Raw genomic sequence first — 120003 nt, forward strand, 5'->3', positions numbered from 1 at the left:
GCGCGCAGAGAGCCTCGGCATCCGACCACTGCGCCATTTCCTGGTGCGCGAGGAAGCGCCGCTGGAAGCCGCCCCAGTCGCCCTCCTCGCCCACAAACTCTTTGAGTGGACGTAGCCATTGGTGCAGCGCAGCGGCCGCCGTGGAAGCTCGCACTCCGCTGTCCCCGTTACTCGGCTGGGCTTCGGCGCGAACGACGGATGGCATCGCCGGTCGCACCAGTGGTGACGCTCTGTCCGCTGGTGATGACGCGGCAGCCCCTGTGAGGCCGATGTCGGACCCGAGGTTCAGGCCGGCCACGCCCTCAGCAGCTGCTGCGGCGATGGCGGGAGATTCAAAGTTGTGCTCCGTTGAAATGGCGGGAAGGCGCACCGGTCGTCGGCTGTCCTCGCCCCGTGGCGGTCCACCAGCCCCCAGCCGTGTGATGTGTTCGAGCGTGGCGGCAGCAGCGTACAGCAGCTCCGCCAGTCTGGCGTGAGCCAGCCTCAGTCCGTCTGTTGACGGCTCCCCTTCATCCCGATGCTGCGGTAAGGATGCGTCCGGGCCCGGCTGCTCGATGCCTTCTTCAGCCGTCTCGGGCTCCACAATTTCAGCGGTGTCCTCCGCCTCCGGTACCCCGGCTCGAGCTGTCCGGCGCGTGTCCATGTTCGTGGTCGTTCACTTCTGTCACCAGATGTAATATCGTTGAGAACTCTTGGACGCCGGGGTTGAGGCACACGTATTTATTCCGCAACAGTTGTCACAACCGCGGACATACAACACTGGAGGGGGTATCGGCCCCCTCACCCGGCTAGCTGGGAATACACTGCTAGCTATCTCTGACCTACCTCCTAGTCCTCCACTAACGGGCTAGGGGAGGCTGTCTGGCCCGACACTGGTAAGTCGGGCTACGGTACCCGGAGTCCCAGAGCACTAGCTCTGGTTCTCGGGACCACGCCGCTGGCTCGGTCTTGCGCGGCCCTGACAAGGGCGGCGACCCAGGGGAGTCCAGGGCTCTAGCTAGACGATCTTCGGTCTTCACTGGTTTAGCTTTAACATTGTACCCCGAGCTCTCCGGCTCATCCCCTTTTATACCAAAACCCCCCGCTGAGGGGTGGGGCCAGCCCCCCCAGGCTGCCCTGTGCGGACGTCGTTGAGAGCACCTCCCCGTGCACTCACGAAGCCCCGCCCACTGTGTTTGTTTCCCGTGTGATCCTATGTATACAGCCCCTCCGTAACACCCCTACACTTGTGTTGCAATCGAAACGTCGTAGTATGCTATTATTTAATTTATTATTTTATCTTTATACGTGACTTTACCGAAAGAACCAAAGGATTAAATACCAATTTCAAATTATGTAATGCAATGACATACTTTAATTACATATAATTTAGTTGTCATTAAACATAATTTGTGCTATTGTGTCCCAAGAGCCAGATAGTTGTGTCGGTGATCCAATACTGTACTCCGAGTGGCACGTGGTTTTTTGACATCAGCATCAACTGAAGATACGTTTTGTAATCAGTTATTAGGGAGTGTATTAACAGGGCATCATGGTGGCCAGATGTTAACTACCTCGCCTGGTGACATTAACCAAGCAATCCTGTGACATTAACCAAACAAGAGTAAGCCACGTGTTCCGGTGCCACGGTCCGAATTTCCAAATTTGCAAATGACTCGACATTTACTTAATTGGGTAAAACCACACGGCAACATCGCATCTGTGAGTAGGACGGAGGTGATGGTGGGTGGTGGGGTGGGGGGAGAGCGGGGCCCAGTTTTCTGGGGGCCTTTGGGCCACTAGACCAACAAGTTGAGAACTATTGTGGCCTTAAGTCACGGGGTTGGTGGGACTGGAGGTCGTCTGCAGTATGGCCTGCAGGCTGGCCCAGAAGATGGCCTGCTTGCTCTCCTCTGCCGGCCACTCCAGGTAGGTCTTTCTGTTGAGGAGCCGACGCAGCCTGCAGAACTTGTTCGGCAGCGAGTTTTTGGGCAGCGACTCGAGCAGGACTAGCACGAGCGAGTCCTGGTGCTGCTCCAGTATGCGGTGCTGCGCAAAGTAGAGCTCGTAGTGGCACCACTCGCTCTTCACAAAGTTCGTGGAGAGGACGAAAAGTGTCTTGGAGGACCCTTCGATGCAGCGAATGATATTGTCCACGACCCACTCCCCCGGGGTGAAGTCCCGTTCGTGCACGCACAGCTTCAGGTTGGAGCCCGAGTTCTCGAGCCTCGGTACCAAAGTTCCTTCCACCCAGTCCGAGTCCATGTGGCTGTAGGAGATGAACGCGTTGTACTCAAAGGGGGGCGCTTCCCCACTTGTTACGTGCTTGTAGCCCCTCCGCTTGGCTCCCACCCATATCCAGCCCATCCTTATGTACCAGAGGGCGTCGAAGTAATAACCCAGGCCCAAAACCAATGCTACGACCACCGCCGTGATCACGACGCTGAGCCCGATCACGATCCTTTTGTCGCAGGATACAATGCTCGGGTTGAAACAATCCAGAGTCTTCTCTGCCAGATTCTCTGGATAACTGCAGACGTATTTTTGAGGCCAATCCACCAAGAGAGATTTATCAAATGTCTGGCGGAACCAGTAAAGGTCGCACATGCAATAAAAGAGGTTGTTTCCCAATTTGAGGGCCCTGATTTTCGGAAGGAGTTGAAATGTCCCTTTAGTTATGATTCCCAGCGTGTTGTAGTCAACGTGCAAGACCTGCAGGGATGAGGACTGTATTTCTGGCTGGATGTAGTGGATGTTATTGCCCGTCAGGTACAGCTCTCTCAAGGACTTTGCATCATCGAGGATGTAATAGGGCACAGCCTCCATCCTCGTGTAAGAAAGATCTAACACCTTCAGCTGCGGCGATGTGCAGATGCGGGAATCTTTGCTGATGTCATTGTTCCGCAGGATCAGTGTTTCGAGAGTTGGAGGCCAACTGCAGTCGTCAATGTCAGTGATATAATTGTAACCAACGTCCAACAACTTAATGCTTGGCATTAGAGACACCATGCTGGATATGATTTGCAGATCCGTGAACTTGTTATTGCTGATGTAAAGTTCAGTGGTGCGTGGAAGGATGATTGTATATTTGCAGTTTGTCCACCAGAGGCCTTCCTCGTCGAGGAGGTTGCTTGAGAAGTCGAGCCAAGTGATGAATTTGAGTTTCATGAAAAAACACTCCACTTTGTTCATGCCAGTGTGGGATATTTTAAGTTTGGAAAAGGATGGAAAAAGTGTGAAATTGATAGCAAACTTTGGGTAGGTCATGTTCAGGTGAAAAATCTGATTGATTGTTACTTTCTCAAGAGGCGATAGTTTGGTCACATTCTTAAGGCCGAAGAATGAGACAACGTTTTTATCCGTGTACGAGGAGTTTGTTATCTCAACAGACGTGATCTGAGACAAGTAGACGTTTTTCAGCAGGCTCGTTATTTCTTGGTCTGTGAAGTTGGCAGCAACGAGTGTGAGGTTTCTGAGCAGAGAGCACTTTTCAAGGCCATAAAAGAAATCAATGGACATATTTTTCACAGGATTCAGCAGCACTCGGTTTGTCTGAAACTCGGAAACCTTCGTTTTATTTAAATCGAGGAGAACCTTGGAAAATATGACCGGGTCGTCATCGACGGTAAAGTTCATTCGGAAGCTCTGGAGCATCTTAAACGGGGCGAGCACACCTGGTTCGAACTTCATGAGCGGGGAGCCTGTGTGGACATTCAGATGCGTCACGCTGACGTTCTGCAGTGCCGTGAAGTCCGACGCATTGAGGACGTCCGTGCGAGCGGTGCCGATAGTAAGCGACCTGAGGCTGTGCAGATTTGCAAACGCTCCGCCCAGCACGAAAGACGTGTAGTTGTTCATGGCGATGTTGAGGACCTGCAGCAGGCGGAGGTTGCCCACGGCTTCCGCGGGGATCTCGAGCAGCTCATTGTGGTAGAGGTCCAAGTGCTGGAGGAGAGCGGTGTGCGCCAGAGCCCCGGGATGTATGTCGCGAACGCGGTTGAAGGCCAGGTTGAGGACGCGAAGCAACGGCACGTCGGAAAAGTCGTCGGCTGACAGCGATTCGATGCGGTTGTGAGACAGGTCCAGCTGGGCGATGGAGGGCGGCAGCCCAGACGGCACGGCCATGAGGCCACGTCGCGAGCAGTCGGCCACGTCGCCGACGACGCTGCACTGGCGCCCCAAGGAGAAGGCCTCTCCGCGTACACAGGAGCCCGGGTGCGGGAGGCAGAGCAGGACCGCGGCAGCAACGAATATCCCCGGCCAGCCCGCCATCCCAACAGCTGTCGCTCCTTTGGAGATCTGCGAGGTTTAACAAGGCGGTACATATGAGACATGGGTTTCACATGAATGAATAACAGGAGCCTCAAGTAATTCAGGATCAGAATCAGAAGTTTATTTTCCGAGTAATGCCCATTGAGCTGTGACCTCTCTTTGCCAGGGTGACTCTGCCAGTTGACAACTTAATTCTGCATGGCTTTTTAATTTGTAATCTTTCGGATTTTTTGGTTTTGGTGGGGAAATGCTTGATAGATTTCAAATCCAGGGGTCCCCGATTCGATCTTCTGGCGCGACAGCTGAAGATACAATGTGGTGCAACATTTCTTCAACCTCCCGCCCCCGTGTCATATCCCTCCAAACTCCGCCCCATGAACACAACGGATTTGATACACTTGGGTGGACTAATTCTCCTTTTGGTCCAATTTATGGCAAAAAATCACACCATTTTCTCCATTACCAAAAGAAACCGGTGGTAAAGCGCTGAGGTTTGGCATAATTAATTGAAATCAAACGATGTGGATGGGGGCCTTGGTCCACACAGTGGTGTAAATGGGGGACAACCACAGTTTGTCGATCAGCAGGCAAGTCGTGTGTGGTTGGATAAAGTGTGGGTACCCCCGAAAAAGTGTTGGATTGTTTCAAAAATATGTCACTTCTATTAATGAGAATAGGTTTCCCCCTTTTTTCTGGCAACAAAACAGGTGTTAAGATGGTAAAACACCAAACTGAAACCTTTTACAAGGAATCATGTCTACATTAACCACAATACTTGTGGTCAGAATGCAAATAAAAAAAACGTACTCTGATAATATATGCATTGTCTTTGAAACTGATTGGTCCACACCAGAGACAGCTTTCTTTGGAGCCTAGTCCTCTGGTCTAACGCCGTTTTGAGACGAGGCTGAAAAGAAAGATGTCTCTGGTGTGGACCAATCAGTTTCAAAGACAATGCATATATTATCAGAGTACGTAATTTTGTTTGTATTCTGACCACAAGCATTTGTGACGATGTGTGATGAGGGGGGGGGGGGAGAAATGTGACGTCACATTAAAATGCGCAACTTTAAACACATTCCTCCGAGGGAGCTGGTAGTAACGTTGGGTTGCTCGGTCAATGGTCAGGGTCAACGGCGGCGTGGTGTATTCCGCAAATATGGACCACTTGTTTGGGCGGACACAAGCCGGCGTGAGTAGGTTAAACGTTGAGTTTTATAAGGGCACCACGGGGTGACCACATTAAATACGCACTACAATGACGATAGTTTAAAGCGATTTGAAGCATGTTTTATTTTGGGGGGAGGGGGGGGCAGAGCTTTGTGACGTCATATTTGAGGGAGGGGGGGTCTGACTTTTTGTGACGCCGCGTGACGATGGGGGGGGGGGGGGGTCAAAAATCGTCCATAATCGCGTGACGTCATTTATGGACGGCCTCTTAACACCTGTTTTGTTGCCAGAAAAAAGGGGACAACCTACACTTATATTTTGGTACTGGCAAAGGAGGTCCCATGATGTAGAACTTCTATTAATGTTCATTTAAAGAATATTTCAACGATACATTTCATCCTTAGAATGGTTACCAATGAGTTTAAAAACAATTAAAGTTATTAAACCGTAACACTAGTTACATTTTTTAATGAAAATATTAAATTAAATCCCAAACTGAGCCTTCAAAAAAAATCTGTGATATCCAAACAAATTCGAAATCTTAAACTAGTTGCCAGTTCAGAGCAATGAGCGCAGGGCCAATGCTGAATGATCATACGACACGTCTCAGAGCGCACGGTTGTTTTTTCTCTCCTTCTCTGAAGCCGAGGGGACGTCCCCTCATGGCAGGCAGCTTCGTCCCTGCGTGGCACGGGGCGTGAACACCGCAGCGGCCTGCAGGTGGAGCATTCATCTGCCGGTAGGAGGGCGATACTAAAGCTAAAGGCCACGAATATGGTCCATGTCGCACGACGAGCTATACCGATCTATCTGTTCGCACATTTTGAGTGCTCATTCAGACTCTGTCATTCAGACTCTGTCATTCAGACTCTGTCTTCTCGACATACCTGTTATTCACCTGAGGACGGCTGCTTGCGTTGTGGCCGAAACGTCGTGAGAATTATTTTATTATGTTTTATTTTTTATTATTTTATTATTTCCATTCTACGTGACTTTACCGAAAGAACCAAGAAGATGAATCCCTGCAGTCACGAAAGCTTTAAATCGAAATTTAATAATAGAGTAGTTTTTTTTGGGTTAGATCGCGCAAAAAAACTCTTATGGATGATATTGGTCGCGAAAGTCTACGTGTTAAATAAATGAATTACATGCACCCGCGATTCCTAATGCGAAGGACAAAGCGAACCCCCCCCCCCCCCGCTAAATATAGAAGTCAAAATGCGCCTCGCTGTTGTGTTCGTTCAGCGCCGACGTTTCTGCATCGTATTTTCAATGCTGGTCTTCCAGTGTCAGCGGAATGTGCTTGTCACAGCAAAGACAAAGATCCCCCCTATAGCCTGCACAGACTGTTGGGGCAAGTGCTGTTTGCGAGCACCTTTGAAGGCCGGCACGGCACACGAGGGGGTGGGTGGCCAGTACCAGTGCCGGAATAAATTATCTTTCCGACAGCGTCTGTTCTTCACCTGAGGACGGCTGCTTGCGTTGTGGCCGAAACGTCGTGAGAATTATTTTATAATGTTTTATTTTTATTATTTTATTATTTCCCTTCTACGTGACTTTACCGAAAAAACCAAGAAGATGAATCCCTGCAGTCACGAAAGCTTTAAATCGAAACGGAATTGATAGCTTGAAATCATTTAGCGCGGGGCCCTTGAAAGTGCGGGGCCCGTAGCATCTGCTACTTTTACTATTAGAATAATCCGGCACTGGTCAGCACCATGCCCAGCTGCCTTTGTTTCCCTAGTCACGATGTTTACTCACCACGCCCAGGGGAGGCCCAGGACCGGTCCAGATATTCGTCACCGGTGTTGGTCGTGAGCAGGAATCGAACTCGGGTCACCGGATTCGTAGCGCAGGGTGCTAATCGATGCACGACCGTTCCCCTACGCACGCGCACAAAACCGGTCAGTCTTAAATCGCGGGATTTTCAGAACGAGCAAAATGTGCATGTCATTTCTTGTTTAAGCCACTTGTACCGGTTAGTTTGGTTTAGTCGCATTCCACGTCACCTCAGTCCAGTGGCATCGTGTGTGTTTGGAATGTGTCCAAAGCCGGCGGGGGTTGGGGGATTGTTGCAGACAAATTGACTTTTCGAATGGACTTTTGTCGTTCAGAGAATTCAAGAATGGTTAAAAAGAAAACATGTCAATTGGCGACTGCTACTATGTATGTATAATTTATAACTGCTGCAGATTGAAACAAATTATTTGGCGATATTGCGCTGGAAGTGGTGCACAAGCACACGGAACAGAATAAAACAACACAACTCAACACAATGGGCAATGGCACGCTTCTTTATGGCACATAACTAGGCTATAAATACGGTGAATTCCGCGTAAACCCATAGAGAGATTGATATATGTGCACCTCATATTGGAACGCACGTTTGTTTACATAATGCACCTTGATTTCTCAGTAAAATTGGACAGCAAGGGCTAAAAGGACATTTAAAACTATATGCAGTTGTTTTGGTGTCTTGTAAATTCATCTAGTCTGATTCCAAAGTTCAGGATTTTTTTTTTATGTGAAACGCCCTCTGATCCTAAATTTTGTAAAGAATGCGTCACCCGGTGGATTATGCTCATGATTCAGAGACAACACTCCTACATGGTAACCCATAATGCAGTGCGCCAACAATATTATATTATTCTACTTTTAATATAATTAGTTTACTTAGGAATACATGTTTGATTTTTGAAGGGCTTGTCTGTTACTTAGCATCTACTCATAGGGGAACTATTCATATGCCAATTTAAAATCGCTCATCAAGAAATGGTACAAAAGTTTTCATGAACATTAGGTGCCATGGCGCGTAGTGCAGTCTCCAACTCTTATTCACCCTATCTCCCTGGCCTCTCTGTTTATATAGAGTATTATCAAGGAGGTTAATTGCCCAAAACGTCTGCATTATATATATTTTTTTCATTTTAAGCCTACAGTTGTATTGGACTGAGTAAAAAAACATAGCTGCAAGGGTCATCTGAAAGAGTCATCCGAACCAAATGAGATTGAAGAATTATACATTTTTGTATGTATTGCACGGTTGGCGTACGAACGGCGCGATAGAAGTTCAACATGCATTCGTACATATTGCGAGAGCAAAAATTAATGTTTCTTTCATTTCCGTATTTTATCCAGATTGTGCGAACTGACAACCTCGGAATTGCAAGTCCAGTGTGCTAACCATAATACTACATACCGTGTCAACCCATACCATTTACTCGTATTCTTGGATAGGAAAATTGAGTTTTCAGGTCCATACGGCGTACAGCCGTTTCAATCCGGGCAAAACTAAGTTTTGTCTATTTGTTTGCGTTTCTCCCTTGTGATGAGACTTTGTAGGATGAACGTTGAGATTATCTGGGCACCGGATGACCAATAAGGTCTGAATTGGTCTGTAATAAGCTAGGTTTGCTACTACGGCAGCTCCCAATTTCCCTAAACCTCACGTCTGTGATGGCACTTAGTTATTTCTGTAACAAAAAAAATGCTATTTAGAAAAAGTGGATTTTACTTCCTGTTGACGGTATTTTAATGTTAAGAAAATCTTAACAACATTTATATTTCTGAGATTCCACACCCGTAGAGATATGACAGAGACGTGGGGGTGAATGTCCCCCTGTGACAGGACGGATGAAAATGCATACATCCAAAGATTTTAGCGTACTCGCCAAAATGTGATATTTTACTCGTTGCGATAAAAACCAAAACAATACCGTACATCACTTAAGTGCCACCGGTGACTTTTAGACATTAATAAAAACAAATCTATTCTGAGTTATCACCCTCGGGTGGAACAGTGGTGCAGTGGTTAGGGGCCATCCATAAATGACGTCACGCACCTAGGGGGGGGGGGGTCAGACGTTTGTGACGATGTGTGACGAGGGGGGGGGGGGTTTGAGAAATGTGACGTCACATCAAAATGCGAAACTTTAAATAAAATAGACAACACGTTCTACTTGATTAAATATACTTTTTAATAAATGTTTTCTCCTACAACATCAGAGTGCAGCGGCACATTAAATACGCACTACAATGACAATTGTTTAAAGCGAGTTGAAGCATGTTTTTTTTTGGGGGGGGGGGCAGAGTTTTGTAACGTCATATTTGAGGGGGGGGGGTCTGACTTTTTGTGACGCCGTGTGACGAAGGAGGGGGGGGGTCAAAAATCGTCCAAAATCGCGAGACGTCATTTATGGACGGCCCCTTAGTGCACTGCGCTATCAACCTGGTGACCCACGTTCGATTCCCATGCATGGCTCACATCAGAGGCAAGTGACATCTGGACTGGTCCTGGCTCATCCTCACCAACCGGCGCTAACCGGTGTCGATACGTCTCGTCAAACATGGCATAGGGAGGCAATCATCCAGCAGTGGATCAGAGTCGTAGCTAGGGGGGCCAAGGTAAAGGGGCGCCAAAATGAGGCTTACAACGTTACATTATAACTTATTGCGGCGGGCGCGGCAGCCTGAAACTACTGCACAAATCTACACCTCAACCTAAAAGTTTATATATCCCGCCACACACAACCTACATGTCATGTAATTATATTTTGGTACGCGCGCCTATTAAGAATTCACATGGAAGAACGTCCCAAACAACAGACAGGCGCAGTCTTTCAGCCTTAGTCACTGGCCTGTTTTTTGGTGGCGGAAACTACGACGGCCTATTTTTAGTTCTTATTAGTGACACCACGCTCCAGGCGGCTGCAGCAGCCGGAGCAGCCCACGTACGTCAACATAGCGTGGCCATCATTTAGCAGCACAATGTTATGACAATGCTGCTGTGATGACTGGGCATATATCCGGCCTTCAACAACGAATATGTGACAAAAATCACAGAGCATTGTTTGTCAAATGTGACAACCACAGCTTAAATTTAGCAGGAGTACACTCAGCTAAACAGGATCCACTTGTCACATTTTTTGAAACAGTTGAAAGTATATATTTGTTTTTCTCTCGTTCAACAATTCGTTGGGAAGAGTTTAAAAAAGCTGTGCCCATCACAGTAAAGCGGGAGTCTGAAACACGCTGGAGTGCACGATCAGAAGCTGTTAAAGCTATCTATGAAGGATTGGATGAACTAGTAGGGCTGCTAGACAAATTATCGGAGGACGTAACTGTGACGCCTGAAACCAGAAGTGATGCAGAACAGTTACAGGCATGCGTATTAAATTTTGACTTCATAGTTTTATTACATTTCTGGAATGTCATTCTTGGAAACATTGATCGTGTTCAGAAGCGCTTACAGGATCCTACTATGAATTTCAAGGAAGCAGCAACTGATCTTGAATCTTTGGAGCATGAATTTGTCAAGCTTCGTGATGATTTGAGCCAAGTTGCTGTAGAAAACGCCAAAACAAGATGCATAGCCTGGGGGATCGATGTGGACAGAAGAATTAGGCGACGTCGGAAGATGCCAGGAGAACTGGCAAGAGATTCAGGACTTTCACCAGAAGAATAAATTGTACGCGTTATGAAGAGTGTATTTTATCGACTTCAACAGGAGATGTCAACACTGTTTTAACGACTAAAAGACCTGAACACAAAATTAGGATTTCTGCTGGACGTCAAAACTCTTATATCCGACACAGATGTCGATGCAATTCGTCGAAATTGCACAGATTTTGGAAATTTCTATGACACCGACATCAATGGCCACGAACTTTTCACAGAATTTGGAGATTCCAAAATGCTGTTCAGTAACCGGAATGAAGTTCTACCAGAAACTCCTTTGGATCTTCTTGGTTTTATTGTGTTTCATGGAGACGACGTATTTCCGAATTTGCGAATTTCACTGCAAATTGTATTAACAATAGCAGTTTCAATTGCAAGCTGTGAGCGGTCGTTCAGCAAATTGAAACTTATTTTGTCGTATTTGCGTGCTTCAATGGGACAAGATCGTCTCAGCGATCTTGCTCTTCTTAGCGTTGAAAGAGAAATATTGGGAAAAACAGATTTTGATTACGTGATTGACCAGTTTGCGACAATGAAATCAAGAAAAAATAATCTTTCGTAGACTATGTCAACCAGTCTACGACAGTGACTGAGTGAGCCATGTAATATAATTTCTATAAATTTGCTTCTTTAAATACAATGTTTCATTAAAATGTTTATTGTTATTCCTTATTCGATGTATTAGGAAAATGTGATTAAACGGGGGGGGCGCCAATTTTATAGTTCGTCCCCGGGCGCAAAATATCCTAGCTACGCCTCTGCAGTGGATTGACAGAGGGCTATACGTGATTAATTTCATCTTTTCTACTTCCCATTGGAAACGCAGGTTGTTAGGCTTATGACCCGATAAATGTGGTCATTCTTGGACACTTTGCAGGACGTGCGTTGCCTACGACTGCCGTCGGATGTGACAGAACTGAAGGAGGCGAAGGCAAGGCGTGGTTGGTATCAACGATGTTGGGCATGGGAGTTAAGAGGGGGTTTGGCTGAATGGGGGAAAGAGGTGTGGGACAACTGATGATCAAGAGGGGACACACACGGCCTCCCCCATGATTCCCCGTAGAATCATCACTACTGCGATACGCCTACAATCGGGGGATAGCAGGGAAATGTGGGACTGCGTCCTAGGGTTCACAACGGAAAAGGGGTGATTAAATTAGTTCATTTGCAAGAGTCAGATGGCGTTCGTCCAGAAGTGGATAGGCCATGGCTGACTCTTTGCTGTCGCGTGAGTTGCCCACGACACTGCAGTACTGCAATACGAGTACACATATCTGGGGACAAAAGGCAACGTGTTTTCATATCGTCGCGGAGTTTAAATTACATTAACGCACTCAAGTGACCCCCACAATTCCATAGCAACATACAGTGCTGTAATATGGGACCTTTCTTGCAAGTATCAAAATATAAGAATAAACGTTTTACCCTTTCTGGCAATACAACAGGTGGTAAGATGTTAAAACATCAAACAGATAACCTTTTGCAAGGAATCCTGTTATTGCCAGAAAGGGTGAAACCTATTCTTATATACAGTGATAATGTGTATAAGCAATCCTGCAGTTCCTCCACCAGAGGCGTAGCTAGGATATTTTGCGCCCGGGGACGAACTATAAAATTGGCGCCCCCCCCCACCCGTTTAATCACATTTTCCTATTACATCGAATAAGGCATAACAATTAAAATTTTAATGAAACATTGCATTTAAAGAAGCAAATTTATAGAAATATATTACATAGCTCACTCAGTCACTGTCGTAGACTGGTTGACATAGTCTACAAAAGATTAATTTTTCTTGATTTCACTGTCGCAAACTGGTCAATCACGTAATCAAAATCAGTTTTTTCCAATGTTTCTCTTTCAACGCTAAGAAGAGCAAGATCGCTGAGACGATCTTGTCCCATTGAAGCACGCAAATACGACAAAATAAGTTTCAATTTGCTGAACGACCGCTCACAGCTTGCAATTGAAACTGCTATTGTTAATACAATTTGCAGTGAAATTCGCAAATTCGGAAATATGTCGTCTCCATAAAACACAATAAAACCAAGAAGATCCAAAGGAGTTTCTGGTAGAACTTCATTCCGGTTACTTAGCAGCATTTTGCAATCTCTAATTTCTGTGAAAAGTTCGTGGCCATTGATGTCGGTGTCATAGAAATTTCCAAAATCTGTGCAATTTCGACGAATTGCATCGACATCTGTGTCGGATAGAAGAGTTTTGACGTCCAGCAGAAATCCAAATTTTGTGTTCAGGTCTTTTAGTCGTAAAAACCGTGTTGACATCTCCTGTTGAAGTCGATAAAGTACGCTCTTCATAACGCGCACAATTTCTTCTTCTGCTGAAAGTCCTGCATCTCTTGCCAGTTCTCCTGGCATCTTCTTCTGTCCACATGTATCCCCCAGGCTGTGCATCTTGTTTTGGCGTTTTCTACAGCAACTTGGCTCAAATCATCACGAAGCTTGACAAATTCATGCTCCAAAGATTCAAGATCAGTTGCTGTTTCCTTGAAATTCATAGTAGGATCCTGTAAGCGCTTCTGAACACGATACATTTTTCCAAGAATGACATTCTAGAAATGTAATAAAACTATGTAGTTAAAATTTAATACGCATGCCTGTAACTGTTCTGCATCGCTTCTGGTTTCAGGCGTCATAGTTACGTCCTCCGATAATTTGTCTTGCAGCCCTACTAGTTCATCCAATCCTTCATAGATAGCTTTAACCTTTAACAGCTTCTGATCGTGCATTCCAACATGTTTCAGACTCCCGCTTTACTGTGATTGGAACAGCTTTTTTTAACTCTTCCCAACGAATTGTTGAACGAGAGAAAAACAAATATATACTTTCAACTGTTACAAAAAATGTGACGAAATGTGGATCCTGTTTAGCTGAGTGTACTCCTGCTAAGTTTAAGCTGTGGTTGTCACAGTTGACAAACAATGCTCTGTGATATTTGTCACATATTCGTTGTTGAAGGCTGGATATATGCCCAGTCATCACAGCAGCATTGTCATAACATTGTGCCCGACAGTCGGCTAGAGGTATGTTGTCAGATTTCAGTCTTTCGACGATGACTCTTTCTAGGCTTGCTGCATCTTTTGCATGTATATCGATATAACCTAAAAAAATATATTTGATAGTTACTTTTTTAGTTTGAAAATCCACATCCACAAATCTTATGACCTGAGAAAGCTGTTCCCGATGTCCTAGATCAGGAGTTGAGTCAAGTAAGATACCGTAGTACTTGTTTTTCCTGATATCACTCAACAATTGGTTCTTTACAGTCGACGCAAGTATGTGGATACATTCATTCGGGATTTCCGGTGACAAATAAGAAACTGATCCCGGATTTTCTCCTGCGTGCTGTACGTGTTTTGCTAACAATGGGTCATACTGCGCAACGAGTTTGATCAGCGCGAGAATTTTTCCAACATTTTTATCCTCATCCGCATTCAAATTTTCCTCATGGCCACGTAGTGCCAAATTTTGTGAAACCAGAAACTTAATACAGGTGAGTATTCTTTGCAATATATCTCGCCAACGTTGTTTTTCAAAATGAATCTGAGCTTGAACCACTGCGTCAATTCCAGTACCATCAATTATCCTTCGTTCGGCTTCCTTCCATGTAGTTAAAGCTGTGCGGTGGCTAGGATTGTTTTCATGAGGATTTAGTTTTTCTGGCTTTCTCCACTTGTTGAAACCGTTTGTTAACTCAAACGAAGCTCGTGAGTTTGAACTCGATGATGTAAATAATAAACAACAAAAACAGTAAGCAGCTTTATTGATTGGTGAATATAATAGCCACGAACTATTCACTTCCTCTTCGTTCGCTAGTCGGCGTTTAAAGCATGCTGATGTAATTGAACGTGCGTGGGCTGCTCCGGCTGCTGCAGCCGCCTGGAGCGTGGTGTCACTAATAAGAACTAAAAATAGGCCGTCGTAGTTTCCGCCACCAAAAAACAGGCCAGTGACTAAGGCTGAAATACTGCGCCTGTCTGTTCTTTGGGACGTTCTTCCATGTAAGTTCTTAATAGGCGCGCGTACCAAAATGTAATTACATGACATGTAGGCTGTGTGTGGCGGGATATAAAAACTTTTAGGTTGAAGTGTAGATTTGTGCAGTAGTTTCAGGCTGCCGCGCCCGCCGCAATAAGTTATAATGTGACGTTGTAAGCCTCATTTTGGCGCCCCTTTACCTTGGCGCCCGGGGACATATGTACCCCCCTGCCCCCCCCTAGCTACGCCTCTGTCCTCCACCGTCAGTTACCGGGGACATTTCAGTTTTATTCAGTTCAGTTTATTTATTGGGTATAGCCATGTGAGACATTCGGCTCTTGACTCGGGTGCAACCGCAACAATCAAAAACATGAACAAGAAAACATCTTAAAGTGACTACGTGCAACAGAAAAATCCAGGAAAAAACAGCAAAGTCTTCCAGAAAAAAAGCACCGTATTTCACCGCTGTGCAAAAATGCCAGTGGGATGCAAGTCAAACAATAACAACCATAAGACAATGTAGATTAAAGATATCAGTCTAACTCTGCACTACAACAAGAGACATCGCGAGCCGTGCTTGGGGCGCACTCGTTGGCCTAGAGCAGTGGCTCTCAACCACGTGGCACGCGGCCGCTGTGGGTACACGTGGCAATGTCCCAGGGGGTAACGTGAGGTGATTTATAAACACGTGAAATTATCTTCTTGGTTCTTTCGGTAAAGTCACGTAGAATGGAAATAATAAAAGTAAAACATAATAAAATAAATCTCACGACGTTTTTTTATTATTTCTATTCTACGTGACTTTACCGAAAGAACCAAGAAGATGAATCCCTGCAGTCACGAAAGCTTTAAAACGTGAAATGATATCGTGCATTAGAGTCATTGGTGAATAATCATGTATGAATTTGCCAATATAAAAAAAATAACTACGATAAAATTTCAATCCATATGGTAGCTTAGAACTATATAAAAGATGTTTCTAAACTCATAATAATTATAATAGGGTGTTCCCCCTTTTTTCTGGCAACAAAACTGAAAACTTTTTACAAGGATTCATGTCTGCATTAACCACAATACTTGCAGTCAAAATGCAAACAAAAAACACACTGATAATATATGCATTGTCCTTGAAACTAAACGGTCCACACCAGAGACAGCTTTCTTTAGAGCCTCGTTGATCATAAACAATGTGGGTTTTTAAGAGTAATCGGCGAGTACAAACAAATTACGCCACGCGTGCAGAGCGTCCGTTAAAATGTTTTTATTCGCTTGCAGTTACTAGCTAGTTAGGATACCTCACTAAATGGACGATTGATTAAAATATGAATGTTCATTATTCATACATTTATTTCTCAGAAACATGTTGAGTTAGGCAAGGAGGGGGGGGGGGTACTCGGTTGAAACAAAATTCAACAAGGGGGTCACAGTAGTAGCCAACCAAAGGTTGAGCTCCACTGCTTTGTAGTGCTTGAGGCCAGCTGTGCCCAAGCCTTCCTCTGAGAGGCACGTGGGTGCCAGAATGCATGAACAGCTAACCCTGGTCAGAGGTGACACTGACCACAGCTGTTGGGACTGTGGCATCAGCCAGTTCGTTTTCATCAACGCGATATATGAACCTTATGGCGGGACCCCGGGGTCCCATAAGCCCCCGGCTCTCGTATAAACTGCGTTGCGACGTCATTTTATGTCTGAAGGCGAACGATACGGCAATCTATTCCTCTCGACGAGCTCGACACGATGCCCTAATCAACGTTTTGTTTCTTCTGCGCATTCGTCCTCGCTGCGCTTGGACGACATGACAACAGAGTGATCTGCGCCAGGTGGGTTGCGGCGTTTATGTGCGCGGTGGGACGGAGTCGCCAAAAATAAATTAATTACGATTTTGACTTCCGTTTATTTGGGACCCCGGAGTCCCGCCATAAGGTTAATATAAACATCGTCGTCGTTCGTTTACGACGGACTACCAAGAACACAAAAGATGAAGAACGTGTATATCAATCATCGGCTTAGAGTATTGGATTTTCATACCAATGTTATTGCACATCATTTGTTTAAGCAAGCAATCTCTGGACTGGTTTTGATCCGTCTACCTTCCCATCAGTAGAGTCGTATGTATGTATGTATGTGTAGTGTCTTCCTCGGTGTGTGTGTGGCGCAGACACTCAGTCAGAGACGAGATAGTTGCAGGAGGCACCGTCTCTCTCGCTATTTATTCCCGTTACACCAGCTCCGGCCACCTCTCTCTCTACCACGCTGCCGTACAGCCCGTCCTAGATACAACCCTGACCGCATTGCACCGACCGCGTCGACCGAGACAGCCAACTATTGTCGGGCCACGCAATTATCGGGCGAAGGCGGTGACGACGAGACGAGTCCACTCTAAGAACCGGCAAGCCGGAGCTCTCGCTCTCCGCTGCTTTTATTCTACTCGGCGCGGCGTGGCTCCGCCCTAGCCACGCCTCCTGTCTCGAACCCACTAGAGCAGCCATCCCCAACCTTTTTGGCACCAGGGACCAGTTTCGTGGAAGACAATTTTTTTTTTACTCATTTCGGCCAGGGTTAGCTTGTGGGCTTATCAAAACTGTGATTGAGACAATTGCGCTGTGCGGGAAAGAGGCGCGGACGGAAATGGTAAGTAAAATAATGGGGGCGGGCCACGCGCGGACTCACCGCTCACATTCTGCTGTACGGCCCGGTTCCTAACAGGCCACGGACCGGTACCGGTCCGTGGCCCGGGGGTTGGGAACCCCTGCACTAGAGGGTACCAGGGGCCTCCCTATGAGGTCTTCCATGACCCTTGCCCCAGTTCCTCCGCCCTGCCGGCACACACACCGTGTGTATATGCTCGATGGCGTGAGTGCGCTAACTGTCCACTGCAGTTGCCGCTGCTGGACAGCAGTCGGCGCTGTGTCACTACATATGTATGTAGAGCTGCTTTTGCACCGTACGTAGCCAACCGTGCTAATTGGAGGTGTGGGGGAAGGACAACAAACTAAACACAAAAGCAGTTCAAAATAAATGTTGTTTCCAATCTAGATTTGAAAGTGCACAGCTCTAGTGGCTTCCTAATATCGGTAGGAAGAGCGTTCCAGACGGCCGCAGAAGCGCTTCTTTGTTCGATGTTTTAGCTAAAAGCCAGTTCTCGCAGTGCAAGCTTAGGCGTTGACTTGTATTCATTTCCACTGCAGTGACAACGCTTTATTGTGCACTATGAATACAGCAATTTGCACTTACTATGGAACTGTACAAAGTTGCGATGCGGTGACCGTCTTCTTAAGCAAATGTTGCCTGGTTTCCAGGAATGTTTGGCAAGAGCACTCTAACATGGGACCTTTCTTGCCAGTATCAAAGTATAAGAATAGGTTTTACCATTTCTGGCAATAAAACAGTTGTTAAGATGTTCAAACAAGAAACCTTTTGCACGGAATCATGTCTGCTTTAACCAGACATACTTGTGGTGAACATGCAAACAGAACATGATCTGGTAATATATGGATTGTCTTTGAAACTGATTGGTCTACACCAGAGACAGCCTTCTTCAGGGCCTAGTCTTAACCAGTGTTAGACCAGAGAACGCCAAAAAGCGAACAGCACAAAGAAAATGCCACTATCAGGGAATTTATAGCTCGGGGTGAGCAGCTACATCATGGGACCTTTTCTGCCAGTATCAAAGTATAAGAATAGGTTTTATCCTTTCTGGCAATAAACAGGTGTTAAGATGTTCAAACACCAAACAGAAACCTTTTGCAAAGAGCACTCTGTCGGGCAACTTGCCGATGACTAAAATATATTCAGCACGGAGGTCTACTTGTTATCTTTTCTCAACAACAACACAATGAGTTTAATGCGTAGGTTTTCGCCACCGATATTATTCATGATTATACCGTGGGTTTGCTATCGAACATACAACCGGTGTGCGCTGAAGTAGTAACAGGTTAGTAGATTTTGTTCACTTGACAAACCTTACTGATTGTGTCAGGTGGAGATGGGTGTAAGACACATTTTTTTTACATGATCTAACTAAAAAAACACCTTTATATGTCGTGCAAATAATATTTTTAGCACGTCCATCAAATCAAGTTACAAACTGAATTTAACACAGTGTTATTTTGTGTATGCAGACATTACAGATGGGACTGGAACCTTAAACTCATTACTGAAAAATCTGGTTTAGTATTTAGCGGCTGTAACCCCTGTTTAAGCCCAGCATCTCAGCAGTGCTGGCTCAACGCTCCGACAGGGCCATTGTGAATCCCGTAAAATAACCGACCACTGGAGACGAATCTAAAATTTCTAACGACACGAGAAATGATTGATCCTTGGGACCAAGTTGAATATTCTGTGGGACTGAAACGCCCCGTGCTTGTGAAAAGTGCCAATTTTGCAAGACGGATAATAAACAATGAGACAACAACACAAGCATCGATGGAATTATTCGAACTGCTTTCCGTGTCCCCAGCGTGCTGGTACCTGTCATCTTTCTCTACGTGTGTTCAGAGAATTCCTGTCTAATGTGTACGTGCACAGCCCCTACGGAAATTCCGCTTCTGATTGTTGGTCTCCCTTACACCATGCTGGATGGTCCTGGGGGTTGTTCGACCACTTCCCTCATGCCGGGTCAGCATATGTTGGTCGAGGCAAGGGACATGGATGCGGGAGTATAGAAGAACAATACAACAATAGATTACGCTGCCCTCCCATCCGATGCCCCACCACATAGGTTTATTTAACAACTTTCTTGTACACGGTGGTCATCCGTCCATGCCTTATTCAGGTAGAAGCCTGCTTATTAGGTTCCGGGATCTGGCAAGATCAGGTGCGTCGTAAAAAAAAATGCACCAAACCTATAGACGCAATAGAATGTGCGACGTTTGTCCCCCACATCAACGCAGATGAGTTCTACTTTTACGTCGTTAAAGGTCGTAACATCGTTCAGACTCTCAAACAGTGTCATACTGGAAATGAAAAAGGGCGAAATTTTAATTAAAAGTCTTAACAGAAAACTTCCGCGTTATAGTAAAACAATTTTTTTATTCACCATTTCGAAAAACTTACACTGTTGAACTACTTAGTTCTTTTGGTAAAGTCACGTAGAAAGAAAATAAATTAAATAATAGAATACACGCCTCTGTGTGCCTATGTTGTGTGTGTCTCTCTCTGTGTGTCTCTGTGTTATCTCTCTCTGCTTTTGTCTGTGTATTTCCGTGTCGGTGTTTTGTCTCTCTCTCAAATGTGGTTCTACCTGATGACTGCTTGTGTTGCAATCGAAACGTCGCATTCTATTATTTAATTTATTTTCTTTCTACGTGATTTTACCGACATAACCAAAGGGTAATTCCTGCAGTCACAAAAGCTTCAAATCAAGTTTTTACACTGTAGAAGTTTCACAAAAGCAACAGTAACCACATTATTAAATATGAACTGTTAAGGTGACGTCGGAATCAGAATCTTTATATAGACTGGAGGAATCTGATGAGCTCTGAAGCTCTTGTTCACAGACGTCCAGGAGAGGCGGGTCAGCGAGTTACAATGATGAACAATACAAAAACATGATAATTGATTTTTTACCCTTCTATCTGGCAACAAAACTGACACCTTTTTACAAGGAGTCATGTTTGCATAGACCACAATACCTGCAGTCATAATGCAAACAAAAAACATAACTCTGATAATGTATGCACTGTCCTTGAAGTTGATTGGTCCACACCCGAGACAGCTTTCCTTAGAGCCTAGTCTCACATGGGTTGGACCAGATGACGCCATGCATTATGACTGCAGGTATTGTGGTCTATGTAAACATGACTCCTTGTAAAAAGGTGTCAGTTTTGTTGCCAGATAGAAGGGTAAAAAAACAATCTTCATATTTTTTACTGGCAAATGAGGTTCCAATGGAATACAAAAACACTATCGGAGTACAAAATAGAGAAGAGATAAGCAGGCCACTATCAATAAATATAAAGTATAGAAATAGAAATTGCATAAGTACGTAAATTCTTTCAGATTTGTCAACACCAAACGCAAGCTTGGGCAAGGCAGCAAATCAACAACAACAAAACACACCACACCAAGACAACACACAGTAGTCGCTCAGATAAAATGCAAATTAAAATGTAACTATCGATACACAGGTAAGGATCAAACCTATAAATCACATTCGCAAATGTGTACACAAAAATTCATTGCTGAATAAACGCCTCCCCAATGCATAGTCATCTCTAACGATGTAACTAACCACCGAGCACCTGCACTCCTGCACACATCCCCTTTGGCTTTCACTTCTTCATTTGTATCGACCACTGGCCACCATTCCTTCTAGAAACGTATCCCAACCAAACCCACTTGTTTTTTTCTTAACAATCATAACGATGTCTCTAACCTACCTAATTAATCTAATTTGTGTGTTCCTCCTTCTGTCTCTCAGAGTAATTCAAAGTATGCATATCTCTTTACTTCTTCGTGGACTTTTGAGCACATTGGTATGTTGCTTTGCATCATGAAGTTCAGTTTGTCAAACTGCAATTTTGTAATCATCCTTTATTCTGCTTCCTACAAGTAAGAAGTTCGTGCAAGGAAATGAAAGGTTAGCTCTACCAGGAATGTATGTGTTCACGTGACAATTTTGGACCATATTTCATATGCATGTGTAATGCGGTGTGAGGGGACTAGAGGTCACGGGAGGTAATGACAGGAAGTCAGCTTACAGTACGAATGCATTAGTGGCCACAGGAGGTAATGACAGGGGTATCAGTTGTGAGTGCGAAGGGACTGGTGGCTACGGAAATGATCGAGAAGGGGAGCGTGGTCAGGTGACGTAAAAGGACGGTGGAGTCTGCAGCTAGATCGAGGGTCCAGAGCCAATGAGAATGATCGAGAAGGGGGGCGTGGTGTCGTGTTGATATAAAAGAGAGATGCGCGGGAGACTCGGGGCTGTTGCAGTGGGGGTCTCCACTTGATGTCAAGTGAAAGTGTCTTCAATAAAGTGTCATCTCAAGAGAAGTCTGTCAAGTCGTCATTACACATGTATTGGCGGCTACCCTCTACATTTCATAGCCCAATCAGACGTTCCCAATGATTACACTTACAACATAAACCATATACTGGTCCTAGATGGCACGATGCGGTGGACAGCACACGTAGTTAGGGGCCGTCCATAAATGACGTCACGCATCGGGGGGGGGGGGGGGTAGTCAGACATTTGTGACGATGTGTCACGAGGGGGGGAGGGTTTGAGAAATGTGACGTCACATCAAAATGCGCATATTTAAATAATTACAGAAAACACGTTCTACTTAATTAAATAGACTTTTTAATAAATGTTTTCTCCTACAACATCAGAGTGCCGTGTGACGAGGGGGGGGGGGGGGTCAAAAATTGCCCAAAATCGCGTGACGTCATTTATGGACGGCCCCCTATTGGCATTATGGATTGTATCGTACAACGATTCGAAGACCTGTGGCAGGCTTATGCTGAGTCAGTTGCATTTGAATAACTTTTAAGTGGATCCTTATTCGAACTGAAAGTACAGTAATGCACAAAACAAATAAAAGTGAAATGTAAATTACAAAGTCGTGGGAAATTCGTCTAGCGATAATCGTCATATCGTGAAACTTGACGCTGGATCATCACGTGATTAATAATATCGAGGCGACTCAAATAAAACTAAGGATTTGGTGATAACGCGTTAACAAAAAATATTGAAATCCCTCAAAACGTAAACAAGAAGAATGCACCTCACAGAGGGAGGTAGTTCAGTTTTACGGTGGTTTATAAGATGTTTTTTACTTGAAGCGTAAAAACATCGTGACTGCCGATGTTGTTTTTACAAACCTGTTGCCTAAGAACGCCGCCGTAGGGCTGCACAAGAGTGCAATGATTTTCCTACTTGCTATTTTTCTTCAGGCATTGACCGAAATAACTTGTGGGCACATTATATATCAGCACAATGGGGCACAGTTGCAGCACAATTGCAGCCGGATTGTTTGTGTGCAGCAGAGGGCAGTGCTGAGGAAATGCATCGTTGTGTAATGCGGGCGTAAACGGCTTCGCGGATATTACGTCATGGGGGGGAGGAGTTAGGTCACGTGGGAGAGAGGGGTGAGGTCTTAAGGGAGTGATACCGGAAGAGACGGGGGATTGTGGGAGGTGGAGTTACAGTGAGGCCACGTAGGGCGGAGGTTGAGGAGTGGCGAGATCGCCACACACACGGAGTAAGACTCGGCACCGTCGGCCAGCGGTGACCAAGCGCGGAGGAACGACGGCAGCGGTGGAGCTGCAGTGAGGGCAGCCGGAGGACTGCACAGGGGATCTGCAGCGGAGCTGCAGAGGTGTGGAGGCTACGGGAGCGAGGGCAGCTATGGAGCTGCCAAGGGGAGAGCTCTGAGCGAGGGCCGTGTGGGACAAGTGTAAGAACCCGAATAAAGGACAACGGAGACAGACCCAGGATCGAGTCCTTTATTACAGTTGTACTGCGCTTCTATGCTCCCACCGAATATATGCTCGCCACCTTGACCAAACCTGCACTGACCAAGGTGGTGAAATCCCAGAAGCTATAACCACAGCGTTGAGACGAGACAGCGCTTGCATGGGTAACCACCGTGCATGCCAGGTTGCTACAGGCTGCTTCCGGGGCTAGGCAACATTGCCGGGGCGTTACTACATTGCGGGCAGAGCAGCAGGAGGGTTACGTGCAGCCAACTCCATCGCGGTGCAGCGGGCCCTTAATATTCGCGGGGGTTTCCCACATCGGCGGGTTTACATATTCGCAACTGATTTATTGTTGTGCGATTTGATATTTAGACATTTTAGATATTCGCGGCCATAGCATGCGACGACCCTGACACGAAGTACAGTACAATAATTGGTCCAGATGTCTTGTGACCCTCATTTAATTCTCTAAAACTTGCACTGCAGTGGATTGTGAGACCCTCCACGACAGACAGAGCGTGAGGAGGCACTGAATGCATAACGTCGCCTTCATTTGAGATACTGTATGTATATACTTTTTAATAATTAATGTTAATTACAAAAAAATGCCTGTTCACGCAGGAAACCCTCACCCAGTCTCATGACTGTTTTTCAGCAGTGTCGTGCCAAGTAAGGGAGAGGGGTGGTGTGAAAAGAGGAATTGGACATTTTAAAAATATTCCGATCAAGATGTTTGGAAGCACATTTTCAAAATCGTGTCTCGGACAAAGTCATCGCAACTCCACTCCTAACCTAAAAGTATACACCTATACCATGTTTCACGATGCAAACATAATAACAAAGGACGTACATATGAAAACGATTGAATGAATAATAATTAATTTAAAACAAAAATTATTCACCATTTCAGGGAGTTCACCATGATTCTGATTAGCACGGTTGGCTACGTACGGTGCGAAAGAAGTTCTACATACATGCATACAAACTACCGTACACCACACCACACTCCAATACTATACACTACATCACTATGCTAAATTGAAAACTAATTTCTTTAGAAATGCTTGTTATGTTTAGTTTGTTGATGAGAACGGCTGACTACGTACGGCGCGGAAGAAGTTCAGCATACACTAGGAGCGTCCTCCATCGGGAAGATTGGCCACTCGCAATAGCGAGCGGTTGGCTCTTTGCGAGAGAAAACTCAGAAAAACCGGAGCAAACCCCCACGTCGCAGAGCAGGGCGGGTGAGCGCTTAAAATAATCGCATACGGAGAGACTCGAGAATCAATTTGCTGTGACAGTATTGTACGTCCATCTCCGGCGCTACCGCGATCGCCAATTCGCACTGACGATGACCATTCTTATTCTGCGTGGTGTTGACGAGACTTTAATCTTACAGGGAGTGGTGGGCTTGTACACCTTGCATGTATCCCCCCTCCCCGCGCGCCCTAGAGACTTAAATCCAGGAAGACTTTCTGGATACGCGCCTCTCGTACAAAGGTGGCAATCCAAAAAAATATCTTTGGGTTCCAACCGTAGAAGTGCCGGGATTCTGTCTCTCTGTCCCACTCGCTCACTCACGCCGGCTGTGGACCACCACGCTGAACCGTCGTTCCACGAATGTAAATTCAAAGGATTCGCCAATCCGTGACCGTGGCGAAGCCCCCAAACCAGCAGATGCACCACCGACAGAGGAATGCACCGCGCACGCTGCAGTTGCGACAGCGTCCACCGCCGCCGCCGATTGGTTGAAGGACCTTAACGTTCAACTATGACGACGTCTATCATGACAAAGAGTGTTGCCGACGCGCACACACGAAGGAAGGTTGTGGGTGCCAGAAATAAATGAAAAACCCAGCATCTACTGCGCTCGCCCTAGTCATGGTGGTGGTTGTGCTTGGGGGCGAAAGTCAACACAAATATTGAAACTCACCAGGTTCAAGGGTTGTCACCTGTGCTGGCTTTCCAAGGGATGCCCCTCTTTAAGGTGGTCGTCACCGGCACATCTGTGTTTCCGGCACGTTACAAGTTTGTGTTCATCGCAGTCGCATGACAATGCACTTAGCTCGAGGCGATGCATTGACACGCAGTAGTCCCACCACCCCAACCCACCCCCCCCCCCCCACTTTTTTGTCGGAATTGTGAGATTACATTATTCACACGCTATATCCCGATTCGTAGTTACCTCCGATAGAGGGTGGCAACCCAACCGCCGTTGAACGCGGGCAAACATTGGCAAAGTCCAAAAAAAAAACGCTCTTCACAGCCACTTCGGCGTGACCCTGCTTAATCAAGAATGCTCATACCTTGTACAAACAGCAGCAGCGGCGACGGCGGCTAGCAGCGACAGCGACAGAAGCTACTTTCGAGACGGAACTTAAACGTCGAGGCAGAAGTGAATGACAACTTCGAAGATGATGATGGGGGTGTGGAGGGGGGAGGTTGGGGGAGGGAGGTTGTGGTATTTCCGCATCACCGCCATCTAGGTGTTTAGTCCCCCGTGCAAAACTTGACAGGCGTTGCACGGCAGGAGGAAATACTGAAGTTATTTTCACACACACCCTTGTTGCATGCGTTGTGCGTTTTGGAATGCTGTATTCTAAGCGAAGAGCATTTAAATGATATCCGAGTTTAACAAGGCTAGCAATAAATATGTCACACATTCCTTTTGCGTGTGTGTGTGTTTTATGAGTGCTGTATTCTAAGTTAAGGGCATTTATATCATGATTACAAGGCGAGCAGAAATATATTTCACACACCCTTTTGTGTGTGTTGTATGTTTTACAGTGCTGTATTCTAAACTAAGAGTACTTATATCATATTCAAGCAAAACAAGACGAGCAGGAATATATATGAGTGCTGTATTCTAAGCTAATAATATTTAAAAAATATTATTACAAGGCTAGCAGGAATGTTTCACAGACCCCCCCCCCCCCTTTGGGCGTGTGTATGTGTAATAACACGCTGGAGACGGCTTGTGGAATCGGTCCTTTTATTTCACTTCTTGCAGTTCACAAACACTCCCCGTTGCTGGCAGGCAACGGGAAGCGGGCAGACAGCCACCAGAGACGCACCGCCACGTAGCACCCGGAGCCCCACTCGCACGTGGCCCCTCTCTCTCTTCGTTCCGTGTCTGACCCCGTGTCTCTCCTCTCTCTCCTTATTTAACGCCTGGGTCACGTGGTACACTCCAGCCAATCCTCAATAGCCTGCGCCGAATGTTCCAGATTCCCCATCAACTCCCGGGACCACGCCCCTGACTTGTCTTCCCATTGGCTGAGGCCAAGACCAGCAGAACCAATCACCTAGCTGACATCCCGTGATCACGCCGAGGCCATGCTCCCAGGCTCTCCCCCCATTGGCTGTAAAGCGGGACCGGCAAAGCCGATCACCACGTGAGTCCGACATAGGCTCTTATTACATCACCCCGTCTCGGCTGGGAAAAGGGTGACAAGCCGATTCCATAAAATTGCTTATTAGGGCGTCAAAGACGCATTAACCATGAAGGGGCGAAATGGACGTCTATGCGCCGAACAAAAACAAAATCACCCATGAACAACAGACATACATTAGGGCGCCCCTGCAGCGCAGTAACTACAGGGAAGGGACTGCAAGGCAATCAATGCTATCGAAACGGAAGAGATTTCGACCGCGTACGCGCCGCGGGACCCTCTCCGCTTCCTGCGCATGGTCGCCTTGCCGCCGGATCTGCAATAAGTGGTTGACGTGAAGAAGAAGAAGGAGAATGTTCGGTTTCGGTCATATCCGGGGTAGGTCCCGTTGGAGGAGGGACGGCGGAGGTCTCATCAGCCCTCAAAACCTGTTCATCTGCGGGTGGCACAACACAGTCCCGCTGGGGATCAACGGGCGAGGCAAGCGGCATATTCGGCACAGCAGACCCCGGCAGGTCAACAAGTGGAGATGAGGGGTCGGCACGCGGGTCAACGTAGGGTTTGAGTCACGACGAATGGACGTACCACCGACGTTTTCCGTATTGGACGCGAACACTCTGTGGGTTCCGAATGTCCACCAACGTCACAGGCCCCCGCCAAGGCCTGTGCAGTTTAGGGGATGTGCCCACCGGCATCTCAGGGCAGTGGAGCCATGCCAGATCGCCCACCGACCAGGGCATGTGGGTACGCGATCGACGCGCACACCTCTCGTTCCTTGCCTGCGTACGGGCTGTCGCACATCTGGCGGCCTCTCGCGCCTCTGTAACCCGTTCAAGCGAGTCCCGTACCGCTTTCAGGCCCGCTGCGTGGCCGATCTGGCCTCGTTGCCGGCGCCACCAGGGTGACAAAATCCAGCAGAACGGCCCGCAGCAATTCAAGTTGGACCGCCACGTGGTCGCTGGAGGACGTGCGCCGGCGGCCGTTTCTTCGTCGTCGGAAGACGTGTAGTATAGTAAACTACGGCGGGAGACCACTTGACGGGTAGCACACTTTATTAACACTTGTTTTGCCACAATAACACGTGTGGTCACTACAGCTCACGCTACATGTTCCACCCGACACGTGTGGTTACTACAGCTCATGCTACACGTTCCACCCGACACATGTGGTTACTACAGCTCACGCTACACGTTCCACCTGGCTACACACACACGGGCATTCCAGCCCCGTAGCATCCGGGGGAACCTCTAGACCAGGGGTCGGCAACCTATGGCTCCGGAGCCGCATGCGGCTCTTTACGGGCTGCTTCTTGACAATATGTACGTATGTACAGTATGTACTCAGATGCATTGCGGCTCTTGAAATACTGAATTTTGTACCGAATTGGAAAGAAATGGCTCTTCTTGTTATTTTGGTTGCCGACCCCTGCTCTAGACCCACCCCAGCTTGGGTATGGGTCACGACCACTGGGTCCCGGGGCCCGGTCCTCACACGGACGTCCGGCCCCGGGTCCCAAGGTCCCGCCTCTGAGCCACACAGGGCCCCGGTCCTTACAAGGACAGCGGGACTAGGTGTCTCGGAGCCCTATCTCTTCCTCCTCCGTCTTCCGTCTTCACTGGTCACCAACAACTCCCCGAGCGCCCGCGCGCACTGCCTTATATAGCCCTCCATTCCGAGGAGACGGAGCCTATGCGGACCGCGATGTGAGCACCCACCCTAGTCGACTAATCACCACGCGCTGCCACACGATCCATCACTGTCAGCGCGCGTCACCAACACACAGCCAATCACCATCACATAACCGATGACCCCGCGCTGACCTACGATCCCTCACCGTCAGCGCGCATCACCAACACACAGCCAATCACCACGCGCTACCCCACGATCACTACTGCCAGCGCGTATCACCACTACATCACCCCCCCCCCCCACATAGCTCGCAACCGGCCCGGCTGCTAAACAACAACAAAAACAACAACAAAAAACCCCACTCCCCAAGTGTGCCCCGTAACACAACAACAACGCAACACAACGACACAACACAACACAACAAGAACCTATGTACAAACCGACGAGCAACACAATAAAAGTTATTCCGAAAAAAAAAACGTGTCCAGTGTCTCCTTGACTACCGATCCCCCTTCCGCACGCTCCTTGAACGGGTGATAGAGCGGTCGAGCGGACGGGGAACGTAGTGACGAGACGCTCCGGCCGCGTCGGCGCGCATCCCCACCCCATTTATTCGGTCAGGAAAAGTTGCGCGACCTAGCGCGAGTCCGCCTGGCCGGTCCGTCGTACGGGACGAGACACTGTCGACCGTCCGGTGGCTCCAGCAGCCCAGGAAGGCACGGTTCGGGCCTGGAAGAACCGGCCGTGCCGCGGGGATCCGGTCGCCGGTGGTCGGCAGCCGTCAGTTCCAAGACACCTGGGAGCGGATCAGGCGAAAACATGTGAGGATCAGGCGAAGAAATTTACCTCCCCGGGTCGTCGGTCACATCACATGCTCGGTCCTCACGACACAAAGGAAGGCCATATGGTGGCGAGAACGGTTTCAGCCGGGAGGGGTGAACGTACCACCGGCGCTTTCCCCATTTTATCTGAACACACTGGGGGCGTGCAACCCGCACGACCTCCACGGGTCCCCGCCATGGCCTCAAAAATTTAGGCGACGTAGCCAAAGGTGCATGAGGGCAGTGCAGCCAGGCCGTATCGCCCGGTTTCCAATCGTGCACGGACACCTTCCGTGCACGCAAGCGCTCGTTGGCGACTTGCCGAGATCTCGAATTAAGCCGTGTGGCCTCCCGTGCCTCGGCGAGTTTAGCAATGTTAAATTTAATATGGTCGTCCAATTTGGAATTTGGCCGTGGCACGGAAAGTCCCAGCTGAGTCTCCATGGGCGGATCGGCCTCCTGACCATACATCAGATAAAATGGGGAAAACCCCGTAGCTGTGTAGGGGGCCATTCTATACGCGGCGAGGACCCCCGGGACCTGCAAGTCCCAGTCAACCTGTGCCTCGCACACCTGCTGGCACAACATGGAGGTTAAAGTCCTGTGGAGTCGCTCCACCATCCCGTCAGTCTGTGGGTGGTACGGGGAGGTACGCACCTTTTTAGTACCCAAAAGGTCGCACACCTCCTGCAGCAATTTACTCGAAAAATTATTTCCCTGGTCGGTCAGCAAGCGTTCGGGAGCCCCCTTGTCCAAGACGTAGCCTTGGACAAAAGCATCCGCCACGGCCGCCGCTGACTGGTTGGCGAGTGGCCACGCCATAGGCCATCGGGTAAAGTATTCCACACCAACCAACAGGTACTTGTTACCCCTAGGCGTGACAGGAAAAGGCCCCAAAATATCCAGCGCAACGAGCTCGTTGGTGTGCGAGACCTGAATAGACTGCAGCGGTGGATTTGGCGCAACGGGCGGTGGTTTCCGTTTGGCGCAATCCACACACCCCTTCTGTATATTGACCACATCGCTCCCCATCCCCGGCCAATAATAGTCACGCTGGAGCAGAGCAAGCGTTTTGTTTACCCCCAGATGCAAGAGGCGTTCGTGTGCGGCCAAAACAACTTTGCCCCGCATAGCGGAAGGCACGACGAGTGCGTGCCGCCGGGACATATTGTCCCACCTCATTAGCAGGCCCTGCTTGAGCAGCCAGGAGCCAGCCCATTTTCGACCCTCCTCGGGACCCCCCGCCCTACGACGCAACGCGAGCAGGGAGCTGTCAGCCATCTGGAGTCGGCCCCACTCAACGAGAGACAGTGAGAGTAGCGAGTCCCCGCCCGCAGGGGTAGCGGGAACGTCAACCATCGGCGCATTCGCGGCCGCGACCAACTCACTCTCGGGCACAGCACCTGGCGGTTTACAGCGCGCCGACCCCATCAAGCACGCACATTCAGGACTAGGCGACAACCGCGACAGGGCATCCGCGTTGGTGTGGCGCAACCCCTTACGGTAAGTGGTCGTAAATTGATAGTCCTGGAGGACTTCCAACCACCGTGACAATTGGCCCGAGGGTTGGGCGACCCTCAATGAATACTGAAGCGCTGCGTGGTCCGTCCGGACCGTAAAATGACGGCCATAGAGATAAGGTCGAAATTGCTGCACAAAAAAAACAATAGCCAGCAACTCGCGACGGGTGAAACAGTAGCGCTGTTCCGCAGGCGACAAAACCCTGCTACCATAGGTGACCACCCGTTCAACTCCGCCCAACGACCTGTGAGAGCACCCCCCCAATGCCCGTGTTACTAGCATCAGTATCCAGCAAGAAGGGACTCGTAAAGTCAGGGTAACGTAAGGGCGGGGCACCCACCAAGGCGTCCCGAAGGGAGCAGAACGCGGCCTCCTCCTCCGGCCCCCATCGAAACCTGACTCCTTTGGCTGTTAGAGCGTGCAAGGGTTTGGCAATGGTGGCGAAATGCTCCACGAATCGGCGGTAGTAGGACGCAAAACCAATGAAGCTGCGGACCTCAGAAACCGACGTGGGCGTTGGCCATGAACTGACACAGTTCGTCTTCGCGGGATCGGTGGAGATCCCCGAAGAATCGACAATGTGGCCCAAGTACCTGACAGATTTCCGCAGAAGGTGGCATTTCGCCGGTTTAAACTTTGACTTAGCCGAACGCAGCCGCAAAAACACCCCTCTTAATCGCTGGAGGTGTTCTTCAAAAGTTTTACTGAAAACAATGACATCGTCAAGATAAATTAAGCAAGTATCCCATTGCAGACCTGACAAAACCAATTCCATAAGGCGCTGAAACGTCGCGGGAGCGGAGTGGAGTCCCATGGGCAACCGATTAAACTGGAACAGGCCCCCTGGGGTCCGGAATGCTGTCTTAGGTTTAGACTCATCGTCGAGTGGCAGCTGCCAGAATCCCGACAGCAAGTCAAGTGTAGAAAAATATCGCGCCCCGGACAATGCGTCCAGGGACTCGTCCATTCTGGGGAGCGAATACGCGTCAGCCACGGAGATTTTATTCAGGCGACGGAAATCTACACAAAACCGCAAGGACCCATCTTGCTTTTTAACCAGAACGATAGGTGCTCCCCACGGACTGGATGAGGGCGAAATGATGTCGGCCGTCAGCATGTCATTGACGGCCGATTGAACGTGTTCCTTCTCGGCAGGACTCAGCCGGAAGGGATTCTGCCGGACTGGTGCTGCATCGCCTGTTTCAATGTGGTGGCCTAACAGGTCCATGCACCCAATATCATATTTGTGCGTGCTGAACACATCGGAGAATTCGATCAGCAGAGCGCGCAGCGCACCCAATTGCACCCTCAACAAATCACTGGAGTCCGCACACAGCGAATCGACCCATTCAAGGTCATCACCCGATATAATTTTCTGAGCCGGGACGGGATCAACATGTGCAACAAGGCGCTCTTCCGCAGGGACCCGTGCCGCGTGAGCAAGCACGGTGCCCTGCGGAATAATGACCGGCCGCGAACCAGCGTTTAACACCATAACGAACGGGTCCCCGTCAGCCCGAACCAACGTTTGAGCCACCGCCAAATCCAGACCCCCGACAGCTCTATTCGATGGACCCAAAAGCACGCCCTGTCCCGCAGTCTTCCCACCCAATGGCTTCCGCAACCGGAGGGGTATCAACATCTGCGAACCCGGGGGCACGTGCACCGTCTGTGTCGCTAGCGCTTGGATTGTCGCGCACGCCGTCCGTATTTCAGTAGGGTTAGATAAAAATGAAATACGGCGACCCGATGGCAGCTCAATACAACGTTGATCCACGATAATTTTAATGGGCATCTTAGCCAAAAAATCTGTGCCCAACAGACAAGGAACCGCTAGGGAAGAGGAGACAAAAACAGGTCCCGCCAATTTAATATCCCCTATGCAAATGGTCGCCCAAATCTGACCGATAATACCCAATGAGCCCCCATTTGCCACATAAAATGGCACGTCCACCGGAAGCAGAGGTCGACATTGGACGGGGAGAATGTTATAAATGAGGTCTGAAATTATAGTCGCCGACGCTCCCGTGTCCACCAACACCCTGACCTCGACCCCGTCTATGAATCCTGTAACGACCGACGAACCGGCCGCCGTGGCCACTATTCTGTGGCCCAACTCGGACCATTTAATGTCCCCCCGGCCCCGTACGAACCCCCCTCTCCGAACCGAATCCCCGACCCCCAATCGCACATCCTCCACCGCAAAGCGACGGCCCATGTGTGTCGTGTATGTAGGCCGAGCATGTGAAGTGCCGCGACTTGCCGGGGGTAGTTGGGACGACTTGGGGCCTTGGTCGTCGTCCAACCGAGGTCCCGTGGCACGCTGACGTGGAGCGCGGCACCCGGACGCCACGTGGCCCCGAAGGCCGCAGTTGTAGCACGTGATGAGGGACGTCGGAGGTCTCGGTTGCTCCAGCTTACGGGTCGATCGCAGGGGCGACCGACCCCCCGACCTCCAATCCCCCGGTCGTGCAGCCGCGAACGCCTCCTCCCGTGGGCGAACGACCTGGGGCTCGGTGACCACCGGGCCCGGAGCTGAGACCGCGGCAGCAGTGCAGACGACCACCTGTTTCCGCTGCAGGACCTCGTGCGCCTGAATACTCGTTGCAACACGCAACGAACATATATCCACTTCGTCGGCTGTGTTGATGGGGACCCCCAGGTCCTGCGCCAACTTGAGCAGTTGTTCCAAAACCATAGCGTCCTGCCCCTCCTCGTCCATACGAGGGAACGCGGCGTTGGCGAGAGCCAACAACGCCATGAGGTAGGCGAGCGCGGTCTCCGTGTCCGCCTTCCATCGGTCGTAAAATTGGTGGCGGCAGGCCGAAGGTGGTCCGTACACTTTGGCCATGAGGCCCAGCGCAGCCTTGAGCGTGGAGCGGGCCGATCTCGGTGCGGACCTGAAGGCCGCGAGCGCGTTGTCGTCCAACATGGCAGGCAGTGCCCGCAGCGCCGTAGCGTCGGACCAGGCCGACATCTCTTGATGGGCGCGAAATCTTCTTTGGAATGCGCCCCAGTCCCCGCCGTCCGCCTTGAAGGCAGTCAACGCGGGAAGACGCTGCTGGAAAATGATGTCGTCCTCTGGCTCGTGACTCTCCCGCGCCGCCCCGTCGACCTGCAAAATGGCGGCCCCTATGGCGGGTGGCTGATGGCGGCCCGTAGCGCGCGCTGATGACGTAAGCGGCAGGGATTGGAGGACTCCCGCCACGTGTTGCTCGCAGTTCCCGCCAAAAGATGGCCGCTCAGCAGAAATGGCGGGAATTTCAAAGTCATTTTGGCGGGAATCAGCAACGCGAGCCCTTTCAATGTCCGTCGACGTTCTCGCTCCTCCAGACGTGGTGATCTCCGCTAGGATGGACGCCGCGGCGAGTAGTAGCTCCGCCAGGCGGGAGTGCGCGTCGCGGAGTCCGGCGTCAGCCCCCAGCCGCTCGTTGGGCGCCCATGAAGGGTCTTGTGGCGCCGGCGTCTCTTCCTCTTCTCCCCCTGATGCCTGCTGGCCCGAGTCGTCGTGGTTTTCCTCCCGGTCACACTCGTGAGTCCGATGAGTCTTCCTGGTATCCATGGCAGGAAGACTGTTTCACTCCTGACGCCAGTTGTAGTATAGTAAACTACGGCGGGAGACCACTTGACGGGTAGCACACTTTATTAACACTTGTTTTGCCACAATAACACGTGTGGTCACTACAGCTCACCCTACACGTTCCACCCGACACGTGTGGTTACTACAGCTCACGCTACACGTTCCACCCGACACGTGTGGTTACTACAGCTCACGCTACACGTTCCACCCGACACGTGTGGTTACTACAGCTCACGCTACACGTTCCACCCGGCTACACACACACGGGCATTCTAGCCCCGTAGCATCCGGGGGAACCTCTAGACCCACCCCAACTTGGGTATGGGTCACGACCACTGGGTCCCGTGGCCCGGTCCTCACACGGACGTCCGGCCCCGGGTCCCAAGGTCCCGCCTCTGAGCCACACAGGGCCCCGGTCCTTACAAGGACAGCGGGACTAGGTGTCTCAGGGCCCTATCTCTTCCTCCTCCGTCTTCCGTCTTCACTGGTCACCAACAACTCCCCGAGCGTCCGCACGCACCGCCTTATATAGCCCTCCGTTCCGAGGAGACGGAGCCTATGCGGACCGCGATGTGAGCACCCACCCTAGTCGACCAATCACCACGCGCTGCCACACGATCCATCACTGTCAGCGCGCGTCACCAACACACAGCCAATCACCATCACATAACCCATGACCCCGCGCTGACCTACGATCCCTCACCATCAGCGCGTGTCACCAACACACAGCCAATCACCACGCGCTACCCCACGATCCCTACTGCCAGCGCATATCACCACTACAGACGTAACAAGTGGGTTACGCTTTATCAAGTTCTCGGCCCTCTTCCTCGATGTTATTTAGCCTTGAAAAAGTCCACTTCTGACTCCAATGTAATAAAGGACTCCTTCACACGATGTCACTCTTCGTTGGTCCATTATCTATGTTCTTCTCCTCCGCACCCCGCTGGCCTCCTCCTCGGCCCAGCGTCGTTTCTCTTCGCGCCCCGCGCACTCTGCAGCCACCCCGCTGCTCCATGTGCTCCCGCACACTCTGCAGCCACTCTGCTGTCCGTGCACTCCGCACGCTCCGCTAGCCCTCCGCCAGCCCCGTGCAACCCGCACGGTCCCGCTAGCCACTCCGCTAGCCCCGTGCAACCCGCCAGGTCCCGCTAGCCACTCTGCTAGCCCCGTGCAACCTCGCACGCCCTGTGCGCCCCGCACACTCTGTTCTCTCTCTGCACACCGCTAGCTGGCGGTGTGCCAATACAAATGTAAAAATATAAATTTGTGAATGTGTGTGTCTATCTCGGCCTCGCCGTGCGCGGCGTTGCACCGCTAGTCGAGTAGATAACCATGTGTTCAATAAACCCTCGGAGCCAGGATGACCGTCCAACTCCGATCGTCATTTATTGATTGTAACAGGTAAAACTGGTGAGAAAACACAGATACAGCATCTGTTATAATTCGGAAACACCCACACAATGAACACCACAGCATCAGAACATTGTCTCAGATAACAATAGATCCTGGAAGGACCAGGCCCCCACATTACCCCTGAACAACTAGACAAAGGCACAAGCTGGTGCGTTGCATACAGGCACATAGTGTATTCATCCCACTGCACCCCAAATGTACAGCATTACACTTAACACTAAACTGTGGATGAGATACTTCGTCATCACTCTCAGGATCGCAACATAGGCACAAGTCTGACTCGACCTACTAAATCACAAGTAACATCCACAATAAGGAAAGTCACAGGCTTCGTTACTAACTAGGCCTCGTATTTACTACAACAACTTAACGGCACCATAAAGGCATTTACATTGCTATAACGGTCATTCCAACATTACAACAGCATTTCCAATATTATAGGAATATAAACAACTTACAGATAATGCTTCTTAAGCTCCCACAATGGACAAGTGCGGCTGTGGTCTCACTGAGATGCGATGCGTGCCGCCATCTTGACTTATCTGTGTAATGGCTGACGCCCGCGTGGTACAGTGGAAATCTAACATCGTCACTTCCTGGTCACGTGACCAACATTAGCATAAAAAAACAGGAACTTCCTGTGAACGTACGCTCCACATCTGCCGTGAGGCAAGACACTCCCCGTCTGGTATCTAGGAGATACCACCATTTATTTCCTATCTCATAAACAAGTGTATAACAACTTCAACGGGTCGACTGATTTGTCCATATCTTTGCGAGAGAGAAGTAGTACTATCTTGACTATGGGCCTGATGAAAGTTATTGCGACTCCTTGCTTCGCAATCATAACATCGACCTTTCGAACTTTTCCATCGGCACTTGGAATCGACTTGAGGATGCGGCCCATTGGCCACTCATTCCGTTTGGCTTGGTTGTCCTTCAGTAGGACGAGGTCGCCTTCTTGGATGTCTGGTCTATTAGACTGCCACTTGTTGCGCACTTGGAGTGTCGTAAGGTACTCGTTTTTCCAGCGACGCCAGAACGTGTTCGCGAAGCTCTGCACTTGTCTCCATTGACGTCTGTAGAGGTCTGCAGTGCTGGCCTCCTCGGTAGGTGCTGTGAGCACATCTGTCTTCTGGGTAAGAAGTGTAGCAGGAGTCAAGATGAATGGTGACTCTGGGTCGGTTGAGACGGGGATCAGGGGTCTTGAGTTAATTATGGCTGAGACCTCGGCCATGAGAGTGGTCAAGACCTCGTGAGAGAGCCGTGTGGACCCGACATCACATAGCATGGAGTCGAGAATGCGTCGAGCAATCCCGATTATGCGTTCCCAGGCTCCCCATGTGCGAAGAGTGGGGAGGATTGAAGATCCATGTGCAGCCTTGGTCACTAAGGTATTTCCTGACAGAATCATCTTCGACATTCTCCGTATTGATCTTAAGCTCTTTACATGCTCCTATGAAATTGGTTCCACAATCAGAACGGAGTTGCTTGGCTGGCCCTCTGATGGCGAAGAACCTCCGGAGTGCATTTATAAAGCTCGAAGAGTCCATGGACTCGATGACTTCGATGTGCCACTGCTCGTGTACTCATACAGGTGAACAGCACTGCCCAACGTTTGCTGTTCGCGAGCACTCCTCTGGTGCGGCGGGAGATGACTGTCCACGGTCCGAACACGTCAATCCCTACAGAGGTGAAGGGAGGTTCCACACTGAGTCGATCGGCTGGGAGGTCTGCCATTTTCTGTTCTTCCTGTTTTCCACGTAGCTTGCGACACCGGATACACTTGTGGATTGTGCTGGCAATGCACCTCTTTGCTCCAACGATCCACAGCCCTGCAGATCGGATTGCTCCTTCTGTGAAGTGCCGACCTTGGTGCTTGACCTTCTCGTGGTAGTGGCGCACGAGTAAGATTGCGATGTGGCTCTGGCTTGGGATTATGAGGGGGTTTCGTTCATTCTCATCTAATTTTGCATTCCCTAGCCGACCACCGATCCTGAGCAAGTCGTCTTTGTCCATCCCGGGGTTTAGCTTCCTGAGGGTGCTGACCCTAGGAAGGTCTTCTCCCTTGTTGATGGCCTTGATCTCACTTGCATAAGCTGCCTGTTGCACACAGCGGAAGATTGATTTCCTTGCTCTGGAAAGCTCGTCTTCAGTGCGTGGCACTGTGCAGTAATGCCATCCATTGCAGCTACCAGTGGTGCCTCTCATTGGGCGATGGAAGCAGTCTGCGATATGCGTTAAATGTGCTATCGCTCGCACGAGCATCGTCCATTTCGAGAAATGTTCAAAATGGTGTGGACTCAGTGGACTTCTTGGTCGCACATTTGTTACGAAAGTTGTCACTAGAGGACGAATCTCCTTGTCGGACTCGGGCTCTAAGAGTCCAAAGGTCTCCTTGGTAGTACATGGGCCAACGTCACATCGTAACAGGAACGCTGGACCCATCAGCCAGATGGTTTGATTCAGCAGAGATGCAGGGACGGACCTAGTTGCGAGATCTGCTGGATTCTGGTCAGTTGGAACGTAATTCCATTGCTCCGGCTGCGTCGATCTCCTGATGCGCTCCACCCGGTTGCTGATGTAGGTGTAGAACCTTCTGGTTTGGTTGTTTATGTAGCCTAGTACGACCTTACTGTCCGTGTAGAACTTGACCGCGTCCAGTTTGACGTCAAATTCGTCTAAGATCAGTTCCGCCACCTCTGTAGCAAGAATGGCTCCACACAGCTCGAGTCTTGAGATGGTATGTTCCGGTTGTGGGGCCTTGCCGTGGAACTCCTTCCAGAATTCCCACTCGGACGATAGCTCCGAGTCGAGGAACGGAGAGGCCACGGTCACAGCGACCACCGCCACGACCACCAGCAGAGCGACGAGCAGCGGCTTCACCTTAGTCTTCTTCCCGTCAGTCAGGACTGGCTTGGAGAAACGTGGAGGAACAAACTCCAACGAAGACGGTGGATGTACAAGCGAAGTCATGGTGGTTTCTTCGTAAGTCTGCACGGTACAGCCTTGACTTCTCTCGCCGAGTTCCTCTTTCAGCGTGAAGTGGTTGGGGCACGGTTTGAAGAGCGACGTGCGTCCATTCGTGAGCACACTCGTTCTGAATGTGCTAATGTGGTCTGGTTTGTGGGTCCCATCGAGACAAACGTCACCCACGATGACCCATCCTAGATCGAGTCTCTGGGCGTAGGGAGCGTCGTGAGGTCCATTGCGTTGGTCGCGAACCTTGTGGACTCTCAGCATGTCCCTGTCGAGCAGAAGTAGAATCTGTGCTGCGTGATCCAATGGCGGGATGAACTCTGCTATGGGTTTCAGGTGTGGGTGGTGACGTGCAACTTCGGGCGTGGGAATCTCACTCCTGTCGTCCGGTTTCTCGTTGCACTCTGTCACCGTAGGAAGGTCTAGCTTCATGGTGCTATCTATGGTTTCCACCATGAGGCCGCTCGCTCTTCTTCCCGCTGTCTCCATCAGTCCTGAGCATGTTCTGAGCGTGTATGGAAAGGAATTCCCACCTACACTTAGCTGATCAAAGAACTCTGACCTTGCCAAAGACCTGTTGCTCTGGTCATCCATTATGGCGTACATCCTTACTGCCCTTTCAGGATGTCCTTTGGGATAGACTCGGACGAGGCATATCTTTGAGCAAGATCTTCCTTTGAAGCCTTCTCCACAGACTTCTGTGCATTTGGTTGTGATTGACGAAGTGAGTGCGGCGGTCTCGCCTTGCTCCCCGCCGTGCTCTGCTTCGGGATCGGAAGCCTTAGTGCCACTGGGTTTCGAGTAAAATGTGTGCAGAGCAGTTGCGTGTTTGTCGCTGCCACATTACTCGCACTTGATATCTGCCTTGCAATTCCTTGCAAGGTGGTTTGTAGAAGCACAGCATTTGAAGCACACTCCAAATTCTTTCAGCATGTTCTTCCGCTCTTCCAATGGCTTCCTCCTGAACTCACGGCATTTCTGGAGGGAGTGAGGTTTATCATGCAATGGGCATTGCTTCTCTGGATCCTCTATCTTTTTCTTTGTGGTGGTTGCCTGGACGGAGTTTGCGAATGTCGCAGGAGAGACCTCAGTCTTGTGTACGGAAATTGGCACTCTCGCTGTTCCTCGTTTCGCCGTTGTCCTTTCCATTTTTGGGAGATCTGGACTGGAAATCCCCGTGGTGCCAAACATGAAACTCGGGTCATTTCTAGTCTTAGCCAGTTTGCGGATAAATTTTGAGAAAAAAGAGAATGGGGGGAATGCAACCTGATGCTCTGACTTGTATCTTGAAACCGCTGTTCTCCATTTTTCCTGCACGTCAAATGGCAATTTCTCTACGATGGGGTTCACGCCATGGTAGGTATTCAAGAAAATGAGACCTGGTAAGTAGGGATCAGCCTGGGCTGATTCAAGCTCCATCAAAAGATCTCCAAGCTCCCGTAACCTTTTATTGTCTCGACCAGAGATTTTTGGAAAGTTCTGCAACTTCTTGAAGAGAGCCTTCTCAATGGTTTCTGGGCTACCATAGCACTCCTCGAGCCTCTCCCACACCGCATGCAGGCTTGAGGCGGGGTCGTCAATGTTTGCTGACCGGATCCTCTTTGCGTACTCTGCAGATTCATTTCCTAACCATTTCACCAGCAGGTCGAGTTCTTCACTTGCAGAGATGTCTGCATTTCGGATTGCATTCCTGAAGGTAGATCTCCAGGCTCGATAGTTCTCAGAGTGGTCATCAAACTTAACGAGTCCTGTGTTGATTAGTTCACGGTGAGCCAGGTACCTAGCAAAGTCTCCTAGTCCTGCTGATCCAGGGTGTGTCCATACTGGCGCTTGTGAGGCGGCATTATTGGCTGTATTGCCTAGCATGCCGTCATTTGCGATGGCGTTGGACTGTGGGCCCAAAGGGTTTCGATCACGTTGGTTGGATCCCTTTATGTGACTGTCTGGAATGTGGGTCTGACTTGGTGCATCCACGTCTGACCCCACGTGCACGACGCTGAGTTGGTGACTAACTGCCAGAGCGGGATATGGATTTCCACCATTCCTGTAGACAGCATTCATGTTCATTCGGAGTGGAGATGGCAATGCCTGAACGTCCACCCTTTGTTCAGTATGGTTTGGTGGAGGAGCATTGATGCATTGTTCAGACCAGTCCAAAATATTTTTCTGGTGAGTTGATCACGGTCCTTGACAGGTTTCTGAGTGCCAAACTCACTCCAATTCGCTTCCTTATCCAGGTTGGCTGCTGCCTCGAGCACCTCTGCCTGGGCCATTGCAGCAGCTGCTTCCCTTTTGAGTTGTAGGGTGCTTAACTTAGCATCCAGCTCAATTTTCTTCCGTGTGGCAGTAGCCACTGTAGCCACTAATGTACTCTCTGCTATGCTTGCTTCTTCTTGTATGCGAGCCTTTTCAATTAGCATGGCTTCCTCTTCAGCCATGTAGGCAATACGGGCGCTTGCTGCTTCTGCTGCTGCGCATGCCTGAGCTGCTGCCATACTAGTAGATGATGTCTGTGAGTGCGCTGAGGCTTTAGATCTTGTGGTGGACCTGGATGAGACAGAGTGCTGAGATCGTGTCTCTCTTAAGCCCTCCACACGGTCCATTGCATCTTGTATCACTGCCTGCACATTATCATTGAGCAGTTCGAGGAAGTGCTCTTGTCTGCGCACTCCCTCAATGCCCTCATCTGTTTTCACCTTCATCAGGAGGGAGATGTATCTATTTGCCAGGAGCTTGTAGCTTGAGCTGCTCACATTCACTCGCTGGATGGCCCGCTGAATTGAGGCACTGTGTCTGAGGCATTTGAAGCTTCAGATAAATCTGCTTCAACCCGGTTCCATGCCCGTTGTATCCTGGCATCCAGGTCCTGTTTCTCAGCCTCATAGCTTTCCAAGGCCCGTTGCGTCAACCTGACCTCCCTCTGGGGCCTTGAACTCCCTGGGTCCTCTTAAGGCAGGATGGGAGATCCTGGATTGCTTGGTTCACCTTCTTCAGCATCTCTCCCTGCTGAACTGTGGCTTTCCATGCTGCGATGCTTGCAGCACGATTTTAATGTAGACTCGTTGCAGAGCTCCTTGCTTGTTGCAGGCTGACTGCAGGGCTGGCTGCAGAGCTGGCTGCAGGGCTGGCTGCAGAGCTGGCTGCAGGGCTGACTGCAGAGCTGACTGCAGGGCTGGCTGCAGGGCTGGCTGCAGAGCTGGCTGCAGGGCTGGCTGCAGAGCTGACTGCAGAGCTGACTGCAGAGCTGGCTGCAGGGCTGGCTGCAGGGCTGGCTGCAGAGCTGGCTGCGGGGCTGGCTGCGGGGCTGGCTGCGGGGCTGGCTGCGGGGCTGGCTGCGGGGCTGGCTGCGGAGCTGGCTGCGGAGCTGGCTGCGGAGCTGGCTGCAGGACTTCTTGGGAGCTTTAAGAAGAGTATATTTTTACTTGGCTGCAGAGAGCTGGCTGCAGCACTGGTTGGGAGCTTCAGGAAGAATATATTTTTACTATATCGGCCTCGCCGTGCGCTGCGTTGCACCGCTAGTCGAGTAGATAACCATGTGTTCAATAAACCCTCGGAGCCAGGATGACCGTCCAACTCCGATCGTCATTTATTGATTGTAACAGGTAAAACTGGTGAGAAAACACAGATACAGCATCTGTTATAATTCGGAAACACCCACACAATGAACACCACAGCATCAGAACATTGTCTCAGATAACAATAGATCCTGGAAGGACCAGGCCCCCACATTACCCCTGAACAACTAGACAAAGGCACAAGCTGGTGCGTTGCATACAGGCACATAGTGTATTCATCCCACTGCACCCCAAATGTACAGCATTACACTTAACACTAAACTGTGGATGAGATACTTCGTCATCACTCTCAGGATTGCAACATAGGCACAAGTCTGACTCGACCTACTAAATCACAAGTAACATCCACAATAAGGAAAGTCACAGGCTTCGTTACTAACTAGGCCTCGTATTTACTACAACAACTTAACGGCACCATAAAGGCATTTACATTGCTATAACGGTCATTCCAACATTACAACAGCATTTCCAATATTATAGGAATATAAACAACTTACAGATAATGCTTCTTAAGCTCCCACAATGGACAAGTGCGGCTGTGGTCTCACTGAGATGCGATGCGTGCCGCCATCTTGACTTATCTGTGTAATGGCTGAGGGGGGGGGGGTCCACAATTTTCGGAAACCTTTTACATCAACTATTTACCCCACATTTTCTATAACTTTTTGGACTTGTGCAAGCCTCTTATAATTGGACAAACGGCCCACCGGGCTTTCACAATAGCTTCGTATCTGTGTATGTATATGTAAGGTTTTTAAGAGAATTTTTTAAAGATATTTTTCACCCGAGCAACGCCGGAAACTTCCCGCTAGTACTTTATAAATGAATCTTCCATGTACAACCTTTGTTTGTGTGGAGTGAGGGTGCCCGCAACTCGTTGACACGGAGCAGGCGCGCCTGAGACACGTGGTGTCTGCTTCTTGGGCGACGCGATTCGAGAGTTTAAGGACCGCCACGTTTTTGACCACCAGAAATATATATACGTAATTAATAAGTCCTCCATATAAAATGTTAATTGCTTTAAAGGAGCCAATTCATTGATTAATTAATGCCGCAACTTAAGAGCAACAGTCTTCATTTAGAGCAACACTAGCATTTCCAGACCTGTACTTTCTATTGCATGCCCTGTCTGGGACTGATGATGAATCATCGTGAGTTCGTGACCTTGCCAGCTGACTAGCCCATGTGTGTGTATATATTTGCTGACGCTATCGCTCCATCCTCCAGTGCTCTCAGGGCTGAACATGAAGCCTCCAGGGAGGGTGAACGCATAATGCCTCGTCGTCCTTTTTCTCTCTCTTTCTCTCTCTCCGCTCCTTACGTCGTCGCACATTGTCGCGGTATCTCGGTGAGATGTCCCCGGCGTGTGCGAGCCCACCGTGTTGAACGTCGGAGGGATCATCGGAAGTGGGCGCTTGGCAAGCGGCCTTGTTCACGCGCAAAGTGGCTCGGATCAGTCTCAATCAAAACATGCGCAAGCACTGACAGCACGTCCAACGTTCGGAATCCCTATCGTGAGGAGTTGAAGTATACCCGCAAGGGGCGATGCATCGCCAAATACCGCAACATCTAAAAGAGTGATTTCGTGCTTCCGTGACGTGTGTGTGTGCGCGAGGTCAAACGTTCGTGTAAGCAGTTGGCGTAACGTGCGCGACACGGGCTCTGGTGCAAGGAGTGAAATGGGCTCAACCCCCCGTCTGCCTCCCTCCCACATTCTCGCCTGGTGCCTGGGCCCCACTGGCCCATGGGGGCCCAGTGCAGTTGCACCGCCTGTACACTCTATGGCTACGCCACTGGGTGTAAAGGTGAAGTGAAAAAAACAACAATGTCGATATGTGCAGCGACGAATAAACACAATTTGGAGGGGGTGGTGTGCTTTAATGTGCAACGATTTTAGTGCCTGAGCGGACATCCACTGTGGAACGATGCAATCGGTTCGATGGAAATCACACGCTAGATGGATTGTTGTTTCGCAATAACATGAGAAGAGGGTGACCAGCTTGGAGAGGTGTTCATCCAGCAGTAGATTAATTATGGCTGATTATGATGATGATGAAGAAGCTGGAAACCCTGATGCATGTGGGGACACGGCAAGGCATAATTTGGATCAGCCAGTGGAGGATGGAGCGATAGCGTCAGCTCATCTCTCAAAAGAACTATCGGCTGTCAATCAGGCCAGGTAGCAGAGCCAGGTGTCCGGCACGTCCACTCCCCTACTGATAGGAGAACAGCCACTTGTCTTGTAACATGCAAACAATTATTGTAATTACTGCAAATTAACTCCACACAGAAGCGTTGCTTTACAACGCTGATCCATGGGCCGCAGCAAATGAAAAGTGCTGAGTGTATGGAACGTATTAACGATATGTTGCAGTCCACTCTTGATTATGTTTTTCTTATTTAGCGTAACGAATCACGTTTTCCAGGCCACGCTCATATGTGGTTAAGCGGCACAATTATTTTTTTCAACAAAAACTAAATTTGGTCATGATATGTTCCATTACCGTTGGTTATTAGCCAGTTCATTAAGCTCGGTTAAAAATAGCTTCATCACAATTTTACCACATGTAGCCTCTAATCAACACTTGTCTTTGTGATTAAACAAGCATCTTAATGCTTCCTTTCTTTTCCATCACACTCACAGTTCTATTTGAATAAAATTACCAACCAGTGACCACATTTCTGGGATAAGCAATGGAAGCTAGAGATCTACAGTATGATGCGATTTTGAATAAAGTCCAGTGATGTGGTAATACTTTCTGATGTTCATATAGCGCGCACTACGGTACGTGCGTACAGCCAATATAGTGTAAGTCGAGTGCAGATTCACAACACTGGCAAAGACAAGATGAAGATCCCCTCTCTAGCCTTGTGGCGAGTAGAACCTAGATTTGAAGTTTTCGTGACTGTTTTTTTCGGTAAAGTCACGTAGGTACCTAGGTACCTACGTGTCTTTACCAAAAAAAAAACACAGAGTACGAGTAGAACCTCTGAAGGCCGGCACGACACAAGACAAGGTGGGTGGACAGCACCACGCACGGCCGCCTTTGTCTCCTTAGTAGCAATGTTTACACATCACACCAGGTACTCATTTAAGGCTGAGTCGACATATGGGAGACCCAGGCATGCATTGTCACCGGATCTGAGTACGTGTGCAAATTAGGGATTGATTGGACAACGGGAAGTGGAAGAAATGTAGATTACAAGATTTGACCACGATTTGACCACGACATAGGAATCAAGTTAAATAAAACCGTTGAATAAAACCGTTGAAAAAACCCTAATAGCCCCCCCTACTGACAGACTAATGCAGTGTTCTTCACTAATTTTCAGAGGGGGGAGCCACTTTCGCCGAGAATACTTCATCAGTTTTGAGGGCTGCCACACATTTGCAACAATTGGGTTTTTGACAGCACGAAACAGGTGGATTTCTCCACAATTCTGGCTATTGCCTGATGAGGCTGGTTGCAATTACTGGTGAAACGTCGTACTCGAATTGTAAATGTTGTGGGTTTACTCTCCAACCCACTGATGAGCTGAACTAATAACTAAATGGCACGCTTTATTTAAGTGACAAACCTTCCTAATTTGTTGTGTTGGGTGGTAGCGGCTTTCACGGCACATGTATATTTACGCGATCTAACCCAAAGAAAATCCGCCAGTGGCCCGCGCGGGAACCTTGCGATGAAGAACACCGGACGAATGATAATTGTTTTTTTACCGTTCTATCTGGCAACAAAACTGACACCTTTTTTTTTACAAGGAGTCATATTTGCATAGACTACAATACCTGCAGCCATAATGCAAACAAAAAACATAACTCTGATAATATATGCACTGTCCTTGAAGTTGATTGGTCCACAAGCGCCTTTTGGCGTCATCTGGTCCAACCCATGTGAGACTAGGCTCTAAGGAAAGCTGTCTCGGGTGTGGACCAATCAACTTCAAGGACAGTGCATACATTATCAGAGTTATGTTTTTTGTTTGCATTATGGCTGCAGGTATTGTGGTCTATGCAAACATGACTCCTTGTAAAAAAAGGTGTCTGTTTTGTTGCCAGATAGAAGGGTAAAAAACCAATTATCATATTTTTTACTGGCAAATGAGGTTCCAATGGTGTAAATCGGACGAATGCTTCAGGTCTCTTGCAAATGAGACTTCTCTCGTATCGTGGGCTCTGGCCTAGTTACTGAAATAAGCGTGGACACCCTCTGATTGTGTTTCCTACGCAAGGGGAGCTCATTTGAGGCGACGATTCCCCCTCAGCTTGGCGACAGCAATTGTCATCTGCTGCCGAATGAACACCTCATTCGAGATCCAAACATCATCGGACCTCCCGCATTTGACATTCGTCAAAGACAATGCTGTTATCGTCAACGGCATCAGAACATCAACCGGAAATTAAATACGCGCCAGAGGAGTGTGATTGTGGCCATCCAACCCAAATTATGGACCATACAGTAAACCACATGATAAGCCTCTTCGTGGAGCTATTGTTGTTGACCAGGTCGCATCTGAAAATTAAGTTAATACCTCGGTAAGTTTTGCCTGGAAAGATAAAAAAAGTTTATTTGTATCTTTTTAAGTTTGTTTTACTTTTCTTATACTTTGCACTCCCATCGTGTGTTCGTATTGTTTGTTTGTTAGCTCATCGGATCCCTCCAGTATAAATACATCTTCGTCTTCTTCACTGGAGTCTGAACTCCTTCAACAGACGTGTAGCACAACTGCACATACTCTAAATTCCTAAAGCCTTGTTGTTGCGAGCATACCTCGATGTTGCCAATAAGAAAAACTAATTCACACGCAAGAAGAACATCTAATCAGATGCCGGTCACAATGACCTAAACCAGTTTTTTTGCTTGGCTAAGTGACATAAAAAAAAACATCATCACGCGAATCTGCATTCACGGCAGTGTAGCCCAGTCCAGTCACGCAGTGGAACTCTGCTTTGGATTATAAGAATCAGAATGTTTACTCACACTGGAGAAATGATGAGCTGTGAAACTCTTTTTTCACATGTCCAGTCGGGGGCGGGTAAGAACGTGACAACAACAAACAGTACAGAAAGCATGCTAGTAGTGCAATGTACAAGAAAGGTAAACAAATCGCCCAAAAACACATACAAATGAAACCAAACCATCTCCATCCTACTAGGCAAAGCCCACTGAGGTGTTAACTTATTTTTCAGAAGCGACCCGGCCACAAATGATAGCTCAACAAAGTGGCCCATCATTTGGAGATTTATAGGCCCAAAATAATCTAAATGATCTCAATGCATGTTTCTAAATGTGGAGGGTAAAAATCCATGCGACCACGGGGAAAACTTGCAAACTCTAATTATACAGGCGTCAGGATTGAGATCGAATCCCCAACCTCCTGCTTACCAGTCGAGGACGCGAACATCTCGCCACCGTAACGCCCCTTTCATACACAAATATAGTATATAAGTAAAACATTTCACAATCAAGTCCCAAGTTTCGGAAAGGCAGTAAAACAACAGCAAAATCAGTCCAAGACCACACAAAGACAACAACACACAGTCCCTCGCCAATGATCTCAGACGACAACCCCCACCCACCCCCACAGGTCAACAGGTCTGCTGCTTCACAATCGACGTTAAATATCCCGCGGCGTTGCTTTGGAAGGCAGATTCAGTCATGGGCCAAATTTTCCACGCAAACAAAAAATGCCCGCAAAAAAATATTAAAACATGAAACAGACAGCAACACTGTCCCCCCTATTGCTAAACGACTGCAGACTAAGAACTTCCATCCCACCTCCGATTAGCATGGTTGGCTACGTACGGTGCGAAAGAAGTTCAACATAACAGACTATTGGGGTAAGTGCTGTTAGCGAGTAGCACCTATGAAGGCCGGAACGGCACACGAGGGGGCGGGTGGCCAGCCCCACCCCCGACCGCCTTTGTTTCCCTCGGCAAATGTTTACACGCCACACCAGCTACTCATTTGAGGCTGAGTCGACCTACGGGAGGCCCAGGACCGGTTAAAATAATCGTCACTGGGTGATGGCCGTGAGCGGAAATCGAATCCCGATTGCCAGGTTCAAAAGTGCAGCGCGCTAACCGCTACACTACCACTCCCTAACATATGTTGAGGAGTAGCCTGATGGCGTCATGGGATAGTGGGATGACGTCATGTGACGGGGATTGTAAGGGGGTACTTAAAGGGGACGTAAAGGGGGTCGTTGTGGGAGCCCGGGCTGTGTAGCGGCTAAGAGCGGTCTCTCCCGCTCGTGACCGGACGGAGTTGGCTGAACCCCCGTCCCGGGTTCGACGAGTGGGAGAGCCGTCGAGATAGCAGAGGAGAAGGCTCGAGGAAGTCAGTGAGAGCCGGCTAGGGAGAAGTGGGGTGCTGCTCTTACTCGGTCGGGCGGTCTTGGCTGAACCCCCGTCCCGACTCGGGTGAGAGAGCCCAAGGGAATAGCAGAGGCTAGGAACAAGAGTCGAGCCGAGGTCCAAAGGAAGGGCCGAGTGTAGTGTGCACCTACCACTGGTGTGAGTTGGTGTGTTAATAACAGCCCTTACAAGAAACTCCGAGTCCGCGTGATTCTACACTTCAACACATACACATATACGAAATCATAGCGCGTTCATGATAGCAATGGGTTACTAAGAAAAGCGCTGATACCAAATGAATTCGTAATTTCACTTAAACTGGGGCAAAATTGGTGACCGCCACCGTTCACTAATACGAAGCATAATGGGCTCAGGAGCATAAACGAATGTAATAGTAAATCCAGTGTTTCGTAACAACATGTGGCAACAGATCTCCCCATATTACAAGAGGACAAAAGGGCATAAGAGACGTGACCGTTGCTCTTTCCGATTGTTGATTGTCAACGGTGAACTTTGCACACTCGCAAGGGTGATTTGCAAGTTTAGAATATTTTATATTGAACAAAAAAAAAACAGTAATCCCCATAGCGTCGTTTTGCCCGCGTGAAAAATGTTCACTTATGAAATGACAAGTGAGCAGTGCAATTGCAAAATGCCAAAATGCAGACCGCAAAAGCAGCCGGCACGATTTGAATGAGGTGCAAATATCGGGCATCCATGATGAAATGGTGAAATAATTTCACTACCTCAGCCGCAACCTGCAACATACTCGGAGCGGCGAGGCAGACGTTTAAAACACGAATCTCGATTGCTCGTGCGTGTGCACGCAACGGCTCGACAGACACACACGTGGCCGCTCCGATATTGCGACGGCCACACGGATCTGCCTCTGCAATGTGTGCATCCTCCCCGCGCTTCCGTATGGCTCAGAGAGACGCGGTCAATGGCATCCTCTGTGTGCGGCAAGCTGGACGCATTCGACCAGTGGTGTCCGCGACGGTTCAGGAATGGGAATCTTTATTTTATACGGGAGGAATCCGATGAGTTGCAGAGAGCTCTTTTGTCCCAGATGTCCAGGTTACTCTGCATCCTAAACTCAACTAATAAACATTGTTTTTTTTACCAGGTAAATAGAGATATTTTCCGAAGCGACCTGGCCACAAACAATAGCTTAACAGAGTGGTTTATTATCATCATGCGGGAATTCATAGCAGCCGAATACTCTAAACACGTGATGTTGATTCTAAATGTGGAGGGGAAAACCGGATTACCCAGAGAAAAATACACGCAACCACAGGGAGAGAGAGACACGCTAACTCTAAATATACATGAGGGGTTGTTTTTTTGGTTAGATCACGTAAATATATAAATGTGTCGTTAAAACCCGCCACCACCCGACACAGCCAACTAGTAAGGTTTGTCACGTAAACAGAACGTTTCAATTCGTCACTAGAACAGCACACCGGTGTGTTGGAGAGCCAAGCCACAACATTTACAATCTGAGTACGACGTTTCGCCAGTAATTACAACTAACTTCATCAGGCGACGGACAGATATGTAGCTTTTGCGCTCTTGTGCAAAGGGGGGGGGGGGGTGACTGAATCAACGTACTTTATGCATGCGTATTATGGGAGCCCATTAATCTTGTCCTTCCTGTCCATTGTGTATTAAAATAGCCGTACCAACGATAATCCCTATTGAAGTGTGGTGGCCTGTATAGGCATGCATTTAAACAATGCTCTATTTGATGATTTGCTTTCACGCAGCACTAAGTCGGTAGCTATCCGAACGGTTAAAATTATTTTTATTTCTTTCAATTTCGATAGCTTCTATAATTAGTCTTGGCCAGTAGTAGCTTGTTTTGCGCACAACTTCAACATTATCAAAATCAATTGAGTGTCCTTGTTGGCACGCGTGTTCTGCTACTGCTGACAGTTGTTTTGGGAGTATTTCATATTTATCTGATGTTCTTTTAGTCTCGTGCTGATCATTCATCCTGTTTGCCCAACATAATATTTACCACACGTGCAGTTAATCTTGTACACACCTTCTGTTGATAGCTTTGGTAATACATCTTTGAACCAGATATTTTTTTATTTTATGTACCGTGCCAAATCTGACTTGGATGTTTTGTTTTTCCAAACATCTGGCGAGTTTAGCAGGCGTCAGGGTCGGGATCTAACCCACATCCTCCTACATACCAGACGACCTCCTGCATACCATACCAGGCGAGGAAGTTAACATCTCTATGGGGAGAGAGAGAGACACGCAAACTCTAAATAAACAGCAGGCGTCAGGGTCAGGATCGAACCCACGACCTCATGTATAACCAGGCGAGGTAGTTAACATCTCTATGGGGAGAGAGAGAGAGACACGCAAACTCTAAATAAACAGCAGGCGTCAGGGTCAGGATCGAACCCACGACCTCCTGTATAACCAGGCGGGGTAGTGCTCACTGGAGTGGGCCGTGGCGCCCACTCCAGTGAGCACATCAACAAACGCCGAGGTCCGCCGTCGGACCGCGTCTCCTCGGCAGAAATGAACGAAATGGTCAAGGGGACATGGGAGGCTTCGCTTCTTTTGATGCGTTTACTCGGGCGGACGCCTCGGCCGATCGCACCGGATGCCCCGCGCAGCCGCAGTAGCGGCATCAACAACAACACTGGCGGCTTACCGCGGGGACGGCAGCCGACCTCGCAGGGGGCTATAAAACCGCGGTTTGACGTGGGACGGTGCGGCCACTATCGAGGTTGCCTTACAGCGCTACAGACTAGCGAGGACTGCGGTGGTGGCGCGCTCGCAAAGTGAAATGTCATGGCGAGGTACGGAACTAAACATAGTTCGTCTAATTGGCAACATTTTTGTGGCAAAGTCAAATTCACAGAGGTTTCATTAATTTTATATTTCTTGTTCTTATATTACATATCTCCGTTTCTTTCTGCATTTCTGTGTTTCCCCCCATCTATTTTTCTGCCTGTCTCTCAGCAGCTCGGTTACTCTCTCTGTTTGTCTCTCTGCATCTCAACGTATCTCTGTATCCCCGTGTGATAGGGTGGGGGCACCTCCCCGTATACAAACCAATCCTATTTTTGAACTTCTACACGGACACATGTGAAAGCTACCACCTCTATGCCTCTCATAGACTATGTTGACATCGTATACAAATCAACCTCTAAAACCAATTTGGATTTACTGAATCCACTCTCTCATTTGGCCTGATTGATGTATTCTGTAAGTGAATGATTGTACGAGTCTTCAAATGATCTACCCAACTCGGCTTACACCATAGGGTATTTTTTATTAATGTGTTTGTGCAATGCTGTATTTCCAATATCTCATGTGACACCGTTGTTTTTTCAACGTTATTTATATTTGCTTCATTTTATGTATTTTATTTGCTATGTTCTTGTCATTTTTGGTGATGTAGGCGATCCCTGAAAAATTAGACTTTATCCCGGTCTTCTGAGTTTCTCCCCTGAATTTACAAACTAAATCTCGACAGGACTTCACTATGAGTTGGGTTTTTTTGTTTAGCAAAAAGCGCACAACAAGCCCCATTTCGGAGTTCATCTACCAGCGCGAAGAGAGGCACTCTTTTACTATCTATTTGTCTCTTTTGCATCTCCGTTGGCCCCTCTACATCACCTAGTTGTCCCCGTATGACAAGCTTGTCCACGCCATCAAAATAGTCCACCCGCCGGAGTTCCTGTTATTCGCGGGCGTTACACGGGTATAAAAAGGCACTTTGGAGGTACCGTTACCTCCAAATTATTAGCCATAATCAGCTGTTATCAGCTCACTGTGCAGGTGAATTGTTACACGGCAAAGGACCAAAAGAGGCTTGGGGGAGGCCTTCATTCAGCAGTGTCTAGATCTGCAGCTGTCGGGAACAAATGTCAAAGAGCAAGTTTGTCGTGATGTGTGAATAATTAAGAACACAATGTCTCGTGGACTTGTGTGTGTGCATGTGGATGTTTATCTGGCACAAGCGTCGTGGTGACGTCACCGCCCAATGAGATGTGTATTGTGGTTTGTATAAAATCCTGCACTCTTGCGCGGTCAATCACATCAAAAATAAATACAGCACGCAGATTTTAGTATATATTTGTCTCTCCGCATAAAACAAATAGATATAAAATCTACTTTTTTCCACATTTCATTGGCCACATTGCCTTCTGTTAATGATTACTTTGCATCGCTAATGTGAACTTGAATCATTGTGGCTAAGAGTGCGGTGTACATTTTTTCTTTGTTCTGTTGGGGTATAAATACGTGGCTCCTGTCCTCTCTGGTGGCTTGGTCACGTCGACTCGGATATCTTCGGCGGTGCAGGTAAGCGGGACGAATGGATGAAGATCTATCTCCACACGCCGTATGGGGGTCGTGGACCTACGCTTCTTGCCTATCATTGCAACACGTTCAGGAGCTAAATGCCGATGTCGAGGCCTGCCAGCCACGAGAGGGCTCCATCAGAGACTAACGTGGTTAAATATATGGTCCATAGTCTGGCTCGCGTGGCCACAGTCACACTGTGGCCTGTCTTTAAGTTCACCTTTTAATGGGGGAAATGTGCGCATCGGGCTGTTGATGTTCTCATGCGGTGTATGCATCCACCGGTGTCTTTGAGGAAACGTCGACGTCAGGAGGTGCGATGTTATGCTGAATTTTATTTGTTGGTGGCTTTGTAAAAATAAATTATATTTTTTCTTTAACTTTGTTTTCCTCTTGAAAATATTACTGGGGGCCTCACAGTACCTGTAACCCAGGGGCCTACAAAATCTTAATTCGGCCCTGCCGAGATGTCTTGGAGCGGGGTCACAGCGCACTCGGTTACCACGGAAGGACGACATCGAGGGTGGCATCTGCTCCACGATTGTTCAGGCGAAAAGCGCCGGTGGTGCTTTTCAAGGGATTTGGTCGTAGTCTCCAGCGACGGAAATATGCGTCCAATCACACGAGATCAACTGTTATTGGCAACGTGTTCGAAGTGTGTGCCCTGTGCGATAAGGGCGATGTCACCTGCATATATGAGCACGCGAAATGATGGACACGGAAGGGCACGATATATATGGGGCGCCACGGTGGCGAGATGTTTACTACCTCGCCTGGTATACAGGAGGTCGTGGGTTCGCACCAGAACGTGATGCCTACTGTATATTTAGAGTTTGCATGTTCTCCCTGTTGTTGCATGGATCTTTCTCCGGGTCTTCCGATTGTTCCCTCCACATTTAGAAACAACGTGCGTTTAGAGTATTTGGCTGCTATTCTTTCCATGTGATAAGCCTCTTCGTTGAGCTATTATTTGTGGTCAGATCGTTTCTGAAAAAGAGCTAATGTAGCTTAACGGACCTTACCTGGTAAAATAAAAAGTTTTTAGTTTTATACTCTTTGGTTCTTTCGGTAAAGTCACGTACGTAAAAAATTAAAAAAAATAAAAATCACTGTGATTAAAAAAAAAAATATCACTGTGATATATTATTTTTATAAAAAATTTCTACCTACGTGACTTTGCCGAAAGAACCAAAGAGTATGGATTCCTGCAGTCACGAAAGCTTCAAATCAAGATTTTAGTCTTATAGTTGTACACCTCGCTGCTTTTAGCAGCTTTTAGCTGCGATGTGTACACTGAGAGTACAGTTGCTGAGCATTGCATTGCTTAGGTTACGGTAGAGCAGCAGCTGATGATTTTGGCTATCTTCAGCATCGGGCCATGATGCCAAACAATGTGATGGGGCAGCAGATGAGGTGGGTAAATTATCCCTGTGCTAGCTTTCTGCTGATGCTTTACAACCAACTACTATGAAGCTGGTGATGGAACTGCTCTTGACAGCTACTACCGATTCGAGTTCCGGCCTGTTCGGGACACAGGCAGCTGGGGGGTCGACAATCGGGGTGAAGTCTGGCAACCACGGTTCGTCCCGTCAGCTTGGAGGTGGAAGACAAGAGGGGTAATTGGCCCTGTAGTTGTAAAGATCTTGCGGCTTTCCAGGATGCAAAATGGCATCGATTTTGCCTTTCTTCCACGGTTTTTTTTCCATTTACCTGTTGTCCTTTGTACGACGGTAAAACCTAAAACAAGATTTGCAAGCCGTTGTTGAATGGAGTCCCCCATGTTCTTTATAAAACTCAGGACAAAGTCCTTCGTATCTCACCCCACACATCACGGATTGGGTGACACGCTTAGAGCAGTGGGAGCCTGTTCATTGGTGCCCTTGAGCAGGAGAGCATCGTGTGGCAAGCCAACATCATGATTTGCCGTGGTGTTTGGTTGTCTGTGTTCCTTTGGTTTTAAGGCACCCGGGTCTTGCAGGAGCACTCCAGACTTTGTGCATCCAGAGTAAGCAAAGTCCAAATGTGCAGTGATGTCTTCCCAACGGGGTTTTCCTTGTGCAGAGTTAATGGGATCCCATAAGTGCAACTCTCATCGCGATCAACGGTTCTGATTAATTCTTTCCAGAGATATGTTTATGGTTGCCAACGTGGCATATCGTGTTTCTGATTTCCCCCTCCCCCGCTTCGTGGGGCTTATACAACTGTAATGTTCTTGGAGGGAGACGGAGTCTTCGTAGAGGCAACACGCTTTATTTCACCAAACAGTTTACACTAATCCCTAACACAAAGGGGTAATGGCCCCTTTCACCCACAACCTGGGGAGGTACAGCCTCCGTGCTATCGTACCTACGACTCTCCCTACTTCAGCCCTCCGGCTAGCTAAACCTAGGGGAGGCTGACCCACCGCTGGCCCGGTGGGTCCCTGACCACTGGCCCGTCCGGACCTGGCCCTCACAAGGGCATCAGGCCGAGGGAACCTCAGGGTCCTAACCCCACGACCACTGGCACCGCACTGAGCCCTGGCCCTTAGAAGGACGTCGGCGGCTTGGGGTCCAGGGTCTTCTTCTTCTTCAGGCAGCTTCTGGTTTCGGCTTGAGATGGACCGACTCGCGCTCTCAGAGACCCGCCTTATATACTCTTTCTCCCTGAGGGGCGGGGTTCTGGGGGATCGTAGCTCCTGCCAGCCCCCTCCCCTCAGAGGGGTTCCAACCGCCGTTGGCCCGACCGGTCCGGACCGGTTTCTACCCCTCTCCCTGGTTGTGGCGCGTGTGTGTCAATCATGACCACCAAACAACCATGTTTGGCAAAGCTGGTGAGCGCAGGCTTGTGCCGGTGGCGGTGGAGAGCGCAGATATCGGAACATCGAGTGCAATACGATTATAGGCATCGATGAAAATTTGATGGAAATCTGATGGGTTTGGGCACATTTTGCGCGATTTGATCATCGGTGTGGGCTGTTTCTCCAAAATGTTACAATGAGCAGTTAGGCCCATGAAAAGGTGCTCTGCCCTGTAGAGTGGAGATGTGGCGTGATGTTAACCACCTCACCTGGTACACATAAGGTCGTGGGTACGATCCCGACTCTAACGCCTGCTGTATATTTGAGTTTGCATGTTTTCTCTCTCTCTCTCTCCATGGTCACGTTGATTTTTCTCGGGGTCCTTCAGTTTTTTCCCCTCCACATTTAGAATGAACATCATGCGTTTAGATTATATTATTGAGCTGCTATCCATTTCCGCGTGATAAGCCACTTCGCTGAGCTGTCTTTTGTGGCCAGGTTGCTTCTGAAAAAGAGCTATATAGCCTTACCTGGTAAGATATATTTTTTAATGGTTTAGTTTTTAAATAGTTATACTTCCCCACACCACTACATAAATGCATGCCATTTGTGTGACGTCAGCATGCACAAAACCAGATCAACGCTGTGGGATGTCGGTGATGTAATCGCGCAGATGTGAGCGGTGGCGTCACCACTGCCAGTCAGCCAGGAACACTTTATATGTGTAGTGACATTGAATGAGTCACTGCAGCACGTGCCGCTGGGAGATTGGTAGACAATAGAATTAGGGGTAACAGTTGGACCTGTGGGCAAGGCATGGAGCCCTCTGTGGGATCTAGAGGGGTGCGGGGCCGAGGGTGGAGCCTGGCCACGCTGGGCAGAATAAAAGGCGAGCTCCAACTCGCAGTCGGGGCTGCTGCGATCTGGAATGGAACTCGTCGTGCCGTCATCCTGATCTTCGCCCTCTTTAAGCTGTGGGTCTGGCAGCGTGTTGGCTGTCCCGACCCGGTGTGTAGTTATCCCCTAAGGCTGTGAAGGCCGAAATAAAAGAGAGAGAGAGTACCTCCAATTAGTGTCTGTGAATTAGTATGTAGTGTAGTGCCTGAAATACGCGCCACACACGGAAGTGGGTGTATGCGCAAGCAGAGTACAGTGGGAGTAAACGAGGTCGAGGTTTTTATTGTCGTTAGGCGTTAGGAAAAGCCCAGAGACGGGTCAGGGGCGATTAAGGACACAGGGTGCTGATTGGCTGGGAGTTGTTATTGTCTAAATGTGATGCCACGCTGTCTGAGGACAGTGTAACAGAGGGTAGGGGGCGATTAAGGACGCAGGGCGCTGATTGGCCGGGAAGTTGTTGTCGCTAAGTGGCGCCGTGTTGTCTGGAAAATGTGGCAGGTGCCAGCCCCCCGCTAGGGGGCGACGGGCGTCGCGGGGGATGCCACCGATTAATTGGAGATTAATTGCCCTGGGGATAAAGGGAGGGGGTTTTGAAGCAGCGGAGAAGCATAGGGTAGCAGCGGAGAAGCATAGGGTAGCAGCGGAGAAGCATAGGGTAGCAGCGGAGAAGCATAGGGTAGCAGCGGAGAAGCATAGGGTAGCAGCGGAGAAGCATAGGGTAGCAGCGGAGAAGCATAGGGTAGCAGCGGAGAAGCATAGGGTAGCAGCGGCTGGAGTGTGGCGGAGAAGCTGATAAAGAGCAGCTGAACTGTGACGGGGAGAGTCGACGGAGGAGAGCGCGGAGGAGGAATGTTGATCTACCGGTATTAGCAGAATAAAGTGAGAGAGAAAAGCAAGAAGCTGTGGTGTCAAGTCGAGCACTACAGTAGTGTACTAAAATACAGCAGATCTTGCTTGGCGCTCAAGATGCGTTCCTGGAGAAGTGAGCGCTAAGCAAATCAGCATTAAAAAGGGGTCATTATACCATTGTGTATATGGGGATGCATTCCGACAATGTTATTTCTTTCGTATGAGCAATATGAGGGCTTCATTGGGGTTAGGGAAATAGTGCTAACAACAATAATACAGATAGCAAACAGTATTTCATGATTTTTTAAATTACAATAACGAGCGTATCACGTTATTATAAGAACACAACACGTCGCCCATCTTGACGCGCAAATTGCGCACACTTTTCTTGGCGGTCGGCGTTTGAAGCGGTGGACTGCGACCCTCAAAGAAATGGTGCTGCTCTACCCGTGGTCACCCCCTCTACAAACCTCCCCTCCCCCCTTCCCCGTGCTCTGTGGATCAAACAATCACTCGAGATGCCAGTGCATGGTAGTCAAGAGCAATCTATGCGAACGCTTTCACAAGAGGTTACGCGTCCGGTGCAACTGTCCTTCGCCGACTACGCCTCGTGAGTGACTGATTGAAATGTTACAATGGGATATTTTCAAGCATCCTCCCAAACAAACACAATTCTCAGAAAGGTCGCAGGCATTTAAAGGTCGCGGGCATTTAAAGGTCACAAGAACATTGCCCTGATGCTATGTGCAACCTCACCCCCACCCTCGACCTCCCCTTTGGGACCCACCACCTTCACCATTTTCTCTGTTAGCTTGCACAACTGTTTGGTGTCCCAGATGCGTTGTGGTGCCGTGGCCCCTGCCACTGTCGCTGCTGCTGTCATCTTCACAGGCCGGTATAACCAGGGTCATGCTTAAATGCAAAGGTCCGGGAGACTAGCAGAGGCGTGCTATGTGTGTGGCTGGGATGGGTCATCTTAGCCCTCTGGTGCGAGCTTCGAGGGGCGACCCCTCGGCAGATGGGCCGATTGAAGGGCGCCCGCTCTTCCACCCGGGGAGCGAAGGAAAAAGTAGGTGGCAGCGATTGGCCGACGAAGGGCGTGGCACTTTATTCAGCACCAGGGAGGCAGGGAAGTCGTGCCAGAGATGACCATCGTGACCCGTGTTGGTTTGTGAAGGGATTCCGGTTTTTGCCAACGTTCCCCCCCCCCTCCCTGTGCTCAACAACATTTGGGAGGTAGGGTTGCTACTTCCGGGGAACTAAAACGGTGACGCATCGCGTCTCCCTGACCGCTTGATGCTCGCCCCCTATCGCGCAGGGTCGCCATGTCTGTGGATGCATCTCCGAGTGCCGCTCTGGGCGGCTCCACGTCCTGGGTTCCTTCGTGCTTGCTGCTGCTGATCTTCCTGGTCTGGTCCGCCCAACGTCTGCTGGGAGGCGGCTCCAAAAGATTCCCCCCAGGTCCCCGGCCATGGCCCCTGTTGGGAAATCTGATGCAGGTCAACCTGCATGCCCCGTACGAGACCCTCTCAAAGGTGAGCACTGTGATATGGTTACCCAGGGTGCAACTTTGATCATTGTAGTTATACAGGCCTGCGTCTCGCTTAATGAGTGTTCTTTCCGCGAGAATCCGCTGCAACGAGCATTTGCAATTTAGACCAATTTGTTCGCCAAAACGAGCAAATGGTCGTGTAACGAGCGGAGGACCGGTCAATCGAATGCGTTCCGTGGGAGAAGGGAGTCCACTGCAGCCCGCAGCTGTTTGTTAACCAGTTGTGCTGTGTGCGTGCATGATTCGCCGTGTGATGGAGAGGGTGCCTCGTGGTGTTTCTGTAATGGGTGGGTGTGAGAGCGGTGGGTGGGGGGCACTAATTCATTGCAGATGCTGAGGACAGGCACCTGCAATCACTGTGGTTCTTCATGTGTGGTGATTTATTACTTTATTTGAACATGATTTGTATTTCTCATGTTTAAAAAAAAAGTTTCTCAAGAGTGGAAAATGTTGGGATTGAAACGTAACTTCTCTTTTAACATGGGATCCAATGGAAAAACGATGATCACTTAAAAAGTGTTCACTTAACAAGCATTTTTGCGGATGTATCTCGCTCGTTAGGTGAGACACGCCTAAACAAATGAGTGTATGCATATCTATTTCATATTCTTTGGGTCTTGCGGTAAAGTCACGCAGATAGAAATAAATAATGACAATAAAAGAATAAAAATGAAAATAAAGAGAATAAAAAATATAATTTGTATTTTTATAATTGTATTGTTTTTTTTTTCTATCTGTGACGTTACCGAAAGACCCAAAGAATATGAATTCCTGCAGTCGCGAAAGCTTTAAGTCAATATATATTTTAGTTTTTGAAGGGTTTTGTAAAAACGACTTAATAACCACAAAGCAATAACGGAAAGCTCACCAAGCATTCAATTCCCAGGAAGTTTTTTGAAATGTAAAATTCTTAGAAGATTTAAAAGAATCCACTGAAATCGATTTATTTGAAAAAGTTTTTAATCGTTAACATATGACAGAGAAACTTGGTACAAATTAGAACAAAATAGGAATGACAAGAAATTCGACAAAAAAATACATGCTTGTGGTAAATCCATGCAAACAAATATGATCTGATGTGTGTATTGTCCTTGAAATTGATTGGCCTACACCAGGCACAGCCTCCTGTATGGCCTTGTCTCACGGTTGTTCGACCTAAGAAAACATATTCAACTAATTTTATTTTACCAGGTAAGGCCCCACTGAACTGTGTAGCTCTTTTTCAGAAGCGAACTAATCACAAATGATAACTCAACGAAGTGGCTTATTGTGCGGAAATTTATAGCAGCCAAAAACTCTAAACAGGTGATGTTGATTCCAAATGTGGAGGGGGAAAACCGGAGGACCCGGATAAAAATTCCACATGATCACGGCGAGAGAGAGACACACGCAAACTCCAAATATACAGCAGGCGTCGCGGTCGGGATCGAACCCACGACCTTCTGTACACCAGGCGAGGTAGCTAACATCTTGCCGCCGTGGCATTAATGCTAGAAGCCCGGACGATCGACGATCAACCGGTTACACTTGACACGTATTCCGATTCTAGATTTGAAGCTTTCGTGACTGCAAGGATTCATATTCTTAGGTTTTTTCGGTAAAGTCACGTAGGTAAAAAATTAAAATTAATGAAAGTAAAATAAAATAAAAATCACGACGTTTCGGAGGCAACACAAGCTTCCGTCTTCAGGTGGAACCGTCACAGCACGATAGCTGTATCAAGTGAGAGAAATACAAAGAAAACAGTATTTGTATATATATACTGGTTGAGGGTGGGAGGAGACAAGGTAGGACCTGAATATTATTTTTGTGAGGTTCGGTGCGGCTCAAGCACGCTGTTAAGAATGAGCCTTTGTTGTGTAAACTAGGTGCGGATGATGTAAAGGTGCGTGTAAAAGGGACTGAGCCTTTTTATTATGTAGAGATGATGCGGCTGAAATCGCTGCCAGGAAATTAGTCTTTGTTGTGTAGAATGGTTGACTGAGCCTATTATTATGTAGAGGTGGTGCGGCTTAAATCGCTGCTATTCCGATGTCTGATGGCGTGCGCGGCACAGCTGGCTGAGACGTACGGGCCGGTGTACAGCGTGAGTCTCGGCCCGCGCCGCAGCGTCGTCCTGGCGGGATACGAAGCCGTGCGGGAGGCTCTCGTGTTGCAAGCAGACGACTTCTCGGACCGGCCCATCGTGCCCATATTCAGGGACTTGTCCTCGTGCAAAGGTTAGAAAGTGTAGAGTGCACCACCACCAAAGACAAAGATCTCCCGTGTAGCCTGTAACGGACTGTCGGGGCAAGTGCTGTAAGCGAGCAGCACCTATAACGGCCGGCACGGCACACGAGGGGGTGGGTGGCCTACACCACGCCCGGCTACCTTTGTCTCCCTAGTGGTGACGTTCACACGCCACACCAGGTTACTGATTTGAGGCTGAGTCGACCTAGGGGAGGGCCAGGACCAGCTCAGATAATCGTCTCTGGTGTTGGTGGCCGTATTTTTTTCCGAAACCAAGATATTCTGCAAACCTTCCGGCTACTATCAAAGGTTTGTTCATTAAGCCATCCAGATACATAAACATAACTTCAACCGAGAAGATGGATAGAAATTAAGCAATAATTGGAAGGATGTTATTAACCAGGTAAAACCTCAACTATTTATGGTTGTTCCATCATATCTGCCGGGTACTATTCTATTGTTCCGAGTTAATTTCCCCCCGCCCCGCATCCCCATCGATCCCAGCCTCCCACTTCCAGCTCCGCCCACTTCCCCCCCAGCTTCATGTCCTCTCTCCCCCTAGCGCTCACGCAGCCCCCCCCCATCCCCCTACCCCACCCCCCCTCTCTCTCCCCCTTTGCTCCTCCCCCCCCTCTCTAACCTATATAACCTCTTGCCACGGCAGCTCTCTCGCCCACTGCATTGGCATTGTTGCTGCATTGGCATTGTTGCTGCATTGGCATTGTTGCTGCATTGGCATTGTTGCTGCATTGGCATTGTTGCTGCATTGGCATTGTTGCTGCATTGGCATTGTTGCTGCATTGGCATTGTTGCAGCATTGGCATTGTTGCTGCATTGGCATTGTTGCTGCATTGGCATTGCTGCTGTATTGGCACTCGTGCACCGCCCATGCTCCTGGTGCTGTTGATACACTTGGGCTACGCCCATCCCCAAACCTTTATAAACAGTTTGCCTTTAGAGGCTGACTTTTTTGCCTGATGATGACCGCTTGTGTTGCGATTGAAACGTCGTGATTTGTTTTATTTTATTTCTAACTACGTGACTTTACCGAAAGAACCAAAGAGTATTACGGTACAGTGAAAATACTTAAATTATCACCGAACTTGAGAAAGAATTGTGGGAAAAGGCTTTGTTGTAGGTATCATTGTTGTTGTTGGTAGCATTGTTGTTGTAGGTGTCATTGTTGTTGTTGCTAACATGATTGTTGTTGATAACATCATTCTTGCTGGTAACATGATTGTTGTTGATAGCATTATTGTTGTAGGTAGCATTCAAGTTGTAGCTAGCATTATTGTTGTAGGTAGCATCATTGTGTAGAGACACAGTCGGATGTCTCTGTGGGTTACACAAAAGTCACTGGACCGGAAGCGGTCCTCAATTGGACGAGCTGGGGGCACGTGACTGGATGTGGGTCTCAATTGGAGGAGAGAGGGACCCGTGGCCTGAAGCAGGGACACGACGATACAGCCAAGGGGCAGGGGTCCCATGGAGGGCCAAGGGATAAAGGGGGAGCGAGGGGGGCATTCGGGGCTTGTCTCGGGGAACCTACGACCAACACGCACGCACATAGTGTAATATCGTTGAGGACTCTTGGACGCCGGGGTTGGAGGCACACGTATTTATTCCACGTCAGTTGGCACAATCACGGACATACAACACTGGAGGGGGTATCGGCCCCCTCACCCGGCTAGCTGGGGATACACTTGCTAGCTATGCCTAACCTACCTCCTAGTCCTCCACTAACGGGCTAGGGGAGGCTATCTGGCCTGACACTGGTAAGTCGGGCTTACGGTACCCGGAGTCCCAGACCAGCTCTGATAAGAGCACCGGCTCTGGCTCTCGGGACCACGCCGCTGGCTCGGTCCTGTGCGGCCCTGATAAGGGCGGCGATCCAGGGGAGTCCAGGGCTCTATCTGGATGATCTTCGGTCTTCACTGGTTTAGCTTAACCTATTCCCCGAGCCCTCCGGCTCATCCCCTTTTATACCAAACCCCCCGCTGAGGGGTGGGGCCCTGGGGGATCCCAGCTCCGAGTCAGCCCCCCAGGCTGCCCGATGCGGACGTCGCTGGGAGCACCTGCCCGTGCACCGACATAGCCACGCCCACTGTGTTTCTTTCCCATCTGATCCCATTGAATACAGCCCCTCCGTAACACCCCTACATCACCCCCCCCTGTACAGCTCGCAGCCGTCCCGGCTGCAAAAAAAACAACAATAAAAGTGTATTTACCCCTTGAACCCGCGTGTGACTCACAATTTTTTTCAACAATAACAATACAAGAACACCAACAAGAACCGCAACAGCAAGAAGAGAATTAACCCGGCGCACCCTCCCTGAATAAATACGAATACCGTAAGAGCACCCTATATCCAATATGTAGGAGAACACACCACACACACAACACACAATGAACACAACATGTGTACAATCCAGTGTGCAGGAACCACACCACCCACACAACACACAATGAACACAACATATGTACATTTCTCCGGCCCTCACAAAAGTCTGCGCATTTTTGCGCGCGTTCTTGCAGCGGGCCCTTCACACGGGGCAACCCCGGATGGCGGACTGTCTGGTGGCAACTGTCCGTCTCCGAGTGAGTGTCTTTTTGGTGCCGCGAGACCCTCGGCATCCCCAGGAGGGGTTGTCGGGCGTGAGTCCGTCACTCCTGGTGCACCTGGGGGAGCGGGACAGCCGGCAACACGTTAGGTGAGAGCAGCGGAGACGGACCCTGTGAGTCGGTCGACCCCCCACATGTTTGGCCACGCGTGTGTGAAGTGGGAATTCGTACCGCAACGAAGGGTTTTAATCTGGACGGGTGCACAAACCACCGCCGCTTCCCCCATTTGATGCGTACGCACTGAGGCCGCAAAACCTCAACCACCTCCACAGGGCCCCGCCACGGCCGCACCAGTTTAGAGGAGGTTGCAAGTGGTACCTGTGGACAGTGCAGCCATGCCTTGTCCCCCGGCTTCCACTGCAGCACGTGCGCCCGACCCAGTCTGAGCCTCTCATTACCTTTCTGACGGAGGTCGGAATTTTGCATGGCAGCATCCCGTGCCTCTGTTAATTTAGCAAGATTAAATTTAACATGGTCGGCCAATTTAGTTTTACCCTGCGGCGCGGGGATCTGCAGCTGGGCCCGAACAGGCGGGTCAGGTTCGTGGCCATACATCAGGAAGAAGAGGGAAAATCCCGTTGCCGCATGGGGGGCCATTCTATATGCTGCCAAGACCCCTTGAATTTGCAGGTCCCAATCGGTCTGTGAGTCCAAAACCTGCTGTGACAACATCGACGTGATGGTTCGATGCAGACGCTCGACCATCCCGTCAGTTTGCGGGTGATACGGGGAGGTACGAATTTTTTTCGTGCCCAGGAGCTCACAGACTTGTTGGAGTAGTTTTCCGGAAACATTTTTGCCCTGGTCGGTCAGCAGCCGCTCCGGAGCACCTTTGTCCAGGACGTATCCCTGGACAAAGGCCTCCACGATGGCTGCTGCCGACTGGTTGGAAAGGGGCCAGGCCATAGGCCAGCGCGTAAAGTATTCCACACCGGTCAACAAATATCTATTGCCCCTGGGGGTGGCGGGGAATGGGCCCAGAATATCCAGCGCGACAAGCTCGTTGACTCTGGAGACTTTGATAGATTGCAAAGGCGGGTTAGACTCCCGTGCTGGTGGTTTCCGTTGCGCACACCGACGGCATGACCCCAACAGATCCGCGACATCCCTTGTCATGCCCGGCCAAAAAAAATCAAGCTGGAGCAAGGCGCTCATGAGCGGCCCACACCACCTTACCCCGCAACCCAGAAGGGACCACCAGCCGGTGTCGATGGGATCTCCCGTCCCAATGCATTAGCATACCCTGGACCATTTCCCATGAGTCGGCATCACCCCTCCCCCGCCCAGCACCCCCGACGCGACGACGCAACGCGAGGAGGGAGGTATCCTCCATCTGGAGGCGCCCCCATTCAGTGACAGGCAACCCCAACAGGGAATCTTTTCCCTGTTGTGCGATCGAATTCGTCATTGACGCTGCGTCGTCGGCGGCCGCCAAGACCGGAACGGATATCTGACCCGGAGGCCTGCAACGTCCCGACCCCAGGAGGCATGCGCATTCGGAGGTGGTTGGCATGCGCGACAGAGCTTCCGCATTGGTGTGGCGAACGCCCTTACGGTACGTAGTTTCAAAATCAAAGTCCTGGAGAATCTCCAACCATCGAGACAATTGTCCCGATGGTTGTTGAACTCGCAGGGCGTACTGTAGTGCCGCATGATCTGTACGGACGGTGAAACGCCGACCGTACAGATACGGGCGGTACTGTTGGATAAAATTGACAATTGCCAACAGTTCCCGACGGGTGACACAATATCTTTGCTCCGCTGGAGACAACACCCGACTACCGTACGCGACTACCCGTTCTACGCCGTCAACCACCTGTGAAAGCACGCCCCCAATATCCGTGTTGCTCGCATCGGTGTCGAGCAAAAAGGGTTTAGAAAAATCGGGGTAAATCAAGGGAGGAGCTTTTACCAGAGCATCCCGAAGGGAGCAAAAAGCAGCCTCCTCCTCCTGTCCCCAATGAAACCGGACCCCCTTTGACGTAAAAGCGTGTAGGGGCTTCGCAATCGTCGCAAAATCCGCGACAAACCGTCGGTAATACGACGAGAATCCAACGAAACTCCTGACCTCTCCCACAGAGGTGGGAGTCGGCCAGGAGCTGACGCACTGCGTTTTGGCGGGATCGGTAGCAATACCTGAGCGTCCGACGATATGTCCCAAATAACGCACAGATTCGCGTAACAGATGACATTTTTGGGGTTTAAATTTCAAATTAGCAGCCCGCATTTTGAGGAAAACCGCCCGCAACCTCTGGAGATGTTCGTCAAATGTTTTGCTAAAGACGATAACGTCATCCAAATAAATCAAGCACGAGTCCCATTGCAATCCAGCCAAAACCAATTCCATCAATCGCTGGAAAGTTGCCGGCGCTGAGTGGAGTCCCATCGGCAACCGGTTGAATTGGAACAGGCCGTGCGGTGTACGGAATGCAGTTTTAGGCTTTGAATCATCGTCCAGAGGAAGCTGCCAGAATCCCGAAAGCAAATCCAATGTGGAGAAGAATCGCGCTCCCGCCAAGGCGTCAAGCGATTCGTCCATCCGTGGGAACGGGTATGCGTCGGCAACAGAAATTTTGTTGAGGCGACGAAAATCGACGCAAAAACGCAACGAGCCATCCTGTTTCTTAACCAGGACGATCGGCGCTCCCCAAGGGCTGGTAGAGGGATAAATGACGCAGCAGATGAGTACAGCCCAAATCGAATTTGTTCCGACTGAAAACGTCGGAAAATTTACGCAGCAGTGTTTTAAGCTTTTGACGCTCTAAATCCGACAGGTCCGTCGATCCCGCACAAAGCGCCTCGAGCCACCCTTCATCGCTGTCCGAATGTGGTCGCGGCAGAGGGACAGTGCTTACGTGATTCGCGACGGGTTCCTCACAGGGCACCGGCGTTGCGTGAGCAAGCACGGTCCCCTGTGGAACCACCACCATCTGCGACCCCACATTGAGGACCGCGATGAAAGGATCCCCGTCCCCTTTAACGATGGTCTGGGCCGGAATTAAATGAGGTCCGCTAACCCCGGCCCTAGACGGCCCCAGCAGAACCCCCTGGTCCCCAATGCCTTTAGCGAAGGGCCGACGAAGTTTAAGATGCACCAACATTTGTGCCCCCGGCGGTACGCGTACCGTTCTATCGACGAACGCCGGTACCGTCGCGAACGCCGTCCGACCCGCAGCGGGGGACGGCAGAAACGCCATGCGTCGGCCCGACGGGAGCTCAATGCAGCCCTGGTCGATCAAAATACGAATCGGCATTTTGCCCAGGAAGTCCGTCCCCAGCAGGCACGGAACCGCCAGCGAGGAGGAAACAAAAATCGGGCCAGATAATTTGATATCACCGATACAAATTTGCTCTCGAATTTGTCCAATGATGCCAAGTGAGCCCCCGTTAGCAGCATAGAATGGGACGTTAACGGGCAGCAAAGGACGGCTCTGGACAGGAAGAATATTGTAAATTAGTTATGAAATGATGGTCGCCGATGCTCCCGTTTCGACCAGGATGCGCACCTCAACCCCGTCAATGTGCCCCACAACGGCTGACGACCCCGACGATGCGGCCACAACGCGATGGGCCAACACGGACCACTGGCTGGGTTCGATATGAGTCCCCACAGTGGTGCGTGTTGGCGCGACGGTGTGCAATGTCGGCCCCCCGTTCGCTGCGGTGTGCGAGTGTGTGACGGGTGTGTGCGTGGGCCAAACATGAGGGGTGCCGCGACTCACCGGGTTATGTTGATGGAGCTTGGGAGGAGGGCCGGCGTCCTGTCGAGGCGTCGTCCCACGCTGCCGAGGAGAGCGGCACCCCGAGGCGACATGGCCCCGGATGCCGCAATTGTAACAGCGCGGGAGCGCTGGCGACGACGATGGATGGTCGAGGCGGCTCGACCCGTCCCGGCCCGCCCATACTCCCGCTCTCTGCTGCAGTTGACGATCTACAGCGCAAATTTCCTCCGCCGGGAGTGTGGCTGCAGCCACAGCACGCCCGGTCGCTGCCTTGCTAGTCTTCCGTCGCTGCGAGAGTAGGTTGGCGTGGAGGAGTCGTGCAGCCTGGAGGGAACACATTTCTGCGTCGTCCTGTGCCACGACGACAATGTCTAAGTCGTCCGCCAGCAGGAGGATCTTCTCGGTTACCATAGCGTCCACGCCTTCGTTGTCCATTCGTGGGAAGGCCGTCTTTGCTAGTGCCAGGAGACTCGTACGATACGCCAGGGGCGACTCCTTTGCACCTCGCTGGCGATCATAAAAGAGCTGCCTGCAGTCCGACGGTGGTCCGTAGACTGCAGCCAGCAGCTGCAGTGCCATCTGCAGCGTGGAGCGTTTGTCCTTCGATGCCGATGTAAGAGTGGCGAGGGCGTCGCTGTCGAGGAGCGCCGGCAGCGCGCGGAGAGCCTCGGCATCTGTCCACTGCGCCATTTCCTGGTGCGCGAGGAAGCGCTTCTGGAAGCCGCCCCAGTCGCCATCCTCGCCAACAAACTCCTTGAGTGGAGGTAGCCGTTGGCGCAATGCAGCGGCCGCCGTGGAAGGTCGCTCTCCATTGTCACCGTCACTCTGCTCGGCTTCGGCGCGAACGACGGATGGCATCGCCGGTCGCACCAGTGGTGACGCTCTGTCCGCTGGTGATGACGCGGCAGCCACTGTACGTCCGACGTCGGACGCGAGGCTCAGGCCGGCCACGCCCTCAACAGCTGCTGCGGCGATGGCGGGAGATTTGAAGTCGGGCTCCGTCGAAATGGCGGGAAGGCGCACTGGTCGTCGGCTGTCGTCGCCCCGTGGCGGTCCACCAGCCCCCAGCCGTGTGATCTGTTCCAGCGTGGTGGCAGCAGCGTACAGCAGCTCCGCCAGTTTTGCGTGAGCCTGCCTCAGTCCATCTGTCGACGGATCCCCCCCATCCCAAAGCTGCGGTGTGGATGCATCCGGCCCCGGCTGCTCGATGCCTTCTTCAGCCGTCTCGTGCTCCACAACTGCATCGGTGTCCTCCGCCTCCGGTACCCTGGCTCGAGCTGTCCGGCGCGTGTCCATGTTCGTGGTTGTTCACTTCTGTCACCAGATGTAATATCGTTGAGGACTCTTGGACGCCGGGGTTGGAGGCACACGTATTTATTCCGCGTCAGTTGGCACAATCACGGACATACAACACTGGAGGGGGTATCGGCCCCCTCACCCGGCTAGCTGGGGATACACTTGCTAGCTATGCCTAACCTACCTCCTAGTCCTCCACTAACGGGCTAGGGGAGGCTATCTGGCCCGACACTGGTAAGTCGGGCTTACGGTACCCGGAGTCCCAGACCAGCTCTGATAAGACCACCGGCTCTGGCTCTCGGGACCACGCCACTGGCTCGGTCCTGTGCGGCCCTGATAAGGGCGGCGATCCAGGGGAGTCCAGGGCTCTCTCTGGACGTTCTTCGGTTTTCACTGGTTTAGCTTAACCTATTCCCCGAGCCCTCCGGCTCATCCCCTTTTATACCAAACCCCCCGCTGAGGGGTGGGGCCCCGGGGGATCCCAGCTCCGAGTCAGCCCCCCAGGCTGCCCGATGCGGACGTCGCTGGGAGCACCTGCCCGTGCACCGACATAGCCACGCCCACTGTGCTTCTTTCCCATCTGATCCCATTGTATACAGCCCCTCCGTAACACCCCTACAATAGTGAGCAGCAGCCTGGGGGAAGTTAGCCACACTTAGAATCAGAAGTGGTGTACAGTAAATATTTAATAAATACGTTGCCTCCTACAACAGTGTGTGCGCTTCAGTTGACACACTACAATTGGTGTAGGTAGCATTGTTGCTGGTAACATGATTGTTGTTGATAGCATTATTGTTGTAGGTAGCATTTTTGTTGTAGGTAGCATTGTTGTTGGTAGCATTTTTGTTGTAGGTAGCATCTTTGTTGCTGGTAGCATTGTTGTTGTTGGTAGCATTGTTGTTGTTGGTAACATGATTGTAAGAGATCTGTCCCTCATTCTCACGGCCAAATAAAAGCCTCGGAACGTCAACATCGCATTACAATCTCTGCGGCAGTGAAGGGCCTGCAACTAAAAACCACTGCCAAAGTTGAACGAAGATGCAAAACTAGTAATCAGATCATCGGCGATCGCGTTGCGTCGTCGTTACAAGCAAACGCCCGTGAGATATTCTCGCGTTGCAAAGTGCTTTGTCCTGCACAAAAGTGCGACCCGTTCAATCCTTTCAATCGAAGTCTCACCCACTGAGTCGTTATCCCCAAAAACCACCCCTTTGAGTCGATGGTGCCTTTGCGTTCGCAATATCCTAGCACTCAATTTTGTAATAGGGTTTTACCCTTTCAACTGGTACAAAAAACTGACACCTTTATACAAGGCATCATGTTTGCAATAACCACAACACAAGCAGTAAAAATGCAAACAAAAAGAAACAACTCTGATAATGATAATGATTTGTACCAGTTGAAAGGGTAAAAACCTATTACTATATTTTGCCACTGGTAAAGGAGATGTCTCATAGTACTCAATTTTGTTTTATATAATAGTTACATGCTCTTTGGGTCTTTCGGTAAAGTCACCTAGATACCAGGGGGCTGTGTCACATCGACGCCACCGTTCTTTATAGAGGTGGTGCACGATTTGAACGTTGAAGAGTGAAAATCCGACTAGAAATGTTTCAATCGACCGCTTGTTCTCCTCGCGGTCGGCTTCGTCGAGCCCCCGTTCCTTTAGAGCAGTGTGGTTCTTAACCTTTACTGCAGCCTGCACCCCTTTGGTTGTCAATCGTAAAACAATTATGTTAATAAATACACGGTGCTTCAATAAAATGTTAACACTTCTGAGAATTTGCAACAATAGCGCAAGAAATGTGCCTCCGGGCTCTGGAGACCACCTGGAGAAGATTCCAGGCATTCTGTGACAACGATGGCAAACAAGTGGAGACTTGACTTTTTGAAGCTATTAACATGACATTTGTTATCATGTTACAGTGTATTATTATCTGTTATTTTTCCAATAACGATAGTCTCATATAAGTGTTAACACATTTTGAAGCACCCTGTCCATAGGGTTTGATGAAACAAAGTAAGTTGTAACTTATGTGCCCGTGTTTAATTTGTGTTTCGATGGTTTACCTTCTAAAAAAAAAATCTGCCCACGTCTCGCACCCCCAGAAAGGGCATCTCGCATCCCCAGGGGGTGCAGTGTGCAACCCAGGTTAAGAACCACCGGCCTTGACTGTGTTTGTCTCTCTGCGCATCGTCCGTACCTCCTCCCACCGTAGGGCTGGTGTTTGCGCAGAGTGAGCAGGCGCGCATTCGGAGACGCTTCTCGCTGTCCGTGCTCCGGACGCTGGGCATGGGCAAGAGGAGCGTGGAAGCGGTGGTCGCAGAGGAGGCCGAAGCCCTCCTGCACCGCTTCAAGGACATGAACGGTTGTGCCGGGGCCGGGGGAACTCTAGGGGGAAAAAAAACATTCGGCGGCTGGTGTGGGGGGATGGGGCTGACCAGAGACTTAGCACCCCCCTCCCCCCCGTGAAATCCATTCAACGAGCCGAACATTCATACGCGGCCTCTTTTTTTTCTCAAAGTATTTTATTAACAACACGTTGCCCCTCTAAGATAGAGCCTTTCGAAGGCAGACTTGGTGAGAGGGAGCACAGAGCACGTGGCAGTCTGACGCGATTGGCCGACCCCTTGCCCATAGTCTTTTTTATATTGCAAAGATAAAGGCCCCCCCCCCACTGAGCTACGTAGCTTATTTTTGAGACGCGACCTGGCCACAAATAATAGGTCAACGAAGTGACCGATCGTGTGGAAATTTACAGCAGCCAAATACTCTTAAGCGCACGTTGATTCTAAATGTGGAGGGAAAAACGGGGAGAGAGACACACAGACTCCAAATATACATGAGTCAGGGTCTGGATCGCACCCACAACCTACTGTATACCAGGCGAGGTAGTTAACATCTTGCCACCGTGGTGCCTTAACATGAATATCGTAAGGTGGTAAACAGCCACGGCACAAAATAAAAAAGGAGCCACTGAATGTCTTAAAGCAGTGATTCTCAACCTTTTTAAATCCTTTATATTAAGTTCGCTTGCTTGCTTGCTTGCGTGCTTGCGTGCTTGCTTGCTTGCTTACGACCGTGCAAATCTTTCGGTCGTTTTTTAACCCACTTCCCGTGATCCAATCGAGCTGACATTTTCCACACAGACTCGTTGTGCGAGACAATTAATGTTCGTGAAAAAAAATTCCCAAAATTTTACACTTTTTAGGCAAAAAATATGTATTTTACATATATTCAAATATAACTCATTCATGGCTTTGGCTGAACGTTACAGTGTAAGAGCCCAGAGCGTAACCCCTCCACAGGCCGTGGCGGAGTCGCGCAGTTGGTAGCGCCCTCGCTTCCCATGCCAAAGGTCGCGGGATCGATCCCCGCGTCCTCCACAGGCGAATATATTTTTAAATCCTTTATATTAAGTTCGCTGCCACGCATATAAAGGATTTATAGTGAAAAACTTTGTTTTTACGGGTTATACTTATTTGGCTACTGTGACCCCCTTGTTGAACTTTCTTTCAACCGAGCACCCCACCCTCCCCCTTCTCTGACCTAACGTGGTTCTGAGAAATAAATGTATAAATAATGAACATCGACATTTTAACCAAATGCCCATTTTGTGAGGTATCCTAATTAGCTAGTAACTGCAAGCGAATAATGTTTTTTTTAAACGGATGCTCTGCTTGCGTGAAGTAATTTGTTCGTGCTCGCTGGTTGCTCTTTCAAACCAACGTTGTTTACGATCAACGAGTTTCTAAAGGTCTTTCACGTCGTTCTAGGTTACCACAAGGATCTTCATTTCATCGTAGTTATTTCATACTTGCAGATTCATACGTGACTATATACCAATGACTCTCACGTACGATATAATTTCACGCATTTGTGAACCACCTCGCATACACCCTGGGACATTGCCACGTTACCCCCAGGGGTCCACGTACCTCCAGTTGAGAACTGCTGTCTTAAAGGTTGGCCCAGCAGAAGCCGGTTACCCTAATTTTAACTATGGGTATAAAAACCGTCACAATACCAGGTGCGGTCCGTTTCACTCGCAGCGAATATAAATACGCAACGACGCCATTTGCAAAAGGAGAGGCCATTGTTGCCAGCGTCAGGATCTAAATTGGCCAAATTAAAAAAAATGTTGCGACAATACTGGCAGACTAGCGCGCCAGGTCACGGGTTAGCCAGGGAACTAAACGACACACTTTGAAACCCCCTCTTGACGTTGGTTTCATGCACAAGGGAGGCCATTCGAGACGATGACCCACATCAACTTGGCGACGGGGAACGTGATCTGCTCCATCACGCTGGGCAAGCGGTTCGACTACAGCGACGCGCAGATCATCAACCTGCTCGAGTTGCTCAACAGCAATGTGCAGACGATGGGCAACGCTTGGGCGCAGGTGAGCTTGCTGCGTGCCCAGCCCGCCCGCGGAAATGTTCTTTACGGGGGCCTAAAATACATTTTGCCGTGGCTGAAAGGATTTATTTTCCACGTGCAGGTAAGCGCCCCCGGGTTTATGTCGGGGATGCCGCTCCTGAAATGGTGCGACGGCACATATCGAAACGACGTGAATCGAGGCGATGTACAGGGTAGGTGGAGGTGGCGGCGAGATGTTAACTACCTCGCCTGGTATGCAGGAGGTCGTGGGTTCGATCCCTACCCTGACGCATGCTGTATATTTGGAGTTTGCATGTTTTCTCTCTCTCCCCGTGGTCATGTGGCAGGGGGTGCCTTGACCCCCCCCCCCCTGTGCCAAAAGCTACGAGTTGGGGCCCCTTTGATAACCACCACGAGATATGTTTTCAACGGTTTAGTATTGTAAGTCATAGTTTTTTCTACCGTAAAGAAACGTAACGTAACAGAATTTGCTTTGAATGACAGTAACTTAAATAAAATAACTTTGGACATAGAATAGAACTCCGTTTCTGAGATATGTATTTCATTAGATACGCAAAGAGGTATTACTACGGAGCTGTAGTGGCTGCATTTTGCAAGAACGGAGTGGCCCTGCAGCGTTAAATGTCGGAGACCGTGAACGTAACGAAGTTGTGATTAGGCAAGGGGAGCCGCGGTATGTAATAGCCTCTAGGTGCGACCGTGCGAGACAAATCAAATATTGGGGGTTCCCCACCTGACCGATTGCCAGACCTCCTCCCTCCCAAAACTGACAATGTCGTTACTACGCCACTTGGGACAGCCTTTCTGAAACGGTGATGACCAGTCCCATCCAAGACCGGGGGAGGGGGGGGGGACGTGGTTTTGGGGTCGCCTTATTCCTACCGACAGAGCCTTCATTCCCAGACGGCGGCGCTCCTCCTCTCCTCGTTCCAGGTGTACAACGCGTTCCCCCTGCTGAAGCACTTCCCGGGGCCGCACAAGCAGCTGTTCAAGGACAAGCAGCGGTTATTCGACTTCCTGCAGGTCTATATAGATGAGCACCGGGACGAGCGCACGCCCAACGAGCCGCGGGACTACATCGACGCCTTCATCGACAAGCAGGCCGAGAAGGTTTACGGCGTTTCTTTCGCTATTCGCGCCGAGGGATATACGTTCCCAGAGACGCTCATGAACGGCATATTTGGCGGATTATTTTTTTTTTATGAATTAGTTTAAATAAATACGTAGGCCTACTAAGTGGGTGAATATTATGTATCTCTCATCTCTTTTTATCACGTTACTTTCGTCAATTTTAAAATCACTTTTTCTCACCACTTTTTCTCATCACTTTCTCACTCTTCACTTTCTCTTCACTTTATATTATCACTTTCTCGCATCACATTGTCCCTCGTCACTTTATCTCATCAATGTATTTCTTTGCCGATGCAGTCGTGTAAAGTTCCAGATGCGATTCGCAGATAGCCAACATCGCGGATACCAAGTTCGTGAATAACGTCTTTGTTCAATGGCCGGCAAATAAATCACAATTTTGGCGGTAGTTTAATGGCCAGCTGCCTATCGGACGCAGCTGGGCTTGGGGACCGGCCTGATACTGTGGAGTGAACATGCGGCAGATGGTCTATGACAGGAAGGGGAAAAACTCTGGGGCAAATGGCTGCTATTTAATTTTGAGTAACCAGGTGGGAACTCAAAAGAGAGCAGGATAAACTGTAATTTAGAAAGCGTGACCTGAGTCACCAAAACGACAAGAGAGAAGTACAACAGCGAAACAAATAGAATAAAAAATTGCCAAAGCAATAAAATACAAATCGGAGAAAAAAATCAAACTGTGTTACAAATGACATCGAAAATACTGCCCTGACATAAATGAATGTCAAATAAAATTAATGTTCCGTAACGAAAGTTGGCTCGGTCAAATTACTATAAAGTATCGTTCACCAGTATGAATAAGTGAAGAAACATTCAAATGAAATTTATGTGCTTATTGCACGAGCCTGTAAACGGACAACGATGCATGCGCGTAGCAGAGGTCGCAAACGGGTTTTGATTCCTTACCCATACCCGTACCTGGCCGCACCAGGGTCGCAATCGGGTACCCGTACCCTACCCGATACCCGGCTACCCGTACCCGGCCGGGTATCGGGTAGGGTACGGGTACGGGTACCCGATTGCGACCTCTGGGATGAAGCCACGTTGCAGGCGCGGGTGGGTTGATTCTAGGAACTTGAATTGTGAGAAGAGACAAGACGTTGGGAAATGAGTGACAAACGTTTACTCACCAGTGACTCACGGCCTACCCGTACCCGTACCCGGCCGCACCAGGGTCGCAACCGGGTACCCGATACCCGTACCCTACCCGATACCCGGCTACCCGGCCGGGTACGGGTAGCCGGGTATCGGGTAGGGTACGGGTATCGGGTACCTAGTTGCGACCTCTGGCGCGTAGACAGCCAAAGAGGGGAGAGGCAGATGGGGCTTCTCCTGTCTGGGTAAAGCCACCTGCAGGAGGGAACGACCATCGCATACGCGGCACGGATGTCAAAGTTGCTTCATGCGTGGATTCGATCCCGACCCTGACACCTGTGTGTAACCACTTTGCACGGTGGTGAGGTATTAACTCCCTCGCCTGGTATATAGGATGTCGTGGGATCGATCCCGACCCTGACACTTGCTGTATATTTGGAGTTTACGTGTCTCTCTCCCTGTGGTCATGTGGGTTTTTATCCGGGTCCTCCGGGTTTTCCCTCCACATTTAGAATCAACATCACGCGTTTATGAGTATTTGGCTACTATACATTTCCACGCGATAAGCCACTTTGTTGAGCTATCATTTGTGGCCAAGTCAATTTTGAAAAAGAACTACATAGCTCAGTGGGTCTTACCTGGTTAAAATAAAATACATTGTTTAGTTTTTAGCATACAGGAGGTCGTGAGTTTGATCCTGACCCTTACACTTGTATATTTGGAGTTTGCATGCTCTTCCCATGGTTGTGTAGTAGAGTTAACTACTCGATGTTCACAAACTGGGAGAGCAAATCGTTAACAAGGTTTTCCCGCTCAAACTAACGGTCAGGGTCTCACAAGCTGTGAGAGCTGACCGTAAACAAGGTTTTCCCGCGCGACCAAACGGTCAGGGTCAGATAGGGTGAATTGGGATCGAAAAGCAGATTGGGAACGACCAATCACAGGGTTCCACAAGGTGGCCGGGGATTGGACAACCCGGCCACGAACAAGTATAAAGCCAGAGCGCTCAGAGCTCTCGGGGAGTTCGACTACACGAAGACCCAAGACGGCGGAAGAAGCCTAGGACCCTGGACCAAGCCCTCCAGCCCTTATAAGGGCTAGGGTTCAGAGTAACCAGTGGTCGGGGAGACATCTCCCTAGGTCCAGTCAGAGGACACTGGAAGAGCGGGGTATTAAGTAGCCTGTAGGGTGCGGAGGCTTGTACGTTCTGAGCGTAACGGGTGAGGGGACCGTATACCCCTCAGTGCATAGGGACTGTGTTCATAAGACGAAATAAAGTGTGTGCTACAAAAGACGTTGAAGAGTCCGTCTGTACAACACTACAGTTGCATGGATTTTTCTTCAGATCCTCTGGGTTTCCCTCCACATTTAAAAATAGACAGGAATTCATATTCTTCATATCACCTTGCCATAAATAGCAGGGGTAACCAAAATATTTCCAAAATCATGAACAAACACAATATCCAGGTCCAATTTAACACAGTACATAAAATCCGTGATTTGATCTCATCTGTGAAGGACAAGATTCCTGACATGCAATATTCCGGTGTATACAAACTAAGCTGTATCTGCGGCAGCAGTTACATTGGAGAAACTAAGCGACATGTCTCAGACCATGTTCGTGAACATAAGGCAGATTTGAAACACGGTAGGACCAATTCTTCTGCCGTAGCTGATCATTATTCTAATGTGGCTGGCTCACACGAAATTGATTTCTCTAAAACGATGGTACTTTGCAAGCCTACTGGCTATCAAGAAAGATTTGTTCATGAAGCCATCCACATATCTAGACACAGACACAATTTAAACAGACAAGACAGTTATAAACTCAGCAATCATTGGAAAGATGTCATCAACCACTTTGGGTCATGATTTTATTTGTAATTTCTTGTCAACCTCCACCGTCAGCAGTGTGGATGTGTGGAGCGAGGTGCAATGCCCCCCATCTCTACCCCTCTCTCCCCCTATCTCTCACCCCCTCTCTCTCTCCCTATCTCTACCCCCCTAATCTCTCCCCCCCTCTCTACCGATTCTCTCTCTCCCCTATCTCTGCTCCTATCTCTGCCCCCTCTTCCCTCTATCTCTGCCCTGCTTCTCTCCCCCTATCTCTGCCCCCCTTCTCTCCCCCTCTCTCTTCTCCTATTTCTGCCCCGTCTCTCTCCCCCTAGCTCTGCCCCCTCTCTCCCCCCCTTTGTCTTCTCCTGCATTATCATTGGCTGCCCCGCCCATGCTGCTGACACACTTGGACTGCGCCGCTCAGCGCTGGCTCCACGGCTCTTGTGCCCCACCCACTCCCAGCTTTGGCTCGTCTGTGCCCATGTCAAGCCTTTATAAACAGTTGCAGTTGGAGGCTTGCCTCCCCTTTTCTCTCCACCTGATGACGACCGCTTGTGTTGCGATCGAAACGTCGTGAGTTTTATCTTTATTTTCTATCTACATGACTTTACCGAAAGAACCAAAGAATAGGCGTTTCGAGTATTTGGCTGCTATAAATTTCCACACGATAAGCCACTTCGTTGAGCGATCATTCGTGGCCAGGTCACTTCCGAAAAAGAGATCTATAGCCTCACCTGGTAAAATAAAATAAAAAGTTTCATTCAAGATATCTGTTTGTGGAGGAGGTGATTGCAGCTGCCGTGGCGAGTTCAGATACGATGTCAGGTGGTAAACCCGATGTTTGCGGAGCATTCAGCTTCCCGATGATGTTTTCGTTCTGCCACTTGTTCCTCCGTCAGCCCTCGATGATGCGCGGCATGCGGCCGAGTCTTTCTGCGGCGTTCTCGATTTGGGGTGCATTATTGGGAGGTTGGCGAGGTCTGTTTGGGCGGTCAGGCCCTTCGTCTTGATAGCCGGTGTATTGCCGGAGTGTTACTGCTTCCTGGTGAAGCTGTGCTGGTGAGAACACGTTCCTTCAGAGTAGGCAGGTAGGAACTTGGTTGGATAGCGCGGCGTTCAGGGGGGGGGCAGTTGGATGAGTGGGCATGTTTACCCTTCCCCCCCCACCCTCCCCGACATCGTCAACCAATTGCGGCGTAGCTCAGTGTTCAGTGGGGAGGGGCATGGGTGGGCGGAATTCCGGATATGCACGACAGACAGACAAATAATCCCTGGTGGGCAGTGTGGAACCTGTTGTTCCTACCTGTATAATGGGAGAGAGGACTGCACTGCCCCGGACTGAAAACATATCCACGCAGTAGCCTACAACACCGGTATGATGCATGTCGGTCACTTATTCAAGCACTATCCAGGCACGACTCTGCTTAGCTTCGGAGTATAACCTATTACAGTACAGTCTGTTCTGCTGTAATGCTGCTTGTTGTTTTAATAACGCGAATTAGATATATAACGCGATTAATTGTTAGAGAACACGTTTTTTTTAATAACGCGGATGATAATTGGATGTAACGTGATCGAGTGAACAGAACGACATCGCACGAGTAGGAATACGAGTTTGAACATGCTGCCTTGGCGTAGCATCATCACACAGGGCATTGGGATGGTGCTTGATGATTCTAGATGCTACCCACATGCCTCAGTCTTTGTTCAGCCTGCGTACGCATTTCACGTGTTATCGTGGACTGTGCTTTTTATCCTATATTATTTATAATAACGCAATTTTTCCATAACGCGGTGTTCTTCAGGAACGCAAAAACTACCACGGTGTTAAACTGCAGTTCAATGAAAAAACTTCAACTAAGAAAAGGTGGCGAATTGTTATCTCCCTTGCCTGGAATGTAGGAGGACATGGGTTCGATCCTTGATGCCTGCTGGACAGGCAGTCCCCGAGTTACGGAAGGGTTAGGTTCCCGAGAACAATCCGTACTCCGAATTTTCCGTATGTAGGAAACTCAACAATTTCCCCTCCTACCCGATTACTAGGTCCGTCCATTTTCTATCACTACCTATCTCGGCCTCGCCGTGCGCTGCGTTGCACCGCTAGTCGAGTAGATAACCATGTGTTCAATAAACCCTCGGAGCCAGGATGACCGTCCAACTCCAATCGTCATTTATTGATTGTAACAGGTAAAACTGGTGAGAAAACACAGATACAGCATCTGTTATAATTCGGAAACACCCACACAATTGTAATAAAGGACTCAATCCTGGTTCTGTCTCCGTCGTCCTTTATTCGGGTTCTTACACCTTTCCCGCACGGCCCTCGCTCAGAGCTCTCCCCTTGGCAGCTCCATAGCTGCTCTTGCTCCCGTAGCCTCCACACCTCTGCAGCTCCGCTGCAGATCCCCGGTGCAGTCCTCCGGCTGCCCTCACTGCAGCTCCACCGCTGCCCTCACTGCAGCTCCACCGCTGCCCGTCGCTCCTCCGTGCTTGGTCACCGCTGGCCGACGGTGCCAAGTCTTACTCTCCATATGTGTGGCGATCTCGCCACTCCTCGACCTCCGCCCTGCGTGGCCTCACTGTAACTCTATCTCCCACACTCTCTCTTCCACCCCGCTGGCTGGCGCCGTCATGAGCCCCTCAGCCACCAGGCTGAGGCACGGCGACCACCCAACGCGGTCTCCACTCTTCACTCCCCCGACTGACCCAGATCTCTTCCTGTCTCCCCGCTATACCATCTCCCCCCACGTGACCCTGACTCCTCCCTCTCGGATCGTCACATCCGGCCCGCCCATTTACGCCCACATTACACCACCCTCCCCCGTAGAGAAAATTCCAGCCGTCCTCGGCTGAAACAGAACAAAATAATGCGGGCGAAGGCATCACAACCAGGAGTCCCCCAGACACAACGGAGATTATAACAACAACACAAGTAACGAAAGGGGAGGGATCAGGAACCGGAACAGAACAACAACAATAATAAAAGCACAAAGCACAACAACGGCAACCGACACGCAAGAATGGCACACGCGCACAACCCAGAAATGTGGTGTCTTAGAGCGTGTCCATGTTGTTGTTCCATCGGCTCGGCTCAAGTCCAACATCAAAGAGCAAGTGGTAGAGCAGAATGACGAACAGGCGCTCAATTGCTCCTTTAAGTCCTCATCCAGTTAGCACACCAGGTAACACCCAGTGTGTGGCAGGCGCCGAAGATCTGTGACGAGAAGGAGAATCCAATCCCTGAGGCACAGCACAACAACGCACATCCGCATGTCGTACACGACAGCCACCCGGCCCCAGGGTAGTGGAGATGATGTAATTCCGGCCCGTTTAAGAAAACACCAATAATTACCCAAAATAACGCGATGGATGCCCCAGTATTTACATTTTAACAACAATATTATTTACACGTGACAACAACAACAAAAAATGTCTGCTCTTACCCACCAGCAGTCCTCCCTTGAGGACCAGCACAGACATCACACGTACACAGCATGTACCCACGGCCACTCTCAACAAAACCCCTAGTCGCACACCCTCACGTGGAGAGAGCCAGGCTCCCCAGCGGTAACGTTTAACTCGCCCTAACCCTCACTGTGGTCGTCAAACCACAGCAACATCCTCTGATCATACTCTCGGCTAGTGCAATTTCGGGGATGAGCAGCAACTCGGCCATGCTCCTCCCTTACTATCCCATCAGCGATGGACACACACCAGCCTCTTATAGTCTAACGCTTTATAGCCAAGGGAAGATTAATCCCTCGGCAAGGCCAGACACCAACGACCCCCCCTACGGGGTAATGTTCTCTTATAGAGACAATAACGCCCTAACCCAGATCCCGTGAGCCCCCGGCACACCAGGTTCAGTCTGCCACCGCACAACTGAACCATGACTCCCCGAGCCATATGAGCACACGGCCCATTAGTTTGAGACATACCACGGAGGTTTCGCCTCCGGGCTGTCAGGTCAGCCATCAGCCATTGGCCGATGTGACCACAACTCGTGCATCACCCAATCAACAATGGCAGGCATAACAGATGGAATATTTGCCCCACCGAGGTTTTTCCCGCGCGCTCAAAATGGCGGCCCCCTTCGCCAAGCGCATTCTCGCAATACCTCGCGCGCACTCAAAATGGCGGCCCTTTTGCGCAAAGCGCATCGTCGCCATACCCCGCGTGCGCGCAAAATGGCGGCCCAACGTGCGAACACGTGGCCAGTTTTCTCCGTGCGTGCACCCCACCAACGATAGACGCACAGCCCCAGCTTGCTGCGCACAGCAGTCATATCGGGGAATTTTTTACCAATATTTTACCAAACACATTGGTTACACACACCAACTCGCAAAGCAACTCCTGGCTGCATGCAATCAACCGAATGAGCGACGCCACTTGGCGCCAATTTACGGTCCCATCACCATTAACATCTGAGCCACCCACAACGGCGTCATCGCGCACCCTCATCGCGCGCTCTCTCTCTCAAAAAGCGCAATTACCTATAATATACACGCAATCTCGTGTGCATAAACACCCATACAACCAAATTTTTGGGTCCCCCTCGAATTTGTTACCAATTTTCAAACCGGTATGCACAATTAATAACACTCCCAAACCCAATAGTCAACCAATGCATTGCACCCCGTAACCGTACAGAACAGTGTAACAGCACATGCAGTCAGCATATCGTGATCACACGCGTACATTTAAGCACAATAGCAAGCAGATCTGCAGGCAACCAACACACCATTAATCCAGTCGTAACATTGCAGCAACAACACAAATATTCTCTCTCTTGCAACCAACCACATCGCACGCAGCATCTCGCAGCACCATACTCCAAAAAAAATATTTTTCAATCAAGCCCGTCGCACACGGTAACCCACAAGATGGTACAGCGCAGGATACCCAACGCTCCCGAGTTAATAATTAACTTCGCCATCAAGATAACAACTCCACACCACAGCACACACACACAATTTGACACTCAGCAAGCACAGCAGACTCTCCGTCCATCCTCAACACACACACACACACTAATTGACACCGAGCAACAAGCAGATAGCACGTTCATCGTCAACACACACACATACACACAGCCCGAACCGCGCTCCGCACACTCGAGACATGAGAAAAATCGCCCCCCGGCCCTCGAAAGATGGGTGAGGTGTGTGTTAAGGCCGGGTGCGTATCGTTACGACTCGCCCGGGGCTGCAGCAAGCAGAGGACAGCAGGGTGGTAACTTGAGACGCCTCGCAGAACTCGAACGATGACTTGACTGCTCCGATGTCTCGCACCCGAGCCAGGACGGGAGAGCTCCCGCCCCAGCAGCTGCAGAGTCGTCGTCCTCTCCTCGCAGCTCCTCCTCGCAAAACAGCAGCTCACAGCAGGCTGCTCACCCCGCGGCACCTCCAGATGGCAGCGCAAGGCTGCCTCTCCGCCGCGATGTTGAAGATGGCGGCGTCTCCCCGCCGCGGTGAAGACAAGATGGCGGCTTCCCGCCGTTTCTCCCCTGCCACGCCCAAGATGGCGTCTTCGTGCCGCGTGGCAGATGGCGCTGGCAGCGCAGGCAAGGCGGCGGCCTGCAGACCACCATCGGCTCTCCCCACCGCCGTCCTCGGCGTGGTGAGCTCACACAGTTGCGCCAGCACGATTTTCAAGGTCTCCAGCTGCGCCGCCATCTGTCTCAATCGTAAGTCGGATGATGTAGCAGATGATGGCGCAGGAATATTCTTTCTTCTGAGCTGTTTTGACATGCCGTTTCACTTCTGACACCAGTGTAATAAAGGACTCAATCCTGGTTCTGTCTCCGTCGTCCTTTATTCGGGTTCTTACACCTTTCCCACACGGCCCTCGCTCAGAGCTCTCCCCTTGGCAGCTCCATAGTTGCTCTCGCTCCCGTAGCCTCCACACCTCTGCAGCTCCGCTGCAGATCCCCGGTGCAGTCCTCCGGCTGCCCTCACTGCAGCTCCACCGCTGCCCGTCGCTCCTCCGTGCTTGGTCACCGCTGGCCGACGGTGCCAAGTCTTACTCTCCATATGTGTGGCGATCTCGCCACTCCTCGACCTCCGCCCTGCGTGGCCTCACTGTAACTCTATCTCCCACACTCTCTCTTCCACCCCGCTGGCTGGCGCCGTCATGAGCCCCTCAGCCACCAGGCTGAGGCACGGCGACCACCCAACGCGGTCTCCACTCTTCACTCCCCCGACTGACCCAGATCTCTTCCTGTCTCACCGCTATACCATCTCCCCCCACGTGACCCTGACTCCTCCCTCTCGGATCGTCACATCCGGCCCGCCCATTTACGCCCGCATTACACAATGAACACCACAGCATCAGAACATTGTCTCAGATAACAATAGATCCTGGAAGGACCAGGCCCCCACATTACCCCTGAACAACTAGACAAAGGCACAAGCTGGTGTGTTGCATACAGGCACATAGTGTATTCATCCCACTGCACCCCAAATGTACAGCATTACACTTAACACTAAACTGTGGATGAGGCGCTGGCAGCGCAGGCAACATAGGCACAAGTCTGACTCGACCTACTAAATCACAAGTAACATCCACAATAAGGAAAGTCACAGGCTTCGTTACTAACTAGGCCTCGTATTTACTACAACAACTTAACGGCACCATAAAGGCATTTACATTGCTATAACGGTCATTCCAACATTACAACAGCATTTCCAATATTATAGGAATATAAACAACTTACAGATAATGCTTCTTAAGCTCCCACAATGGACAAGTGCGGCTGTGGTCTCACTGAGATGCGATGCGTGCCGCCATCTTGACTTATCTGTGTAATGGCTGACGCCCGCGTGGTACAGTGGAAATCTAACATCGTCACTTCCTGGTCACGTGACCAACATTAGCATAAAAAAACAGGAACTTCCTGTGAACACACGCTCCACATCTGCCGTAAGGCAAGACACTCCCCGTCTGGTATCTAGGAGATACCACCATTTATTTCCTATCTCATAAACAAGTGTATAACAACTTCAACGGGTCGACTTATTTGTCCATATCTTTGCGAGAGAGAAGTAGTACTATCTCGACTATGGGCCTGATGAAAGTTCTTGCGACACCTTGCTTCGCAATCATAACCTTGACCTTTTGAACTTTTCCATCGGCACTTGGAATCGACTTGAGGATGCGGCCCATTGGCCACTCATTCCGTTTGGCTTGGTTGTCCTTCAGTAGGACGAGGTCGCCTTCTTGGATGTCTGGTCTATTAGACTGCCACTTGTTGCGCACTTGGAGTGTCGTAAGGTACTCGTTTTTCCAGCGACGCCAGAACGTGTTCGCGAAGCTCTGCACTTGTCTCCATTGACGTCTGTAGAGGTCTGCAGTGCTGGCTTCCTCGGTAGGTGCTGTGAGCACATCTGTCTTCTGGGTAAGAAGTGTAGCAGGAGTCAAGATGAATGGTGACTCCGGGTCGGTTGAGACGGGGATCAGGGGTCTTGAGTTAATTATGGCTGAGACCTCGGCCATGAGAGTGGTCAAGACCTCGTGAGAGAGCCGTGTGGACCCGACATCACATAGCATGGAGTCGAGAATGCGTCGAGCAATCCCGATCATGCGTTCCCAGGCTCCACCCATGTGCGAAGAGTGGGGAGGATTGAAGATCCATGTGCAGCCTTGGTCACTAAGGTATTTCCTGACAGAATAATCTTCGACATTCTCCGTATTGATCTTAAGCTCTTTACATGCTCCTATGAAATTGGTTTCACAATCAGAACGGAGTTGCTTGGCTGGCCCTCTGATGGCGAAGAACCTCCGGAGTGCATTTATAAAGCTCGAAGAGTCCATGGACTCGATGACTTCGATGTGCACTGCTCGTGTACTCATACAGGTGAACAGCACTGCCCAACGTTTGCTGTTCGCGAGCCCTCCTCTGGTGCGGCGGGAGATGACTGTCCACAGTCCGAACACGTCAATCCCTACAGAGGTGAAGGGAGGTTCCACACTGAGTCGATCGGCTGGGAGGTCTGCCATTTTCTGTTCTTCCTGTTTTCCACGTAGCTTGTGACACCGGATACACTTGTGGATTGTGCTGGCGATGCACCTCTTTGCTCCAACGATCCACAGCCCTGCAGATCGGATTGCTCCTTCTGTGAAGTGCCGACCTTGGTGCTTGACCTTCTCGTGGTAGTGGCGCACGAGTAAGATTGCGATGTGGCTCTGGCTTGGGATTATGAGGGGGTTGCGTTCATTCTCATCTAATTTTGCATTCCCTAGCCGACCACCGATCCTGAGCAAGTCGTCTTTGTCCATCCCGGGGTTTAGCTTCCTGAGGGTGTTAACCCTAGGAAGGTCTTCTCCCTTGTTGATGGCCTTGATCTCACTTGCATAAGCTGCCTGTTGCACACAGCAGAAGATTGATTTCCTTGCTCTGGAAAACTCGTCTTCAGTGCGTGGCACTGTGCAGTAATGCCATCCATTGCAGCTACCAGTGGTGCCTCTCATCGGGCGATGGAAGCAGTCTGCGATATGCGTTAAATGTGCTATCGCTCGCATGAGCGTCGTCCATTTCGAGAAATGTTCAAAATGGTGTGGACTCAGTGGACTTCTCGGTCGCACATTTGTTACGAAAAATGTCACTAGAGGACGAATCTCCTTGTCGGACTCGGGCTCTAAGAGTCCAAAGGTCTCCTTGGTAGTACATGGGCCAACGTCACGTCGTAACAGGAACGCTGGACCCGTCAGCCAGATGGTTTGATTCAGCAGAGATGCAGGGACGGACCTAGTTGCGAGATCTGCTGGATTCTGGTCAGTTGGAACGTAATTCCATTGCTCCGGCTGCGTCGATCTCCTGATGCGCTCCACCCGGTTGCTGATGTAGGTGTAGAACCTTCTGGTTTGGTTGTTTATGTAGCCTAGTATGACCTTACTGTCCGTGTAGAACTTGACCGCGTCCAGTTTGACGTCAAATTCGTCTAAGATCAGTTCCGTCACCTCTGTAGCAAGAATGGCTCCACACAGCTCGAGCCTTGAGATGGTATGTTCCGGTTGTGGGGCCTTGCCGTGGAACTCCTTCCAGAATTCCCACTCGGACGATAGCTCCGAGTCGAGGAACGGAGAGGCCACGGTCACAGCGACCACCGCCACGACCACCAGCAGAGCGACGAGCAGCGGCTTCACCTTAGTCTTCTTCCCGTCAGTCAGGACTGGCTTGGAGAAACGTGGAGGAACAAACTCCAACGAAGACGGTGGATGTACAAGCGAAGTCATGGTGGTTTCTTCGTAAGTCTGCACGGTACAGCGTTGACTTCTCTCGCCGAGTTTCTCTTTCAGCGTGAAGTGGTTGGGGCACGGTTTGAAGAGCGACGTGCGTCCATTCGTGAGCACACTCGTTCTGAATGTGCTAATGTGGTCTGGTTTGTGTATTCCCTTAAGACAAACGTCACCTACGATGACCCATCCTAGGTCGAGTCTCTGGGCATAGGGAGCGTCGTGAGGTCCATTGCGTTGGTTACAAACCTTGTGGACTCTCAGCATGTCCCTGCCGAGCAGAAGTAAAATCTGTGCCGCGTAATCCAATGGCGGGATGAACTCTGCTATGGGTTTCAGGTGTGGGTGGTGACGTGCAACTTCGGGCGTGGGAATCTCACTCCTGTCGTCCGGTATCTCGTTGCACTCTGTCACCGTAGGAAGGGCTAGCTTCATGGTGCTATCTATGGTTTCCACCATGAGGCCGCTCGCTCTTCTTCCCGCTGTCTCCATCAGTCCTGAGCATGTTCTGAGCGTGTATGGAAAGGAATTCCCACCCACACTTAGCTGATCAAAGAACTCTGACTTTGCCAAAGACCTGTTGCTCTGGTCGTCCATTATGGCGTACATCCTTACTGCCCTTTCAGGATGTCCTTTGGGATAGACTCGGACGAGGCATATCTTTGAGCAAGATCTTCCTTTGAAGCCTTCTCCACAGACTTCTGTGCATTTGGTTGTGATTGACGAAGTGAGTGCGGCGGTCTCGCCTTGCTCCCCGCCGTGCTCTGCTTCGGGATCGGAAGCCTTAGTGCTACTGGGTTTTGAGTAAAATGTGTGCAGAGCAGTTGCGTGTTTGTCGCTGCCACATTCCTCGCACTTGATATCTGCCTTGCAATTCCTTGCAAGGTGGTTAGTAGAAGCACAGCATTTGAAGCACACTCCAAATTCTTTCAGCATGTTCTTCCGCTCTTCCAATGGCTTCCTCCTGAACTCACGGCATTTCTGGATGGAGTGAGGTTTATCATGCAATGGGCATTGCTTCTCTGGATCCTCTATCTTTTTCTTTGTGGTGGTTGCCTGGACGGAGTTTGCGAATGTCGCAGGAGAGACCTCAGTCTTGTGTACGGAAATTGGCACTCTCGCTGTTCCTCGTTTCTCTGTTGTCCTTTCCATTTTTGGGAGATCTGGACTGGAAATCCCCGTGGTGCCAAACATGAAACTCGGGTCATTTCTAGTCTTAGCCAGGTTGCGGATAAACTTTGAGAAAAAAGAGAATGGGGGGAATGCAACCTGATGCTCTGACTTGTATCTTGAACCCGCTGTTCTCCATTTTTCCTGCACGTCAAATGGCAATTTCTCTACGATGGGGTTCACGCCATGGTAGGTATTCAAGAAAATGAGACCTGGTAAGTAGGGATCAGCCTGGGCTGATTCAAGCTCCATCAAAAGATCTCCAAGCTCCCGTAACCTTTTATTGTCTTGACCAGAGATTTTTGGAAAGTTCTGCAACTTCTTGAAGAGAGCCTTCTCAATGGCTTCTGGGCTACCATAGCACTCCTCGAGCCTCTCCCACACCGCATGCAGGCTTGAGGCGGGGTCGTCAATGTTTGCTGACCGGATCCTCTTTGCGTACTCTGCAGATTCATTTCCTAACCATTTCACCAACAGGTCGGGTTCTTCACTTGCAGAAATGTCTGCATTTCGGATTGCATTCCTGAAGGTAGATCTCCAGGCTCGATAGTTCTCAGAGTGGTCATCAAACTTAACGAGTCCTGTGTTTATTAGTTCACGGTGAGCCAGGTACCTAGCAAAGTCTCCTAGTCCTGCTGATCCAGGGTGTGTCCATACTGGCGCTTGTGAGGCGGCATTATTGGCTGTATTGCCTAGCATGCCGTCATTTGCAATGGCGTTGGACTGTGGGCCCAAAGGGTTTCGATCACGTTGGTTGGATCCTCTTTTGTGACTGTCTGGAATGTGGGTCTGACTTGGTGCATCCACGTCTGACCCCACGTGCGCGACGCTGAGTTGGCGACTAACTGCCAGGGCGGGATATGCATTTCCACCATTCCTGTAGACAGCATTCATGTTCATTCGGAGTGGAGATGGCGATGCCTGAACGTCCACCCTTTGTTCAGTATGGTTTGGTGGAGGAGCATTGATGCATTGTTCAGACCAGTCCAAAATATTTTTTCTGGTGAGTTGATCACGGTCCTTGACAGGTATCTGAGTGCCAAACTCACTCCAATTCTCTTTCTTATTCATGTTGGCTGCTGCCTCGAGCACCTCTGCCTGGGCCCTTGCAGCAGCTGCTTCTTTTTTGAGTTGTAGGGTGCTTAACTTAGCATCCAGCTCAATTTTCTTCCGTGTGGCGGTAGCCACTGTAGCCACTAATGTACTCTCTGCTATGCTTGCTTCTTCTTGTATGCGAGCCTTTTCAATTAGCATGGCTTCCTCTTCAGCCATGTAGGCAATACGGGCGCTTGCTGCTTCTGCTGCTGCGCGTGCCTGAGCTGCTGCCATACTAGTAGATGATGTCTGTGAGTGCGCTGAGGCTTTAGATCTTGTGGTGGACCTGGATGAGACAGAGTGCTGAGATCGTGTCTCTCTTAAGCCCTCCACACGGTCCATTGCATCTTGTATCACTGCCTGCACATTATCATCGAGCAGTTCAAGGAAGTGCTCTTGTCTGCGCACTCCCTCAATGCCCTCATCTGTTTTCACCTTCATCAGGAGGGAGATGTATCTATTTGCCAGGAGCTTGTAGCTTGAGCTGCTCACATTTATTCGCTGGATGGCCCGCTGAATTGAGGCCACTGTGTCTGAGGCATTTGAAGCTTCAGATAAATCTGCTTCAACCCGGTTCCATGCCCGTTGTATCCTGGCATCCAGGTCCTGTTTCTCAGCCTCATAGCTTTCCAAGGCCCGTTGCGTCAACCTGACCTCCCTCTGGGGCCTTGAACTCCCTTGGTCCTCTTGAGGCAGGATGGGAGATCCTGGATTGCTTGGTTCACCTTCTTCAGCATCTCTCCCTGCTGAACTGTGGCTTTCCATGCTGCGATGCTTGCAGCACGATTTTAATATAGACTCGTTGCAGGGCTCCTTGCTTGTTGCAGGCTGACTGCAGGGCTGGCTGCAGAGCTGGCTGCAGAGTTGACTGCAGGGCTGGCTGCAGAGCTGGCTGCAGGGCTGGCTGCAGAGCTGGCAGCAGAGCTGGCTGCAGAGCTGGCTGCAGGGCTGGCTGCAGAGCTGGCTGCAGAGCTGGCTGCAGAGCTGGCTGCAGGGCTGTCTGCAGAGCTGATTGCAGAGCTGGCTGCAGAGCTGGCTGCAGAGCTCGCTGCAGGACTTCTTGGGAGCTTTAAGAAGAGTATCTTTTTACTTGGCTGCAGAGAGTTGGCTGCAGCACTGGTTGGGAGCTTCAAGAATAATATCTTTATACTATATCGGCCTCGCCGTGCGCTGCGTTGCACCTCTAGTCGAGTAGATAACCATGTGTTCAATAAACCCTCGGAGCCAGGATGACCGTCCAACTCCGATCGTCATTTATTGATTGTAACAGGTAAAACTGGTGAGAAAACACAGATACAGCATCTGTTATAATTCGGAAACACCCACACAATGAACACCACAGCATCAGAACATTGTCTCAGATAACAATAGATCCTGGAAGGACCAGGCCCCCACATTACCCCTGAACAACTAGACAAAGGCACAAGCTGGTGTGTTGCATACAGGCACATAGTGTATTCATCCCACTGCACCCCAAATGTACAGCATTACACTTAACACTAAACTGTGGATGAGATACTTCGTCATCACTCTCAGGATCGCAACATAGGCACAAGTCTGACTCGACCTACTAAATCACAAGTAACATCCACAATAAGGAAAGTCACAGGCTTCGTTACTAACTAGGCCTCGTATTTACTACAACAACTTAACGGCACCATAAAGGCATTTACATTGCTATAATGGTCATTCCAACATTACAACAGCATTTCCAATATTATAGGAATATAAACAACTTACAGATAATGCTTCTTAAGCTCCCACAATGGACAAGTGCGGCTGTGGTCTCACTGAGATGCGATGTGTGCCGCCATCTTGACTTATCTGTGTAATGGCTGATGCCCGCGTGGTACAGTGGAAATCTAACATCGTCACTTCCTGGTCACGTGACCAACATTAGCATCAAAAAACAGGAACTTCCTGTGAACACACGCTCCACATCTGCCGTGAGGAAAGACACTACCTGTACCGTATCGCTGTACATATGCGTCAACCTGACCTCCCTCTGGGGCCTTGAACTCCCTTGGTCCTCTTGAGGCAGGATGGGAGATCCTGGATTGCTTGGTTCACCTTCTTCAGCATCTCTCCCTGCTGAACTGTGGCTTTCCATGCTGCGATGCATGCAGCACGATTTTAATGTAGACTCGTTGCAGGGCTCCTTGCTTGTTGCAGGCTGACTGCAGGGCTGGCTGCAGAGCTGGCTGCAGGGTTGACTGCAGGGCTGGCTGCAGGGCTGGCTGCAGAGCTGGCTGCAGGGCTGGCTGCAGGGCTGGCTGCAGGGCTGGCTGCAGGGCTGGCTGCAGGGCTGGCTGCAGGGCTGGCTGCAGGGCTGGCTGCAGGGCTGGCTGCAGGGCTGGCTGCAGGGCTGGCTGCAGAGCTGGCTGCAGGGCTGGCTGCAGGGCTGGCTGCAGGGCTGGCTGCAGGGCTGTCTGCAGGGCTGTCTGCAGGGCTGTCTGCAGAGCTGGCTGCAGAGCTGGCTGCAGAGCTGGCTGCAGAGCTGGCTGCAGAGCTGGCTGCAGAGCTGGCTGCAGAGCTGGCTGCAGAGCTGGCTGCAGAGCTGGCTGCAGAGCTGGCTGCAGAGCTGGCTGCAGAGCTGGCTGCAGAGCTGGCTGCAGAGCTGGCTGCAGAGCTGGCTGCAGAGCTGGCTGCAGAGCTGGCTGCAGAGCTGGCTGCAGAGCTGGCTGCAGAGCTGGCTGCAGAGCTGGCTGCAGAGCTGGCTGCAGAGCTGGCTGCAGAGCTGGCTGCAGAGCTGGCTGCAGAGCTGGCTGCAGAGCTGGCTGCAGAGCTGGCTGCAGAGCTGGCTGCAGAGCTGGCTGCAGAGCTGGCTGCAGAGCTGGCTGCAGAGCTGGCTGCAGAGCTGGCTGCAGAGCTGGCTGCAGAGCTGGCTGCAGAGCTGGCTGCAGAGCTGGCTGCAGAGCTGGCTGCAGAGCTGGCTGCAGAGCTGGCTGCAGAGCTGGCTGCAGAGCTGGCTGCAGAGCTGGCTGCAGAGCTGGCTGCAGAGCTGGCTGCAGAGCTGGCTGCAGAGCTGGCTGCAGAGCTGGCTGCAGAGCTGGCTGCAGAGCTGGCTGCAGAGCTGGCTGCAGAGCTGGCTGCAGAGCTGGCTGCAGAGCTGGCTGCAGAGCTGGCTGCAGAGCTGGCTGCAGAGCTGGCTGCAGAGCTGGCTGCAGAGCTGGCTGCAGAGCTGGCTGCAGAGCTGGCTGCAGAGCTGGCTGCAGAGCTGGCTGCAGAGCTGGCTGCAGAGCTGGCTGCAGAGCTGGCTGCAGAGCTGGCTGCAGAGCTGGCTGCAGAGCTGGCTGCAGAGCTGGCTGCAGAGCTGGCTGCAGAGCTGGCTGCAGAGCTGGCTGCAGAGCTGGCTGCAGAGCTGGCTGCAGAGCTGGCTGCAGAGCTGGCTGCAGAGCTGGCTGCAGAGCTGGCTGCAGAGCTGGCTGCAGAGCTGGCTGCAGAGCTGGCTGCAGAGCTGGCTGCAGAGCTGGCTGCAGAGCTGGCTGCAGAGCTGGCTGCAGAGCTGGCTGCAGAGCTGGCTGCAGAGCTGGCTGCAGAGCTGGCTGCAGAGCTGGCTGCAGAGCTGGCTGCAGAGCTGGCTGCAGAGCTGGCTGCAGAGCTGGCTGCAGAGCTGGCTGCAGAGCTGGCTGCAGAGCTGGCTGCAGAGCTGGCTGCAGAGCTGGCTGCAGAGCTGGCTGCAGAGCTGGCTGCAGAGCTGGCTGCAGAGCTGGCTGCAGAGCTGGCTGCAGAGCTGGCTGCAGAGCTGGCTGCAGAGCTGGCTGCAGAGCTGGCTGCAGAGCTGGCTGCAGAGCTGGCTGCAGAGCTGGCTGCAGAGCTGGCTGCAGAGCTGGCTGCAGAGCTGGCTGCAGAGCTGGCTGCAGAGCTGGCTGCAGAGCTGGCTGCAGGACTTCTTGGGAGCTTTAAGAAGAGTATCTTTTTACTTGGCTGCAGAGAGTTGGCTGCAGCACTGGTTGGGAGCTTCAAGAATAATATATTTTTACTATCTCGGCCTCGCCGTGCGCTGCGTTGAACCGCTAGTTGAGTAGATAACCATGTGTTCAATAAACCCTCGGAGCCAGGATGACCGTCCAACTCCGATCGTCATTTATTGATTGTAACAGGTAAAACTGGTGAGAAAACACAGATACAGCATCTGTTATAATTCGGAAACACCCACACAATGAACACCACAGCATCAGAACATTGTCTCAGATAACAATAGATCCTGGAAGGACCAGGCCCCCACATTACCCCTGAACAACTAGACAAAGGCACAAGCTGGTGTGTTGCATACAGGCACATAGTGTATTCATCCCACTGCACCCCAAATGTACAGCATTACACTTAACACTAAACTGTGGATTAGATACTTCGTCATCACTCTCAGGATCGCAACATAGGCACAAGTCTGACTCGACCTACTAAATCACAAGTAACATCCACAATAAGGAAAGTCACAGGCTTCGTTACTAACTAGGCCTCGTATTTACTACAACAACTTAACGGCACCATAAAGGCATTTACATTGCTATAACAGTAATTCCAACATTACAACAGCATTTCCAATATTATAGGAATATAAACAACTTACAGATAATGCTTCTTAAGCTCCCACAATGGACAAGTGCGGCTGTGGTCTCACTGAGATGCGATGCGTGCCGCCATCTTGACTTATCTGTGTAATGGCTGACGCCCGCGTGGTACAGTGGAAATCTAACATCGTCACTTCCTGGTCACGTGACCAACATTAGCATCAAAAAACAGGAACTTCCTGTGAACACACGCTCCACATCTGCCATGAGGCAAGACACTCCCCGTCTGGTATCTAGGAGATACCACCATTTATTTCCTATCTCATAAACAAGTGTATAACAACTTCAAGGGTCGACTTATTTGTCCATATCTTTGCGAGAGAGAAGTAGTACTATCTCGACTGTGGGCCTGATGAAAGTTCTTGCGACACCTTGCTTCGCAATCATAACCTTGACCTTTTGAACTTTTCCATCGGCACTTGGAATCGACTTGAGGATGCGGCCCATTGGCCACTCATTCCGTTTGGCTTGGTTGTCCTTCAGTAGGACGAGGTCGCCTTCTTGGATGTCTGGTCTATTAGACTGCCACTTGTTGCGCACTTGGAGTGTCGTAAGGTACTCGTTTTTCCAGCGACGCCAGAACGTGTTCGCGAAGCTCTGCACTTGTCTCCATTGACGTCTGTAGAGGTCTGCAGTGCTGGCCTCCTCGGTAGGTGCTGTGAGCACATCTGTCTTCTGGGTAAGAAGTGTAGCAGGAGTCAAGATGAATGGTGACTCCGGGTCGGTTGAGACGGGGATCAGGGGTCTTGAGTTAATTATGGCTGAGACCTCGGCCATGAGAGTGGTCAAGACCTCGTGAGAGAGCCGTGTGGACCCGACATCACATAGCATGGAGTCGAGAATGCGTCGAGCAATCCCGATCATGCGTTCCCAGGCTCCACCCATGTGCGAAGAGTGGGGAGGATTGAAGATCCATGTGCAGCCTTGGTCACTAAGGTATTTCCTGACAGAATAATCTTCGACATTCTCCGTATTGATCTTAAGCTCTTTACATGCTCCTATGAAATTGGTTTCACAATCAGAACGGAGTTGCTTGGCTGGCCCTCTGATGGCGAAGAACCTCCGGAGTGCATTTATAAAGCTCGAAGAGTCCATGGACTCGATGACTTCGATGTGCTCTGCTCGTGTACTCATACAGGTGAACAGCACTGCCCAACGTTTGCTGTTCGCGAGCCCTCCTCTGGTGCGGCGGGAGATGACTGTCCACAGTCCGAACACGTCAATCCCTACAGAGGTGAAGGGAGGTTCCACACTGAGTCGATCGGCTGGGAGGTCTGCCATTTTCTGTTCTTCCTGTTTTCCACGTAGCTTGCGACACCGGATACACTTGTGGATTGTGCTGGCGATGCACCTCTTTGCTCCAACGATCCACAGCCCTGCAGATCGGATTGCTCCTTCTGTGAAGTGCCGACCTTGGTGCTTGACCTTCTCGTGGTAGTGGCGCACGAGTAAGATTGCGATGTGGCTCTGGCTTGGGATTATGAGGGGGTTTCGTTCATTCTCATCTAATTTTGCATTCCCTAGCCGACCACCGATCCTGAGCAAGTCGTCTTTGTCCATCCCGGGGTTTAGCTTCCTGAGGGTGCTAACCCTAGGAAGGTCTTCTCCCTTGTTGATGGCCTTGATCTCACTTGCATAAGCTGCCTGTTGCACACAGCAGAAGATTGATTTCCTTGCTCTGGAAAACTCGTCTTCAGTGCGTGGCACTGTGCAGTAATGCCATCCATTGCAGCTACCAGTGGTGCCTCTCATCGGGCGATGGAAGCAGTCTGCGATATGCGTTAAATGTGCTATCGCTCGCATGAGCGTCGTCCATTTCGAGAAATGTTCAAAATGGTGTGGACTCAGTGGACTTCTCGGTCGCACATTTGTTACGAAAGTTGTCACTAGAGGACGAATCTCCTTGTCGGACTCGGGCTCTAAGAGTCCAAAGGTCTCCTTGGTAGTACATGGGCCAACGTCACGTCGTAACAGGAACGCTGGACCCGTCAGCCAGATGGTTTGATTCAGCAGAGATGCAGGGACGGACCTAGTTGCGAGATCTGCTGGATTCTGGTCAGTTGGAACGTAATTCCATTGCTCCGGCTGCGTCGATCTCCTGATGCGCTCCACCCGGTTGCTGATGTAGGTGTAGAACCTTCTGGTTTGGTTGTTTATGTAGCCTAGTACGACCTTACTGTCCGTGTAGAACTTGACCACGTCCAGTTTGACGTCAAATTCGTCTAAGATCAGTTCCGCCACCTCTGTAGCAAGAATGGCTCCACACAGCTCGAGCCTTGAGATGGTATGTTCCGGTTGTGGGGCCTTGCCGTGGAACTCCTTCCAGAATTCCCACTCGGACGATAGCTCCGAGTCGAGGAACGGAGAGGCCACGGTCACAGCGACCACCGCCACGACCACCAGCAGAGCGACGAGCAGCGGCTTCACCTTAGTCTTCTTCCCGTCAGTCAGGACTGGCTTGGAGAAACGTGGAGGAACAAACTCCAACGAAGACGGTGGATGTACAAGCGAAGTCATGGTGGTTTCTTCGTAAGTCTGCACGGTACAGCGTTGACTTCTCTCGCCGAGTTTCTCTTTCAGCGTGAAGTGGTTGGGGCACGGTTTGAAGAGCGACGTGCGTCCATTCGTGAGCACACTCGTTCTGAATGTGCTAATGTGGTCTGGTTTGTGTATTCCCTTCAGACAAACGTCACCTACGATGACCCATCCTAGGTCGAGTCTCTGGGCATAGGGAGCGTCGTGAGGTCCATTGCGTTGGTTACAAACCTTGTGGACTCTCAGCATGTCCCTGCCGAGCAGAAGTAAAATCTGTGCCGCGTGATCCAATGGCGGGATGAACTCTGCTATGGGTTTCAGGTGTGGGTGGTGACGTGCAACTTCGGGCGTGGGAATCTCACTCCTGTCGTCCGGTATCTCGTTGCACTCTGTCACCGTAGGAAGGGCTAGCTTCATGGTGCTATCTATGGTTTCCACCATGAGGCCGCTCGCTCTTCTTCCCGCTGTCTCCATCAGTCCTGAGCATGTTCTGAGCGTGTATGGAAAGGAATTCCCACCCACACTTAGCTGATCAAAGAACTCTGACCTTGCCAAAGACCTGTTGCTCTGGTCGTCCATTATGGCGTACATCCTTACTGCCCTTTCAGGATGTCCTTTGGGATAGACTCGGACGAGGCATATCTTTGAGCAAGATCTTCCTTTGAAGCCTTCTCCACAGACTTCTGTGCATTTGGTTGTGATTGACGAAGTGAGTGCGGCGGTCTCGCCTTGCTCCCCGCCGTGCTCTGCTTCGGGATCGGAAGCCTTAGTGCTACTGGGTTTTGAGTAAAATGTGTGCAGAGCAGTTGCGTGTTTGTCGCTGCCACATTCCTCGCACTTGATATCTGCCTTGCAATTCCTTGCAAGGTGGTTAGTAGAAGCACAGCATTTGAAGCACACTCCAAATTCTTTCAGCATGTTCTTCCGCTCTTCCAATGGCTTCCTCCTGAACTCACGGCATTTCTGGAGGGAGTGAGGTTTATCATGCAATGGGCATTGCTTCTCTGGATCCTCTATCTTTTTCTTTGTGGTGGTTGCCTGGACGGAGTTTGCGAATGTCGCAGGAGAGACCTCAGTCTTGTGTACGGAAATTGGCACTCTCGCTGTTCCTCGTTTCTCTGTTGTCCTTTCCATTTTTGGGAGATCTGGACTGGAAATCCCCGTGGTGCCAAACATGAAACTCGGGTCATTTCTAGTCTTAGCCAGGTTGCGGATAAACTTTGAGAAAAAAGAGAATGGGGGGAATGCAACCTGATGCTCTGACTTGTATCTTGAACCCGCTGTTCTCCATTTTTCCTGCACGTCAAATGGCAATTTCTCTACGATGGGGTTCACGCCATGGTAGGTATTCAAGAAAATGAGACCTGGTAAGTAGGGATCAGCCTGGGCTGATTCAAGCTCCATCAAAAGATCTCCAAGCTCCCGTAACCTTTTATTGTCTTGACCAGAGATTTTTGGAAAGTTCTGCAACTTCTTGAAGAGAGCCTTCTCAATGGCTTCTGGGCTACCATAGCACTCCTCGAGCCTCTCCCACACCGCATGCAGGCTTGAGGCGGGGTCGTCAATGTTTGCTGACCGGATCCTCTTTGCGTACTCTGCAGATTCATTTCCTAACCATTTCACCAACAGGTCGGGTTCTTCACTTGCAGAAATGTCTGCATTTCGGATTGCATTCCTGAAGGTAGATCTCCAGGCTCGATAGTTCTCAGAGTGGTCATCAAACTTAACGAGTCCTGTGTTTATTAGTTCACGGTGAGCCAGGTACCTAGCAAAGTCTCCTAGTCCTGCTGATCCAGGGTGTGTCCATACTGGCGCTTGTGAGGCGGCATTATTGGCTGTATTGCCTAGCATGCCGTCATTTGCAATGGCGTTGGACTGTGGGCCCAAAGGGTTTCGATCACGTTGGTTGGATCCTCTTTTGTGACTGTCTGGAATGTGGGTCTGACTTGGTGCATCCACGTCTGACCCCACGTGCGCGACGCTGAGTTGGCGACTAACTGCCAGGGCGGGATATGCATTTCCACCATTCCTGTAGACAGCATTCATGTTCATTCGGAGTGGAGATGGCGATGCCTGAACGTCCACCCTTTGTTCAGTATGGTTTGGTGGAGGAGCATTGATGCATTGTTCAGACCAGTCCAAAATATTTTTTCTGGTGAGTTGATCACGGTCCTTGACAGGTATCTGAGTGCCAAACTCACTCCAATTCTCTTTCTTATTCATGTTGGCTGCTGCCTCGAGCACCTCTGCCTGGGCCCTTGCAGCAGCTGCTTCTTTTTTGAGTTGTAGGGTGCTTAACTTAGCATCCAGCTCAATTTTCTTCCGTGTGGCGGTAGCCACTGTAGCCACTAATGTACTCTCTGCTATGCTTGCTTCTTCTTTTCAATTAGCATGGCTTCCTCTTCAGCCATGTAGGCAATACGGGCGCTTGCTGCTTCTGCTGCTGCGCGTGCCTGAGCTGCTGCCATACTAGTAGATGATGTCTGTGAGTGCGCTGAGGCTTTAGATCTTGTGGTGGACCTGGATGAGACAGAGTGCTGAGATCGTGTCTCTCTTAAGCCCTCCACACGGTCCATTGCATCTTGTATCACTGCCTGCACATTATCATCGAGCAGTTCAAGGAAGTGCTCTTGTCTGCGCACTCCCTCAATGCCCTCATCTGTTTTCACCTTCGTCAGGAGGGAGATGTATCTATTTGCAAGGAGCTTGTAGCTTGAGCTGCTCACATTTATTCGCTGGATGGCCCGCTGAATTGAGGCCACTGTGTCTGAGGCATTTGAAGCTTCAGATAAATCTGCTTCAACCCGGTTCCATGCCCGTTGTATCCTGGCATCCAGGTCCTGTTACTCAGCCTCATAGCTTTCCAAGGCCCGTTGCGTCAACCTAACCTCCCTCTGGGGCCTTGAACTCCCTTGGTCCTCTTGAGGCAGGATGGGAGATCCTGGATTGCTTGGTTCACCTTCTTCAGCATCTCTCCCTGCTGAACTGTGGCTTTCCATGCTGCGATGCTTGCAGCACGATTTTAATGTAGACTCGTTGCAGAGCTCCTTGCTTGTTGCAGGCTGACTGCAGGGCTGGCTGCAGAGCTGGCTGCAGAGTTGACTGCAGGGCTGGCTGCAGAGCTGGCTGCAGGGCTGGCTGCAGAGCTGGCTGCAGAGCTGGCTGCAAAGCTGGCTGCAGGGCTGGCTGCAGAGCTGGCTGCAGAGCTGGCTGCAGGGCTGTCTACAGAGCTGACTGCAGAGCTGGCTGCAGAGCTGGCTGCAGGACCTCTTGGGAGCTTTAAGAAGAGTATCTTTTTACTTGGCTGCAGATAGTTGGCTGCAGCACTGGTTGGGAGCTTCAAGAATAATATATTTTTACTATCTCGGCCTCGCCGTGCGCTGCGTTGCACCGCTAGTCGAGTAGATAACCATGTGTTCAATAATCCCTCGGAGCCAGGATGACCGTCCAACTCCGATCGTCATTTATTGATTGTAACAGGTAAAACTGGTGAGAAAACACAGATACAGCATCTGTTATAATTCGGAAACACCCACACAATGAACACCACAGCATCAGAACATTGTCTCAGATAACAATAGATCCTGGAAGGACCAGGCCCCCACATTACCCCTGAACAACTAGACAAAGGCACAAGCTGGTGTGTTGCATACAGGCACATAGTGTATTCATCCCACTGCACCCCAAATGTACAGCATTACACTTAACACTAAACTGTGGATGAGATACTTCGTCATCACTCTCAGGATCGCAACATAGGCACAAGTCTGACTCGACCTACTAAATCACAAGTAACATCCACAATAAGGAAAGTCACAGGCTTCGTTACTAACTAGGCCTCATATTTACTACAACAACTTAACGGCACCATAAAGGCATTTACATTGCTATAACGGTCATTCCAACATTACAACAGCATTTCCAATATTATAGGAATATAAACAACTTACAGATAATGCTTCTTAAGCTCCCACAATGGACAAGCGCGGCTGTGGTCTCACTGAGATGCGATGCGTGCCGCCATCTTGACTTATCTGTGTAATGGCTGACGCCCGCGTGGTACAGTGGAAATCTAACATCGTCACTTCCTGGTCACGTGACCAACATTAGCATCAAAAAAACAGGAACTTTCTGTGAACACACGCTCCACATCTGCCGTGAGGCAAGACACTACCTGTACCGTATTGCTGTACATATGCTCTGCACTTCCTACGATTCTTTAATTCCATGGAATATCTATCCTAACACTACCCATTATCAAACTAATTTAACATTCACTGTATCCAATTGTTTATAAATACTACGAAACATTTTACATTAATTGTTAACAGAAAGCAGTCACTTCTAAATGTTCGATTACCGTGCATTAGGCTAGCCTAAACTTCTCCGATCGCTGTTGGTTGAGACCATTAGCAATCGAAGTGTCATTGTGTTAAATCAAGTACATACAGTAAATAACTCATGAAATAAACTGAAAACTATCAATAGAAAAATGGGGAAACAAAGATAGATCTAAGCGTAGAAAACAAACAATTACATAATGCTACAAAAGAAACGAATTACGTAACGCTCCGAAAAATGTCATATACCTAAATCCTAGTGAAGCTCGGGCTTTGTGAAGGTGGTATTTTTGTGGAGCGAGGCGTACGGTGGCAGCCCGCGGCATTCATCCGCACCCTCACCGCGCTGCACTATTTGCGCCCATGTAACGAACTAAACAATTTCCGCATGTTAATTTTTTTACGTGATTTATGGGAGCATTTCTGTAAGTCGGGTCTCCCGCAACCCGAGTACTTACTCTATATTGTATATATAACTGCTGTCTTGGCCGTGATGCAATGTGCACGTGAGGCTTAGGGTCCAAATCCCTGTGCCACGCTGTTACACTATGTACATGTATATTGAACTTTTTTCGCACCATACTGCACAACAGATATTTTGTTTTCTGTACCGCCCTCTGTTGTTGTCCACGACAATAATATTATTGTTACTGCTTTTACAACTCGCCTTGCGAAATGCACGATAATCACCGATGGCTACGTGTGCTTTGTCGACGATAGGAGGCAGGCAAGAGCAGCACGACGTTTGACAACGAGGCATTCCTCGCCTGCACCACCAGCCTCTTCCAGGCCGGGACGGAGACGACCGCCAACAGCCTACGCTGGGGCCTCCTCTACATGATTACCTTCCCGGACATGCAGAGTGAGTGCCATCACCACCATCTATCATCAGCGGCAAGCTCGGCTTAGGGGGGCCGGGCGGTTTGAGCAAAGCGGTCGTGATGTCCGCGAGGCTCAACTCAGACGGGGTGGTCGTGAGCTGTCAGGCCCCTCCCTTTTTCAGTCCCCCACCCACTTACACGTGACCACGCCCACTCAACCACTAGCCCCGCCCCACACAGTGATTGACCAATCTCTCTCTCTCTCTCTCTGACGGCTTCACCCATTGCTCATAGGCCCCACTTCTCTGCTAACCCCACCCACTACAGGGACTTCTCTACTGACGAACGAGTTAGGCTCCAGGGGGTCTCTGCGTAAGTCGATTTGTTCTTAAGTCCAACTTTACTCCTGTTGATTCCAAACGTGTAGTACGGCATGTACACTAAACACGGCAATGGCTTTAAAAGTTGTATGATCTCCGATAAGATGTAGATGCCACTGGTTCTTCACGTTCTGCAGATGTAGATGCCACCACCGCCATCTATTGCATGGCAGTTGAACTTTACGACTCTCGGTCCGAACGGGCAACTGGACATGGGGACAGGTTTGTTCGTCCCTCTGAAAGTTTGTAAGTCGTTTTCTCAAAGTTTATAAGTAGAGGAGCCTCCATACTCAGGTAGCTCCATACCTCTGCCTGAAATCATGAGTCCCGAGGGTTGAAGCCGGAAAATGTTGATCCGGGACAGCCTTTTCTGAAGCTGTGACAATCCCAGCCACACCAGAACGTTTGGTAGCTTTACAGTTTGGGTTAGGATGGAGGTTTGAATTGCCATGTTTGATTTTTCAGCTGAATGTCCATGTTTCGCCTTTGAATTTAATCAAATATGGATAAAAGTCTCACATGAAAGTGTTGTACTTTTGTCACATATCCTGGAAAACAGCTGTGTAGAGTGTCGATGTCAAATGACGCAAACTATATAGTCAAACTACATCCCTAACCAACCTACTTACTCAACTATTCACCTTGCATTCTTACCCACCCAACTAAGTACCCACTAAGCCTTTTCTCCTAGTTACTAACCTACTTTCTCATCTTTTCACCTGCGAATCTACCCTTTTACCCACTCGCCCACCTAACTTTACACCTACTAACCTACATGCTCACCTATCTACTCATCCCCCACCATAACTTTTACCCATTGATAGTCTTAATTATTTTTTTCGAAGGAGCTTTGAACACTTCCCTATGGAAGCAACATTCGCATCTGGGACAAAACCAGAGCACCTGGACAAACCCTAGACATACAAGATATACTCTACACTCTAAGAGAGCCTGATAATGTGGATACCTTGAAGTCTCGTCTTAAAACACATCTTCTTAAGTCAGTTTATTTAGCTTCTCCGTCTCTCTTGTTATTTCCTTCTCCATATTCTTAGAAGGCACCTTGAGACATTAGTGGAAGGCATCTTACAAATACATTAAAATTATTATTAGTGTAATGTGAGGATATATCCGGGTGGTTGATGGATCACACCTCGTTACGATGATTGACTCTACCGGTCCTGGCCCATAGCCAATGGGGGGAAGTCTAGGCGCGTGGCCCTGACGTAATGGGAAGGTGACATCTGTAAGTAGAGGATTGGATCTGCTGGCTTTAGCCACAGCCAATGGGGGGACGAGTCAGGGGCGTGGTTCTGGAATCGTACGATGGAGTCTAGAAGATTCCATGGAGGTTAACCAGGATTGGTGGAAAGGTACCACGTGACCCGGGTATTAAAAGGGGTGGAGACGGACAACACGTGGTCAGATCTGGAACGAACGGAGGGTGAGGCCACGCTGGAGCGGGGTCCAGGCTGCCACATGGCCGCGCGTGACAGGAGTGTTGTGAACAAAAGACAAATAAAGACCGGATTCCAGAAGTCGCTTCCACGACCTTTATTACATTAGTACACTTGCTTGCTGCTACTCAATCCCGGATGTAATTTTTGGGATTCCAACTGAGTCTCTCAGCAGTGGCTGGCTCTCTCGTGGCACATGAACACTTTGACTGATGACTAGCCAAGCTCACCCTTGCAAATGAGACCATTCTGGTCTATTTAGAGTGGCTCACCTGGATAAACAAATACCCTGGAGACGACCCGGCCAGCGTGATCGGCAACCTTCTTGAACAGTGCCAGGGAGCAACGCACAACCCCTGAGGCTCGAGCAGAGATCTCGATGACCCCGGGCCCGGGGTGACATGTTCTCGTGCATGCGCAACAGTGCGTGGAGGAGCAGATCACCCTGTAATGCTGTGTGTAAGAGCGTGTGCAGGAGTAGATCAGCCTGTAATGCTGTGTAAGAGCGTGTGCAGGAGTAGATCAACCTGTAATGCTTTGTGCACGAGTAGATCAACCTGTAATGCTGTGTGTAAGAGCGTGTGCAGGAGTAGTGCTGGCCACCCACCCCCTCATGTGCCGTGCCGGCCTTCGTAGGTGCTCGCAAACAGCACTTGCCCCAACAGTCTGCTAAAGGCTATACGGGGGGGGGGGGGATATTTGTCTCTGTGCAGCAGTAGATCAGACTGTCATGCTGTGTGTGTCAAAGGGTGTTTAGCAAGAGATCAGACTGTCATGCTGCGCCCGCGCGTGCATACACAACGAGCGCAGGAGTAGATCAGGCTGTCATGCTGTGTTTCCGAGTAGATCAGGACGTCCATGCTGCATGTGCAGCAGGTCAGACCGTCACGCTGCGCAAAACACCCCCTCCCCCGACGCGCCCGTTGCAGAGCGCGTGCAGGAGGAGATCGACCGCGTGGTCGGCCCGCTGCGGTTGCCAACATTCGCCGACCGCGATGCCCTCCCCTACACGCACGCCGTGGTGCACGAGGTGCAGCGCTTCGCCGACATCGCGCCCGTCTCCGTGCCGCACGCCACAGCCAACGATGTCACCTTCCGCGGATTTTTCCTGCCCAAGGTTCGTGGCGATGTTTTTGGCGGGGGTGGTACAGGCGGCAGAGGCCCCCAGGGGTTTGGGCTGCGCCCTGTGAAGACCCGGCGGGCCTCGGTTCGATTCCCGTGCACGGCCCTACACCACCCACTGACGATTATCTGAACCGGTTCTGGGGCCTCCCCTAGGGCGAAGTCAGCCTCAAAAGTGAGTAGCCTTGTGTGGTGCGTAAAATCATCGCCACTGGGGAGACAGAGGCGGTCAGTGTTGGCCACCCCCACCCACTGTCGCGTGCCGCGCCGGCCTTCGTAGGCGCTGCTCGCGGACAGCACTTTGCCCCAAACAGTCCCATAAGGCCACGCGGCGGATCTTTGTCTTTGTCTCTGCAGGGCACCCCTGTGATCGCCCTCCTCCACTCGGTGCTCAGGGACAAGTCTCAGTGGGAGAAGCCCGACCAGTTTCACCCGGAGCACTTCTTGGACGCCGCCGGAAGATTCCGCAAGCGGGACGCCTTCATGCCCTTCTCAGCAGGTGGGAGAGAGTCGCTGCCACGCACGCGGCAGCTCACACGTGCATGTTACACGAGTGATCGACACCCCCCCACCCCCCCATGTCAGTCAATTAATTATCTCGATTCCTGGGAACATGTTGATGTGTTTTTGTCTCCGTTGTATTGGCACTGTGGCAGTATTTGCAGAAACCGATCCATCTTTAAGATTCCCAACGGGGTGACTGAGATCTTTGGATTGCCTTCTAAGTCATCGTTCTTCATCACTCCCAAACCCAGGGCGATGTGCATGGGTTTGGGAGTGTTTGGCGAAGCGACCTTTGGTGCTCATTAAGCCAAACACCTTGTCTCTGACCAACAGAGAGCAAACAGCATTCAGAACAGAATGTTGACCGAGCATTACAGGAAGAAAAAATCACGTGCTAACCATCACTCGCATCGTCACTTCTTAATGGAAAACACGTGTGCCTTCGTTCAATGTAACGCGCATCAATATACAGTTATACTGCAGTATTCTTCATTGCAAGGCCATCACGGGCCACTGGTGTCTCCTGGTGGCCTTTAGTGCGGCCCCTGACGTGCGGCCCCTGACAATACGCAAATTGTGAAAACACCCCCCCCCCCCCATCATCGTGCTGCTGTCAAACCCCCAATGGTTTCAAATGTGTGGCGGCCATCACACTGGTGATGTCCTATCGGCGAAAGTGGTCCCCCTCTGAAAATGAGTGAAGAACGCTGCTCAATGTACTCCGAGGCCAAGACTAATGTCCTGGGGTGATCGGGCTTGTTCCGGTCCTGCTCCCAGACTACCGAACGCTTTGCCTTTGCTAATAAGACCATTGAAGTAATTCGACCATTTTAATTTCTTCTTGAAAAATCACCCCTTTGAATTGCCCTTTAACCCGCCTAGTTCCGGTCCTATTAACCCTGCAGGTTCTCTTTATTTCCTGCTTTCCATACACAGGGTGCTTTGGGAATCTACGGATGCGCCCAACAAATAGTGTCCCAAAGCGTGGGAGCTGCAGAGTGGCAAAAGGCCGATGACCCCAGGAACAGAGCCTTGACCTCGTAGTCCTTAGAAGAAGGTGATCTGTAGATGGCAGAGACTTTGTTGAAGAGTCAACACGGATCAGTTCCTGTAGATACTGCGGGGCTAACCCACTGAGTGCCTTGTAGGGCAGCAGCAGGATCTTATTGTGCAACCCGATTAAAATATTTGCAAATACTTACGAAATGAATAGAAGATGCCGGCTTGGACGAAGGTGGTGAGATGTTAATTACCTCTTCTCATGTGCAGAAGGTCGTGAGTTTGACCCCGACCCCACCGCCTGTATATTTGGAGTTTGCATTTCTCTTTCCCCGTGGTCACGTGGATTTTTTTCTGGGTCCTCCGGCTTTTCCCTCCACATTTAGAATCAACATCAAGCATTTAGAATATTTGGCTGCTATAACTTTCCACGTGATAAGCCACTTTGTTGAGCTATCATTTGTGGCCAGGTCACTTCTGAAAAAGAGCTACGTAGCTCAGTCGGCCTCACCTGGTAAAATAAAAAGTTTAGTTTTCGTTTAAAGTTAATGTGGACAAACAAAAAGGTGAAAATTATGATAAAAATGCTACCCTTCCTGGCACTATACCGGAGTTAATATGCATACATTATCAAAGCGTATGTTTGCATGTGAAGCCCATTTCTCGAAGTTTCCTTGACCCACTTTCAACTCCAGCCAATCACCTTCCCTAACCGATCCAAACCGACATCCCTGTCAATCATCCTCCGTTTCCCCGTTCTTTCTATGTTGTATTTCTACCTCCAATCCCTTCAATCCCCTTTCAGTCCCGTTAAGTACCAATCAAAGGGCTTGTTTTCACTTCCCCTCTTGCGCTGCTCCGTTGCCCAGGCCGCCGCGTGTGCATGGGGGAGAGCCTGGCGCGCACGGAGCTCTTCGTCTTCTTCTCCGCGCTGCTGCAGAACTTCTCGTTCCACGCTCCGCCGGGGCGGCCACTCCCCAAGCTCACGCCGTGCCCCGGATTCGTGCAGACCGCCCCAGGCTACAAGCTGTGCGCCACCAGACGCATTTAGCCCCTGCTGCTGCTGTAGCTGCTGCTATTGTTACTGCTGTTGCTGCTGCTATTGTTACTGCTGTAGCTGCTGCAGTAGCTGCTGCTGTAGCTGCTGCTGCTGTAGCTGCTGCAGTAGCTGCTGCTGATGTAGCTGCTGCTGATGTAGCTGCTGCTGCTGTAGCTGCCGCTGCTGCTGTTGTTACTGCAGTAGCTGCTGCTGATGTAGTTGCTGCTGCTGCAGTAGCTGCTGCTGTAGCTGCTGTAGCTGCTGCAGCTGCTGCTGTAGCTGCTGCTGTAACTGTTGCTACTGCTGTAGCTGCTGCTATTGTTACTGCTGCAGCTGCTGCTGCTATTGTTACAGCAGTAGCTGCTGCTACTGCTATTGCTGCTGTAGCTGCTGGAGACTTCACAGTCGGCACCTTCCCGCAAGACTGCGACAACTGGGTTCACGTCCTCTCACACAAGGAACACGGCCCCTACACTCAATGCCTGGGAGTGCAGCGTGGCGTCCGATTTTATATATAACCTTGGTGGGTATACCACGTGCCACATATACTTGTCATGGGATCGGAAGAAAAACTATAATGTAACGTTGGTAGATATATCACGTGCCACGTATACTTGTGTAGAGTAAAATGGGAACGTGACGTCATGTGTGTGCTGGGCCGCTCGATGACGTCACGTCTCCTAGAGTATTTAAGGGAGACCTCTTGACGAAGCCCGTGGTAGCCGTTCGAGGTGCTTCTCTCTCCGGTCGGCGGAGTTGGCAGAGTCCTCGATCCGACACGAGAGAGAGAGACCGGTGCAAGCCAGGCAGGGACCAGGACTCGGTAGGAACCCTAACCCCTGGGAGTTGTTCACCCCGTTGTGCTATTTGAATATCTTTAATAAACATTTGGCGACAGCCCTTAACATTCAAGCCGTGTCCGAGTCGTCGTCGATTAGTTCCCTATACTTGTTATAGGATTTTTTGGTTTGTTTAAACATTGGGGGAAAAGTTGAAAAGTCGCTGACCAAACGTAGATCGGTGTGCAGTGCAAAAGGCGCCTCCACACGGTGCAGAAATAGTCTTCATGCAACTGACTGGGTTTTTTTTTGCTAAGCAAACAGGCATACAGAGGCACGCTGACACGGAACTAGCCTAGTATGTCGAGGACAAGCTGTAGTTTCCATCGGAGAGAGATCAGGGGTTCATAGCGTGTACGTTGAAATTATTTCGCACGATACGTACGTAGCCAAAACATGCTAATCAGAGGTCTGGAGTAAGGACAACAAACTAAACACAAAAAGCAGCTCGAAAGAAATACGTTTTCAATTTAGATTTAAAGTGAATTGCTTCAGTGGCTTCCCAATATCGGAAGAGCGTTCCAGACGGCCGCAGAAGCGCATCTCAAAGCACACGATGGGGTTGACTGTCTTTGTTCAATGGCCAGCCAAAAGCCGCTGTTGGGAGGATGACCGGTTGGCATAATGGTTTATGCTCATTGAGATCAGCGAGGTACCGTGGTTCATTTGTGGCGAGCACTTATAGTGTGTTCGTTTGGCGTGCACCGGACAGACATGGTCGGATCTTGCAGTACCTGTCACGGCTCGTGCCATATCCGAGTATAGTGGCTGTAGCCGGTCTGCCCTGTCCCCTCTCCTCCCGTCGTGAATCCTCTTGAGGGGTGGGGGGGGGACAGGTCAGTTAAATAGGCAAAAATAATAAAGTTCTGATACGATGAGTAGACTCTACATTGTGTTGTGTCCTCCGGAGAAGTGGTGCGACTTGACAACAGCTGAACACCGGGGGGTGGGGCGGGGTGAAACGGCAAAACTTTATACAGGTAGGAACAATGTTCCACACTGCCCACCAGATATTTTTTTGTCTGTCTGTCTGACTGTCTGTCGTGCATAAATAAATATATAACATAAACAGCTCTTTGATTGGTGGAGACCTACTGCCGGGTACGGAGAGGGGAGGTGCCTAAAGGAGGAGGGTCATGGGGGAGGGGCCTAAGGAAGGGGGGAGTCAGGAGAGGGGCCTGAGGGGGGGGGGTCAGGGGAGGGGCCTAAGGATATGGGGGGTGCTCAGGGGAGGGGCCTAAGGGAAGGGGGTCAGGGGAGGGGCCTAAGGATATGGGGGGTGGTCAGGGGAGGGGCTTAAGGAAGGGGGGGCGATAGTGAAGGGGGCTGTCTACCTGGCTACCTAAAGTCAAGTTATCTTTTATACATACAGGAAGGAACAACAGGTTCCACACTTGCCCACCAGGGATTATTTGTCTGTCTGTCATGCACGAATGCGCTGTCCAACCAAGTTCCTACCTGCCCACTCCGAAGGAACGTGTTTTCAAAAATCCTTTTCGGGAAGGGCAAATTGTGTATCTGCAATAGCGATCAGAGGCTCACCCTCCACGTCACAACACCTCACTCGGTCGAGAAGATAGCTGAAATCTCAATTATGATAACAGCATTCCTGTCAACCCCTTATCAGTGCCTACCTTATTACCAACCAATTCAGACCCCTTACTGGTCACCCCGTGCCCTTATACATCTCAACGTTCATCCTACAAAGTCCCATCACAAGGGAGAAACAAATAGACGGGTTTTTTTTGCTCGTACTGAAACGGCTGTAGGTCGTATGGACTTGAAAACTCAATGTCCTTGGACAAGAAAACGAGTAAACGGTATGGGTTGACAAGTATGTAAAAAGGAAGATTTGTGAACATGTGTGTCTGTTCAAAATGTTTAGCATACTTCCCAACATGCAACAAACTTGAAATATGGCATGTGGGTAGCTTCCAGACTGTGCACAATGCAAAATGTATAAAAATAGACTTTTGTATTTTGGGGGGGGGGGGCGCAATAATGTATATATATTGCTCGGCAAGTGAGCGGTGACGTCACATCTGTGATGTCACCCGCATGCGGCAGCGTCACGCAGTGTGCCTGCACCCCCCCCCAACCCTCAGCGTAGGCTGTGTGTTAATCCAAGACAAGAATCCAAGTCCCGAGTGAAGCTGGGTTGTAAAGTTAGTAGTACATAAACGAGACGATATAGTACGTATGTATACAATTTATAATACCAAATCTTTTATATATATAAAATTATATTAACAATATTTTAATTAGATGAATATTTTACTGACGGTAAACAAAACATTATTTCTTATTCCCAATGAGGATCGCAATGCAACACCGTCATACCAAATTGTATAAACTATTACAAAAGCAAGTGAAATTTTCATCACCAAAACACCGTAATCATCTTCCAACTCTGTCATATCTAATCATTCGAGTTATGTTGATCGAAATAAACAAATAATTATCACTCATAATAATAAATGACTCACCACGAGCTTTGACACCATCTTAATATTAGATTTCCCGCGCAAAAGCAGCAAACAATAGAAAGCAACCATAATACAGGTTTTTTTGGGTTAGATCGCGTAAATATAAATGTGTCATGATCTAACCCAACCAAAAAACTGTATTATCGATATTGGTCACAAAAACCTACGTGTTAAATAGAATACAACTTCAAAAATTAAGTGAACATCTCATACCTGCAATAGCGATCAGATACCCTCCATGTCACAACACCACAGCTGAATTCCTCCATAATGGGATTGAGCGCCATTGTTAATATTTACGATGAGTATTTAACATATTGAAATCAACTTCAATATCAAAGTTTTTAGAGTGCATATTTTCATTAGCGCCGATAACTCAAATCAACGGTCGATTAACATTACCGAGTTTCTGTTAGTCGATTGACATTCAAGTAATATGAATTTAAGTTATAGATTATTGGAACTTTTGTATAACGCAGCTTACCCTTCTATAAATCAGCCCAAATATAAATTGTGCACATGGGGGACCTCGGGGTCCAACCTCTGATCACTAGTTGCCTGATCTTAAATAATAACAAACTCACACCGGCTAATCCCGTCCTTTGGAGGCCAGGTTGATCTTTTATGGCCCCGTCCTCGTATCGACAGGTGGGATGGGCAGTGGTATAGCGATCGAACGAACGTGCAGCCTCTGTGACTGCACCAGGGCCCACGTTGCTGGAGGGGCCCAGGGTGCCGGGCTCACGCGTAGGGTGGCCAGGGAATTGGTAGAGTGGGCCCCATTTAATTCCTTGCACCAGGACGCCATGCCAACCACGCTACGTCACGTCACGCCGAGAAACGTTACCCCGCTGGGGATAGGGCAGGGCTGTCGAAAGTCATAGAATGACGGATTTTCACCTTCGGGGAGAAATCAGAATGTGTACTTATACTGGAGGTATCTGATGAGCTTTTAAGATCCTTTCCCACAGACGTCCGGTTAATGTCTCACGCTGCTCCGACTTTCTACTTTCCTGGGACCTTTTTTTTGCCAGTATCAAAGTATGAAAAACAAAAATAGCTTTTTACCCTTTCTGGCAAAAGGTATCTGTTTGAACATCTTAACACCAGTTTTTTTTATGCCAGAAAGGGTAAAATCTATTCTTATTTTTCATCCTGTGTACTTTCCGTGTGTCGCTTCGCACCTGCAAGGGGCTGACCGCGTGGCACAAGGGGAGGCTCGGAGCACAAGTAGATTTATTGTTTTCTTCTGTGTAATGGTGTGGGTGAGTGCTGTCGCGCAGGGGTGAGCCGAGGTGGCTGAGGTTACATGATATAAAGCGGGGTGAGTGGTGAGCTTGGGAGAATACCCCAAAAACTCCCACCGTCTGGAGGCAACGGCACCACTCAATCGGGCCTTAATTGAGAGCGGGACACAAATTGGCCAGTCAGAACGGGCCAGGTGGCGTGGGGTGAGGAGGGCAGTCGACGGGTCTATGCGTGATTGGTGGCCAGGTGTTGCCAACGAAAAAAAATCACGTTTAATATCTATATATATAAAATCGCAAATCTGTCTGTCTGTCTGTCTGTGTGTGTGTCTGTCTGTCTGTGTGTCGCCGGACCATACGCAGTTTCATTGGACGAAATGTGAGGGATTTGCGAGACACGATTGGTCCGTTTGGTTTTCCACGGCGGTTGCCCCTGGCAACGGGTAGCGACGCATTCGCGGCGGGATGGACGCCATTTTTAATTCCCGTTAAAAATATGCGCACGCATTAACACGCGACTCTGAGGTAAATTCATCAAAGTTTCACGTCCTCTTCACTCCCCCCCCCCACCCCAATGTGTGCAATTACTATTATAGGGTCGGTAGATAATAAAATTATAGCGATTAGACAGTATTATTGTAGCGCGGGGGGGGGGGGGGTAACGGCCCCAGTACCCAGCCTCAGCCGGGTGGGCAATTTAGGCGAGGCCGGAGGCTCTGCACGGTACTAGGCCTCGACACCCCACCACACTATAGGCCGTACATATTACTGCACAGCGGCCGAGGAGATCGTGGCTGGGGGGGGGGGGGGGGCAGGGGTAGCAGCCCATCTGTGTATATATGTAAGGTTATTAAGAAATATATTTTTCACCCGGGCAACGCCGGGTACTTCTGCTAGTGGTATTATAAAAACATTTCAGGGTGTATTGTTTATGTGCATTCCATGCAATAAAGGGATATTGTTGTTTATTTCAGAAATATGCGCCTGCTATGCTCATCAATTGTCTATCCATTGCTTGTAGAGCCTTCTCCAAGGCTTTACATTGAACGCGATGGAGCCATTCAAAATGCGAATCACGTATTGATGCCTATATAGCGCGTTGTTCGTTTTTGGAGGAATATCTATTACAGTGTGTATTAGCAAAAGTGCATTGGTTATTGGTAATTCGCTGACCCGCTCCGACTGCCCATTGGATTTCCCCAAAATAAATACATATTTTGTTATTAGCAGGCTTTGGCCTTTCGTAGTAACAACATTTGTTGTTGAGGATGGTGAACAGTAATATTGGTAGGAACGAAGTGGACCAGACCACCAATAGATTATATCGTCCGTCCGTCCGTGTATCAACATCGCCCCCTACTGCAAACACTTGGCATGACCCTGTCCGACAAGATGGCCGCCCGCTTCCCCTGCGATCTGTGAAACTTTTTGATCGACTGACTATGGGCGAACTCATTTATTCTGGTGGGTGAACAGTGGCGGGGAGGGGTGGAGGCGGAATTGATGATAAAAACAAACTTGCACCATCGTTACAGCTGCCGCGACGAGAGATGTGGGAGGAGAAGCGGCGACCGCTGCCTTGCAGGGGTAATATCGTTGAGGACTCTTGGACGCCGGGGTTGAGGCACACGTATTTATTCCGCAACAGTTGTCACAACCGCGGACATACAACACTGGAGGGGGTATCGGCCCCCTCACCCGGCTAGCTGGGAATACACTGCTAGCTATCTCTGACCTACCTCCTAGTCCTCCACTAACGGGCTAGGGGAGGCTGTCTGGCCCGACACTGGTAAGTCGGGCTACGGTACCCGGAGTCCCAGAGCACTAGCTCTGGTTCTCGGGACCACGCCGCTGGCTCGGTCCTGCGCGGCCCTGACAAGGGCGGCGACCCAGGGGAGTCCAGGGCTCTAGCTAGACGATCTTCGGTCTTCACTGGTTTAGCTTTAACATTGTTCCCCCGAGCTCTCCGGCTCATCCCCTTTTATACCAAAACCCCCCGCTGAGGGGTGGGGCCAGCCCCCCAGGCTGCCCTGTGCGGACGTCGTTGAGAGCACCTCCCCGTGCACTCACGAAACCCCGCCCACTGTGTTTGTTTGTCCCGTGTGATCCTATGTATACAGCCCCTCCGTAACACCCCTACACAGGTGAGAGGTGCGTGTGTGTGTGTGCGCGTGTGTGCGCGTGCGTGCGTGTGTGTATGTGTGTGTGTGTGCGTGTGTATGCGCGTGTGTGTGTGTGTGCGTGTGTGTTTGCGTGCGTGCGTGTGTGTGCGTGTGTATGCGCGTGTGTGTGCGTGTCTGTGTGTGCGTGTGTGCGTGCGTGTGTGTATATGTGTGACTGTGTGCGTGTGTGTGCGTGCGTGTGTGCGTGTCCGGCCCACTCGAGCGGCGTGATGAATGGGCGCTATTGGGCTTCGGATCGTTATTCACGGCGAACTGGAAGCGTAGCAACACAACTTCATTACGTGTGCGTGTGCGTGCATGTGTGTGTACGTGTGTGTGCGTGTGTGTGTGTGTGCGTGTGTACGTGTATGTGCGTGTGTGCGCGTATGTGCGTGTGTGTGTGCGCGTGTGTGTGCGGTCGATATCCCTGTACCGGTATTAGTATTATTCCTACCAGCCCACCCCGCAGGGTCCTGTTTGAATCAGTTGCATACATCACGATATAAGGGGCCGTCCATAAATTACGTCACGCGATTTTTGACCCTCCCCCGTTGTCGTTACACGGCGTCACAAAAAGTCAGACCCCCCCCTCAAATGTGACGTCACAAAGCTCTGTCACCCCCCCAAAAAATGTTAAACATGCTTCAAATCGTTTTAAACTATTGTCATTGTAGTGCGTATTTAATGTGGCGCATATCTCTGATGTTGTAGGAGAAAACATTTATTAAAAAGTATATTTAATTAAGTAGAACGTGTTGTCTATATTTATTTAAAGTTGCGCATTTTGATGTGACGTCAAATTTCTCAACCCCCCCCCCTCGTCACACATCGTCACAAATGTCTGACCCCCCCCTCTAGGTGCGTGACGTCATTTATGGACGGCCCCTAACGTACATTTTAGACCTGTCGAATATACATTTATTTGAACAAAAAAATCATCCAAAGTTAGCGAGCTCACTAGAATATCGATTTTAACGTCCATCATTTGTTGGATATAATATTGTTGCATAAGCCTCAACCCGTACAGTTTACCCGTAATCCTGTACAGGGAAATTGCGTTAGAACATGTTTTTGTCTATTTGTTTGTGTTTCTCCCTTGTGGTCGGACTTTGTAGAATGAACGTTGAGATGTATAAGGGGCATGGGTGAACAATAAGGTCTGAATTGGTCTGTAATAAGGGGTTGGACTGGTATGTCAACCAGCTATGGTCTATCCATTGTTGGAGGAAGACGTCAATGTGTTTGACGCATCTCATGCTCATCGCTTTGTCACCATTCGCGTTGCTCCGCTTGGCTCTTCGTCAGTCAACTGCTGGATGAAAGCCCCCCCCCCCCTCCACACACTGCGTCGGTCATCGGGCTTATGTTTTCTTCACGAAAATAATCTATTGAAATGTTCGGAAATAATCAAATAATAAAAAAGCACACGCTACCACAGAACATATTTGCAGGAGGTTAATGATGTTATTCAGTGCACATAAGAGCAAACACGAATAATTGCGTGATAACCCAGGGAAGCCTCACTGATCTAAATACTTATTTTATCTTCTCCATATATATAAAAGGCAAATATCCATATACTGTATATAAAAGGCAAAGTTGTGATTATGTGTGTTTGTTCAAAATGTTTAGCCTACTTCCCGACATGCAACAAACTGGAAATTTGCCATGTGGGTACTTCCCAGACTGTACATCATGCAAAGAGTATCAAAAATACACTTTTTTAGGGGGGAGCTCAATAATGCAAGGGAGATGTGACGTCAAATCTGTCACGTGACCCGCGCATGTGGTAGCGTAACGCATTGTAGTGTCGTGGTTAGCGCGCTGCGTTACGAACCCAGCGACGATTATTTCAACCGGTCCTGGGCCTCCCCTAGGTCGACTCCGCCTCAAACAAGTAACTGGTGTTGTGTGTGAACATCGCCACTGGGGAGACAAAGGCGGCCGGGCGGAGTGCTGTCCACCCACCCCCTCGTGTGCCGTGCCGGCCTTCATAGGTGCTCGCTAACAGCACTTGCCCCTACAGTCTCACAGGCTACACGGGGGATTTTGTCTTTATCCTGTGTGTGTGGGGGCAGCGACTTTGTCGCGAATCGCGCGCTGCGCTACGAACCCGACGACCCGAGTTCGATTCCCGCTCACGGCCACCACCGGTGACGATTATTTCAACCGGTCCTGGCCCTCTCCTAGGTCGACTCAGCCTCAAACAAGTAACTGGTGTGTTGTGTGCGAACATCGCCACTGGGGAGACAAAGGCGGCCGGGCGTGGTGAATCCAAGTCCCGGGCGAAGCCGGGTAGCACAGCTAGTACAGTAATAAATATTCGAGGTTCCGATTGGAGGACACTGCACGTGTCAAGTTGATTGACAAAAGCCGAAAGGCGACAGACATAGCAACAGGCAGCGGATTGGCTGGTAGGCAGAGAGGCCGTGAGTAAATTTGTGGATTTAAGCGGGCGCTACGGGGACATGGAGGGAGACGATCGACGCCCACCACGACCACGGTACTCTGGAAGAAGACCAGCGACAACTGCCAGGCAGCACCAAGGCCTATAGACTGGAGTTGTTCAACGTGCGGTTTTGAGGCACCGACAAAGTCCCTCGATGATTCTTTGGCTCTTTCGGTAAAGCCACGTAGATAGAAAAAATAATGATAATAAAAAGAAAGTGAATAAATAATATAACGACGTTTCGATCGCAACACAAGTGATCGAAACGTCGTGATATTTTTTATTCACTTTATGTGTTTCTATCTACATGAGTTTACCGAAATAACCAAAGAATATGAATTCCTGCAGTCACGATAGTTTTAAGTCCCTGCCTAGACTGTCGCCACGTGGAGTCTCAAGAGCACTATTGACGACGTAAGGGGCCGTCCATAAATGATGTTACGCACCTGGGGCGGGGGAGGTGAGAAATGTGACATCACGTTAAAATGCGCAACTTTAAATAGACAACACGTTCTACTTGATTAAATAGACTTTTTAATATACGTTTTCTCCAACATCAGAGTGCAGCGCCGCATTAAATACGCACGACAATAATAGTTTAAAGCGATTTGAAGCCTGTTTTATTTGGGGGGCGGGGGCAGAGCTTTGTGACGTCATATTTGAGGGGGGGGTCTGACTTTTTGTGACGATGGGGGGGGGGAATCGTCCAAAATCGCGTGACGTCATTTATGGACGGCCCCTTAAAGCACGTGTAAAAGTCTGCATTGGTGCCCTCTACAATTGAGGGAATTTCTCGGGAGAAAAAATGGATCCGAACTCTGCTCTCTCCCAAAAAATAGCGACACTCGCATTATATATACGTATAAAAAAATAAATTTTTACCCTTGCTGGAAATAAAACGGGTGTTAAGAGAAGACCGTCTCTGGTGTAGGCCAATCAGTTCCAAAGACGATGCATATCTATTCAGAGCAAGTACTATGTGTGTGGTTAATGCGAACTGATTCCTTGCAGGTTTCCATTTGGTGTTTGAACATCTTAACGCCTCCGGTTCTATTGTCAGAAAGGGTAAAACCAATTTTTTCATACTTTGATCCTGGAAAAAAGGTCCCAATTTGCTCACGTTCTGGTTTTCTGCATTGATACAATGACGCCGACTTACCTGTAAGGCAGCATTACAGCTGTTTCGCAACGCGCTTTTTTGTGCATGTTGATCGTTCACACCCACACTTTGGTTTACCTGTAAGCCAGGAATTTACAGGTAACGAGCTATGTAGGTACCAGGCTCGAATCGCATGCCGTGAATTTAGCATATTCAGTCTCGATAGCGCTTTATAAAGCAGGAGGGTTTTTGTTTCGTGTTTGTTCGTTTCTGTTTTTATGTTGCATTGTCACTTTCCTGCCAGTGGCGTAGCCATCGAGTACACAGGCGGTCCAACTGCACAGGAACCCGCCGGCCGGAGGGGATCTGGTAGAGAAATTGGGACAGAGACCTGCTCTCCCAATGTAATTTATTGCACCAGGGCCCACGCCAATCGCGCTATGCTTGCCACCACTTTTCAATTATTGCATTTCACAGTTTTGCTTGCGTGCTTTCAATGTCAAGAGCAATATTGGGGGCGCCACGGTGCCTAGGAGATGTCAACTACCTCGTCCGGTATATAGGAGGTCGTGGGTTCGATCTCGATCGTGATGCCTGGTAGTTTGTTCACTCTCCCCGTGGTTCTGTGGATTTTTATCCCGGGTCCTCTGGTTTTTCCCTCCACATTTTAGAATCAACATCCACGCGTTTTGAATATTAGACTGCTATAAACTTCCACGTTATGATAAGCCCACTTTGTTGAGCTCCCATTTGTGGCCAAGTCGCTGTTGAAAAATAGCTACATAGCTTAGTGAGCCTTGCCTGGACCTCCGATTAGCACGCATGGCTATGTACGGTGCAAAAGAAGTTCAACATATATACACAGATACCTGAAAAAATAAAAATTGTTTATAGTTGAGTCAAGTTTGACAATGAGAGATGTGACAGTTGGTAACTATGGGTTTGGAGAGGCGGGAGACTTTGGTTTGCCAATTGTTCAGTATTTAATTAACAGAAATGTAATAGTACTTTAATTGTGAATTAAATGTTTATTAGAAAATGGTAAAGAGATTAATTTTTATTTTAAGCATTAAAAAAAATACTAACATAACAAAATCACGCTATTCCATAATTCAATTGTCCAGGGAAAATGCCAGATCATGAGCACTTTGTCTGTGACAATTGTTGCCAGGTCTACCGAATAAAATACTTAATTGCATCTTTGTTGGTTCTTCGTGTCTTTGTGGATTTGTTTGGTAGCTGTAACACAAACCTCGTTTAATACAAGTTTAATCACTTATCAAATTAATCAATTTATCTCAAAAGTCCATCATAGGTTTTTTGGGTTATATCGCGTAAATGTGTCTTTAAACCCGACACAGCCAATTAGTAAGGTTTGTCACATAAATAAAACGTGCCAATTCGTTACTAGCTTAGCACATCGGTGTGTTGGAGAGAAACTCACAATTTACAATCTGACTACAACGTTTCACCAGTAATTATAACTAGCATCAGGCGGACACTAATTACTGCTCGTTTTAATTGCAGCTAGTTGTGGAGGGAAAAACAAATCTTGTGGCCGAGATGATTGCCCTCACATATTCGTCAAACCAGTATAATGAATGCGACTTCAGTTTTGTATGTCTGTGGTGGGTTCTAACCAGGCGCACGCCAAGACTTGGAGGCAACACGTTTATTCACTAACACAACCAACACTGCTCAACGTTCCAAGGTTAACTTTGTACATTTCGGGTTAACTACGTAGGGTGGTGGCCACCTTTCCTAACCACCTAACCACTTGAACGGAATCACGAAATGGTTGAACCAGAACGGCCGACACGCCGTCGGCTCGTCGTGTACGGAGACTGAATAGCGAGAATCGAAGAAGGCGGCTTCATTCCCGCGTCGAACAGCCACGCTCCCTCACGCGACTCACTGGGATCAATTACTAATGATTTATTATCGGCGCGACTGCGAGCCACTCTCACAGAATCAGTCGGGAACGGCAAGGCAGGATTAAACTATCTCCCGATGGTCTGAACCTTAGTCTGTTAGGACCGCCCCGATAGCTGACTTGAGAAGCAAAGAGACCTTTTTCCCTTTCTACGGCCCCTTTTATTGTTATTCACATCAAAGAAAAGCCGTCGCTGATCCGATGGCCCTCCCGGTCAATCAGATTGCTCGTCTGTACTCCAGCATGGGTGCTCTCAGTGCCGTCCACCCCCGGTTTCCATATCAAAGGGACCGCCGCTTGGCTGCTGCGCTGGCAGCCGTGCACAAGCACATTGTCCTGCCAATCAAATGCCCACCCTGGTTTCCTGCCGCTCGTGGCTCTGCCCCCCCACCTGCCTGCCGACCCGTGTGTGGGGTGTGCGTGTTAACCGCGGTGGCTGGGCAGCCCCGTCGTGACCATGTAATTTCACGGCGCCGCGGTGCGAGTTAGCATTGGGGGAGATCGCCCAATTCCCTGGCCGCAGGAAACCGTGAAGATTATCCCTATGAGAGGGCTTCTGGGTGAAAACCTGTTGGCCAGGTGACCTCCCCTCGTGCTCTATGTGGGGGGGAATATGTGAGGGTGTGTTTATGTGGGGGGTGCTGAGGGGGAAGCAGCGTCGGCCCCGTCGCTTGGTGGTGGCGAGGTCGCAAATCGGGCGCCCGCAGAGCGGCTTCGCGGTGGCGGCATCACACCTGACCCGACCTCCGTGACATCCGGAATCTGCCCTCTAGTGAGCCCCTATGTATAGTACTCCCACTATCGCCATAGAACGGCTCGTTTATGTCGTTAGGGGCCGTCCATAAATTACGTCACGTACCTAGGGGGGGGGGTCAGACATTTGTGACGATGTGTGACGAGGGGGGGGGGTGGTTGAGAAATATGACGTCACATCAAAATGCGCAACTTTAAATAAATATAGACAACACGTTCTACTTCATTAAATATACTTTTTAATACATGTTTTCTCCTACAACATCAGAGTGCAGATTAAATACGCACTACAATGACAATAGTTTAAAGCGATTTGAAGCATGTTTTTTTGGGGGGGGGGCAGAGCTTTGTGTCGTCATATTTGAGGGGGGGTTCTGACTTTTTGTGACGCCGTGTGACGATGGGGGGGAGGGGGGTAAAAAATCGTCCAAAATCG

At 49.8% G+C, this 120003-nt stretch overlaps 2 protein-coding genes across 3 annotated transcripts; one reads left to right on the top strand and one right to left on the bottom strand.

Annotated features, from left to right (window-relative positions):
• Nucleotides 1–1809: 1809 nt before the first annotated feature.
• Nucleotides 1810–4251, bottom strand: LOC144946294 (toll-like receptor 2). Its single transcript, XM_078875178.1, has one exon. The coding sequence runs from the start codon at nt 4249–4251 to the stop codon at nt 1810–1812; it is 2442 nt and encodes an 813-aa protein (XP_078731304.1).
• Nucleotides 4252–51252: 47001 nt separating this feature from the next.
• LOC144946220 (cytochrome P450 2F3-like) lies at nt 51253–108331 on the top strand. 2 transcript variants are annotated; one of them, XM_078875075.1, is made up of 10 exons: nt 51253–51390; nt 58744–58960; nt 61034–61196; nt 71066–71215; nt 73090–73250; nt 74183–74359; nt 100998–101139; nt 103865–104052; nt 104415–104556; nt 106430–108331. In XM_078875075.1, the coding sequence occupies exons 1-10, from the start codon at nt 51383–51385 to the stop codon at nt 106609–106611; spliced, it is 1530 nt and encodes a 509-aa protein (XP_078731201.1). In that variant the 5' UTR covers nt 51253–51382; the 3' UTR covers nt 106612–108331. The 2 variants fall into 2 exon arrangements, with proteins under 2 accessions (XP_078731201.1, XP_078731203.1); XM_078875077.1 differs by lacking the exon at nt 51253–51390 and adding an exon at nt 52576–52900.
• Nucleotides 108332–120003: the final 11672 nt, after the last annotated feature.

Source organism: Lampetra fluviatilis, chromosome 40, assembly GCF_964198595.1.
Source record: "Lampetra fluviatilis chromosome 40, kcLamFluv1.1, whole genome shotgun sequence".
Taxonomy (NCBI): domain Eukaryota; kingdom Metazoa; phylum Chordata; class Hyperoartia; order Petromyzontiformes; family Petromyzontidae; genus Lampetra; species Lampetra fluviatilis.

Excerpts from the sequence above, each read along its gene's own strand:
- LOC144946294 (XM_078875178.1), bottom strand. The coding sequence starts at position 4,251 with ATGGCGGGCTGGCCGGGGATATTCGTTGCTGCCGCGGTCCTGCTCTGC.
- LOC144946220 (XM_078875075.1), top strand. Across the intron at positions 74,360-100,997 it reads TCGACAAGCAGGCCGAGAAG|GAGGCAGGCAAGAGCAGCAC; the intron begins GTTTACGGCGTT and ends TGTCGACGATAG. Across the intron at positions 101,140-103,864 it reads TACCTTCCCGGACATGCAGA|AGCGCGTGCAGGAGGAGATC; the intron begins GTGAGTGCCATC and ends CGCCCGTTGCAG.